We start from the raw sequence: 144,179 nt of genomic DNA on the forward strand, positions 1-144,179 counted from the left end.
GGCACACAAGGAAAACGGAGCGGGGAGGGGTTATTTAAATAGTGGCATACAGAAAACAAATTCTCATTAATGAATTCTGTCTTTGGTGACAGTTTCCCTGGGGATAGTGTAACCTGAATGGGATATCACAATTACAATGTTCTTTCCTTTTCTAAGCTTATCAGCATTTGACATGAAGAATTTCTCAGAAAGACATCTCTGTACAGCAAATCCTTTAGCAGTTCTTCCACAATTGCTTTATTCTTTAATGCTGTCATCTACATTTACAGTAGGCAAGACTGTCTCTTTCCCTGCATGCCTATGCAGGGGAGTAGGAGGCCATAAGGTCTATCTATTTTACATAATTACAAGATCCCCATTACCATAGTATATGAGTGCCTCACAATCTTGAATGTATTTATCCTCAAAACCTCTGTGAGGTAGGGCAGGGTTATTATCCCCATTATAGAGATGGGGAACTGAAGCACAGAGAGGCTAAGGGACAGATGTTTAAAGGTACTTAGGCACCTAAAGATGCAGCTAGGTCTCTAAATACCTTTAAAAATTTGGCCTAGTGACTCGCTCAATGTCACACAGGAAGTCAATAACAAAACAGGGACTTCAACTCAGGTCTTACTAGTCTTAGACATGTTCTAACCATTGGAAAATCCTTCCTCCACACTTTAGACCCCTGCAGGGGCTACCTGTACTACTGATTAGAGCGGAGGCTGCATGGGGGCCATTTACTCTCCATCCCGCATAGGTACTGTAACCGTGCCATAGTGGGTCACAACTGAGGATGCTAAATTCAGGACAAACTGCTGAGAAACAGGGCAAACACAACCCCAAACTTGTGGTTATTCTTTTATAAGATATACCAAACCAGACAAAAAAGTAAACTCCTGTTTCACTGCACTGGCTCACAAGAAAACATAAAGGCAGTTTCCTCAGGCATTCCAGTTCTTATATCACCACCAAAAACACTGGATTCAGAGCTGAGTGGTTCTTTACAACCAGTCTCATAAAATAGTAGGTTCTTCTGATCCCAAGGGACCAGCCACATACCTAGGTCAATATATAACGTAGATCTTACCCAAAAATCATGCTGGTGCCAATCCTTTTGTATCTAAAATCTAAAGGCTTATTCATAAAGAGAAAGAAAGAAAGGTGAGAGTTAAAACTGGTTAAAGGAATCAATTACATACAATAGTTCTTGGTTCAGGCTTGTAGCAGTGATGGAATAAACTGCTGGTTTAGGTCAAGTCTCTGGAATACATCCACAGCTTGAATGGGTCATTCAGACCTTTGTTCAGAGCTTCAGTATGTAGCAAAGTTCCTCCAGAGGCAAAAAGCAGGATTGAAGATGAAATGGAGGTGTTTCCAGGGCCTTTTATAGCTTTTGTCATGTGGAGGGCGTCCCATTGTTCTTACTATAGAAAATTACAGCAACAAGATGGAGTTTGGAGTCATGTGGGCAAGTCACATGTTCATGCCCAATTTCCCTCAGTCATTGCAGGAAACCATTACCTAAACTCTAGACAGAATGTTTACATGACAGTCCACTCAGTGTAGATGGGCATCTCCCATGGTCTATTGTCAACCGAGTGTTTCTTGATGAGTCACTTAATTTGAGTAGTCCCTACAAGATGTGCTGGACATAACCTTATGGGCATTACCCCAGGAGCAAACATTTGAAATCCAAGTATAGAGCCAAAACTTATAACTTCACATACAAAAATGATACATGCATACAGATAGCATAATCATAACCAGCAAATCATAACCTTTTCATAGACATCTCACTCGACAACCTTTGTACAATATTTGCTGCAAATATATAACAGTGGTTGCAACATTGATCTATATGGTCATATCTTAATCATATAACATCACAGGTGGGCAGACAGAGGTAAAGAATGGGTGTAGTCTTGGCTCTCACCAGCCCCAATATGCTGGCCAGCAGAGATGAGCCATCATGGAAGGGGAAGTAATCCACTAGTAACCTGGAGCAAGGGAGAAGTGAGGAATGAATTGTGACTGAGTCGCACTTCCCTCCCAGGTCTGCTCCTTGAGCAGTGTAGCTATGCTCAGGGGAGATTCTCATAAGCCATGATTTATATGACAAAATGATGGCTTGTGAGCATTAGACCAGTGTATAGTGCACTACTCACCTATCAACGTCCTTGGGTGTTCACCTGCGCATCTACCAATGTGATATATGCCATCATGTGCCAGCAATGCCCCTCTGCCATATATATTGGTCAAACTGGACAGTCTCTACATAAAAGAATAAATGGACACAAATCAGATGTCAACAATTATAACATTCAAAAACCAGTCGGAGAACACTTCAATCTCTCTGGTCACTTGATTACAGACCTAAGAGTGGCTATTCTTCAACAAAAAAACTTCAAAAACAGACTCCAACGAGAGACTGCTGAATTGGAATTAATTTGCAAACTGGATATAATTAACTTAGGCTTGAATAGAGACTGGGAGTGGATGGGTCATTACACAAAGTTAAACTATTTCCCCATGTCATCCCCCCTCCCTTAACTGTTCCTCAGACATTCTTGTCAACTGCTGGAAATGGCCCAACTTGGTTATCACTACAAAAGGTTTTCTTCCTCCCCCAACCCCCACTAGTAATAGCTCATCTTAAGTGATCACTCTCCTTAGAGTGTGTATGATAACACCCATTGTTTCATGTTCTTGGTGTATATAAATCTCCGCACTGTATTTTCCACTGAATGCATCCGATGAAGTGAGCTGTAGCTCACGAAAGCTTATGCTCAAATAAATTTGGTAGTCTCTAAGGTGCCACAAGTACTCCTTTTCTTTTTGCGATTACAGACTAACACGGCTGCTACTCTGAAACCTGTCAGATGTCCACATGTTTCAGAGCTCATGATTCATATCCTCTTCTGTCCTCAGTTACAACCTTGCACTGTCACTTACAGTGAAATATAGAGAAGTTACCTTGGTTCACTTGATACAGAATGGAGCAAACACCAATTAATACAGGAGGCTGACACAATCAGTGCCAATGGCCTTGTCACAGGGTGATTGGGCCCCTTAAGAGGAAGCAGGGTCCAATGCACCTGGACTGGTTTCCTGATGGGCTTAAGAGGTTGGGCTTAGGGGCTTAAATTGGGCTTAAGGGAACGCACTTGGACTTTATAAAAGAGGAGACAGCTACTGCTGGTGGGCAAATGACTGCAGAGAGTAAGAATGCTCCTGTAGAGCCCTGAATCAGCAGTGGGGAAGGCCAAACTCCAGGCAAGAGGTGCAGGAAGAGCAGAAGACAGATCCTCAGTGAGGCAGGACCTGAGACAAAAGAAAGGAATTTTAAATATAGGATGGACTCTCAGGGAATAGGGGTTGGGCCCAGCTGACATTGGGGTGAAGACTGTAGTTTTGAGCTCTATTTTGAAAGATGTTGTGCAGGACTTAATAAATTGAACCTCAAAACGGGAAAGTTTTGAATATCTGGACTGTGTAGACTTCAAAGGGCCCCAGGCAGAAGGGGAAATTGAGACGGGGTGCTATAGAGCAGGCCTCCATTATTTATTAACCCCTTATGAACAATTGCTATTTTCTAATAAGTTTTGTAGTATTTACAGTACTTCAAAGAGGAACCAGTGGATGGAGCACTTGACTGGCAGTCAGAAGATGTGAGTTCTAATCTCACCTCTGACAATGAGCTGCTCTGTGATTTTGAGCAAGTCACTTCTAGGTCTCTGTTTCACCTCCTACTCTTTGTCTCTCATCTATTAGATTGTAAGCGCTTTGGATCAGGAACTGTCTTGCTATGTGTTTTCACAGTGCCTACCACAATGGTGCCCCATCTTTCTACTGTAATATATATTAATAATATAAGAATGATGGGTATAATATGATTTGGTAGTAACCCAAGTTCCAGTTTAAATACAAGTATTATCCTTTATATGCTGTCCTCTTTCTCCCAACCTTCCTCTCCTCATTCTGTCTCCTTTGAGGTATCCCTCCTCCCTTTCTTTCTTTCTTTACTCCTCTCCCTTTGAGTTGACTCCTCAGTGATTTCTCTATCTCTCCCACTGCACTCTGTCCTTCTGCCCATCCAGGAATTCATCTGCTTGACCCCGAGAGACAAAATTCCAGTCCTCTGCATCTGCACTTCTGTCTGACACTGGACTCAAGGCATATATCCGTTGTCTGACGTTCCATGCTACTTTGGATATTCATGCAACAGGCTCACCAGCAACATACTGTAGTAATTAAGAGAACAATATTACCTTGGATTTCCCATTAGTGAAGTATGACTGGGTCATAAGCACTAAATAAAAATAAATGAATTTATGCATTTAAATAATCTCAAACCAGCAAGTGTAGGAGGGGAAGGAAAGATGACTGCAATATCCTTTCACCCTACTGTGTTCAGGGGCTGATCACAATGGCCCAGATAGTGCAGGAAGGGAGGCCAGACCACCGCCCTTGTCATGGCTAAGAAGTAGTGTTTGACTCTAAATGCACAGAGGGTAGATTGTGGCAGTTTGCTACAAGGCTGAATAAATACAGTGCAGAGCTGCAGCAACACAACACAATCTCTCCTGGAGGATATGGTTTATACCCTCCCAACAGATTGTGCAGCATACTCCCCTCCCTTGTGCCAGCCCAGTCCATTGGCTGCTGCAGAGAAGTGGCTATTCCTCCTACTCTTTTGAGGTGAATTATTCTCCTGAGCTCAGGAGTTGATCTTGTTCCTTGCACTTTTGTGGGAAACACAAGTGAAGGAGGTTCTTTGGGACTTGTGACCCCAAACACGTCCTCAGAGGATTCAAGAATGATCTCTTCTGTAATGTTCTTAATAGAACTCCATAGGCCAAGTCCCCAGCAAGTGCAAACTGGCATAGTTCCTTTGACTTGAGTTCAATACTCCATCTATCAGACAAAGAGCATGACATTCAAACTTTGCTGAAGTTGTGTGCAGCACCATGTATGGCTCAAGTAGTCAGCTATATTTAGATATATCTAAATGATTTAATACTGAGATCTACCCAATCATAACTGTTTAAATGTCCAATCACTCAATTAATATGTAATGGAAACCACAGTTATACACCCTGAATATTTTATTTACATTCACTGTTAAAAGTGTCCAATTAAATGCTAAGCGTTCAGAAGTGGAGATGGATGTGACCATTTCATCACCAAGTGAATCAGCTTCCAGTGCTAATGTATTAGTGTCCATTAACTTGTGTTAACCTGCCATATTGCATCAGTATTCTGCATGCCATAAAAATGCCTTGGCATATCGATTCAAAATTATTTAAAGTCTGTGGCAAGGGAAAATTTCTAGACCATTCATTGGTCATGTTGCCCGATCTTTAGATTATGTATTAATTATATTGATTACTTAAGAATCCCCAGATATTATTTTAAGGGTTGACAGGTTCTTGTCCAAGATCAGGCCCAGTATTATTTAAATTATTATATAGTGGGAACCCTGATGTGTACATTGCAACACTCACACTATAGGAACTCTTTTGTATTTACAAATATAGGTTTTAATGTTTATTTTAGCACAGTCACAAACACCCCAACTTAGTAAGGTAGATAGAGATACTACAGAATGTACATCTGCATATCCATATACTCACACCATCCCTTGCAGAACTAAAATGTTAGCCATCATCTTCCTTATCACCATCATCTTCCTCATCATCACCAATGGCCATCATCCTGGCACCTCCCAAGGACAACATCTCCTTCACCTATCACCCCTAAGCTGGGATGCAATTTTTATAATATGTTATGCTGATGTTAGCATATTTGATATATATTCAGTAGGGGAATTTTCCCCTTTTCCTTATTTGTATTTCCTCACCTTACTAATGTTGGAGTGTCTTTTCCTATAGGTTAGTATATCAATGATCTCAACTTATTATAATATACGTCAATTCATTACCCTGGCCCTTTTGTGATTAGGATGTATCTCATGTATCTGTTATGTATGGCAGGTCGTTGCCAGGATACTTCTGTGGTTGAAACATATACCTGTGGTCAGAACTCCCTCTTAAAATCTACTTTCAGCTTCTGTTGGGCCCTTTATCTGTGCCAAGTTTATCTGTTTAAAGTTCATAGGCCTCAAGCCTTAGGCTAACTTGCAGAAGCTAATGTCTTACAGAAAACAGGCCTCTAGGTTTCTTGCATTACTGCTGAATATAATGCCAAACAGTGAATATAACAAAGGCAAGTTAGCCCACTGGGCTACAGTCATAAAAGGTGTTATACAGCAGGGATTCCCAGGTTGTCTTTTTCCATTTAATAGTTTTATGGGGATATTAAGATGAAGACCATAGAACACAAGATAAGGACCTCAAGTCTGGGGACAAACAACAAGATGGGAGCACATCAAACTTTGGAGGAAATATCAAAGCAACTTGAGGGGTTCCTGTGTTTGCCATCTAGGATAAGACACTCCAACATTCCCAGGTTCACTGTCACAGGGACTAGTAACTGGATATCCTTTCAATGCTGAACCAGGGAGCAAGCAAATACCAGTGCGTTCCTTAATCTGCACTAGGTGAAGAACATTCTCCTGTGCACACTTGATCTATTGCACCATGAAAAACTCACTGCAGAAAGATGTGAAACTCTCTGGGGCACCTCAACACGCTCTGAACTAAAGATGAAGCTTGAAACAGGCCATCTATGCCCACACAAGTTTTTAAAATTCTGGTCACATTATCCAGTCCTCCTCCCATTGACATCATGACAAAAACATGAATAATTTCATGTAATGACTACGTAATTTCTTCAAATATAGTCAGTCCATGAGTTTTTCAAGGAGATTTATCCACACAGGAGGTTTGAAGGGGTTGTTTCAAGCTGCTTTCATGGTAGAGGGAGACAAAAATACATCAGAATGTTAAATTTCAAATCAAGGTAATTTTTCAAGGATCTGTAAGTCAAAGTAGATAGACAAATTTTCTTCAAACTTTGAAGAAAAAAAATGCTTTTCCTTCAGAGTAAGTATGACAATTTTCAGGCCAAATTAATTTACCAAACCAAATTTTTAGGGGTATTAATTAAGATTTTTTTGATGGAAGAGGTATGAAACCTTAAATATGATAAGGCTACTGCCTCACTATAAAAGATTATCTGCAAAACCAACCTAAGAAGTTGATTCTGCCACAAAAGAACAAAAGAATTCAGAAATGTTGTTATGAGGGTGCTACGCAATTGACATTTGGGAACTGAAGGAACACTTTAATCAAAATTTATGTTTATTGTCCCAAAATGTCTAGGGTTATCAACAAGAAAGGCAGGTACAGTACATATGCATATTGTAGATAGAAATAAACTTTTTTTAAAGTCAGCCCCTTTTGAAAGCAGTGCAGTTTAAAGCCTATAATGTTGGTGTGTATCATTTGCTGTCTTAGCAGTGACTATTAAAAACATAAGAAACATTCTGGGTGTGACTACTCATTTTAATTGCTATAGACAAGTGTACAGGACATGCAGGTGCAGGACAGAAAGCTACCTTATTTTGAGTATCTCTGAGTATGAACTGTCTGTTCATATTCACTCAGAGTAACATCAAAACTTTGAAAGTCAATTGCTGAAAGGAGTGCTCAGTATGGCTGGAATTAATAAATCCTGGATGATACCTTCAAGGTAGCCTGCAACCAGATAGGTTTAAATCAAATTATTAAATATGCAGACCTACATCCTAAGCAGAAGTCCAAATGGAATAAGCATGATGCTTGTCTTGTATACCCCTACAATGCCACAAATAACACAGTTGAAATCACTCCATATTTTTCTTATCTATAGTGGAGACTGCAGACTACATACAGATTTATGCTTTTGGGTGCTGATGGATGGGGACAGCTCAGAAACTTCATGATGGTAAGAAAGGCTAGGATACAACTTCATTCAGTTCTAGTCTCAGGAATCCCCTATGGAGCCATTGTCCATGTTAGGTTCTAACCCTCCTTTGGGGGCTCTCTATGACTCTTGCATTTCATGAGCAATGGAACATTATTGGTTCCATGATGTTTAGAACCTGCCAGGATCAGGAAGGCGGGATTTGCTTCCAAAGCTAAAATTGAGAATATTGCAAACTGCAAAATCCTGTGTCTCAGTATTTTAGGAAAACTATTACTTGGAAACAAAGACTATCCTGTTCAAAGGCCTGAACTCCTTATTTGAGCCCCATTAATACCAATGGGAGTATTACCTCAGGAAGAATGTCAGAATTGGAGCCATAATCATTACAGATTTATGGACCCAGAAATCATCTGGTCAGTGTCACTCAAACTCTGCATTCATACTGTAGCAGTGCCTCAAAGATAATGGATATTGCAGCATATACATACGAAGCATAATCCACTATGTGAGATAGCTTATTAAGTTCCTTCACACTATAGAAAATATGCTGGGGATGACAGATCAAAACTTGGCAATTTCAACCACTCTGTCAAAAGTGAAAACTCCTGAGTGAGCAGTAGCAAGAAAAAATAACTTGTCATAAAATGTTGCCTCAAGCAGGAAATTCCATTTCTTTGGAGCATCTTCTCGAACAGCAAAAAGTGGCGTGTGAGAATGGGTACACATGGACAAAATACAGATACTGTAGTGATAACCACTCACTGCAAACCAATAGACAGTCTGATTGCCACTCACCGAGCAAATTTAATTTTGCTTTCCATGACTTGTTTATCATGTGAACGTAACATTTATGTTAATAAAACATAGCTGCACAAACCTTCATGGCAACTGTAAGTGGTGAACATAAGAATGGCCATGCAGAGTCAGACCAATGATCCATTTAGCCCAGTAGCTGTCTTCTGACAGTGCTGGTGCCAGATGCTTCAGAAGGAATTAACAGAAAAGGGCAATTATTGAGTCATCCATCTCCTGTCATCCAGTCCTAGCTGTCAGAGGTGTAGGGACACCCAGAGCATGAGGTTGTGTTCCCGACCATCTTGGCTAATAGACATTGATGGACCTAGCCTCCATGAATTTATCTAATTCTTTTTTTAACCCAATTATACTTTTGGCCGTCTACAATATCTGCTGGCAATGAGTTCCACAGGTTGACTTTGAATTGTGTGAAGAAATATTTTCTTTTGTTACTTTTAAACCTGGGGCTTATTAATTTCTTTGGGTGACCACTGGTTCTTGGGAAGAGGTAAATAACACTTCCTTATTCACTTTCTCCACATCATTCATGAATTTATAGACCTCTGTCATATCCCCCTTAGCCATCTCTTTTCTAACAGTCCCAATCTTTTTAATCTCCCTTCATATGGAAACTGTTCCATACCGCTAATCATTTTTGTAGTCCTTCTCTTTTTATTTAGTTATTTTGTTGTACTTTTTTTCCAATTCTAATATACCTTTTTTGAGATGGAGCAACCAGAACTGCATGCAGTATTCAAAGTGTGGCTGTACCATGGATTTATTTAGTGGCATTATCATATTTTCTATCTCTTTCCTAATGGTTGCTAACATTCTCTGGCTGCCACTTAACACTGAGCAGATGTTTTCAATTACTCTTTCTTGAGTGGTAGCAGCTATTTAGACCCCATCATTTTGCATGTATATTTGGGATGTTTCTGTGCATTAATGTGCATTATTTTGCATTTATCAACATAAAATTTCATTTGTCATTTTCTTGCCTACTCAGTTTTGTGAGATCCCTTTGTAACTCTTCACAGTCAGCTATGAACTTAACCATCGTAAGTAATTTTGTATCATCTGCAAACTTTGCCATCTCACTGTTTACCCCTTTTTCCAGATCATTAATGAATGTATTGAACAGAAATTGTCCCAATACAGATGCATGGAGTGAAAATTACAGATACCAGCATAATTTTTTATTCATAGTTTTATGCTTGTATCTGTAATTTTCACTCCATGCATCTGAAGAAGTGTTTTTTTTACCCACGAAAGCTTATGCCCAAATAAATCTGTTAGTCTTTAAGGTGCCACCAGACTCCTCGTTGTTTTTGTGGATACAGACTAACACGGCTACCCCTTTGAAACTATATCCACTGGATCCCCCTTGTCCACATGATTGTTGACCCCCCTCAAAGAATTCTAGTAGTTTGGTGAGGCATGATTTCCATTTACAAACACCATATTTACTCTTCCCCAACAAATTGTGTTCATCTATGTGTCTGATAATTCTATTCTTTATGTGACAAAGTTCCTCCTCTACCTTGGTGGGTCCTGCATTTATTGGCAGATTTGCTTGCCTCACAGATTCATGGCAGCCTTCAGTTTGGCCACTTTCGTGGCTCAAATCTGCCGTTCACTCAGATAACCTCATCACTGGCCAGCATGGGGAAAAAGAGAAAACAACCCCTGCAGTCTCTGCTGATCCACTGTGTAGGTCAGGGAACAGCCCAGAGACCTCCCCTCCGGTGGAACCCACAGGTCTGGGTGATCTGATCAGGAGTTGGGAGGTTTGGGGGGAACCTGGGCTCACGCTCTACTCTGGGTTCCAGCCCCAGACCCTGTGGATTGCAGCTGACTAGAGTGCCTCCTGGAACAGCTGCGTGACAGCTACAACTCCCTGGGCTACTTCCCCATGGCCTCCTCCCAACACCTTCTTTATCCTCACCACAGGACCTTCCTCCTGGTGTCTGATAACACTTGTACTCCTCAGTCCTTCAGCAGCACATCCTCTCACTCACAGCTCCTTACACACACACCCTACTAACTGATGGGAGGTCCTTTTTAAACCAGCCTGCCTGCCATAATTGATTCTAGAAAGTTCTTAATTGGCTCCAGGTGTCTTGATTAGCTTGCCTGTCTTAATTGGTTCTAGCAGGTTCCTGATTGTTCTAGGGCAGCCCCTATAGTTTCAACTAATTTGCCCAATACTGAAGATAGGCTTACTGGCTTGTAATTGCTGTGTTTGCCTGTGAAGCTTTTTTAAAAAATTGATGTCACATTAGCTATCATCAAGTCATCTGGTACAGAAGCCGATTTAAGTGATAGATTACATACCGCAGTTATTAGTTCTGCAATTTCATATATGAGTTCCTTCAGAACTCTTGAGTTAATATTAGTGACTTATTACTATTTAATTTATCAGTTTGTTCCAACACCTCCTCTACTGACACCTCAGTCTGGAACATTTCCTCAGATATGTCTCCTAAAAAGAATGGCTCTGGTTTGGGAATCTCCCGCACATCTTCAGCCATGAAGATCAACGCAAAGAATTTGTTTAGTTTCTCCGCCATGGCCTTATCCCCCTTGAATGCTCCCTTAGCACCTCAACCATCCAGGGGCCCCACAGTTCTATGGCAGGCTTCCTGCTTCTACCACGCTTAAAAAAAATTGCTGTTAGTTTTTGTGTCTTTTGCTAGTTGCTCTTCAGATTCTCTTTTGACCTGCCTAATTATATGTTTACACTTGAGTTGCCAGAGTTTATGCTCCTTTCTATTTTCCTCACTAGGATTTGACTTCCAATTTTTAAAGGATGTCTTTTTGCCTCAAACTGCCTTTCTTACTCTGTTTAGCCCTGGTGGCACTTTTGGTCCTCTTATTTTATTTGGTCCTTTTATTATTTGGGTTATATCTTTAGTTTGAGCCTCTATTATGGGGTCTTAAAAGTTTCCATGCAGCTTGCAGGCATTTCACTCTTGTTACTGTTCCTTTTAATTCCTGTTTAATTGGTTTCCTCATTTTTGTGTAGTTCCCCCTTCTGAAGTTAAATGCTACTGTGGTGGGTTGCTGTGGTATTTTCCCCCTTACAATGATGCTAAATTTAATTCCATTATGATTGCTATAACCAAGAAGTTCAGCTACATTCACCTCTTGGACCAGATTTTCTGTGCCACTTGGGACTAAATCAAGAACTGCCTCTTCCCTTGTGGGTTCAGGACTAGCTACTCCAAGAATCAGTCATTAATAGTGTTTAGAAATGTTATCTCTGCATCCCGTCCTGAGGTGACATGGACCCAGTGACTATGACGATAGCTGAAATCTCTCATTATTATTGAGTTTTCTGTTTGTGTAGCATAGCTTCTCTAATCTCCCTGAGCATTTCACAGTGACTAGACATCCTGGTCTGGTGATTGGTTCCTGCTGCTATACTATTATTATTCAAGCATGGAATTTCTATGAATAGAGATAGAAACAAAGTTTAATTATTTGATTTTCGGAGGTTTCACCCAACCTGCTAAAAAGCAACATACATTACTATTTGTGCTTAGTATGAGACTCAATTCTGCCACTATAATAACGTACCTTTCTCCTCGGAATCAAAAGAAAAAATGAAAGGAAACGACAACAGAATACTTACCATTTAGAAGAGACAGAAATAAAAGCAAACAACAAGCAAACAAAGAGCCCCTCTTGTGTCCGCCAAATTTGAAGATCTTATTCTCTCCATCCTCCTCCCCTCCCACCCAGAGGCATACTGAGAAAAATGTTTTATTAAAGGGCTGAATATAAATCAGTCACAAAGAAACTGAAGCTGGTAGGAGCAAGTTTTAGAAGATATTGAAGCATGGGGGGAGGAAGATATGTGAGGCTCAAGCAAGGACCATTCATCTTCCCTCCCCACAGGGTGCTCACTAAATTGTGAAGGGGAGGTATCTCTTCTGGGGCACTAGGACCTCTGCAGTGCCCCCTTGAACCATCTGGGTTTGGGGAAGAAAGAAAATTCCAGGGAGGAACTATCAGCCAAGGACACAGAAGCTGGCAAAAGCAGATACAGTAACACATGCTTTGACACTTTGCTGAGCTGCAGTTAAAATAAGGTGTTTCTGGGGAAGATGCTTCTTCTCTTGCACACTTCTCTTGTGCACTACCACTGCATCACAAGCACCCTTATTCAGGCTGAGTGTATCTTACTTGGTTTTCACTGGAGCTACTTGCAGAATAAAGTGCCACTCAGCCTGACTAAGGGTGCTAGGTCCAGGTGTAGGCACAATGATCTAGAACTATTACTGGAAAGAGATTCTGTTCAACAAAAATATTAAACATGTCAACCCAAACCATCACATGGTAATAAGTTCATTTCAGCAGGAAGAGTCTAAGTTTCCACAGTATTTAGTCTATAAATTTCAGAATCAGCATGTTTATTAAAGCCCACATCAGTCCATGATCTTTAGCCTGCATAGCCTAAGTAGGGTTTATCATGGTGGCTGAATGGCCAGGAGCCTTACAAGACAAATGGGAATTTCTAAGCACTGGTAACTGTCACAACTCCTTTTGAGTCAGCATTGAACCAGAGCCATGGCCAGCATGTTGTCAGGGAGAAATGTGTGGTGCTATCTTTTAAAGGAGTCATTGACTGTGGGTCTCCAAGTCCAGATTCTTCCTAAAAGTGGGAGGGCACAAAGCCCCACCCCTCCAGGGCACCATCCCTGCCCCTCCTCTTCCCCCTGAGGCTTTTCCCCTCAGCCAAGCCAGAGCTGTCCAGGGTGGGAGTCCCAAGAGCAGCCCCCGGCCTGTGTTCCCACTCCCTAAGCCCCCAGTCCAGGGCAGGTGGAGGGTGCGTGGCTCCCCACAGCTGCCAGTGCAGCTCTTAACCCAACCGGGCTCCAGCTTGCAGCCTGGCCTGGGGGTGGGATCTCAAGAGCTAAAGAGCCACCGTCAGACCATGATAAGTGCCATTCGGGTAGTTGTGGGGAGCCACGGACCTTCCATCTGCCCTGGGTGGGAGACACAGGGGGCGGGGACATAAATAATAGAATCATAGAAATGGAAGGGACCTCAAGAGATCATCTAGTCCAGTCCCCTGCACTCAAGGCAGGACTAAGTATTATCTATTCCATCCCGGACAAGTGTTTGTCCAACCTGCTCTTAAAAATCCCCAATGATGGAGATTCCACAACCTCACTAGGCAATTTTTTCCAGTGCTTAATCACCCTAATAGTTAGAAATTTTTTCCTAATGTCCAGTCTAAACTGCCCTTGCTGCAATTTAAGCCCATTGCTTCTGTCCTATCCTCACAGGTTAAGAAGAACAATTTTTCTCCCTCCTCCTTGTAACAACTTTTTATGTATTTGAAAACTGTTATCATGTCCCCCCTTTGTCTTCTCTTCTCTTCACTTCTAAACAAACCCAATTTTTTCAATATTCCCTCATAGGTCATGTTTTCTAGACCTTTAATCATTTTTGTTGCTCTTCTCTGGACTTTCTGCAATTTGTCCACATCTTTCCTGAAATGTGGCGCCCAGAACCGGACACAATACTCCAGCTGAGGACTAATCAGTGTGGAGTAGAGCAGAAGAATTACTTCTTGTGTCTTGCTTACAATACTCCTGCTAATACATCCCAAAATGATGTTTGCTTTTTTTGTAGCAGAGTTACACTGTTGACTCATATTTAGCTTGTGATCCACTATGACCCCAGATCCTTTCCGCAGTACTCCTTCCTAGGCAGTCATTTCCCATTTTCCATATGTGCAACTGACTGTTCCTGTCTAAGTGGAGTATTTTGCATTTGTCCGTATTTAATTTCATCCTATTTACTTAAGACCATTTCTCCAGTTTGTCCAGATCATTTTGAATTTTAATCCTATCCTCCAAAGCACTTGCAACCCCTCCCAACTTGGTATGATCCGCAAACTTTATAAATGTACTCTCTATGCCATTATCTAAATCATCAATGAAGATATTAAGCAGAACCGGACACAGAACCGATCCTGTGGGACCCCACTCGTTATGCTCTTCCAGCATGACTGTGAACCACTGATAACTATTTTCTGGGAATGATTTTCCAACCAATTATGCACCCACCTTATAGTAGTTCCATCTAGGTTGTATTTCCCTAGTTTGTTTATAAGAAGGTCATGTGAGGCAGTAACAAAAACCTTACTAAAGTCAAGATATACCACATCTACCCCTCCCCCCCCATCCACAAGGCTTGTTACCCAGTCAAAGAAAGCTATCAGGTTGGTTTGACAAGATCTGTTCTTGACAAATCCATGCTGACTATTATTTATCACCTTATTATCTTCTAGGTGTTTGCAAATTGATTGCTTAATTATTTGCTCCATTATCTTTCTGGGTACAGAAATTAAGCTGACTGGTCTGTATTTCCCCGGTTGTCCTTATTTCCCATTTATAGATGGGCTCTATATTTTTCCTTTTTCAGTCTTCTGGAATGTCTCTCTTCTTCCATGACTTTTCAGAGATAATTGCTAATGGCTCAGATATTTCCTCAGTCAGCTCCTTGAGTATTCTAGGATACATTTCATCAGGCCCTGGTTATTTGAAGACATCTAACTTGACTATGTAATTTTGATTTGTTCTTTCCCTATTTTAGACTCTGATCCTACCTCATTTTCACTGGCATTCACTATGTTAGACATCCAATCGCCACCAACCTTCTTGGTGAAAACCAAAACAAAGACGTCATTAAGAACCTCTGCCATTTCCACATTTTCTGTTATTGTCTACCCTCCCTCATTGAGTAACAGGCCTACTCTGTCCTTGGTCTTCCTCTTGCTTCTAATATATTTCTAGAATGTTTTCTTGTTTTCTTTTATGTCTCTAGCTAGTTTGATCTCATTTTGTGCCTTGGCTTTTCTAATTTTGTCCCTACATACTTGTGTTATTTTTTTATATTCATCCTTTGTAATTTGACTGAGTTTCCACTTTTTGTAGGACTCTTTTTTAAGTTTTAGATCATTGAAGATCTCCTGGTTAAGCCAGGATGGTCTCTTCCCTTCCTATCTTTCCTACACAGTGGGATAGTTTGCTCTTGTGCCCTTAATAATGTCTCTTTGAAAAACTGCCAAGGCCAGGGCTGCTCTTGGGCCCCTCACCTTGGGGAGGTGGAGGGTCTGCGGCTCCCCACAGCTGCCTGGACTCCCCAGGCTTCTCTTACCTGGGCCAGGCTCCAACTTCCAGCCTTCCAGGGGCAGGGGGCCAGGCTCATGGCAAAAAGTGAATGGGCTAGGCCCATCACTTTCAAAAGCGGGAGAGCCATGGCTCCTTGCCCCCCCCTCCCCCATTCCGATGCCCTATCTCAAACCTCAGACCATTAGGTGCATAGCAGCCAGCAAGTTCTAGCCTGCAACCAAAATGTCCCAGTAACACCTGACCTAGAAGCTCATATCCAACAGAGGACTCTAGTTCTGGGGTCTAATTGGCAGAATTCTGGGGGTGCTGACTGGTCCTCTGCTTCTATTTAAGCCAAACACAGGAACAGGAAGTTCTCTGTGTAACTGCAAAAAGAAAAGGAGTACTTGTGGCACCTTAGAGACTAACAAATTTATTTGAGCATAAGCTTTCTTGAGCTACAGCTCACTTCATCAGATGCATTTGGTGGAAAATACAGAGGGGAGATTAATATACACACACAGAGAACATGAAAAAATGGATTTTATCATACACACTATAAGGGGAGTGATCACTTAAGATGAGCCATCACCAGCAGCGGGGGGGCGGGGGGGGGGGAAGGAGGAAAACCTTTCATGGTGACAAGCAAGGTAGGCTATTTCCAGCAGTTAACAAGAACAATTGAGGAACAGTGGGGGGTGGGGTGGGGGGAAAAATAACATGGGGAAAGTTTTACTTTGTGTAATGACTCATCTATTCCCAGTCTCTATTCAAGCCTAAGTTAATTGTATCCAGTTTGCAAATTAATTCCAATTCAGCAGTCTCTCGTTGGAGTCTGTTTTTGAAGTTTTTTTGTTGAAGGATAGCCACCCTCAGGTCTGTAATTGAGTGACCAGAGAGATTGAAGTGTTCTCCAACTGGTTTTTGAATGTTATAATTCTTGACGTCTGATTTGTGTCCATTTATTCTTTTACGTAGAGACTGTCCAGTTTGACCAATGTACATGGCAGAGGGGCATTGTTGGCACATGATGGCATATATCACATTGGTGGATGCGCAGGTGAACGAGCCTCTGATAGTGTGGCTGATGTGATTAGGCCCTATGATGGTGTCCCCTGAATAGATATGTGGACAGAGTTGGCAACGGACTTTGTTGCAAGGATAGGTTCCTGGGTTAGTGGTTCTGTTGTGCGGTGTGTGGTTGCTGGTGAGTATTTGCTTCAGGTTGGGGGGCCGTCTGTAAGCAAGGACTGGCCTGTCTCCCAAGATCTGTGAGAGTGATGGGTCGTCCTTCAGGATAGGTTGTAGATCCTTGATGATGCGTTGGAGAGGTTTTAGTTGGGGGCTGAAGGTGATGGCTAGTGGTGTTCTGTTATTTTCTTTGTTGGGACTGTCCTGTAGTAGGTGACTTCTGGGTAGTCTTCTGGCTCTGTCAATCTGTTTCTTCACTTCAGCAGGTGGGTATTGTAGTTGTAGGAATGCATGATAGAGATCTTGTAGGTGTTTGTCTCTGTCTGAGGGGTTGGAGCAAATGCGGTTGTATCGTAGAGCTTGGCTTTAGACAATGGATCGTGTGGTATGATCTGGATGAAAGCTAGAGGCATGTAGGTAGGAATAGCGGTCAGTAAGTTTCCGATATAGGGTGGTGTTTATGTGACCATCACTAATTAGCACCGTAGTGTCCAGGAAGTGGATCTCTTGTGTGGACTGGTCCAGGCTGAGATTGATGGTGGGATGGAAATTGTTGAAATCATGGTGGAATTCCTCAAGGGCTTCTTTTCTATGAGTCCAGATGGTGAAGATGTCATCAATGTAGCACAAGTAGAGTAGGGGCATTAGGGGACGAGAGCTGAGGAAGCGTTGTTCTAAGTTAGCCATAAAAATGTTGGCATACTGTGGGGCCATGCGGGTACCCATCACAGTGCTGCTGATTTGAAGGTATACATTGTCCCCAAATGTGAAATAGTTATGGGTGAGGACAAAGTCACAAAGTTCAGCCACCAGGTTAGCCGTGACATTATCGGGGATACTGTTCCTGATGGCTTGTAGTCCATCTTTGTCTGGAATGTTGGTGTAGAGGGCTTCTACATGCATAGTGGCTCTGTATTTTCCACCAAATGCATCCGGTGAAGTGAGCTGTAGCTAACGAAAGCTTATGCTCAAATAAATTTGTTAGTCTCTAAGGTGCCACAAGTACTCCTTTTCTTTTTGTGAATACAGACTAACACAGCTGCTACTCTGAAATCTGTGTAACTGGGTTTCCCTATCTTAGAATTCCTTCCCTTGTGCTACCTGCTCCTGCTGTCTGACTCTGATCTCCTGGCCAGGGCCATTGAGAGAGGGGGCCAGGAGGGCCATTTGGCCTGGGTCTCAAGCTCAAAGAGGGCCTCAAATGTAGACATTTGTTAATTTTTTGGTATTTGATAAGTTTTGCAATTTGTTTTTATGCGCATCTCTATTGGACCAAAATGTAACATACTCTCTCAGCTTAGAGCTGGAAATTTAAGCAAATAAGCAACGTGATTTGGTAAAAGACACCATTTTTTTGTAAACTGATATAGATTTTGTCATATTAAAGAGTTAAAAATGTTCATAAATATTAATAAAAATATATCGGTTCTGATGGTACAAGATTAGACCATGTGTCATCATTTTTTATCTTTACTACGGTTAGGGGCCTCAAAAGTTGGAAGTGGCCCGCGCCTCTCTGAACCTCTGAGAGGGCCTGTTCCTGGCAACCTGACTGTCCCTGCCTTCTGGCACCTGACTCTTGGTCTGCCCTCTCACATATCTCAGACTCTGCTCTCCTTGTATCTGACTCAGCTTGGGTCATGATTCCCGCTCTGACCACTAGGGTCAAACAACCCATGTACCAATTGCGATGGACGTAAAGCTGTTCTTTTGTGGTCACTAAAGTGACATTCTAAGGTATGATGTTCATTATCTATAAAGATTTCCAGTTCTCTCTTTCTCTCTCTCTTTTTAGATTACAAGTGAAATGATGAGTTTCTAACTGGTAGTCCTGCAATCACCCTGGGTCCTGATAGTGAATCTGGATTATTTTCTTCTTCTTCTTCTCTCCATTACCAATTATGAGGATTGTGCAGCTCACCTATATCCTCAACCATGTTAATGCAACCCCACTTTCTCCAAATCATGCCACCAGGTACAGCTGTGCAACCTCAAATGCATAAATATAAACATGAAGCACTATATGTTCTTTGGTATGTCTTTCTTAATGCACCTCATTGTTCCTTGACATTGCAGTGCTTACCATGCACATTCCACAGAACTACATTGGTTGGCTGTTATGACACATCCTTAGTGTGTTTAATGTAATTTTCCTGTGTTTATTTGACATTATGTAATAGGATTGTGGGGTGTGGAGGGGGGAATCAAAACTTCAGTTTAATTATGTGAGCACAGCATATATCGTGTATGCAATGTGACAATTCTTTTGCTCTCTACTTTCACACAGAACAGCAAAAATGTGATTCTTTGCTGGTTTCTCCAGCAGTGAGATTCCTCCGCCTACCCATAACTGTAAGCTTTCCTTTCAGCACGACAGCCCCCACGTCCTGAGAACATTAAAACCTAGGTTCTTACCTGACTATTTAATTCCCCCTCAGAACTGTTCTTATTGTGTGATTAATGAGTGTATAGTAGGATAGCAAAGGAGCATGAGCTCCTCTAGATGTATGATTCTGGTCTGTGGCTCCCCACAGCTGCCTGGACTCCCCAGGCTCCTCTTACCTGGGCCAGGCTCCAACTTCCAGCCTGACTGGGGCCTCGGGAGGAAGAGGAGGGGCAGGGGGTCAGGCTTGAGTTCCCCTTGAAATTTCATCTGGATATGGTATTCTTCACTTCCTGTCCTAAACCATTACACAGTTTACCACATTTCACATGCCATATTTCAACCCAGAGGTGGCTGCATTTCAGCCTAGGTTAAGATGAGGAGCCATTTTGTACAAAATTCAAACCTTTCTCTTTAGAAATGTATACCTGAAGGTGAAACATGCTCCATAGTATAATATGCTTTTCAGTATGTGGGATATATAGTTCTGGATAGAAAGGGTTTGAAAAATAGGGGGGAGGGATAGCTCAGTGATTTGAGCATTGGCTTACTAAACTCAGGGTTGTGAGCTCAATCCTTGAGGGGGCCATTTAGGGATATGGGGCAAAAATCTGTTGGATGATTTAATTGGGGATTAGTCCCACTTTAAGCAGGGGGTTGGACGAGATGATCTCCTGAGGTCCCTTCCAACTCTGATATCCTATGATTCTATGTCCTCATTTAATCCTCAAAGTGATTTAGATCTTCAAAAATCTCAATATATTTTGCATGCCACTTTTTATCCACTATACACCCTATTCTGCCAACTTAACTCAGCTTGAGTAGTACAATAGCTTATTCCAAATGCATTTGGAAACAAAAATATAACACTGTGTTTTAGGAAATACATTTCTGTGGAGCTTTAGTAATGGCATTATACAGATCACTCTACCAAAACAAATTAGCTAAAAGCTCTGCTTTTTTTATGAGAGAGAGAGAGAGAAATAAATGTGTTTGGATTATTTTTTCCCATAGCCACTGAATTTATAGAGACCACATTTTAAAAATGCTCCTCTGGAAATGTAAAAATTTTACAAGCAATTTTGCATGCAAAAACCCGTTAGTGAAACACTGGACTTCTTAGCATGTGCAAAAGGTGCAAATGTCATTTTTTAATCCAGAATTTGTATGAGATTCATAATACAATGAGTCAAATCTTCAACTGGTGTAAACGGGCATAACTCCTATAAAGTCAATGGAGCTATGCTGATTTACACCAGCAGAGAATTTGGCCCATATATATGTGCATACAGATATATAGGGTTATGACAGACTTCCTAATGCATACATCCTATTTTGATAAATATAAAAAAGTATTCAGAATTCCATTTGTAATTGCAATTTAAATAGAGATGAGTCCAAACCAAAACCCTAGTTCCAACCTCCTTCCCCGACTTTGGTAGGATCCTAATTCAGATTGTTATCAAAATGTTGTAGCTTGGACTCATTTATGTTTACTTGAATATTTTGTATTAGACCATCTCACAGAATTCAATTTTTGTCACTGGTACTGTATTATTTAATGCAGTCACATCTGAATATTCTGCCCATATAATGAAAATATTTATTATCAATAAAGTCACTTAATAGAAATACTTGTAGCTGCAGAGAACTAAATCTCATTCATGGTAGACAGGGCTTTGAAACTAATTGTGTCTAACTAATGTAGCTAAATGTGTTACTCTAAGCTATATATGTGAATTGTATGAAGCCTATTGTTATGTTTCATGGCATGACTTTTAAGGATGTGTGGCTGCATAAAAACACCTGCCACTGACAGAGTGTCTTCCCTGGTGCCTAATACTAAGCCATGGAGGGAAAATGTAAATAGGATGTGAAGTCTGGACTAAATACCTTTTGGAGCAGAGCTGATCATACTGTTAGTTAGAAGCAATGAGTATGACACTTTTTTTGCTCACAAATTGTTAAATTGTTTTGGTTCAGTACTGTACAGGAATATTTCTGATTTTATAACATTTCATTAGCTCACACAAGAAGGTGGAATTGAATCCGACGTTACTGGGTGAAATTCTAAGGCCTATGTTATGCAGGTGAGGCTATCTGATCATAATGGCCCTTTCTGGCTTTAAAGTCGATGACTTATTCATCAAGCAAATTTATTGTATTGGTCTGGGTGCCCAATGTACTCCCCCCAGGCTAGTGGGCAAGGAGGGGCTGGGATCTGAGACAGATTGCTGGCTGGAGATAAACTCACGGGGAGGGGGTTTATACTGAACCCTTGAGTAGATTTTAGCAGATTACTCCTCTGATGTTCACAGCATATACATAGAGAAATTAGATTAAAAATATAAAAACTCTTGCTGGAAGGTTGCAAGATAACACTACTTTATTTTTACAATAGAAAATAATAAAAAAAAATCTGGGCACGATAATAAAAAATCAAGTACAATGAAAACATGAATTATATTTTAATCTGAAAAGTAAAGCATTGAAACAAAACCACTCTCCACTCGACTACCTCCAGATGCAGTCTCACCCTAAAAAGGAAGACTAGAGGAGAACTGCAGAGTGCCTACAGGTAGTGGAATGAAGTTCCTAGTTCTGCCGCAGGTGCATTGCTCTCTATGCCCCTCTCTGTCATTCCCGCCATCATCTCTCTCATCCACCTTACAACCCATCCTTTCTTTGTCCTTTTAGCTAATCACTTCCTTTCTTTCCTTCCCCCCCCCAACTTAATATGTGTCATGAAAGTAATAAAATAAACTGCAAAGTAAACAAAACTCCACCCAAAAGTCATATAAACACTTCCAACCAACAAAAAAAGCATAGAACTTGTAAGTTTGCTCACTGCCCCTTTGTTCGCTCTGTTTTTATATTCTGTCCCATTCCCTAACCCTGTATTTGTGTCGCCTACTTAGACTGTAAGCTCTTTGGTACCATACACACAAAATAAGAGACAGCACCTGTTCCAATCTCAGTTTGGACTTCTAGGCATGAACACAAATAAATAAAGCTAATAACAACAATCTCCTTCAGAGTCCACTCCCCTCCTGCAGGACTCTCCTCTGCTTGGCCCTGGAGGCTCTCAAGGAAGCTGACCCCTCTCCCTGCCAACTGCTGTCTCTCCTGTAGCTCCCCTCTGGCTGTATGCTGCAGCTATGGTCTATATGGATGAGGAGCAGTTTTCCCTTTCCCAGTCATCACTTAGAGGTGGATCTGTAGTCACCACAAGTGAGCCTAAATTACTCAGGTGCAGCCATGATTCAGTGCACCTCAACTAATCTGCCTTTCTTAAGTACTCTAGATGACAGCGGTCTTGTCCCCTGCAACCTCCTGAGGGCCTAAACTGGAGACTAGTTGCAATCCTGTGTCCCTTTCTCCTCCTCTATATTCCTCATTCTGCCCCTTCCTCATCTCTCTTTTGCCTCCCTAATCTCTCCTGAACTCCTTCCTCCTCGTTATCTTCCACCTCCCCTCTCATCTTCTCTCCTCTCCCTTTCTCCTGCCCTGCTTTTTCTTCCCTCACACGAATCCCATGAACAACATTCTCAGATGGATATTGTGCTATGTGCTTGGAACAAATTCTATTTCATCATATAATAAATGTGACTGTGGCCTCTACATTCATTTTTTCATTGACTTTTTTTTCCCCCAAATGAAACATTGTGCACAGGATGGCCAGTGATCAGAATTAAGGACTCGGGAGACCCACATTCAGTTCCCTGCTTCTCCAGAATTCCTGTCTGACCTTGCCAAATCTCAGTCTCTCTGTGCTTCAGTTCCCCATCTGTAAAATGGGCATAAGATAATAATACTTCCCTTCCTCACTGGAGTGTTGTGAGGATCAATACACTGAAGATTGTGAGGTGCGAAGATACTCTGATAACGGTGACTATATAAGCGCCTTAGGTTTACACGTACACATACAACAAATTCAAAGACATAAGAATGTTGCATTTCAAAATCAGTGACATGCACATAATTTATTTTCCCATCTCTTACCGTAACTCTGATACAATTAGGGTGTAAGCTTTTTGTTCTGTGATTGTACAGTACCTGGCACAATCAGGCTCTAATCCTTGACTGAGCCCTCTCAGTGCTACCACAATGCAAATAGGAAACAAAAACTGTAATCAATAAAGTGTCAAGATTAAGAAATGAAAAATAAATGTCTACAATTATTGTAGTTTTAATTTAATCTTACTGATCTTTTTTATCCATTAATATTTTTGCTGTGCTATCCCTCTGCTTGGAGTTACTGTAAAAAGCTCTTATCTGTGAAGATTGCAACTTTTCATATCACAAAATATATTTTATTTGTATTTCATACTAAAATGGAGTCCAAAACTATTGGAAGGCATTAGCAAAACAATGAAAGTCAATCATACTATCGCTTGCCATTACCTCTTTCTTTATCTTCATTTTTACACGCCTCACTTTACTTTATGTATTTTCTTGATAAAGTTTACCTACATGACACACATAAATTCAGAAATGGAAGTGGTTCATATAACTAATACACTCCTTCCCCCCCTTTTCTGTTTCAGATTATAAACCTAGATATTTTGGAGATGTGCATACATTTTGTATTATAGCATGAGAAACAATTAATCCCATTAATAAGCAATAATTCATATAATTCAGACCATGGGCTGTCACGATGAATGACTTCATTAGCTAGCTTTTTACCCTAGGCTAAAAAGCCAGCTTCATTAATTCTGTAGAAAGGCTATTTTTTTTTTCTGCTAAAAAAAAAAAGTCAAAGCCTTTTAAAGGAATATTCCCTCATAGAATAATGTCAACCAGAAAAAAATGCCCAAATATCTAGTTCCCACAAATGTTAAAATTGTTTCCAAGATCAAATATTTTGATCACATTTGTGTATGTCATTAATATTACCAGAATGCTGTTTGTTATGAAGAATGAGTTTTCAACCTGAAGGATCCCAGCTAGGTCTGGGCTTCATAAAGAGCATATCATACTCACCCTGGTTTGAATATACTTATTACAAATCATTTTAATGATGTATTAACATTTAATTAGATCTGTACTGAACTCTTCAAATTAAATACAAAGCAAGGTGAATTTTATAATTGGAACTGCAGGGGCCACTTGAGAGGTTCCCTGCAATATTTTTATGTCTTCTGAGTTGTGACATCATCATATACTTTACTGAACATCTTTAATATGTGACATCATGGGAATTAAAATAGAATAGGGGAGAATATGGCTCTCTCTTGTTTTAAGAACTAAGGTCCCTGTCCTGCAACTTGTAACAGTTTGTGAACTAATTGTTTTTCTTCAGTGGGGTTCCATGTGGGCTCATCAGTTTGTCCACATGTTGTAAAATGCAAGACTGGGGCCTCACTGTTGTAACATCCAAGAGGCAGATTCTGCTCCCCTTATTCATGTTATTCGATCTAGATATTTATTCTTATTGGGTAGCAGGTTACTCAGCAAATAGTCAATGAATTCTTGGAGTAAGCTGCTACTCTACATGTGTAACAGTGACTAGGATCTAGCCTTAAATGGTGTATAATTGAATATTGCCCAACAAATAACATACATTATTTTGCAACATAGCCAGAAAACAAGCTTTCCATTAAAACTGTTGCCTTGCGAGACATAACTGAAGTCTTGTGCCTTCCCTCGTAGGTACACTTTCTAGTGTACTTTTATTTATTTATTTATTTAGTGTCTAGTTATTTTTCATTTGCTCAGTAGAACAATATGGTTAAATAGCTATAGAAAGCCAAAAGTATTTGAAAAAAAGATGTATTTTTCTTTCCTGTCTGTAAAGGGTTGAGGTTAGACATGGCCCTGAAACTCCTGTGCTCCGTGATTTTTTAATATTCTGATCTTTCATTATTCAGTTTGTCTAAATGTTCCAACCAGCTTTGGAAAAAGTATACAAAAATATCACAAATTCTGCCACATTTTAATTGAATCAACTACAGATTGTAAGTTTACCTTAATGACCACAAACATTTCAGCTCCCAAACAAAAACAAGATTACTTTTTTCATGATTTTTCCCCCAGATGAAAGGTTTGTGGTATTTTATTTTCAGAGGAAATTATTATTTTCATGCTGCTGTGTACTAATGAAGTGGTGAGAAACGTTTCTTCTTATTGAGATGACTCTGGTGTAGCAGCTGTGATACAAACACCACGCTGGATGAGCAGCAAATCCGGCAGTGTAGAATTGTTCCAGTAAATGTTAAGTGATTTGAAAAGACCTGACAGGCGAGAACAGCAAGCCCTGGAGTCATGTAAAATGCAAGAGAAATACCACTTTATGGATGCTTTATGATGGCTTCAGAAACAGAAACAACAAACTGGCTATTAAAGTACAGTTTAAAAATAATATTCTCCCTCTTTTTGAAAAATATCTGTAAGAACTAAACTCTTACATTCAAGAACAATCCAAAGGCCTTACAAGATGCTCTTATTTGTTAGAGATTGCTACAAGTAGCCTGAAATATATGGAAATAACATTCAATTATATGGTACATTGGTACCAGTCAGTACTGTTTATAGCTAGAGAAGCTCTCTCCCTTGCCCCTCCTCCCTCCAGTAGAATATACTGGAGTGATATTTTAGTAAATCCCTTAGAAATGACAAGAAAAATCATTTGAGAGTGTTCAGGGAGTGGAAAGAATGAAGAAAAATTAGCTTACAATTAATTAACTAATGCCTTATGTTTATCTAGTACCTTTTATTCAGAAGGATCCCAACATACTTTACAAACAGGGATCTCTTCATTAATCACCACTAAAACGGAGCCACTCCCGGTACAGAATATGGTAGCCATTCTGAACTAGCAACACCAAATACAGTTCTTAGAATAGAAAGTAAAGAAAAACGTAGCCAACTGAAACACCATGGGAGATTTAAGGTAGACTAGGTGCAATTTATTTTCTTTCTTGGAATTTAGCCAGGATACTGGAGTTGACACTCCTATGCCACAAAGAGTGCCAGGGGAATTTTAAGGACCAGAAATGGTCAGGACCTTTGATTTGCAAGTAATCCAAACACATCCAGCATAACAGTGATCCCTAGCACCTAAACTATAGTAAAATACCAGTACAGAAAGGCAAAAAGAGGTATGGAGATTAGTTTAAAGTTTTATAATTCCTGTTATCTATTCTCTTTCTCAACTGATGTCAGTTTTCTGTAGCAGGGAACTCTGAATCCTCTATTAATGTACAAGTATATTAAATCTACATTAAGTTTGGAATTTAAACATGAAGAACAAGGACATAGTTAAAACATGGCAGTGGATCAAGATCAGGGACCAGATTATTCTCACTTATGTTAAGATATCTTTGCGCAGAGTAAAGGAGCCTTTGAGCAAATGAGAGCCCAGCGTATATACTTATTTTTTAGATCAAACATCTTCCTTCGACATTGTTGACCTGAGGTATTTGTAACACCCCTGTGGATTGATCTTGAATGGCTCTGGTGTTTTTTTCAAAGAGACCCCACTAGACTGTATTTAACAATTACTTATTATGGGCTTGATCATGACTCCATGGGACTCCCATGGCTTCCATGTTACTAGTCATGTTTAAAATTAAGCACATGCTTACGTGCTTTGCTGGATCAGAGCCAGAGTGCCCAGCAACTGGCTGGATTGAATTCTACTTTTCCTGTGTTCTCCCTCATGAGGGATTCCACAGGGTACCAGTTTGCCACCCTTTGGGTTCTCAGAGGATTAGTAAAGATCCTGGCTGTGGCTTCTGTGTATGCTAATGGAACCCAGCTTTATATATACTCCAGCCAGGTCAGTTCAGTAGAACGACTTACACAGTGCCTACGAGATTGAAGTCTGGATGGCTACCTAGCAAAGACCCAAGTCAGACAAGATTGAAGTCATTCTAGTAGGCTTGGGGAAGGAATCAAAAGAAATGGTGAGGGCAATTATTTCTCCTTTGACTGAGAGGCATATGACTTTCATTGGCTATGCACATTTGTGACTCGGAGGTCTTAGTGGAAACCCAGCTGCTTCAAATATCCAAGGAGCTGCAAGGCCAAGATTGCTTTTTCCCCATCAGCATGTGGCTAGAAGGCTACTGTCTTTTCCTTTGGATAACTGCCTCACTACCGCTGTTCAGATCTCTGTCACCTCGAGATTTGATGACAACATTGTACTCTATATGGGTCTATACTCAAAGACCATTTAGAAACTTCAACTAGTGGAGAATCCATTTCCTTAGTGGTGACTTTCACAGGATCTGTTCTGGCTTCAATGATTTGAGAACTGACTACTTGAAACATTCTCTCTTTGGAAGATGACAGTGTTGTGGGCATCAGCTGAGGAGTTTGAGCTAACAGTTCCCTGGTTTTAAAATGATGAGGCTAGAGCATTTTCAGTGAGGATTTTTGACTGTGGACTTGCTTCACTTCTCAGTCCAACATAGCCACATTTTGTTGCCCTTCAGGACAAGGGTGGTCACTGAAACTCTTACTGGGTTAATTGAGAAAGAGGGAATTTACAAACATTTTGTAATACTTTTTCCTTACCTGCACATACCACATGGAACTGGTTAGGCACGTTTAAAAAAATATAGATAAACACATACCATCATTATGGGAGAAATCCACCCCACCTGGGAAAAGCCCAAGTTTTCAAGCACCATGTGGATAGAGTGCAGATGGACTTGAAAGACTAAATACAGTCCTCTCCACCCTTAACTTTTTTATACTTGCTATTCCAGTCATTTGGACTCAACTCTTATCTTCATCTAACTTTCTTAATTGCAAATAACATGCATCAGTTATATAGTCAATTTCTTCAAACCATTAACATTCCCTCCACCCCACTACCTCATTCATTATCTTTTCTTCCTCCTTTGAATATAACATGACTGTGGTCTTTTGTACATTAATTCAGACATCTCTTTCTTTGGTCTTCAGAAGTTTTTCTCTGGTCTTTGTTTTAGCAGGAGATAATAGCATGACCTGCTGTTTTAAATAGTTAAATACGCTTATTTTAATTCTTCCCATCACATTTTAAAAAAAAATATAATCAACAAGAACAGCAGAAGATCAACAGTTCAGGTGAGCTGGAGTTTACTTATTTAACAATTCTACATCTTTGATTAATGTGTGGTTTATTATCTTTCAGTGACTGTCATCTCATCAGGTCAATTGTGGTTGAACAATCATACAATGGCCAAAGCAAAAGAAAACCTCACTGTCCCTTTATGTTTATCGACTATATACCTGTCTTTCCTTGTTGTTGTTGTTGTTTATTCCAGGAGAGTAATGGAATAAAAGACAAGTGTTCTGTACTCACTATATATCTCTTGGTCTGTATTTCTTTTCAATCAACAGAAACTGCAAGTATTTAGTGACCTTCTTCACACATTAAAAATCTATTGATTTCATTTTGGTATGTGAAAATTCAGACGGTATCCTTTGCCCCAAAGAAATACCAGAGATAGAGCAAGGTACAAGAAATCAGCATTCTATTCCCAATTCTACTATTCACTGTGTGATCTTGGGCAAGACAATTATCCTCATCAGTCTTCAGGTAAGCTATCTGTAAAATGGGATAAATAATAACCTTCAGGAGCATTGTGGAGCTCATTGAGACCCAGACTGTATTATAGGCAGGGCTGGTAGTGTCACCTATTAGTAAGGTTGCCATTATAAGATGCTATTTTCATTCGCTATGATTTTGCCAATTTTTTCATGCGAGGTGTCTGCCTGGGGTTGATTTTTTGGGTGTGTGTGGGGGAATTTCAACCAAAATGGTTTATCTATTTCCAAGAATGAGAGTAGGGAAATTAGGTTGTTTTGCCCATGTTAAAACATTCTGGCAACTTTTTTTTTTTTAGGCGCTCTAGCACCCTCATGTTTTGGAGCAGGAATTTGAAATTTGGCCATGTGGTGACTTCTGCATCAGGAATGTGCCTTTTGCCATCTCCATGCAAATCGACTCAAATTTGGCCAAATTATAAGCCTCTGGCAAAAAATCACAGTTCACACATGCTCCATAGAGACTTGCTAAGATTTAGCAGATTAATTACCCAAAGAGTCCATCAGCATTGGGTATGCTACAGCCCAAGGCTGGGGGGAGCTGGGCAGGATTTTCCCTCCAATTGGAGTTCCTGGCTGTGCCAGATCCATGCAGCAGAACAGAGAGCAGGAAGACTGTCTCTCCTGTGCTCTCAGTGCCCCCCACCCCACTCCACTACCAGCCAGGCAGTGTGGAGGAGGAAGCCACCTGAACTGAATGCAGAAGACTGGGACTGGAGGCTGGTAGGGGGGAGGGAAATGGGCCTGAGAGTTAGGAAGGGGAGACTATGACTTGAAGCCAGTGGGCACAAGGGATCTGTGGACTGGCTGGGGAAGGAAACTGGAACTAGGAATTAAGTGAGTGGAGACTGCCTCACTTAAGTAAGTGAGGGGAGACTGCAAGGAGACTGGGACTGCCCAAGAACCAGTGCTCCATTTCATTTTATGGGTAATTTTGAAAAGTTTTTGTTTTCATTTGAAAGATGGAAATGCTCTGTGAAAGGGAATAAGCTCTATTCCTATGCGATGCTGGGCAAATCACTTAAACCAAACTCTTCACAGATGGTCATTAATTGTGTGGCCTTGTTTTCTGCATGCCTGACTTGAGAGCCTGAGGTCTGATCTGAAGAAGCTCTGAGCTCTCACAACTGCAAAGGAAGTCAGTGGGAGCTATGGTCATGTACTCTGGAAAGTCAGGTCCTAGTCATCTCAGACTGGGCACCAAGAATCAGTGGATACTTTTGATCTCAAGCCTTCTGTGCCTCAGCTCCCCATCTGTAAAATGGGGACAATAACCTCACACCTCACACAGCTGTTGTGGAGATAAATTAATTAATGTGAGCAAAGCACTCAGCAACAATAGGGGTGAGCAGCATAGAAAAGCCCATGATGAAATTAATAATTCTGTCCTCAAAGCAAGGCTTGAATAGTGTACAGTAACAAAGGTGTGTGGCCACCCATGGAACAATGAGGAAAAAATCAATATTGAATCGCTTTGCTCATTAATTGAACACCATCTATTCTGATCACAGAATGAGGCGGCGGTCCTTAGGGAAATATAGTATCTGATTATGTAATTAAAGACAATATTCTAATGCATACACACAAAGGGACTGAATTAAGGGGGCCCGGCAAGGTTGCAGGGCCCCCTTAATTCTGGCATTTCCTAACCTTTGAGTGCTTGACTTTGCAACCTTAACATAATGGGTTTGGGGTTTACTTATATATATATATATATATATATATATATATATATATATATATATTATATAAATATGCAGACCTGTGCAGAACTGTAGTGTCCCAAAGGGAGCTCCATGAAGTACAGTGTTCCCAGAACTCCAGCAAGAGCAGTTTGCATTAAGAGGGTACAGTGGGTTCTCCTTTCTACAGCTGTTAGAAGAAAGCAATTCTTCCCCTGCTCTGAATGCCAGGCTGTTTTTGTGCTTGACTTGCATGATGGGCATGGAGGATGTGGCCAGGAAGTCTTCTTCTGCCTACTGAAGAAGGCCCTAATTATTCAGCCCTAATTATTCAGCAAAGCACTTTGTGACCTTCAGATCCAGGGCAGTATATGAGTGTGAGCAGTTACAGCTCAGGGAAATAGGCCTGGGAAAACTCATTTTGCCACATTTAGAACCCATTTCAAAAGTGTAGGTTCTAGACTTTGGAACTCTGACGGTTCAATCTCCATTTGCCTTTGACATTAGTGCTGGGCTGCTGAACTTAGCTCTTTTATTCCCTTGCTAGACCTAGAAGCAGAACAAAAAATGCCTTCCAATAAGAATAATTCTTGTTTGCATAGCACAGGCTATGCTGCAGACAGAAATACATTATACATGTTTACATCATTTCCTTAGGGCATAGAGGAATGATTTAATTTCAAGTCAGAAAAGTTTCAATCAGACTCAAGAAAGAATCATGAAATTCCCATTTTTGAAGCATTCTAGAGCTTTTGACAATCATTAGGATTTCTATTGCAAAAAAGCATTAAGACAGCATGTTTCCAGAGGAAGGAACTTCAGGAACTTCATTTTTGCACTATGAGTCTGATCCAATGCCCACTGAGTCAGAGAAAAGATTCCCCTTGAATTGAGTGAGCTTCAGATCTGGCCCAGTATTGTTTTAGTTTGTACAATGAAAACAACCAGTCTCTATGCACTATGCAATCACAGAGGCCATTTACTACTAAATTTTGTATAAAAGTCAGTATGAATTCTGGGTTGTTCTGTGTGCAGCTCATATTTATGGGTATAAGCCAGGAAAATCCTGCTCGTATCTGAAATCCAAACTGAAGTGCATGATCCGCAAAACTCCATTCAGATGACAATTCACCATCCTGTGTTTCAAGGATCTCTTTTGCTGCATTTTACTCGGCCAACATATTGTCCTACCATGCAGAAAAACCTGATCTCCAGAAAAAAAAATTGAGTGTGTTAAGTTGAAAAATGAGAATAATGGCTTAAGGGTCCCTTCATTATAGTTTCATTTTGTATTCTCTGTAATAGCCCGTATCATAATAAATTCATGATGTAGTCCTGTGAATGTCACTGTAATTTAGCATTAGTTAAGCACTAGTTAATAGACACTTAAAGTGTTGTCGTTCTACATATAATTTATACAGGGTTTAAATGGAGCCTGCTCTGAAAATGTACAAAAGGAATGCTACTGGGCCTGATTCTGACCTCAATTACAATGATTTTGCACTAGTGCAATTCCACTGATATCTGTATGACTGATCCTGCTTTATACCTGCACAAATAAGGGCAGAATCAGATACCATCCTCAAACACACCCCTACAATCCCATTACCTTCAGAAGATATAAGTGAGGACATAACTGGTGTCTTATTTTCCAAGCACTAATAACTGCACTTCAGTGATTTACACAGAATTGCATAAACACCTACCATGCAGTACTTCACCCAAACAATACAGCCACCTAACTCCAACAGCAGAATTGAGGTTCTCCTAAAGGAAGGGAATTGCCAGATTGAATTTTTTGTCCTTCGGTAAAGCAACAATAAAGCTTTCTTGCAGAAAAACTGAATTTGGATGCAAAAGAATCAACCTTTCTTGGCCTTTTATCCCCTCCTATAATTTGGTCTCTCTCTCCCCTCCCTTGCTCCCTATTTTACCACCTATATTATTGTTAATAACTTTTTCCTTTGTTATCTTTCCCAGCCCCAAAAAATCTGCCACTCTCCTCTAGAGATGGGCAAACTCAGTAGCACTTAAGGTTTGTCATGAACGTTCAAACTTTTGAGGTTTTGCCCAAGTAGCCAATTGTTCAGTGAAATTCTTTCCTTCCATAAATTAAACCCATATTCATTTTCAGAAAAAAAATTAAAGTATTTTTTCTATTGAAAAGGAATCCTATGTTAGACAATAATTCAGTAAACAATGAATGGTGGGTAATGTATGTTACTTGCACTTAGCCAGGAAAATAACTAAGACCTAACCAAGGACAACAACCTTTAACAAAAAATTACTGCCGGACAATGCACACTACAATTTTTGTGAAAAATCACTAAGGAACATAGCCTGAGGCCCTTACTCAGTTTTCACTCTCCTTATTCAGGAAATCTCTCATTGAATTCTCTTATGACTTAATTCCAGGTTTCAGAGTAGCAGCCACGTTAGTTTATATTCGCAAAAAGAAAAGGAGTACTTGTGGCACCTTAGAGACTAACAAATTTATTTGAGCATAAGCTTTCATGAGCTACATCTCACGAAAGCTTGTGCTCAAATAAATTTGTTAGTCTCTAAGGTGCCACAAGTACTCCTTTTCTTTTTGCTTATGACTTAAATGTAGTTTCACCTACATGATATAGTGGTCGGGACATAGGGCTGCCAACCCTCCAGGATTGTTCTGGAGTCTCCAGGAATTAAAGATTATGTCATGTGATGAAACCTCCAAGAATATGTCCGACCCAAATTAGCAACCCTATCAGAAGTTACCAGCCCACAGAAAAGAAGTCTAACAACAGAAGTATGACATTCATGGCCCTCCTGCAATAGTAATGTTATCTTAAGTTAATGCACTTTCTGATCCAGACTATGCCTGCACTGATCCAGACTACTTCCACACTGGATGTCTTTCTAAGTAATATGCTCTGGTTCAACCCAACCACAAGTTAAAGGGCTTAATGCAAGAATTACTGGATGGAATTCTAGGCCTGCGTTATTCAGAGGAGTCAAACATTGATCACAGTGGTCCTTTCTGGCCTTAAAATCTATGCATCTTTGAAAGAGCCCATAGGCTCCAAGGCCAACGTTTTCAACCCTGAGTAGCTATAATTGATATCTATTTTGATATTTCAAAGCCTAATTTGAAAACTGTAATGACCCCCCTCCCCAAGGTAGTTTTATCATTTACCTGGGAAACATTTTTCCCTTCCTGTTGGTCAGGAGGTATGATGGGCCTCCTGCCCGTTTTGCTGAGGTCCTGTGAACCCACCCACCCCTAGAGAAACCAGGACTTTGTCCCTCCTTTTCTGAATAGCTTTATTTTGTAGAGGAGAGGAGCACAAGTCTTCAGCTCAATATATCCCTTTTGTTCCTCTCTGGCTCACAAAAACAGAACCCTCAGGATACCACTATAAATTTGTACCATGATACCTTCAAAATTCTTCCCTGTTTACCTGAGATGCCGTAAGGTAAGAAAGAAACCACCATCATACTCAGTATATTTCCCAACTTCAACCTTATATGCCCCACTGCTGTATCTGGTGATGGAGCTAAGGGAGCCTCTGACTCCACCCTGAAAGTCTAATCTGGTATGATCTAGCTGCTCTACTGTAGAAAGGATACTTCTCCCTTTGAACAAAAGGTGACCTCTCTGGTCTGTTGGAACCCAGGAAGTACTTAGAGCGTCTCTGTGCCAACAACTGCAGGGAAGAATCCTTCCTGAACCTAGATCCTAAAGGAGCATGTTACTCTTGTCTGCACTAAGAAGGGATTAATAAACAAATGTATAATTAAATTTTAATTAACAAAATCAAGAATAAGCATATTAAATTTTAAATAAAGAAATACCAAACAACAGCATCAAAAGTTATTATAGTCATAATGAGTTATTATTATGAACAATTAATTATTTTAATTTAGGAGATGACGCTGATGACTCAAGGGAACAATTGAGCCAGGCTTAGCACAGTGGAGGTCTGAGCTCCCTTCAGTTTTTTTGGATCTGATGGTCTCAGAGTATGGACCAAATTCTCAGAGTCACACAAGTGTAAATCCACTGAAGTCAATGGATTTATTCCAGATTAACCCCACTTTCATTATTAGGTGGGTGAAAATATCAACAATATTTCATTCGTACACAACTAGCAGATGATGCTGTGCATTTCTATTGCAAATATACTACATGGCTGAGTGCTGAGGACTGCATCATATGCTGAACATGAGGGTGATAGGTGTGGTAGCCTGCCAGTCACATCCCCGGTAATTACTTTAAAGGGAGCCAAAGGCTAAACGCCCAAAGATATTTAAATGCTGGCTCCTCAGGATTTACTTATCAAACTCTCCAGTTCACACTTTAATTTATCACAAATTGTGAGGAATTAAACACTGAATAGTGTTTTCAACTATATATTAAGAACTTGAGGTCTAGGAAATCGTAGGCTTGATTCACTTCTTTCTTATACTGGTGTAAATCAGATTAATTGATTTTAAGGCCAGAAGGGACCATTGTGATCATCCAGTCTGACCTTTTGTATAACACAGGCCATAGAACCTCCTCCAGTAATTAATACATCAAGCTCAATAATTTGTGGTTGAACTAGAAAGTCTCTTTTAAAAAAGCATTCAGTCTTGATTTAAAGATTCCCATTGATGGATCATCACCACATCATAAATTGTTCCAATCGTCACTAATCCTCACTTTAAAATTGTGCTTTATTTCCAGCTTAAAATTGTCCTCGGTTAACACCATTTAAATCCCAGCATAAGAAACAGGAGAATTTCCCCTTTACAGCTGGTGTCCCGTTCCCATTACCTCTCATATTCTCTCCTCTACATCACTCCTGACAAATCCATCATCCTGCCTTTCACACATTCTCACCATTTCTTCTGTTCCATGTTTGACTCCTCAGTCTTTCTTCCCCTCCTCACCTCTTGCAATTCCTGAATCTCCCTCTGCAATAACTTCAAAGCCAACCTTCTCTGTTCATGCCTACCTTTAAACGCTTGACCATGCCTTGGTCATTTCTCACCTCAACTACCACAATATGCATTTATAAAGCACTTAGTCTGCTAGTAACTGGGCATCCCAGTTCCACTTCTGTCCCTAAGAGTTCAAACTCTAGCCTTCTTTCTTAGTTTAGGCTGCTTCAGAAAATGAATAAGACTCATTAGATGTCCTCTAAGACAAATGATACTTCTTCTCATTTCTGTCTTATATGCATGTCAACTTGCCTCACTCTACTTGTCATAATATACAGTTGCTCCTTTCTGACTTCTCTAACCATGTTGCTCTCCTCTCTAAATCTGTTTTATATTGTCTGTTTATGTTAATTATATAGTACCATCTTCCAGGCTGCAGGGGCACTGTTGATTTATACCTGTGTCTAACATTAACCTGCATTTAACAATTGTTAAGTGCTTTTGGAAACAAAGAGCCAAATTCTGTCCACAGATATCCATGTAAGGCTCCCACTGAAATCAGTAGCTAAGGAAAGAAATGAAGGCAAATCATTCACTGGAAAGTACTTGGAAATGAGGTGTATGAATGTGGTGTAAGTATATATAGGTCAGTCATAATTTTGATTCTGTAAATTCCACATAATTAATGTTTTCTTGCAGGTAATCTCTAGAATGTCTATGCTTATCACAAATTGGGGTCACTAGGATATGAAACAATATACACTGTGAGATTTTGTTGCAAATCTTCTCTTGAGCACGTTCCATTTATATTTCTCTTGAAGTTAACCTTTAAAACATTACAGATTCTGATTTTATAATTACTAAAACAACAGCATTGCCTTATTGCTTTCATCTGTCCACTGTGGACATAAGCATGGTATAATCATAGCCACATTTCTAATTCTTCCTCCAACTTAATTTATATTCATGATCTCTTCCCCCCCGCCCCCCTCCCCCCAAAAAAGCAAGAAGTTTGCTTTTGGTGCAAATGCACATGGCTCTGAAAAAGAAAGGAAACAGAACAATGTAGGTTCCATTCAGGGGTAAAAATTAACCTATTATGATCAAGAGTTTGCAAAAAGAAGCCCAACATTTCAACATCTTAAACAACTACACCCCAGTGATACATAAAACTTGTGTTACCTTTCAAACTAATTCCAATTTAAAATCTGTATTCATAGCACTGTAAAAATGCAACAGTTTCCTCAAACCTCAAATCCTGGGTAATTAGGGTTTTCAATCATGGCAGTGTTCTTCTAATGGCAATTTTGGCAAATAGTAGGTAATTAGAGCTCAATGAGGAACTACAGTCTCATTTGAGAGTTGCCATCCCCAGCCTAATTGCTTCCCAGTGAAACAACAGTATTTTTGTTTCCACTGTCATCTTTTGTTATTCTGAAATTGGGACTAAATACTGCAGAATACAACTGCACGTTTCTGCTCTACTCTGCACAAATGCTTTAAAAATATTATCATAAAATGCAGGAGTGAACAGGGATTTTTCCCCTTCTATATTGCTATATGAAATACATCATTTTAATGCTTATGAATGGCAAATATAGTCCAATGACTTTGTTGATGTGAACACGGTATATAGGTTAAAAAATGTAAGCCCAAATAGTTGTTATAAGCCTCACAAAATACGTAAAAGGACTAAATGTAAGAGTCATAGGCTTGATCCTGCAAATACTTGACAGACATGAGTAATTTTACACACAGCTAGTCCCATTGAAGTCAATAGGACTATTCATGTGTAAATTAACTCATATGCATAAGTGTTTGCAGGATCAAGGCCCTTATTATTAATATTTACATTATATTAGTGCTTAGAGGCCCCAGTTCAGATTTGGGGCCCTATTGCACTAGGCATTGTAGAAACACAAAGTGAGAGACAATCCCTGCTTCATAGAGCCTATGCTCTGGGTATATCTACAAAGCAAAAGGCTGTGGGTCTCCGAGCCTGAGTCAATTGACTTTGGCTTGCAGGGCTCGTGCTACAGGACTAAAAATAGCAGGGTAGACATTCCCAGTTGAGCAGGAGCCCGGGCTCTGAAACATGCTGACAAGAAGGGGCTCAGACCCTGAGCTCAGGCACTGGCCCAAGTGTGAACGTCTATATGATACTGTCAGACAAGGTGCCAGCTCACGCCAAGGACCTGGGCCTCACTGAACAGTAACAAATGTGTAGCTGGAAACCAGTCTGGTTTACCTCTTAGTTAGTATAGTTTAAATAAATATTGGTGTTTTAAGAATGTGTTTAGGCTTTATGGAATGCTTATAGGATGCTGCATGTATTAATCCTACTTATATTATCTGTATTCCATCCCATCTTTCTGTACTTAAGAAACTAGTTTTACAGTTTTATCTAACACAATGTGTATTTGGATGGAAGTGTTTGGGAAACTCCATTTGAGATAATGGGATCTGTGCATATCATTTTCTATTAATAAAATGATGGACCTTATAGGAGTGTGTATTGTCAAGGAGCGGGCTGGGCAGTACAAGACATACATTTCTGGGAGCAAGTCTGGGCCTGGGATTTTGCTGGTGCTGTTCTGCAGTGTAATTCAAGAGTGGCTGGCTATATACTGTAGAACTGGGAGTAATTTACATGCTGTAGGCTGTGTGTGAGCAGACCGGGAGTGGTGGCCCTCACAGTGAAGCAATGTAAAAGGCACCCCAGATTGAAGAATTGAGGGGACATGGCTGTCCATCTGTCCAGATTATACCCTGGGTAATGTCACAAACTGTAAAATGTCTGTTCTGAAAACTTCACCTCATGCAAAATGCTGGATCCAGGAAGGGCTATTGAACCCAAATGGACCATTGTGGAACAAATATTATGTGAATTCCTCTCCTGCACCCATCCATGACGAGGTTACATGCAGATACACTCATCCCATCAGTTTGGCTTCAATTGGGTTGGGGATAAAAATCCCTGACCAGAAGGAATTGGGGCCTCTTTACACTGTCTGGACTCGAGGGGAAAAGATTCCTGAACACAAGCAAGAGATTCCCATGCTGCTTGGCATGGATCAGCCCTAAAGGATATATAAAGCTGCTCATTATAGAAGCTTATATTACGGTCTTAGATTTAAAAAGGGAACTTGTGTTTGTGTATGTTTCCGTTTTAACCCTGTAAATAACTCATTTCTTCTCTTAGTTAATAAGCCTTTAGTTACAGGACTGGATACAGGCATTGTCTTTGGTTTGAGATCTGAGTACAGTTGACCTGAGGTAAAGGACTGGTGCTTTGGGACTGCAAGTAACCTGAATATAGTTGTGATTTTTGGTGTAAAGTGACCATCTATTACATAGTCCAGTTTGCCCAGGTGTCTGTGTCTGTGACTCCATAGTAGGACTGTGACAGTGCTTTAGAAGTTCATACTTGTTCCTGGGTTGGTGAAACCTAATTATTGAACATTCAGCCAGTTTGGGGTCTCTGTCCTGCTTTCTGATAGTCTGCCCTGAGATTGGCACTTACAGTCGTGAGCCACTCTAGATAGCGTGACAATCAACAGTGCTAGTTTTAGCCCCATAGTGCTAGCCCCACACACACTCAAATCAGTTGTCCCAGGCCCTGAAACTGGCTGTTGCATGGTTTTTGTTTTTTCAATGTAGACATATCCTCTAAGGCTCCATCTACACTGCATGTTTCTTTAGTGGTGTGTAGAATATGTACTCGGGTAGCTCCCCTAGCATGGGTTTGAGTAGCACTATCAGTGAGACACAGCTTAGGTGAGTAGAGTAGACACTCCTATACATACCTTATATGGCCGTCTACTTGCCCAAGCCATGCCTTCCCATCCACACTGCTATTTTTATCCATTTTTATCCATAGTGTCCTGCTGCCTTCCAGCTGATGGAGCCTTTCCCCACTGTAAGAAAAGACTCCAGCAGCGGGGAAAGGCTCTGGCAGCTCCGCAGAATGATCTTGCTCATTTGGTAACCAGGGCCAAAGCAAACAATACATGTTTCTAGGACCAAAGAATGTAGGCCATAGTTACAAGATGGGGGACTCTATCCTGGGAAGCAGTGACTCTGAAAAAGATTTCAGGGTTGTGAGCTCCCACTGTGATGCTCTAGCCAAAAAAGCTAATGCAATCCTGGGATGTATAAACAGGGGAATCTTGAGTTGCAGAAGGGAGGTTATTTTACCTCTATATTTGGCACTGGTGCGACCACTGCTGAAAAACTTTGTTCAGTTCTGGTGCCCACAGTCCAAGAAAGATGGTGATAAATTGGAGACAGTTCAGAGAAGAGCCATGGGAATGATTAAAGGATTAGAAAATCTGCCTTTTAGTGATAGACTCAAAGAGCTCAGTCTATTTAGCTTAACAAGAAAAAGGTTAAGGGGTGACTTGATTACAGTCTATAAGTATCTACATGAGGAAAAATATTTAATAATCGTTAATAATAATGGGCTCTTCTGTTTAGCAGAAAAAAGGTATAACATAATCCAATGGCTGGAAGCTGAAGCTAAACAAATTCAGACCAGAAATAAGGCAATAATTCTTTAACAGTGAGAGTAATTAACCATTGGAACAATTTACCAAGGGTCATGGTGGATTCTTCATCATTGACAAATTTTGAATAGAGCTTGGATGATTTTTCTAAAAGATCTGCTGTAGGAATTATTTTGGGGAAATTCTATGATCCATATTGTATAAGAGGTCAGATTAGATTATCACAATGGTCCCTTTTGGCCTTGGAATCTATGATCTATGAAAGATAGGTAGAAGAGTCAGTAGATAAGAACGGCCATACTAGGTCAGACCAAAGGGAGCTGCGGGGGGTGGCGGGGGCGTGCCTGCAGATGGTCAATGTCAGCAAAATGTCTCACAATCCATACTCAGATTACCCTGATGAGCCAGATGCGGCCTGTGGGTTGCCCACCACTGGGATAGGGACACCATCCCTGCCCATTTTGGCTAATAGGCATTGATGGACCTATCCTCCATAAATGTATCTAGTTCTATTTTTAACCCTGTCATAGTCTTGGCCTTCACAACATCCTGTGGCAAAGAGTTCCACAGGTTGACTGTGCGTTGTGTGAAGAAATACTTCCTTTTTTTTTGTTTTAAACCTGCTGCCTATTAATTTCATTTGGTGACACCTAGTTCTTGTGTTATGAGAAGGAATAAATAACACTTCCTTCTTTACTTTCTCCACACCAGTCAGGATTTTATAGATCTCTATCAATCATATCATATGTAAGGCTTAGGAGTCCAGTAAGTTAACTGACTTCTATAATAATTATCTAACATTTATATAGCACTTTTTGCCTTAGAGGATCCCTTTCTTTTGCTGTGTATCTGTACACACATATTGAGGATGGTGAAGGACCTCAGTCTTTGGGATTTTATGAATTCCCCAATATTTTTGGGAGTTCTCAGTTGCTAACACAAAACTTTTCCCTAGAACTTATACCTGTTCCCTCACGTTTCCAGGCTGATCCAAGTTAAAACAAACAAAGACAAAGTCAAAAACTCAAAAACATCAATATGATTTTGTATTGCTTGCTTATGGTTTGATTAGAATTAAATAGCACTCCTATGAAGCTAGTAGGTACAAGCAGCACTACGATATCGTACTGGGCATGTTCACATACAGCAGAATTTGGACAGAAAAACCTAGTTGCTCTTCCAATCTCCACTATTACAACCAAGTTTTTCAGAGTAGCAGCCATGTTAGTCTGTATTCGCAAAAAGAAAAGGAGTACTTGTGGCACCTTAGAGACTAACAAATTTATTTATTTGAGCATAAGCTTTCGTGAGCTACAGCTCACTTCATTGGATGCATTTGGTGGAAAATACAGTGGGGAGATTTATATACACACACAGAGAACATGAAACAATGGGTTTTATCATACACACTGTAAGGAGAGTGATCACTTAAGATGAGCCATCACCAGTAGCGGGGGGAGGGGGAGGAGGAAAAACTTTCATGTTGACAAGCAAGGTAGGCTATTTCCAGCAGTTAACAAGAACATCTGAGGAACAGTGGGGGGTGGGGTGGGGTGGGGTGGAGGGGAGAAATAACATGGGAAATAGTTTTACTTTGTGTAATGACTCATCCATTCCCAGTCTCTATTCAAGCCTAAATTAATTGTATCCAGTTTGCAAATTAATTCCAATTCCGCAGTCTCTCGTTGGAGTCTGTTTTTGAAGTTTTTTTGTTGAAGGATAGCCACCCTCAGGTCTGTAATCGAGAGACCGGAGAGATTGAAGTGTTCTCCGACTGGTTTTTGAATGTTATAATTCTTGACATCTGATTTGTGTCCATTTATTCTTTTATGTAGAGATTGTCCAGTTTGACCAATGTACATGGCAGAGGGGCATTGCTGGCACATGATGGCATATATCACATTGGTAGATGCGCAGGCGAATGAGCCTCTGATAGTGTGGCTGATGTGATTAGGCCCTATGATGGTGTTCCCTGAATAGATATGTGGACAGAGTTGGCAACGGGCTTTGTTGCAAGGATAGATTCCTGGGTTAGTGGTTCTGTTGTATGGTGTGTGGTTGCTGGTGAGTATTTCCTTCAGGTTGGGGGGCTGTCTGTAAGCAAGGACTGGCCTGTCTCGCAAGATCTGTGAGAGTGATGGGTCATCCTTCAGGATAGGTTGTAGATCCTTGATAATGCGTTGGAGAGGTTTTAGTTGGGGGCTGAAGATGGTGGCTAGTGGCGTTCTATTATTTTCTTTGTTGGGCCTGTCCTGTAGTAGGTGACCACCATGACCAGGAAGCACGTCCTGACCTCTGTCCCTCCCTTACTCCCCAATGCCACCCTGTTACCTGCCCTCTCTACCCTGGGGAAACCCATCTCTGTCATCAGTCCTCTCCCGTTGGGCTGCAAAGACCCCGCCCTCCGTCACGTTCTCTCATTCCGCTGGCAAGTGCAGCTTCAACTGCCGCCGGTGGCGCGTGCCGGAGAGGCGCTGGAGGCGTCCTTCCTAGTCCCCTACCAGGGGGCCCATTACCGGGTGCATTACTCCACAGGGGAGGCCCGGTGCTACCTCTGCCGGGCGATGGGGCACGTCCGGAGGGACTGCCCCTTGGCCCGGCAAGGAGGGGCATCCGGGACCCCCGAGCCCTGGCAGGGCACCGGCCCCATCATCGCTGGCGCCTCTGGCTGCCCGGCACCCGAAACCACCCCTCCTCCTTCCCAGTCCACCATTGCTCCCGCTAGGGCCCAAGGGGCACCTCTCCAACTATGCCCATATGAGCGGGAGAGCCCCGCCCCCGCTGCTTGCAATCTGGTGGGGCCTGTGGAGGAGGGTGCGGCAGGGCATGGGAGAGGCCCACTCCAAGGGGAATCTCCCTTCCCTTGTGCTGCCCCACCATTATCCCCTCGAGTCCCTGAGCCATCGCCTCTGCCCCCTGACACAACCTCTGCTAGCCAGCCCCTGGATGATGCCATGGAGGGCTGTGCCCTAGTCTAGGGGAAGCGGGGCAAGCGGAAGGCTCGAGCTCCGCTCCTTCCATCTGATGCGGAGGCCCCCCGGAAGACCAGGAAGGGGGGCACCGATGCCGAGCCTTCCGCACTACCCAGGGTGTGTTCCATCCACCAGTGCCGGCTGGGGATGACGTGGCAGCACGGGAAAGCAGTATTTCCCCTCCACGGGACCCCCTCCTCTCTGAGGCCCCCGAGGCGCCATCTGAAACCTCAGTGGGCCCCGAGGCAACCGTCACGTCAGGTGCCAGCAGGGAGCAGGGTGGCGGAAAAGGATTTCCCGTCCATATATGAGGAGATCGAGGCCCAGGGTCTGACCCAGGTCACCCACAGGGAGGACGACCCTATGCAAGTGGGCCTTGATCTGGGCGATTTCACTACAGCCCCCCTTTCCTCATGTTCCCTCCCCCTAACCGTTGCTTCTGCTCTCACCTTCGAGGAGCCCCTGGACGCCTCCATCAACCCGGCTGCAGATGGCACTCCGCTGAGAGCCGCCGAGCCTGTTGAGGCGACGGCCAGTGCCACGTGGCTGGGACCTGAGCCACCAGGGGCACCCCTCTTTGGTGAGGAGCATTTGACCTCCTTCCCGGGAGAGGGCCCTACAGAAGAGAGTCCACCTCCTGCTGCCGTGGCTGCCAAATCGACCACAGAGCTTGCGCCCGGCATCACTGAGAGCCCTCGCCCCGCCCAGACTCTCACCTCTACCCCTGCCCCTGTCCCTGTCCCGTCCACCTCCCGAGATGTTATTGCCGCCCCGGGGCTGTCTCCTTCCCTTTTCCAACATATGACTCCTAGGGAGCGGCCTTTGTGTTTACCCGTCCCGACCCACCAGGGGCTGCTATCCTCCCTCCGCCGCCCCCTAACGCGCCAGTTTTCGAGGCACCAACCCATCAGGAGCCCCTGTCTGCCCATTTCAGTGGGCCACGGGGCTGTACCAAGGGCCCCGTCGAGGAGTAATGAGGAGACTGTAACCCCAGCCCCCCTTGCGCTGCGAGAGGAGTTGCGGGAGTTTCTAGAAGACGTCTGTGGCTCCTGCAACAAAGTACAGCTTGCCCTCCAGCGATGGGGGGACTTTAATCAAATCCTGCGGGCCGCAAGGGCCCTCATGGGGGAGGGTAAAAGGACCGGGAGGCAGGGCGCCGCGGCCTACCAGCGGGTCCGCCTCTTCCGTGACTCCTTACTCACCTACGGGGTGGGTCACAGATTGCTGCGCGGCCCATTGGGAGCCGCGAGTGTCCCTGCCGGAGAGGATCCCCCCCAGCCCTCCTCATGGCACCCCTTACCATCACAACATTGAACACCCGCGGCTGTAGGATGGGTCTCCGCAGGTCTCAGGTGCTCTCCTTCCTTCGGGAGGGCGGGTACTCTGTGGTTTTCCTGCAGGAGACCCATACGGATCCGACCGCCGAAGACAGCTGGCGGCTGGATTGGGGGGACAGGGCCTACTTTAGCCATCTCACAGTTTGTACGGCTGGAGTGGCGACCCTGTTCTCCCCCGACCTACGGCCCGAGGTGCTGGGGGTCGCCGAGGCTGTGCCTGGCTGCCTGTTGCACCTCCGGGTCCGCATGGAGGGGCTCGTAGTCAACCTCGTCAACATCTATGCCCCGGCAGCGAGTCCAGAGCAGCTGCAATTCTATCAGCAGGCGTCCGCCTTCCTCGGCATCTTGGACCCTCATGAGTGCCTGGTCCTGGGAGGGGACTTTAACATCACCCTTGAGGAGTGGGACCGCTCGGGGACCGAGCAGAGCCCGGCCGCCGTTGCCGTCCTCCAGGAGATAGTCGAACACCACTCCCTGGTGGACGTTTGGCGTGACCACCACCCGGATGACACTTCCACGTTCACCTTTGTCCGGGTGGAGGCCCATCGGTCGCGCCACTCCCGGTTGGACTGCATTTATTTATAACGCTTTCATCTTTCACGAGCTTACTCCTCCAGCATCCGGCCGGCCCCATTTTCTGACCATCATTTAGCCACTGTGACAGCCTCCCTCTGCGCAGAGAGGCCGGGGCCGGCCTATTGGCATTTTAACAACAGTTTGCTGGAGGACGCGGGCTTCGTGGTGTCTTTCCAAGAGTTCTGGCTGGCCTGGCGAGGGTAGCGGCGTGCTTTTCCCTCGGCGCAGCGCTGGTGGGACCTAGGGAAGGTGCGCGCCCGGCTCTTCTGCCGTGACTACACCCGGGACGCCAGCCGACGGAGGGATACGGCGATAGAGCAGTTGGAACGGGAGGTCTTAGAGCTGGAGAGGCGTCTGGCTGCCAGCCCCGAGGATCCGCCCCTCTGTAGAGCGTGCCGGGAGAAGCGGGAGGAGCTCCGGGCTCTCGAGAACCATCGGGCCCGGCGTGCCTTTGTTCGATCCCATATCTGTCTCCTTCGGGAGATGGATCGCGGCTCCTGCTTCTTCTACGCCCTGGAGAAAAAGAGGGGGGCTAAAAAACATGTCATCTGTCTACTGGCAGAAGATGGCACCCCCCTCACAGATCTGGTGGAGATGTGCAGGAGGGCGAGAGCCTTCTACGCAAGCCTTTTCTTCCTGGATCCGACCAATCCTAACACTTGCAGAGTGCTCTGGGAAGAGCTCCCGACGGTCAGCGTGGGCGACCGAGACCAGCTAGAGCTGCCTCTCACTCTGGCCTAGTTCTCGGAAGCCCTCCGTCGCATGCCCACCAATAAATCTCCGGGCATGGACGGGCTGACCGTGGAGTTCTACCGCGTGTTCTGGGATGTCCTCGGCCCAGACCGAGTCACTGTCTGGGCCGAGTCTTCGCAGAGCGGGGTCCTCCCTCTTTCGTGCAGGCGAGCCCTGCTCGCCTTATTGCCGAAGAAGGGGGACCTCTGCGATTTACGAAATTGGCGTCCCATCTCGCTTCTCAGCACGGACTACAAAGTTGTGGCAAAAGCAATCTCGCTGCGGCTAGGGTCCATGCTGGCGGACGTGGTCCACCCAGACCAGACCTACACCATCCCGGGCTACAGCATCTTTGACAACGTATATCTGGTCCGGGACCTTTCGGAACTCGGGTGTAGGGATGGTCTGTCGTTCGCCCTCCTGTTCTTAGATCAGGAGAAGGTGTTCGACAGGGTGGATCACAGGTATCTCCTGAGCACTCTGCAAGAGTTTGTCTTTGGACCCCAGTTTGTGGGTTTTCTCCAGGCGCTGTACGCCTCCGCAGTGTTTGGTCAGGCTGAACTGGACCCTGACCGAACCGGTCAGCTTCGGGAGAGGAGTACAGCAGGGGTGCCCCCTCTTGGGCCAGCTGTACGCTCTGGCGATCGAGCCCTTTCTCTGTCTCCTCCGAAGAAGGTTGACAGGGTTGGTGCTGAGGGAGCCGGAGCTGCGGCTGGTTCTGTTGGCGTACGCTGATGACGTGCTCCTCGAGGTCCAGGATCCGGGCAACTTGTTGCAGGTGGAGGCTTGCCAGGCCATCTATTCGGTAGCCTCCTCCGCGCGGGTCAACTGGGTCATGAGTTCTGGCTTGGTGGTAGGGGACTGGCGGCAGGTGAGCTCCCTCCCACCCATGCTTCAGGCCATCTGGTGGAGCACAGGTCCGCTGCTCTATCTCGGTGTTTACCTTTCTGCCACGCATCCCTCTCCGCCAGAGAACTGGCAGAATTTAGAGGGTGGGGTGATAGAGCGGCTCTGGAAATGGACAGGACTACTCCGGTGCCTCTCCCTTTGAGGGAGAGCGCTGGTGCTGAATCAACTAGTCCTGTCCATGCTCTGGTACCGGCTCAACACCCTGGTCCCAGCCCCGGGTTTCCTGGCCAACCTCCAGACATCAATTCTGGAGTTCTTTTGGTCAGGACTGCACTGGATCCCTGTAGGGGTTCTCCATCTACCCCTGGAGGAGGGAGGGCAGGGCCTGAAATGTCCTCTTACTCAGGTCCATGTCTTCCACCTCCAGACCCTGCAGAGGCTCCTTTATGGTGCAGGTAGTCCTGCATGGAGCATACTGGCGTACGCCTTCCTGCGCTGCTTCTGAGGGCTCCGATACAACCGGCAGCTCCTTTATCTCCATCCGAGAGGTCTTCCGCGAGACCTCTCCGAGCTGCCGGTCTTCTACCAGGACCTCCTCCGGACCTGGAAACTCTTTTCAACGACCAGGTCCGTGGCAGCCACCGAGGGGGCAGATCTCCTCGCGGAGCCCCTGCTACACAACCCCCACCTTCGTGTTCAGGTGGCGGAGTCCCACTCGGTGCACCAGAGGTTGGTCCTGGCAGAGGTCACAAGAGTCGGAGACCTCCTGGACTATGACTGGGGAGACTGTCTGGATCCCCTGACGTTCGCTCAGCGCATGGGGCTTTCCAGACCTTGTACTCCCCGGCGCATACTTCAGGAGGTGAAGGCCGCTTTGCCGCCCGCTGCTCGGGTTTATCTCGACCGGGTCCTGCACGAGGGCATGCCCCGCCCACCCCCTACCCCAGGCCCGCCAGATCTTTTAATTGGACCCCTGCCCTGTGGACCCAACCGACCCCTTCATCCCTTCACTGTAAACCGGCTGCACGAGATGCAGCCGGTCTGCTTTCAAAGCGCGCCAAGAAAACATCTATACACGCTCGTGCTCCACATCCTTCATGCCCTCACTCTCGTGTCCCGCCCCGATACAAAATGGCGGGACCTCCTGCCACCTTTGGAGGGTGAGGAGCCCCGGTGGGCCAGTCTATATTTCACCTTTGTCCCGAGGCCCGCCGGGGATGTCAGTTGGCGGCTCCTTCACGGAGCCGTGAGCACGGGCGTGTACGTGTCGTGGTTCACCTCAATCCCAGACACCTGCCCCTTTTGCGGCGTGAGGGAAACTCTGGCACACATATACCTGGAGTGTGCCAGGCTGCAGCCCCTATTCCAGTTCCTCACCAATATTTTATTACGTTTTTGGTTGCACTTCTCCCCTCACCTTCTTATTTATGCACTCCCTATCTGTGGCCCCACAAAGTCACGGGATCTCCTGGTCAACCTCCTCCTGGCCCTAGCTAAAATGGCTATCTATAAAACCAGAGTGAGGAGGATGGCCGATGGAGTCTCCTGTGACTGTAGGGCCTATTTCCGATCCTCGGTCCGTTCACATATCCAGGCAGAGTTCCTCTGGGCATCGTCCTCTGACTCCCTTGATGCCTTTGAGGAGCAGTGGGCACTGACCGGGATTCTCTGCTTGGTGTCCCCATCCAGTTCCCTTCATTTGACCCTTTGACCACACTCCTGTCCCTGTTATTTCATTAGTTGTCCCCTGGAATTATTTGGAATCTAGGTCCTGTGGATCCCCCTTCTAGGCTGGGGGGGATCCTTTAGCAGTGGATGGGCTTCGCCCGCCCAATTCCCGGATCCCAAAAGGACTACTTTTCTATAGCCCTATGGCCTTGCCCCGTCACAGTATGTACCTAAGAGTGTTCAATAACACTCAAGGGATTTGTGTAAGGTTATGGATATATGACTTTGGCAGCAATGTTCCTTGCAATTGTAACAAACTGGCTAATGTGCTGTGTTCCACTATAATGGCTGATCCATATAGAGGATAAAAGTCTACCTCTACTACCAGCCAACAGAGTTAGCACTTTAGTTGAATCACAGAGGCTGGTGATTTTGGTGCAGAACATCCTAAATTCTATGCCAATGAGGGTGGGTTGTTACATGGTATTGGATAGTGTACCGAAATGCATACTCAAAGTGGATAGATAATAGAAATGTACCATGATGAATTAATCCTCTCTTCCCATTGCACATGCTTCCCTGCTGCCTGGTCCTCTTCTTCCCCAAACATGCTTCCCTTGTACATAGTTCCCTTCTCATTTGCTCCCCTAGAAATGCTGCCCAGCCCAGACACATGGTCTTCTTTAGAGCTGGTCAGAAAATGCTATCCATTTTCTGTGAAAACTTTCAAATGAATGGAAAAAATTCTTTGGTTTGAAATATTTTATGGAAATATTTTTGGTTTGTTTTTCAACAAAACCAAACCTGCAAAATGTTCGGTTTTCATTTTCTCCCCCCCCCACCTTCTTTCCCTTTTTCTACTGAACCAAGGCAAAGGGTAAGAAAGAAGAAAACCAACAAACTTTAAACTGATAACGCAGAAGAAACATTCTTTTAAAAATGGAAAATTTTGAGCAGAATAAAAATTTTCTGTTAAAATGTTTTGGTAGAAAAGTCATTTTTTGTCAAACTGTGCATTGATGAAAACATTTTGACCAGCTCTAGTTCTCTTTTTAACTTCTCCCATGGATATACCTGGCTGAACTCATTCCCCATCTCCCCTAAATATTCCTCTTACATTGGTGGTTGCGAGTTCCAATCCCACAATGGCTCTGATTCCTGATGGCAACTCCATTTTCCTTTCTTCTTCCTCTTATGCACAAAAAAGGAAAAGGAGTACTTGTGGCACCTTAGAGACTAACAAATTTATTTGAGCATAAATTTTCATGAGCTATAGCTCACTTCATTGAAAGCTTATGCTCAAATAAATTTGTTAGTCTCTAATGTGCCACAAGTACTCCTTTTCTTTTTGTGAATACAGACTAACATGGCTGCTACTCTGAAACCTGTTCTTATGCACCAGTAATCCTTAGTAGAGGCAACTAAGCTGTTTTTCTTCATTTCCAGCTATTTTCACAAGAACTCATTCTCTCCTTTGAAACAAAGCGCTTACACCTGTCTAGAAATACTTTGAATATATTGATAGCCAGCTTCATGCAACCTACAAGTTATCAATGGACCACCAGCCAGTGCTCTACTGGCCTCAATGGTCCATAGGCCACAGTCTTGGCACTGCTGCTATATATGCTCCAATTTTTAACTTCCATAAAGCAATACAAAATCAAACAAGTCTCACCAGGCCAACAAGATTTAACTCATTCCTTGTCACTGATTAGACATGTGATGAACAGTGAGTCTAAATACACTGAGTAGCCTGATATTTGGTTTGGGTTTTTTTGTTTTGTTTTGTTTTTTTTGCTGTAGAAAGGAAACGTAACAAAGAATCTGCAACAACTATTTCATCAGGTCACTGAAAAATTCATAGTGCCCCTGTGCAGCAATCAACACTACAATGGAAACCACAAGGCAACGTTCGGTTCAAGATCCCCATCATGATATCATACTCAGTGTAATTTGTTTTGTGAGGGTGAGGAGATTTGAAAATTCATTCAGATGAAGTAAGAAGAGGAGAAGTAGACAGAAAAAGCATGAGCTGTGCATCAAAACATCCCTTTTAAGCACCTTTACTTCCTTGAGTATAAAGAGAGGAAGAGAAGAGAAAGGGGGAACATGAATTGAGTCCCAAAAGAGCCCTTTTAAGTGCTTTTTGTCTTGAGCATTAGAGGGCTGAGAGAGGAGTGGAACATGGGTTCAGTGCCAATAGTTTATTTTAAGTGCTTTTTTCCCCTTGAGAGTCAGTCTGAAAAAGGAAGATGAGAGGGAAGGGAAACTGTCCATTGAGCCCCAACAGAGCACTTTCAAGTGCTCCTTTTCCTGACTCTTTCCTCTTTCCTTGTGTGATACTAACTAGAGGGAAAAAGACTTCAGGGCACTGAAAATCACATTAAATAGCACATTGAAGGGCATGAGGACTTTTCTTGGGTTTTGCTTACTTGTCACCAGTCTAGAGAAGTGAAGCATTTGTGAGAGCGTGAAGTTACACAGCCCCAAAAAGACAGCACCAAATGCAGTTCCACCACCATGATGCTATCAGTTTCTTCTACTGACATGTAGAGTTACGGGATGGATTCTGATATCCTTGCTCACTCTGAGTTGTACCTTAGTTCACAAGTAGTCCCCATTGATTTCAGTGATGACTGCTAGTGGAGTAAAGTACTACTCAACATGAGTGAAGTAGCATAATTAGACCCTTAGGCAAGATCCCAACATTCTTAGGGTATGTCTACACTATGAAATTAGATTGAATTTATAGAAGTCGATTTTGTAGAAAGCGTTTTATACAGACGAGTGTGTGTGTCCCCACACAAATGCTCTAAGTGCATGTAGTCGGCGGACTGTGTCCCCAGTACCGAGGCAACCGTCGACTTCCGGAACTTTGCACTGTGGGTAGCTATCCCACAGTTCCCGCAGTCTCCACCACCCATTTGAATTCTGGGTAGAAATCCCAGTGCCTGATGGGGCTAAAACATTGTCGCGGGTAGTTCTGGGTACATATGGTCAGGCCCCCGTTCCCTCCCTCCCTCTGTAAAAGCAAGGGCAGACAATCTTTTTGCGCCTTTTTTCTTGAGTTACCTGTGCAGAGGCCATACCATGGCAAGCATGGATCCCACTCAGCTAACCATCACCGTATGTCTCCTGGGTGCTGGCGGACATGGTACTGCATTGCTACACAGCATCAGCTTATTGCCTTTTGGCAGCAGACAGTGCAGTATGACTGGTAGCTGTCGTTGACATAGTCCTGTGTGTTCTTTTAACCGGGCGCCTGGGCAAACATGGGAGTGACTCAGCCAGGTCATTTCCCTTTTAAGTTTCATTTCATAGCGATTGAGTCCTACCGGCAGTGCACTGTCTTTTAATCTGCAGCCAGCAGAAGATGATGGTCAGCAGTCATACTGCAGGTTTCAGAGTAGCAGCCGTGTTAGTCTGTATTCGCAAAAAGAAAAGGAGTACTTGTGGCACCTTAGAGACTAACAAATTTATTAGAGCATAAGCTTTCGTGAGCGAGCTGTAGCTCACGAAAGCTTATGCTCTAATAAATTTGTTAGTCTTTAAGGTGCCACAAGTACTCCTTTTCTTTTTGAGTCATACTGCACCGTCTTCTGCCGAGCACCCAGGAGGTGATGATGGATAGTGGTCGTACTGCACAGTCTGCTGCCAGCAAGATGTATAAAGATAGATGAAGTGGCTCAAAACAAGAAATAGACATTACAATACATACAATACATACAATAGTTTTGTATTCATTTTCTCCTCCCTCCCTCCCTCTGTGAAATCAACGGCCTGCTAAAACCAGTTTTGAGTTCTATCCTTGAGGCAGCCATTCAGTTTCTTACAAAGCCACCCCCTTTGTTGATTTTAATTCCCTGTAAGCCAACCCTGTAAGCCATGTCGTCAGTCACCCCTCCCTTCATCAGGGCAACAGCAGACAATCGTTCCGCGCCTTTTTTCTGTGCAGACGCCATACCACGGCAAGCATGGAGCCCGCTCAGATCACTTTCGCAATTAGGAGCACATTAAACACCACATGCATTATCCAGCAGTATATGCAGCACCAGAACCAGGCAAAGCGAAACTGGGCGAGTAGGAGACATCAGCGCGGTTACGAGAGTGATGAGGACATGGACACAGACTTCTCTCAAAGCACGTGCCCTGGTAATGTGGGCATCATGGTGTAATGGGGCAGGCTCATGTGGTGGAACGCAATTCTGGGCCCGGGAAACAAGCACAGACTGGTGGAACCGCATAGTGTTGCAGGTCTGGGATGATTCCCAGTGGCTGCTAAACTTTCACATGCATAAGGGCACTTTCATGGAACTTTGTGACTTGCTTTCCCCTGCCCTGAGGCGCAAGAATACCAAGATGAGAGCAGCATGCTGGCTTTTAAACCATGTATAGTATTTTAAAAAGGTACACTCACCAGAGGTCCCTTCTCCGCCTGGTGAGTCCGGGAGGCAGCCTTGGGTGGGTTCAGGAGGTACTGGCTCCAGGTCCAGGGTGAGAAACAGTTCCTGGCTGTCGGGAAAACAGTACCTGGCTGTCGGGATAGCTGTGAGCTATCTACAACCTCCTCATCATCGTCTTTCTCGTCTCCAAAACCTGCTTCTGTGTTGCCTCCATCTCCATTGAAGGAGTCAAACAACACGGCTGGGGTAGTGGTGGCTGAACCCCCTAAAAGGACATGCAGCTCATCATAGAAGTGGTATGTTGGAGCTCTGACCCGGAGCGGCCGTTCGCCTCTCTGATTTTCTGGTTGGCTTGCCTCAGCTCCTTAAGTTTCACGCGGCACTGCTTCGGGTCCCTGTTATGGCCTCTGTCCTTCATGCCCTGGGAGATTTTCCACAAATGTTTTGGCATTTCGAAAACTGGAACGTAGTTCTGATAGCACCAGTTCCTCTCCCCATACAGCGATCAGATCCCGTACCTCCCATTCGGTCCATGCTGGAGCTCTTTTGTGATTCTGGGACTCCATCATGGTCACCTCTGCTGATGAGCTCTGCATGGTCACCTGCAGCTTGCCAAGCTGGCCAAACAGGAAATTGAAATTCAAAAGTTTGCGGGCCTTTTCCTGTTTACCTGGTCCGTGCATCCGAGTTGAGAGTGCTGTCCAGAGCGGTCACAATGGAGCACTCTGGGATAACTCCCAGAGGCCAATACCATCTAATTGCGTCCACAGTACCCCAAATTCGACCCAGGAAAACCGATTTCATCAGGATTTCAGTGCTAATCCCCTTGTCGGGGCTGGAGTAAGGAAATTGATTTTAAGAGCCCTTTAAGTTGAAAAAAAGGGCTTTGTCATGTGGACGGGTGTAGGGTTACATCGATTTAACGCTGCTAAATTTGACCTCAACGCCTAGTGTAGATCAGGGCTTAGGAGCCAAGCGCCAACCTTCAAGAGGATCCAGATTCAACAGTCAGTCAGAGGTAGATGCTGTAGCTGTCTCCCTGGTAACATGCCTTGAATCTGCTTGGTTGAGCGGTGTAATTTGGAAGGCAGTTGTGGGAGTGGAAGGAAACATCTCTCTGTGGAATGATGTGGTGGGAATAAAAGCCTCTGAACGGGTCCCCTTCCATTGTGAAGGCTTCAGGCTCCACTTAGGCTTGATTTACCCCATCTAGAACTGAAAATTGTATAAGTAATGCTGTTTATATAAATCATTATAAACCATTGACAGGATAGAAAGATGCCTTTGATGACTATAATAATAAAAAGAAAAGGAGTACTTGTGGCACCTTAGAGACTAACAAATTTATTAGAGCATAAGCTTTCGTGAGCTACAGCTCACTTCATTGGATGCATTTGGTGGAAAAAACAGAGGAGAGATTTATATACACACACAGAGAACATGAAACAATGGGTTTATCATACACACTGTAAGGAGAGTGATCACTTAAGATAAGCCATCACCAGCAGCAGGGGGGGGAAAGGAGGAAAACCTTTCATGGTGACAAGCAAGGTAGGCTAATTCCAGCAGTTAACAAGAATATCAGAGGAACAGTGGGGGGTGGGGTGGGAGGGAGAAATACCATGGGGAAATAGTTTTACTTTGTGTAATGACTCATCCATTCCCAGTCTCTATTCAAGACTAAGTTAAGTGTATCCAGTTTGCAAATTAATTCCAATTCAGCAGTCTCTCGTTGGAGTCTGTTTTTGAAGCTTTTTTGTTGAAGTATAGCCACTCTTAGGTCTGTGATCGAGTGACCAGAGAGATTGAAGTGTTCTCCAACTGGTTTTTGAATGTTATAATTCTTGACGTCTGATTTGTGTCCATTCATTCTTTTACATAGAGACTGTCCAGTTTGGCCAATGTACATGGCAGAGGGGCATTGCTGGCACATGATGGCATATATCACACTGGTAGATGCGCAGGTGAACGAGCCTCTGATAGTGTGGCTGATGTGATTAGGCCCTATGATGGTATCCCCTGAATAGATATGTGGACAGAGTTGGCAATGGGCTTTGTTGCAAGGATAGGTTCCTGGGTTAGTGGTTCTGTTGTGTGGTGTGTGGTTGCTGGTGAGTATTTGCTTCAGACTGGGGGGCTGTCTGTAAGCAAGGACTGGCCTGTCTCCCAAGATCTGTGAGAGTGATGGGTTGTCCTTCAGGATAGGTTGTAGATCCTTGACGATGCGTTGGAGAGGTTTTAGTTGGGGGCTGAAGGTGATGGCTAGTGGCATTCTGTTGTTTTCTTTGTTGGGCCTGTCCTGTAGTAGGTGACTTCTGGGTAGTCTTCTGGCTCTGTCAATCTGTTTCTTCACTTCAGCAGGTGGGTATTGTAGTTGTAGGAATGCATGATAGAGATCTTGTAGGTGTTTGTCTCTGTCTGAGGGGTTGGAGCAAATGCGGTTATATCGTAGAGCTTGGCTGTAGACAATGGATCGAGTGGTATGATCTGGATGAAAGCTAGAGGCATGTAGGTAGGAATAGCGGTCAGTAGGTTTCCGATATAGGGTGGTGTTTATGTGACCATCGCTTATTAGCACCGAAGTGTCCAGGAAGTGGATCTCTTGTGTGGACTGGTCCAGGCTGAGGTTGATGGTGGGATGGAAATTGTTGAAATCATGGTGGAATTCCTCAAGAGCTTCTTTTCCATGGGTCCAGATGATGAAGATGTCATCAATGTAGCGCAAGTAGAGTAGGGGCATTAGGGGACGAGAGCTGAGGAAGCGTTGTTCTAAGTCAGCCATAAAAATGTTGGCATACTGTGGGACCATGCTGCCTAGGAGCCTCTCCAACACCACTTTCTACAAGCCATTACCCTCTGATCCCACTGAGAGTTACCAAAAGAAACTACAGCATTTGCTCAAGAAACTCCCTGAAAAAGCACAGGAACAAATCCGCACAGACACACCCCTAGAACGCCGACCTGGGGTATTCTATCTGCTACCCAAGATCCATAAACCTGGAAATCCTGGACACCCCATCATCTCAGGCATTGGCACCCTGACAGCAGGATTGTCTGGCTATGTAGACTCCCTCCTCAGGCCCTTCGTTACCAGCACTCCCAGCTATCTTCGAGACACTATATCGGAAACCTACTGACCGCTATTCCTACCTACATGCCTCTAGCTTTCATAGAGACTGGGAATGGATGAGTCATTACACAAAGTAAAACTATTTCCCCATGACAGGTTTCAGAGTAGCAGCCGTGTTAGTCTGTATTCACAAAAAGAAAAGGAGTACTTGTGGCACCTTAGAGACTAACAAATTTATTAGAGCATAAGCTTTCGTGAGCTACAGTTCACTTCATCGGATAGATGAAGTGAGCTGTAGCTCACGAAAGCTTATGCTCTAATAAATTTGTTAGTCTCTAAGGTGCCACAAGTACTCCTTTTCTATTTCCCCATGGTATTTCTCCCCCCCACCCCACCCCCAACTGTTCCTCTGATATTCTTGTTAACTGCTGGAATTAGCCTACCTTGCTTGTCACCATGAAAGGTTTTCCTCCTTTCCCCCCCCTGCTGCTGGTGATGGCTTATCTTAAGTGATCACTCTCCTTACAGTGTGTATGATAAACCCATTGTTTCATGTTCTCTGTGTGTATATAAATCTCTCCTCTGTTTTTTCCACCAAATGCATCCGATGAAGTGAGCTGTAGCTCATGAAAGCTTATGCTCTAATAAATGTGTTAGTCTCTAAGGTGCCACAAGTACTCCTTTTCTTTTTGCGAATACAGACTAACACGGCTGCTACTCTGAAACCTATAATAATAAAAGAACAGGAGTACTTGGGGCACCTTCGAGTAATAAAAGCTCTCCATGGTGTATGTAATGTACAATACAGTTGAAATTTTGCACAGATAAGAATTCAGATGCCAATTCAGGAAAAAAAAAACGAGTAGGAAAGAAATAACCTGTTCCTGGTGAGTGGGTAAATGGGATGAAATCCTGTCCTCACTGCAGTCAATGGCAAAACTCCCATTGTCTTTTATAGAGTTAAAATTTCACCCGTGGTGTTTTATGCAAAAGATCTACCTCTCCTACCATGAAAATATTGGAATGGGAGCCAAGATTTTATCAAAATATTGTACATTTCTTATTCTGAAAAATACAGCACCAGCCACAAGGAAAGTTAATAAAATCACCTCCAAACCAGCATTCAGCGCCAAGATTCATGTATAGCAGAAAGTTTTAAGAATAGGAAGTATGTATGAAATCCCTGTACTCTTTGGGCCAAAATTTGCCCTCAATTATCCCTAGGCAACAGTCAGACATGAGTGTAAATGAGGCCAGAATTTAGTACTTGTTCACTATGTTTGAAGAAACAAACATATTTAGTCACCAACAGCAGATCTGTTACTTGTCTTCCAGTCTGGGTCTTTAATTAACACAGGAAGAGAAGGTGGATTCCATCAGTGGTATCATAGAATATCAGGGTTGGAAGGGACCCCAGAAGGTCATCTAGTCCAAACCCCCTGCTCAAAGCAGGACCAAGTCCCAGTTAAATCATCCTAGCCAGGGCTTTGTCAAGCCTGACCTTAAAAACCTCTAAGGAAGGAGATTCTACCACCTCCCTAGGTAACGCATTCCAGTGTTTCACCACCCTCTTAGTGAAAAAGTTTTTCCTAATATCCAATCTAAACCTCCCCCATTGCAACTTGAGACCATTACTCCTCGTTCTGTCATCTGCTACCATTGAGAACAGTCTAGAGCCATCCTCTTTGAAACCCCCTTTCAGGTAGTTGAAAGCAGCTATCAAATCCCCCCTCATTCTTCTCTTCTGCAGACTAAACAATCCCAGCTCCCTCAGCCTCTCCTCATAAGTCATGTGCTCTAGACCCCTAATCATTTTTGTTGCCCTTCGCTGTACTCTTTCCAATTTATCCACATCCTTCTTGTAGTGTGGGGCCCAAAACTGGACACAGTACTCCAGATGAGGCCTCACCAGTGTCGAATAGAGGGGAACGATCACGTCCCTCGATCTGCTCGCTATGCTCCTACTTATACATCCCAAAATGCCATTGGCCTTCTTGGCAACAAGGGCACACTGCTGACTCATACCCAGCTTCTCGTCCACTGTCACCCCTAGGTCCTTTTCCGCAGAATTGCTGCCGAGCCATTCGGTCCCTAGTCTGTAGCGGTGCATTGGATTCTTCCATCCTAAGTGCAGGACCCTGCACTTATCCTTATTGAACCTCATTAGATTTCTTTTGGCCCAATCTTCCAATTTGTCTAGGTCCTTCTGTATCCTATCCCTCCCCTCCAGCGTATCTACCACTCCTCCCAGTTTAGTATCATCCGCAAATTTGCTGAGAGTGCAATCCACACCATCCTCCAGATCATTTATGAAGATATTGAACAAAACGGGCCCCAGGACTGACCCCTGGGGCACTCCACTTGACACCGGCTGCCAACTAGACATGGAGCCATTGATCACTACCCGTTGAGCCCGACAATCTAGCCAGCTTTCTACCCACCTTATAGTGCATTCATCCTGGAACTGGTACTGGAACTAGGGGTCCTGGCGGTGCTGCCACACCCCCGGTTTGAAGTAGTAAGAACAAACACCAAATCCATGGTTTCCATCATCCGCACCCCCACTATAAAAATTGTTCTAGCACCCCTGGATTCCAGGCCTGGAACCAGAGCAATCACATCATTTTACTGCCACAGGAATTGTTTTTGATCTCCAAACTGATGTATAATTTGAGTGATGTGGGGATTAAGGAATTTGATTTCCAAACTTTCATATAGTTTGTTAATATAACTGACAGCCATAGATCACGTCACTAAATGAGATGAGGCTCTCCTACCCATCAGTACCTTTTTGGCTTTGTGACTAATATTTGGGTAAGGATTCTTTTTTTCCTCACCTAATCATTTCTCAAGGAAACAATCTGGTTTGGATACTCCCTTTTGGCTGACTTTAATGTTTGGTATTTTCAAGTATTCCCCTTAGTGCTACTCATTGGAAGGCTGGGAACTTTCTTTTTTCTTTTCCCAATGAACCCAAACCATTATTTTGGTTGTTAGAATCACAGAATCATAGTATATCAGGAGGACCTCAGTAGGGTCCTCAGGAGATCATCTAGTCCAACCCGCTGCTGAAAGCAGGAACAATCCCCAACTAAATCATCCCAGCCAGGGCTTTCTCAAGCCTGACCTTAAAAACCTCTAAGGAGGGAGATTCCACCACCTCCCTAGATAATGCATTCCAGTGCTTCACCACCCTCCTAGTGAAAAAGTTTTTCCTAATATCCAACCTAAACCTACCGCACTGCAACTTGAGACCATTACTCCTCGTTCTGTCATCTGCTACCACGGAGAACAGTCTAGATCTATCCTCTTTGGAACCCCCTTTCAGGTAGTTGAAAGCAGCTACCAAATCCCCCCTCATTCTTCTCTTCTGCAGACTAAATAATCCTAGTTCCCTCAGCCTCTCCTCATAAATCATGTGCTCCAGCCCCCTAATAATTTTTGTTGCCCTCTGCTGGACTCTTTCCAATTTATCCACATCCTTCTTGTAGTGCGGGGCCCAAAACTGGACACAGTACTCCAGATGAAGCCTCACCAATGCCAAATAGAGCAGAATGATCACATCCCTCGATCTACTGGCAATACCCCTACTTATACATCCCAAAATGCCATTGGCCTTCTTGGCAACAAGGGCACACTGTTGACTCATATCCAGCTTCTCATCCACTGTAACCCCTAGGTCCTTTTCTGCAGAAATGCTGCCTAACCACTCGGTCCTCAGTCTGTAGTGGTGCATGAGATTCTTCTGTCCTAAATGCAGGACTCTGCACTTGTCCTTGTTGAACCTCATCAGATTTCTTTTGGCCCAATCTTCTAATTTGTCTAGGTTCCTCTGTATCCTATCCCTACCCTCCAGCATATCTACCATTCCTCCCAGTTTAGTGTCATCTGCAAACTTGCTGAGGGTACAATCCATGCCATCCTCCAGATCATTAATGAAGATATTGAACAAAACCGGCCCCTGGACCGACCATTGGGGCACTCCGCTTAATACTGGCTGCCAACGAGACATGTTGCAGGGTTGTTAGTTTTTTTACCTTGTGCAATTAAGATTAAACCTAAAATAGGATATATGTCGATTTGCCTAGTAAATCACTTCAGTTCTGCTTCCAAATTTTGTACCCATCTTTGCTTGGATTATTCTTGTAGGAGGCCATTCCATGCTTACACAGAGTAGCCCCTATCAGATGGAGCATCAGGCTGAGATTTTCAAACTTGCCTAAGGGATTGTATGACCACTTCCTATTAAAATTAATGTGAATTTAGTGTGTGTAATTTTTTTGTTCACTAAAGTGTCAGCCTGATAGAACTGGAAACTGAAGCCATCTCTTTATCCACAGATCTTGGGATAGCATAAATAGTGACATTACGTACTTGCCTCGGCAGCTCTGCTAATTCAGTTCAAACCTGACTTGGAGACAGAGCTGGTCAGAAAAACCATTTTCTGTAAGAGAATGCAGCCTGGCCAAAGTCAAACCATTTCACAAATTCAGTTTGAATCATGTCTAAGATTTTCAAAGGATCCTAAGGGACCCAAATCTCATTGAAATTTGGTAGGTATGAGCTACCTAATTCCCTTACATTCTTGTGAAAATCTTAGACTATCTGAACTGGTAGTTCTGGAAAAAGAAAAGGAGTACTTGTGGCACCTTAGAGACTAACAAATTTATTAGAGCATAAGCTTTCGTGAGCTACAGCTCACTTCATCGGATGCATGTTCTGGAGAGGATGAACAGAAGACAACAAACTCAAATAAATCAGACAAAATGTGAAGCCCCATTGTCAACTGGTGCAAATTGGCATTGCTCCAATAAAGTAAAAGGAACTATGCCAATCTACACCAGCTGAGGATGTGACCCATAGTCTCTATTCATAGTCATATATAAGAAAGTCTACACTACTGTTTGATGAAAGTTTTTGCCTTCTCCTGTGCTGAGAAAAATTCCTTCCATTTCTTCTATACATCCAGATATCTTATAGGACTTCTCTCCTTTCTTTCTTCCTGTATGGGGTCCCTTATGGAAAAGTCCAATCAAATTTAATAGAGAATGATCTCCATTTTGTGGATTTTTGAACTACTGTATATAATTACAGAGAATTATATCCCTGCTATAGAATGTTTTAGGAGGGTTCAAAGAAACCTATAGAAAAGAGATAATTCTGTATGAAATTCTATAGATTTTTTTCGTGGTGGTGGTATAATTTCTATGGAAAACTATTGGTTTAATCCCAATACAATTCTGCTGGACTTTTCTAGAAGAGGTAATTTATTTTTTCCACCTCTTTTCATAGTATACTTAGCTGAAAGTTAATAAGAACACATAATCAAGAAATACTTACTGTTACAAACCATGCAGGACAGGCGTGAGACTTGATGTTTGTAAAGTGACTTGCAGGTAATGTTAAGTCTGCTCTTTGAGTCTCTTGCATAATGACAGGTTTCAGAGTAGCAGCCGTGTTAGTCTGTATTCGCAAAAAGAAAAGGAGTACTTGTGGCATCTTAGAGACTAACAAATTTATTAGAGCATAAGCTTTCGTGAGCTACAGCTACAGCTCACGAAAGCTTATGCTCTAATAAATTTGTTAGTCTCTAAGGTGCCACAAGTACTCCTTTTCTTTGAGTTTGACTCAGAAAGGATGTGCTTGTCTAAAATACCTCAGTCAAAGATCAGATCTGCTATTAGTTCTTCTGTTTTGAAATCTAGTGGTACTAGGTGACTGTTCTGATGAAAGAACAACTCCTGTCCTCCCTCCCCCCCCCACAAGGTAGGCATTGATTTCAGTACTGAGTATTATTCTGAAAAGAAAAATGGAGAATTATTTAAAGATAAGATCCTAATTCTGATCTCACATACAGTGGTTTTACACTAATGTATCTCCACTGACTTCAGTGGAGTTGATCCTGATTTACACTGGTGTAAGTATGAGGAGAATCAGACTCTAAGATTCAATTTTATTCTCATTCCACTGAGTGTACTGTAAAGTGGGCCAGATTCTGTTGCACTTCAGTGAAATCAAGGACAGAAGAGCAGCCAGGATAAAGCCTTTGTTAGAGCCATCCCAAACCAACAGCTCCTATCCAATGGTGAAGGAGGTGGGGATTTAATGGCGACTCAGGGTTGAGGTCTGTGACAAGGAGCAATGACTTGAACGCTAGGGCAAGAGCATGCAATTTGTACAGGGCTCCATGTAGAGGCCTATGTGGAACTGCACTCCCTTGGGGGAGCATGAGAAGATCACAGTCCCTTGCACAGCTACACAGTGGGGTGCCCATTCAGCACCATGCTTTCAGAGGGGTCAGGCTGATCCTCGCAGTGTGCTGGCCCAGCACCATAGGCCACAGTGGAAAGAAAGACAGGGCCATGGCTCATCCCTCCTCAGGTGAACTGCTCCCTGAAGAGAGCAAGAAACTGTTCCAGTACTTGGGGATTAGTGAAGTGCAGGGGGATTCTGGCCACACTTTGTTTCCCCCACTCGCACCCTGACAAACACCTTTCCACCAGGGGCTGTGAAGTGGGAGGTGCAGAGCCATTATGCTTGTGGTACACCACCTGGGGATCCCCCTTATGTAGCTGAAGGAAATGGAAAGGCAAGTAGCTAGTCCCGAGGGCTCCATTGTCATCTCACTGAAATCAATGGCAATTTGACTAGGATGGGAACAGAATCAGTCCCTTCAAGCAGGACCTTGTCTTGTACTTCTATCTCTGGCATTAGTGAGCTTAAGCCATCACTCAGCCCATCAGAAAAGAATCCTTTTTTATTTTCTTTTAGACAAACCACACAGAAAATCATGCATAGGCTGTAAAATGGAGTGAAAATACTTATGCCTAAACCAATGCCTTGCTCTTGTTTGATGTGTGCCATTAAAGCATCATGCCCTGTGCTAATTTCTCTACTTGTGAATAGACATATTTGGATTGACATTTGAAAGTGGGCTGCAGATTCCACTTAAAACATGTTTTTCATGCTGAGTAATGAGGGCAAAACACAAACCAATTCTGGCAGTTAAACTACTCACTTAAACCTTTCATAGTGTTGTCAAATACTATAATCCTCCAAAACTCTGAGTTTAAATAGCCTTGATATTTTATTTAATGAAATTTAAATCCTATAATTACCATAATTAAGACACTCCTTTTAGATCACATTAGTGCATTGCTCCAAGTGAAAGCTGCAGGCAACCTTCACTGAAGATGGTTGTCCTGAACATGAATGATACATACATCTCATTTTAAATTCCTTATATATCATTGCTTGAGAGTTGTTGTTTTTTTTAAACACCAAGAAACTTCAGTGTGGAAAGTATGGCAAAGGTTCTGAGATCATATTTTGATAGCAAAAGGACTTCTTAAAAATGCTTTATATTTCCATGCATAACCTTTTATAATGATGATGCAGTTTCAAAACAGAAGCTTCTACACTTTTTTTGAGAAAACGGGGAATATGGAAAGAAACTTAAGTAACTAGCTCAGTGGGTTTTAAAATGTGATTAGAAGATGGAAAATCATTTAACACAGACATTTTTGGCTTCTGAGAAAAAATATTGGACTCGTTAATTATTTACAGAAAAAAATTACAAAATAGTTTTAAAGTAACTATTTTTATATGAAAGAGTTGCTCTTCTGCTGAAGTAAGTTTTCCTCCCATAGAAGGGTGTGGTAAGGCTTAGTAAGTAAATGTTTTTAAAGGACTTTCAAAAAGAAAAGGAGTACTTGTGGCACCTTAGAGACTAACAAATTTGTTAGTCTCTAAGGTGCCACAAGTACTCCTTTTCTTTTTGCGATTACAGACTAACACGGCTGCTACTCTGAAACCTGTTAAAGGACTTTGAGACCCTTACATGAAAGATGTAATGCAAGTACAAAATATTACCATTAAAGGAACATTATTAACTTGAAGTCTAATTGATTTCCTGACGTAGAAGTAACTTTGAATACTTTAATACTTTGAATACCTTATCCTGAGTACTCCTGCTCAAACTACTGCAAACATCCATACCTAATAAAGATGGGAGGGGTAGCATGGGGAAGGTGTGCATAAGGGAAGAAAAGGTGTAGTCTATTGCATGTCCTGTTTGAGTGCAGGGGACTGGACTAGATGACCTCTTGAGGTCTCTTCCAATTCTATGATTTGGAGGGGTCAGTCAGGTAAAAGGGATGCTGGAAGGCTGATGTCTTTAAATGTTGAGGTCTGTGGTGTATGACAGTTTTAAAAATGGTACCAGGGGTGCCTATGGGTGAAGAAATACAAGGTTGAACTTTTTCTTCTTTTGCTATGTCCTTGAGCGTGTTATGTATTTAGCAATTTAAACTGTTTCACAACAAACATTTTTGTGTATTAATATTCAAAAGGTTGAGTTTTGCCTTCACACACACATGCACATCTCCCATTGCAGCCAAAAAACACCCTGTGGGTCTATACCTGAGGGAATGTACTTTGGACCTTCTCCTGATCTCAGTTACATTTTAGGCAGACCTTCTCATGCTGGTATCTCTCTTGTTGTGAGGTAAGATTAGATAGAAGCATACGCACACGCACACGCACAGAGTCTTCTTCCCAGAGTTTTTCCTGATTGGCTGGGAGACAGGGAAACCCTGCCTTGCCCAATCTACAGAGCTCCTGGTATTGAGCTCTTAAAGAAATAGTAGCTTGGGTTTTCCCCAAACCTCAACTGTTCCCTTGGAGCTATCTTCCTCTCTCCCTATGCCTAGCTCTGCCTTCCTCAGGTCTTCATCCACTCCAAAAAATCCCAGAACTTAAAGGGTCATACCACATAACAGGTGTTGACTGATCACTCACACTTACTAACCTTAATGGGACACAGTCACCTGTAGGCTCCTAAGTCACTTAGGCATCTTTCAAAATTCTACCCAATATTTACTATCTGGCAGCTATTAGGAAGAATTCAGTATTGTACATGCAATGATTTGGGGGGAGTGGCCTAGTCTGCTTCCTAGACGAGTGTCTGAATAAATGAAATTAATGGATATCAATTCTGTCAACCTCAACAGACATTTCTAGGAATGAGGGCCCAATTCCAAGCTTCGGTGCTCAGCGCTATGTGCCTAAATATGCATTTATGCCCTTAGGCGAAGATTTTCAAAAGAGCCTCAGGGAGGTAGGTACCTCAATCCAACTGAAATTCAGTGAGACTTGGGCATCTAACTCTTTATGCTCCTTCAAAAATCCCAGTCTTTAAGTACGTATTGCTGGCAACTAACTGTTGAGTTAGGCATTTGGGACCAGATTTTCAGAGGTATTTAGGGCACCTAAACATGCAGATAGGCACTAAGTGGTATTTACAAATCCTAAGCAGGTTAGGTGCCTAATTCCCATAAAAATCAGTTTGCTTAGACACTTTTAAAAATCCCACTAGGCACCTGCCTGCATTTTGAAGCACCTAGATACCTAAGAAAATCTGGCCCTCAGGCTCTGATTAAGTAAACTACTTAAGTACATGCTTAATTTTAAACTTGTGCCTAAGTGCATTGCTGAATGGTGCCTGAAATAGACATTTAGGCACCTAAACAAAGATTTAGATGTTTAACTTTAGGTTACTACATTGCAAAACCAGGCCCCCAATTCTACTCTCATTTAATCTGGACTGTTCTCACAGGTGGAGGTGATCACTTCAGAACATGGCTGAAGCTCATTGGTGGGGTGCCAAAAAGAAACTTGTACTGCTGCTCACTATTCCATTCCTGTTCTGCAGAGAGAGATACAGGAGCTGAGTTTCCAGCATTAACAGTCCTGTACATTTCGCCCATACAAACAAATCATAGAATCATAGTATATCAGGGTTGGAAGCGACCTCAGGAGGTCATCTAGTCCAACCCCCTGCTGAAAGCAGGAACAATCCCCAACTAAATCATCCCAGCCAGGGCTTTCTCAAGCCTGACTTTAAAAACTTCAAAGGAAGAAGATTCCACCACCTCCCTAGATAATGCATTCCAGTGCTTCACCACCCTCCTAGTGAAAAAGTTTTTCCTAATATCCAACCTAAACCTCCCCCACTGCAACTTGAGACAATTATTCCTTGTTCTGAGATCTGCTACCACTGAGAACAGTCTAGATCCATCCTCTTTGGAACCCCCCTTTCAGGTAGTTGAAAGCAGCTATATCAAATCCCCCCTCATTCTTCTCTTCTGCAAACTAAACAATCCCAGTTCCCTCAGCCTCTCCTCACAAGTCATGTGTTCCAGTCCCCTAGTCATTTTTGTTGCCCTCTCCTGGATGTTTTCCAATTTTTCCACATCCTTCTTGTAGTGTGGGGCCCACAACTGGACACAGTACTCCAGATGAGGCCTCACCAATGCCGAATAGAGGGGAATGATCACGTCCCTCGATCTGCTGGCAATGCCCCTACTTATACAGCCCAAAATGCCATGGCCTTCCTGGCAACAAGGGCACACTGTTGACTCATATCCAGCTTCTCATCCACTGTAACCCCTAGGTCCTTTTCTGCAGAATTGCTGCCTAGCCATTCGATCCCTAGTCTGTAGAGGTACATGGGATTCTTCCATCCTAAGTGCAGGACTCTGCACTTATCCTTGTTGAACCTCATTAGATTTCTTTTGTCCCAATCCTCTAATTTGTCTAGGGCCCTCTGTATCCTATCCCTACCCTCCAGTGTATCTACCTCTCCTCCCAGTTTAGTGTCATCTGCAAACTTGCTGAGGGTACAATCCACGCCATCCTCCAGATCATTAATGGAAATATTGAACAAAACCGGCCACAGGACAGACCCTTGGGGCACTCCACTTGATACCAGCTGCCAACTAGACATGGAGCCATTGGTCACTACCTGTTGAGCCCGACAATCTAGCCAGCTTTCTATCCACCTTATAGTCCATTCATCCAGCCCATACTTCTTTAACTTGCTGGCAAGAATACTGTGGAGGACTGTGTCAAAAGCTTTGCTAAAGTCAAAGAATAACATGTCCACTGCTTTCCCCGCATCCACAGAGCCAGTTATCTTATCATAGAAGGCAATTAGATTAGTCAGGCACGACTTGCCCTTGGTGAATCCATGTTGACTATTCCTAATCACTTTTCTCTCCTCTAAGTGCTTCAGAATTGATTCTTTGCGGACCTGCTCCATGATTTTTCCAGGGACTGAGGTGAGGCTGACTGGCCTTTAGTTCCCCGGATCCTCCTTCTTCCCTTTTTTAAAGATGGGCACTACATTAGCCTTTTTCCTGTCGTCTGGGATCTCCCCCATGTAATGGAACAAAGGAAAGCCAGACCCTCAGCTGGTGTAAATCAGCATAGCATTATTGATCACATTGGCGTTATGCTGATTTACACCAGGTGAGGATTCATTCTTGTTTTTGGGGGAAAGAAAAAAAAACCACCCTCATTTTTTAAACAGAATAGTATTCTTCAGGGTATGTTTCTGTGCTATATCCTCACTTCTGAGGTCCTGAAGGCATGCCCTGAAGAGTATTATTGCTTACTTAATGTATGTCAGAGCATATTTGACACAGTCCGTCACATTGAGGCAAGATTTATCCTTCTGATAGGAAAGCAAGATTTTCACTTTTGTAATTAGGGCCTGTATGAGAGTCAGATTTCAATGGAACAAACCATTCCTGATGGACAATATCATCTTGCTGAGTTATGCAGACTTCATTATTATTCACACACAGAGCAATTGTGTTCCCGGTGGCTGCGCTGACATCAGCAGATAAAAATATTATTTAAAAGACCTAAGAGAAACACATGAATTGTGGTCCTGATTTTCAGAGGTGCTGGTCACCCACAAAACCCACCAAAGTGAATGGGAACTGTGTACACTTAGTACCTCTGAAAATCAGTCTCTCAGCTTTGAATATGGTGAATAAAATCCACCACCAAAAGGCAGCTCTGCCTTTGACAAGAGCAGTTAGAAAAGAATTCATGTTAGAAAAAAAGAGTCTGAAAGAACTTGTCTGCAAGTAGCTCAAAGTTCCAAAGCTTTTAATTAGATACCAATGTAAAGTAATATACGAGAATAATAAACAAATACTAATAATAAATAATATTGAAATAGGTTCTTTTGCAAAGATTCCCAAAGTGCTTGAAAGTTTAAGGCAATTAAAATCAATTTAATCTAAATATCTTTTCATTTTTTAATTTAAATTTAGCACAGATTCAAAACCGTATTTAAGAGGAGGAGGAAGGATACTCTTGTGGCTAAAATACTAGACTGCTTGTCAAAAGGACTGTGTTCAATTCCTGTCACTGGCTTAAAACTTTCTATGTGGCAAGTTACTTAATTTCTTAGTGTTTCAGATGTCTGTTTCTATGTTTCATCCCTTTCTCCTACCCTTGCCTAGTTAGAGTACAAGCCCTCCAGGGTCTCCCTTACAATGTGTTTGCACCATGTCTAGCACAATGGGGCCCTAATGTTCATTGGAGGCTATAAGTGCTACTGTAATACAAATAGTTATTTGACCAAATGCATCCGATGAAGTGAGCTGTAGCTCACGAAAGCTTATGCTCTAATAAATTTGTTAGTCTCTAAGGTGCCACAAGTACTCCTTTTCTTTTTGCGAATACAGACTAACACGGCTGCTACTCTGAAACCTGTCACAAATAGTTATTGTTACATAAGCAGGGAATGTGACTATATAAGTGAAATTGTTTATTATTATGCTCCAATAGACTTTAGAGTCAGAGGTTACTCGCTTTACAGAAGGTTAACGTTACAATAGATGCTTATCATGAAGATAACTAATGATCAGGATAAAACTAATATATAATAGTGGGGAGGAAATCTCATGTAAGGTTTTCAGATCAGAAGTGATCCTTTTTGATATTATACTCTGATTAGAATGGTCTAATCATCCTAGTGCTCACCTAGTAAGAGTTATACACATCTCCCAAGGGCTGTGTTTAGCTTATCTCAAGAGTTAAGTCTTTAGGCTAAGGATCCTGTTCTATATAGATTTTAATCAGTGTAGCCAACCCTCAGTACATTCAATTCTACAAGGAACTATCCAAATTGGGCTGCAGTAATAATGAATATTTTATAACATTTTGGATGGGCTGAGCTTAGCTCCTTGGCATTGTTTATACTCTTTTGGGATATACATGATTAAGATAGCACAGCTGAGCTGCAGAAGAAGCACATAAAACATATGTAGACTATGCATACGGACAACATACCTGAACTACACTGTACCTGCTTTCAGTTTTCTAGGAAAATTTATGTTTGATGCTGTTAAATAGCTTCACAGGTATCACAAATTCTTTTAGGCCTTAATTCTCATGTACATGAAGCTCCTTTTACATTTTTCTGCCAACGTAAAGGGCCCTAAATTAGGTGTAAATTATTCAGTTATACCTATTTAAGGTCCCTTCATATTGCCGGAATGAAGGGGCCCCTATGCAAATGAGAACCAGGCCCTTTTCTGCCTAGGTTTAGTGTTTCTCACACACAGTCTCCTGGAGACAAGTATGATTTCAAATACAAGACATTTTACAGAGACCAAGCCGTAGCCCATTCATGCCATGAAATAGACCGCACCCCAGGTGACCTTGAGGAAGCAGGATAAGCCATTCTAAAAAGATACTGAAGCCTGTGCACGAACCTTGCACCCTGGGAAATCTCAAGAAAGGCAACGTACTTCCTTGAGGTACAATCTTACGCCAAGATCATTCTGAGATGTTGCAACTGTACACACCCCATGTTCCCAGCTCCGTCTAAATGTCACAGGGCTCCGTTCTCCCATACAGTGCTCAGGCACAGTGGAGATGGGGCTGACAGGGAGCTGACTGTAGCTCTCAGATTCTCAGCCACCCAATCCCAGTGTGAATGAAAGCTGAGGGGAGACAGCATTAGTGAACGCTGCTGAGAATCAGCCATGGCAGAGCCTTAGTCCATTCCCCATCCCCTCTCCTTCTTGGACACACCCTTTCTCCTTACCTGTCCCACTTCCTGCTTCCCCTCCCTACTCCCAGCAAGGGGCATGGCTTTGCACTGGTCAAAGATTCCTCCTGAACAGCGAGAATTCTCCAGGGGGTTCTTCTGGCCAGCGTAAGTTCACTTTGCACCGCTTATTTTGCCCACTGTGTCTAACTGCCTACATAAGGGTAGAAGTTGGCCTTACCAGTGAAAAATGCAATGAAGGCACTGATCCAGCCACGCACTTAAGCATATCCATAACTGTAAGCAAATCAATGGGACAATTCACGATCTTAAAGTTCAGCACATGCTTAAGTGTTTGGCTGGATCAGTGCCAAAAACACAGTTATCAGCTGTGAAAATATCCTAGTCCAGGATTGTGGTGCTTCCAGAAATAACATCCCATAAGCAATGTAGCAGTGTTTTCCTTGAAGTAACTTTATCACAGACCTGTACTTCTATTAATAACAGAGAGAAAGTATAGTCCCTGGGTTAGACAAAGGCATGCATATTAAACTCCTTTTTAACCACAGTTGATCTATTTCCAGTTTTGCAAGTATGACATCATCTCCTGAGATTCAGGAAAAATCTCTCATACTGAACTGACTGCCTGGCCCAGCATCTTAGCGGCCAAAAATATGCCTGTCATTGAAAATGGTAGATGATCTCTCAAGTTAAGTTGTATAATATAAAGACAATTTAAAGTAAGATGTGGGCATGAGACAAGTTCACAGATATTAAAATCAAATGTCGCAGAACAGATAAGTGCTTAAGAAAACACCAAAGCCAATTGAGCACTGAAAGCTAGAAAGAGCAAATGTTTGAGGTGCCGCTTCCACAGGTATTGCCTCTAAAAACATTGGGCCAAGTATTCAGCTGGTGTAAATCAGCACAGCTCCAGGGAAGTTAATGAGCGTCAGGCTCACCATTTCAAAGAGAGACATAAACATATCAGGCAAGAGCTGCCTCAAAAATAAAAAACTGTTTTTAAAACCGGCAAGAGTAAAACATATTTCATAAAGAATGCTCTCTGCAACTCCACAACAGTTTATCCGCTATGTTGTGAGAGAGTCGAAAGGGTAAGAAGACACTGAATTTTTGAATGAGAGCAATTGCAGGTGGAATACCCTTGTGGCTTTTTTTTTTATTTTTTGCCAATTAAGAAATTAATGCTTTTGGAGAAAAGCTGCATCCAGCAATAAAACAAAGCTTCAAAGATTTAATGTAAACAAAGATTGAATGTGAATCGTACTGTTGTAAGAGAGAACATAAAACTCTGTGGATTACTGAGCTGGAGTTTTATTTAATACTGGGCGGGGGAAGAGCAATGGTGGCAAACCTTTCCTCGGACAAATAGGCACAATAAGTTCGGGCTACATTCTCATTGTCCTACTGGGTGGAAAAGACCCATCTCCCCAGTAAGACACAGTTACTTCCTGAAGAGTTTATAATCTGAATATACAAGACAGAGAAAGGAGGTAAGAACTCTACCAGACCATTAGGACTTGTTTGTTCCAACCAGACCCTAGTTTCCTTTCTCAGAGAGCGACTCCCATCTTCCTTACATTGAGAGTGGAGTTGAACAAGCTGCTCAGTGAGACAGCAGTAATTAACATGCAGCTCTCTGCAAGGTCCCACTGCCTGCTCAGAGGGTGAGTCAAAAGGAGAATCCTTCCTCCTGGATACAGATTCAATTCAAGTAAATCTGAGTTCATCAAAATGAAAACAGTAGAGTTCAATGTGTTCTAATGAAGGTAGAATTTAGCCCAGAATATTATTTCCTTGGAAAGTCATGCCTGGAAAGAGGACGCTGTTTCTCTACTCTTACCATAAAAAATGACACGGCTACCCCCTGATACTCTTACCATGTTTCTCTAAATAAACCTCCGTTTAATTGTTATAAATTACAATTTGTTTATGTTATAAATATAAAAAATATTAAAACGTACCTCAATGAATGCTTAGCTCACTCTGTGCCCACAATATTCCTTCCATTATTTGGGGACAAAGAATGAAACCTTCTCCAATGCCTCATACCGATTAATTACCTATTTCTGTCTCTGCCTCTCAGGACACCAAATATCAGGGGTTATCCGTGTTAGTCTGTATCCACAAAAACAACAAGGAGTCCGGTGGCACCTTAAAGACTAACAGATTTATTTGGACATAAGCTTTCATGGGTAAAAAAACACTTCTTCAGCTGCATCTGAAGAAGTGGTTTTTTACCCACAAAAGCTTATGCCCAAATAAATCTGTTAATCTTTAAGGTGCCACCAGACTCCTTGTTGTTTTTCAGGAGACCAAAATTCACTTCTCTCTCCATACACTGCTCAGTTACTGCCCCTGCTGGCAGCTCTGAGACCCATTACAGGTAGTCTTAAATGCAGAGACAGTTCAAGACAATCTGTCACGCTAGGCAAAACTTCAGTGTGCTGCTGCCCCTCCTGTCTCTGATTACAGAGGTTCTCAACGGGGGCAGTGCACACAGTGGGGGTCATATCAGACTTTCTGGGAGGGCATGGCAAACCTTCAATAATTATGGTAGATGTAAGGGAACCGAGCACCAGGTTGCAACACCACTCACTCAGGTTTGGCCTGGCCACCCCTCTGTCATGAAGAGGGGTGGGGGAGGAGCGGCTGAGCCAAAGTTTAGTGGGCAGTGTTGCAACCAGGTTTATGGTGTCATGGCACCACTCAGTTTTGTCACAGCCACCCCTGCCACCCTAGGCAGAATCTGCTGCCCGAGGCAGCTGTCTAGTATGCCTATACCTAGAGCGGCCCCTGCTCAAATGAAAAATAGCATACTGACAGTTTTACACAGAAGAAGAAATATCCAGGAATAATAGGAAGCAGAAGTCAACGTGTCTAATCCAAGCCTGAACGCATCAATAGAACGACACTTAGCTTATGTTTTAAAGTAGAAACCTGATAATGTCACATGGTAGAAGACTCTTTATCTGACCTACATCACCAAAGCCAACACTGCCTCTCAGCTCAGTGTCCAGGTTGCATGTCCCAGAAAGAAATAGGTCCATAAAGTGGGCATCCTCCACCCTTGTAGCCCTTTTTGGCCTTTCAAGTCTACACCAGCTCCATTAGCACTGTTGCATCTTTGACAAAAGTGGTTAGCTGCTATTCGGGGCTTTGCCGGGTTGTATCCATTAAGAGGAAATATAAACAAAATGAATCAGGTATTTCTTTGGGGCAATCCTATTTGTTTACAAAGAATGTTCACAAAGACCTGCTTCTGTGAACACAGTAGAAGCAAACAGCATAAGGCAGTTTCCTTGCTCACAATTTCCAAGCCCACCTCTCCATTAGTTCTGTGCCAAAGAAGCTCTGTTTCTGCTTCCTCATGGGCCACACCCACCACTCCATCTCTCCCTGTTTGCTGTCTTTCCCCTCTTCTGGCTTTCTGCCTCTCACACACAACGACACATACAGCTGCAACCAATCAATTCCTTAGCCCCTGCATTTACAGTCAGTCCCAGAGAAACCCCCTCAGACCACATGACTTAGCCCTGCTCTGGTTTTGCCATGTGGCCAATTGCCTTTGGCAGTAGTCTCTATTGCAGTGGTGGCAACCTGCGGCCTATAGGCCACATGCATCCCATCAGGGTAATCTGATTGTGGGCCGCAAGACGTTTTGCTGACATTCACAGTCCACAGGGTTCTCTGTTCCCGGCCAATGGGAGTTGCGGGAAGTGGCAGCCAGCACGTCCCTGCGGCCCGCCGCTTCCCGCAGCTCCCATTGTCCAGGAACGGCAAACTGTGGCCACTGGGAGCCATGGGTGGCCATGCCTGCGGACAGTCAATGTCAGCAAAATGTCTTGTGGCCCGCAATCAGATTACCCTGATGGGCCGCATGTGGCCTGCGGGCCACAAGTTTCCCACCACTGGTGTATTGTTTCCACCCAGCTTACTCCATAAAGGGCTTAATTGTCCTAGATCTCCTGAGTTCTAGTCCAGTGCTCTATCTCCTAGGCCACACTGCCTGACTACTCCTATGCTTAAAGCTAAGGATCCACTTACATGCTTTGCTGGACCTTAATGTAGTATAATTGTCAACCTCCATCATATCTCACAGTTAAAGTAGTTTCTGTATATGGTACACAAGTTTCTGTCTCATGCAGCCGTTTCAAGGTAAATACTGAAAAGTGTATCTAAATAGAATTGATTTCCATACTTGCAACCAAATTCTCTATTCAGCTAATTCAGAGAAACATCTTAGTGTTTTTTGTTTGACAGAAAATACTTAAATGTCCTTATCAAGTTAGCCCCTCACCATCTAATACAAACCGCCTTGATTACTAGCCAGGTCTACAAGTAAAAACTTAGTTTAAGTGGTTAATCCGTTAACGTAATCTGTCATTCTATATCCATTAACCTCTGTTTCTGCTTTTGCACAAACAAGATTTGCCACAGATCATTGATTCAAACAAGAAGTTTAAATGAAGTACCTCAAATTAAGTTTGAATTGATTTACATCCTGAACCAATGAACCAGCAAATTTTCTTGTGTGCATTTGCGTGTGCAGAACTAAAATACTTACAGGAGATACTGTCATCCTGGCAATTAAGGACATCAGAGGAGGGAGACCAGTTTTCCAGTTTGTTTTCCATTTCATTTTGCAGGGGAGGTGGGTTGATGACATTTCTTCCACAAATCCTTCCTCAACGAAAAACCCAGCAACCTAAAACTTGAATGTAAATCATGTTATGAATTTAAAATTTAGGCAGAGAAATTTAGAAAATCTACATTCAAGAAAGAAAACACAATTTTAGTACTTCAATGGGAGCCAAATTTCAGTGTTATCCTTTCTTTCCCTTTAATAATCAGAAAGAATGTGATGCACTTTCAGTGCTGATATGAAGATGGAAGCAGTGTATTGCATTCAAGAGGGAATAAGCAGAGGGGAAATATACTGGAATACAATTATATTTGGATAAAACTAGAGAAACTGAAATTGTGTTGAATGCCTTATTCATATCATTTGGGAGAATCTGTGCATTTGGTGCAATGATACAAAACACTGTAGCATTTTCTTCCATAATAAGCAAAATGGGGGTGGGGGGTCGAGTAAGGGTTTTTATGATGTTGGGGGAAGGTGGTTGAGTGAGTGCATGTGTGTTTCTTTCTGCTGTAGAGATTATGAGCTGTGTAGGAATACAGTGCTTAATTGAAACGATAACAAATGATGAAGCAGCTGTGAAGTATGGCACAAAAATTGCTCCAAGCAGTTAAGGCTGATCATCATGATGGAAATAGCTTTTTGACAAGCTTTGCATTCCTGTGACAATAATTAAGAATCAGGTTTCCACCGAAAGGCTTTATAGCCAGAAGGGGTTGTAAATCAATGGGCAACATTTTTATCGCAGAATGAAAATTAATTATTCAGTGTCAACATGCTTTCTCACACTTAACTGCTTGCAATATCCCTTTATTCTTGATTTTAATTCAATTAATGTACCATTGGAGGAGAGGTGGGTTGTCTGGAATGTTTTACTTTTGTTAACATTTACCATAAGGAAAAATGGCAAAACTATATGGTGCTTAAACTAAACTGTATTTCAGGTTGTTTTGGCAGAGAGGTTCCTAGCTGCTATGTACCTACTGACAAGGGAGTGTACGTGAGCATCTAGTGCAAGTATAAATGTACAAAGAATTGAACTCAATAATACATGAAAAGGAAGAGTGGGAGTTTTCAAAAGTATTCAGTGCTACCCTAAATTTGTTCCCACTGAAGTTAATGGAAAATTTCCCATTGAATTCAGTCTGCACAGATCTAAGACAATACTGAGCATTTTAGAAAAATCTCACCCTGACTTGCAAGCAAATGAAAAATGTTCTTGGATATCTGTCTATTTTCTAAGAGGAAGGGTGACCTTTGCACACCAGTCCGTTCCTTACTTTAAAATGGTGTATATCCTGAAAATGGTGCTCATTGGATTACAGGGATCCAGCTCCTGAAAACAGGGCTGGAAATAGCCTGTTTGGTGGAAACCTTAGGGAGCGTTAACTTTTACACTGAGCCTGGGACAATTTTCTATCTTCATTTCCGCTCAGAGCTTCTGCATCACCAATAGTAGAGCTGGTCAAAAAATGTTCAATGAAATGGTCTTTTATTGGAAAATGCTATTTTGTTGAAATCAAGATGTTTTGTAGGACATGTCAATTTTGGTGAAATTTTTGATGGAAAAGGCTATTTTTTTCTGACATTCACATTTCCTTCCAGCTTTCCTGTTTAATTCCAACTTTCTCATATTGCTTTGACTGTTATATTATAATGTTAATGTTATATTTAATATTTTATATTGAAACATTTGAGATTATGAAAACAAAATATTACAACAAGGTCATTTAGGTGTTTCTGAATAAAAAAATTTTGGAATATTTTCTTCCATAAAATATTTTGAGATTGACTTTTTGTCCAGATTGGGGGCAAAATCAAACTTCAAAATCTCAAAATTTCCTATGGGATGGAAACTCCATTTTCCAACAAACTCTAACTGATAGTCTCCTGTACACTACTGCATGTAGATATACTCAATCCATAGCATGGCATCAATTCAGGAACGCACTTGATCATATGCTGAAGTCCACCTCTATTCAGGGAAGTACTTCAGGAAGTGCTTAAAGCATGTGCCTAAGTGCTGTTTTGAATATAGTAGCTTTCCTGATATTCCTATAATATTTTCTTATTTCATCCAGACCCAATGCACTCTCCTTGAGAGCTCAACATTTCCATGCTGAAAGGAAAGGTCCAGCTGCCTTCATTGCACCATCCCACGACCTTTGTCCTGCAAGAGGCTTGTCACAGGTCTAAGAACTTGTGTGTTTAGTGAAGCTGGTAGAAATGGACTCCAATACTATAGCTAGTCCAGAATGCATTCATTTTCCTCAGGGCCCTCTGTCTTTTGGGTGGCAGCTGTTGCTGTGTCAAAGTGGTGTTTCGCAGAATCCAACAGAGAAAATTTTTGCTTAGTTCCATATAATTTTGCCCCCATAAAACTGTTTTATATGATTTTTTTGCCTAAATTATTGTCATTTTGTGCATTTTTAATTATAAGTCCCTGTGATTTGAAAACAGGCCCACTTACACCAGCACATGTGACAATGTCATGTGTCCAGCTGAATTTTTTCATGGATATGAACTCATTTTCAAGCCATACTCCCACTCAGTAGCAATACTTTACTTTTCAAGCAGTCCCACTGATTTCAGAGGGATCAGAGTAAGAGACTACTCAACAGGAGCAAGGATCCAGGAACATGGCCCAACATGTAAACATGTAACCACCCAGCACAGTAAATAGTGTAAATAGAAAGAAAAAAAACTGCCGACAGGGTGATCCGGCTCATTCTCAGTTAAATTATGGGTGGGGAATCATTTCAAAAAGGCTAGATAGACTGATCTAAATGTAGATCTTCTGGCCTAGAGTCAGGGGTTCATAGGCTTCTCCCTCTGAAGACAAGTGACCTTGCAACTTAATAACAAGTCAACTATTAGAGGTGAGAGAAGGCCCACATCTCTCAGCAAGGGAACTGATATTTACATTGGTATATGGCTCTTGGGTGTGCTTGGTGTGTCAAGGTGCTGTGTGGAGGAAGGGGTAGTGATAAAGGGATTCATTCTCCTCAGCCCCCTCACATTGGCTAGTACTGAGGGGAGTCATCTCAGAAGCTACTGGATGCACTGTGTCTTAGGAGTCACATTGCCTCCAAAAACATAACAATGCTGCTGCCCCACCCTTTGAAAGGGTTCAGTGCATTCTCCTCCCATGACAGGCACATTCTATGGCCAAGGCAGAGGAGGGGAAGGCCAAGGCCCTTTTCATTTCCCAAAGAACTTTGTTAAGTCTAGTGCAAACATCAACATTAAAGTCATTTCATGCTTGCAGTCAAAAGACTGCGGGATTGTGATGGAGCCTAACCTTCATATAGGATCCCAAACAATGGAGTTGGGAAACCCCCGGCTTGTGCCCTCTTCTGCTCCCCTTTTGGGGAACTCATGTAAAACTAGGTCTCCCTGTCCTACCTGTTCCTTAGTGTTAATTTGTATGTTTTCACATAAAGCTGTGTCTGATTTCAACATTTGTCCTTACACTAGTCTTAGTCCTCTTTCCTTTGTGCGTGGAGGCTGTTGCAGTGTAAGATCATAACTAGACAGGCATGGAGGAGTTGGAATTACCTGTGAAAATACTGATAAGAGGGAGGACAGAAACTGGAGAAACAGTGACCTACCAATTGACCTCTGCCCAACTCTTCTGAAATTATAATATTCCTAATTAGGCTTTTAACAACTCAATAATTTTTAAATGTTTATTACAAGTTTCAGAACATTTAAGCACATGTTTTTCAGCCATGTTGATTTCCTACTAAGGTTGTAATTTAGAAACGTAGCTGGAGGCCGTAGGTCAGTTTTAATGCCAGCATATTTATTATACAGTGGTAATAGATCTTTGCTACAGATAAAAAAAGTCCAGGGAGCCCAATTGCGCTACTAGTAATGTCAGCATAAATTAAGAGTAGCTTCTTTAGAATTAGTGGAGCTACACCAATGCAAACATAGTATAACTGAGATCAGAATAAGACCCAGTTTCTTCCTGTGAAATGCACTGAGGATGCTATTGCTTAGTACAGTAAATATGAATGTTAAAAACTGTTGTTTTTTCTGAATTCCAGCTAGTGAACTGTTGTGGGATTTTTAAGCTGGTTTACATTATTTACAGGTGAAAAAATATGTCCTCCCATGCAGAACTATCACCTTCAAGGCAAGAGGTCACAGATTCAGGTAATCAGAGCTGAATATGCCCACGCTTCATCCATGAACACCTTATATGGTACAGATCATGGTGCTGCTAGAATATGTCTCAATAGTACATTTCATTTCTTACTTGAAAGATCTAATCATACTTCTAAAGTAATCGTTCAAACCAGTTACCCTGGAATGTATTTCTCAATATTGCCTACATTTTAAGTTAAAAAAACCTCTGTGTCCTTTCCTATCACATTTTCTCTATCATGGTATACTGGCTCTCTTCTAAACCACAGTTAGTCAAGAAACGTTCTTTTAAAAAACCCTGTATTTTCAGCTTCCATGGGGCAGATGCTGATTCTTTTAGGAGGGCAGCAACATACTCTGCAAGCTGCCCAACTGATTTCAGTGGCATTACTGAAAGACTAAAGATACCATTCTACGTGAGAATGAGTGTCAGAATTGGGCCCAAAGTAATTATCCTTTTTTGACATTCAGTCCCAGTCTTGAGCTGGGGAAGCTTGGAAAGAACTAATATGAACACTCATGCAGATTAAAAAATTCTTTTGAAACATTCTCAGAAATATCATATTTTGCCTTTATGCTGAGATTGTACAAAAATCTTTAACGCCCATTGCCAGTCCATGTGGTTCTAAACACTATAGATTAATGGGTGCTGTGCTCAAATTCGCTGTTCTTGTTCTCAGTGAGAGGCCAACCTGCCACCCCGCCAAAAAAAAAAAAAAAAAAAAAAAAAAAAAAAAAAAATCACAAAAAATCCCCTTATCTAATGAATTGCAGAAAATAAGCCTGATAAAAGCCAACCAACCAAGCAAGAACCTGAGTGAAAAGTGTGCCCGTCATTATTACACCAGAATACTAGTGTCACAGCTGGCATTCTGTACAGTTAGGGGAAGCAGAAGACTCTCTCTGTATATACATATATTTTAGGTCAGTGTCCTCAATACAGAGCTGGAGCAGAATATTTCTGGTAAATTTTATTAGGTACAGTATGTTACATCAAAGATCTGTCCTGAAATTTTCCTTCCAAAGCAACTGCCATGGAATTAGTTGCAATAAACAAGTGGGCTGGAAACTATGTAATCTAAAGGTGTTTTCCTCAGTATGTGCCAGCGTTCCTAGCTATCAAAGGGAGTATACTCTGGTCCCCTGAACTAAAGAGTTGTTATACTCCCTGTAGCCCTAGCCTCCCCCCCCCCACACACACACACACACAAACACCTTCAGCTACACTCTTACAGAGGGTAAAACGTGGGAACTGGTAACATTTTGGAAATGCGTAATGCTTGCAAGTTGAGCCGGTCAAAAAATTTTCAACAGAACAGATTTCTATTGAAAAAATGCAATTTTGTTAAAACTGGTGCTTTCTGCAGGAACACAATGATTTTGAGAACATTTTCAGTGGGAAAAGGTGCAAACATTTCATTTTGACAATGTCAAAACATTTCAGTTTAGTTTCTACATGTATATTATATTAACAATTTGTAATGTAGTGTATATATATCCATTTAATATAATATAACCATTAAAAGGAAATTAATCAAAATGCTAAAGTTTCAAATTGAAATTTGTTGGCATTTTTGTTTAATGGGAAATTGTGAAATTTCAGTTTTCGTTCTGATTTAGAATGGAAAAAGATTGGTGTGTTGGACATTCCAGGTCCTGACCAGCTCCACTTGCAAGATATATGCAGGACATCAGAGTCAAGAAGCTAGCTAATAGTGCAGTTCAGAGCCAGTACAGTAAAACTATAGAAGCTAGACATAGCTAGATCGAGGCCATACCAAAAGTCATTTAGATTATCACCATGCTCTGGATTGTAAGTATTTACGGCAGAGGAATTTACTTTTACTATTTGCTTGCACAGCACCTATAACCAAGGGTCCTCAGTTCTGATTAAATATTAAAAAAAATAATACTTTTCCCTCACTTGCAATGTAAAAGACAGAGCAAAAAAATGTAAGTCCATCAGGGCAAGCACAGTGTCTTTGGCCCAGAACCTCAAAGGTATATCGGCGCTTAACTAACATCAGAGGAAGTTTGGCACGAAAACACCTTTGAAGAGCTTGGACTTTGTGTCTTGTGTAATTCTGAACACAATGGTGACAATCCATAAATAACGATAACAGATCAGTGGACGAAAGTAATGAATATGACTAGGCAAGGATACTGGTGAGAGTGAAATTGTTGCAAGAGCATATTTTCTGTTGTAATGTTTCAAGTTGCATTTTATGGTGCCTATCCTCCAGCTTCTTGCTTGTGCTCAGACCTGTGCGGTACATGTGCAGGCTCTGACATCTGGCTACAGGCAATCAGTTGTAAGATCCAGGCATCTTTATAAAAGAATATTGCAACACTATGAAGTTTTGAAAACATGCTGAGATGTTTGTAATAATATTCTGCTACAAAGAGGTGATTGATTGGAAAAAAAAAGAAGGGAGGAGGGCCTCAAAAAAGATTTTTTAGCTCAAACAGAAATCTATAAACCTCAAGTTTCCATACTACAAAGAGATAAGCAATATTCACTATGGTTTCACACAAGTTAATCAATAAACTTCCATTAACTATGGACAAACCGTCAAAGTGACCTGCTGCTCTCATCTTTGCAGAGTGGCTTGGCCTTAGTGGTCCATATTAATATGAATTTTAACCCCTTGGTCTGGCATTTTAATTCTCTCTCCATTAGGCTCATATTTCTATTTTATCAGTTTGTACTATTGATTTTAAAGAACATGCACAGCCAATTTGCACATATGTCTTTTGCAAAGGTCATCTGAGGACACCAACATGCGACTTCCGCAAGATGTCCAAAGGGTTATACTTTCCAATGATCTGTATAACTTTCTGCCCAAGCCATGTTTTAATATAAGGTATAGAAATAAAAAGAAAGATGCATGAACTAGTACTAGCACTTTGCAATTTGGTAGAAGTAATAATTTATTCTTTATTGTGGGACAAAACTAAACACAGAGTACTTGGGGAGGGGGAAGGAAACAACTATACTGCTTTTTTCATTGTCATGGTGTCCAAATTTGTCATTACTCTGCTCCTTATAGAAAAATGTGTTTTGATTATGAATTGGCACGCCGAAACCAGGGGTAGTGAGAGTAGCTTGATTTAGGACTCAGTCCTGCAAAGGGTTTTGTACATGGTTAGCTTTCAGCATGTGACCAGTTCCAATGAACTTTTCAGCATAAGTCTTTACAGGACTATGGCCTTAGTCAATTGATTTTTTTTTAAAATGATCAAGACAAAACTGGGATATAAAGATGGGATTTACATTTAGCTATGAAAGCACTGAAATTTGTGATCACACTGATCTCCTCAGGAGGGAAGTTCTACAACCATGAGCTGGCTGTTGAAAAAAATCTGTCCCCAGCTGCCACCAGTCTGACTCTCGTTATGGAAAATTCCATTGTTCCTAAAGGGCAACGTTGTTATAGAAGATCTTGGTCACGGTGGGAAAGGACATTTCTCAGCTGACAGAGTGCTGAAGATCTGATATGTGATCTTGAATCTGCTCTATTACCAACTGGGGAGCCAGGGTGACAATAGGAGCACTGTGATGATGTCTTATTGAGTTGTTTGAAAACTTGACTGAGATTTCCCCAAAGATTCCTCCAGCTGATATTCTCTTATCCCCAACCTGACTTCTTATTGAAATATAGTTGGATCTTCAATTAAGAGAGAAAATCTTATCTTTTATGGTACGGTCTTGCATAAGAAAGTTTATTATTCAAGCAACAGCAGCTGGCACATATTTGCAGATGCTTTGGACTCCTCTGGGGGGGAGGCGGTCAGTCACCCAAAGACATTAAAATGTTCATAGCACCTTGTCCTCATAGAACAACATTCTTCTCTTTAAGTTATCTATAACTGTAAAGACTTTTCTTAGGTTACACTGCCGCAACAGTCTTTAATTACACAAATCTCCCAAAGTCCATTATAGACCCAATCCCATCCCCATTGAAGTCAATGGAAAAGCTCACATTGACTTCACTGGGTGCAAGATCAGAGTCCGCTTGTTTAGAGTTACAGCACAGAGTTGAATTTGAGTTGTGGTTCTGCTCCGAAAAAGTGTTTTGTAAAAATGGCCTAGGCTTGGATTGGCACTTTGCAACCCAAACCAAATAAGGGACCTTGAATAGCTGTGGTGCCCCAGAAGCAGGGTGCAGAACAAATTGTAACCCTCAAAGTCACAAATTGGCTCTGCTTCCCTCTTCAAATTGGTCCTTATTACCTGGGTGAATAAACTTCACTGACCCTTTCCTGGAACAGCTTACATCCCCCTTTGTGCCACATCAGTTGTGCTAGCTGCTACATAGGGTGGGGGAGAAGCTAAGGTTTCACCTGTCCCTGTTTGCCCATTCTTTGCCCACTGGTGCAGGAAGGGGTGTAGCAGCTCAGTAGGGGCTTCTCATCCCTTCACATAGGGTTTGGCAATGCGTGTAGCCTGTGCAAAAAACTAAGGGGGCTCCTTACTCCTGTTATTTTTCTGTACAGGTGTTCATTCGGGCTCATGGTTGAGCCCAGAATGGGGTTCCATGCTATTTATCTCAATGATTTCCAGGTGCATACAGTTAAATTTACGGATTTTCTAACTGTCAGGCCTGCAAACTCAACTGGGAGTCTGCAAGTCAAGTTGGATTCTTTCTGGCTCACACACAGTTTTTGGCTTATACATAACTGCTTAGATATCAAGGTAAAAGGTGCCTTTAAAATACGATAGGCAGACAGACCAACCAACTGATCGCGCACACAGATTCTACAATCAGAACTGAGGCCCTGATTCTGCAAAGACTTGAACGTGTGCATAAGTTATGCACATATGTGAAATTGCATTATTTTAACATACATAAAGTTATACACGTGCTTAAATCTTTGCAGGCCTTTGGCCTTGGTAAACAATGTTGCTGGTGACCATGAACCAGAATCGAACCCTGCTCTCTCCCATAGTTGTGTTTGCACCCCAAGGTTAACAGGTGTAAAAAAAAAAAAGTAAACATTTGTTTTTGACTAACCTCAACCACAAAGGGAGTAGATGTAATGAGTAAGAAAGTGCCATTTCAGAGTATTACCATAATTTAGTTTCAGATCAGGAGTACATAATATCTCTCGTTTCTATGTTTCTGCCACAAACATTTCAACCTCAATAATACACAGACTTGGAAGAATTAGAATTTTATTGGTAAATGTTGGTAAAGATTGATTTCACCGTTCACGCAGAAACCAATAGAAAAATATTTCTATTGATAATCTACATTTAGAGATAGGCAAAGTAAGAAAAATGCTACTTGAACTTAGAGTCAAAATCCAGTGATTTAGATATTTCAATTAGCTTGTTACAAATGGACTAGTGAATGAATAGTAAAAACAGGTGTGATTTGTTGATTTAAGGATATTTACTTTGTATATTTGGACAAGTGATGTTGATAATTTGGGTTTTAATAGTTTATAAAGCTTTAATTTTTCAATCTCACTGTCAACTGTCATCAAATGTCTAACCACTCATCTCCCCCACCCCTCTATTTTTTCACAACTCAAGAAAATTTAAACAGATAAACAAAATCTTTAAAAAATGCTTTAAAATTAACACTGATATTATCTGTCAAAATTATAAAAACATAAAAATTGAATTCTGTCAAACATAATACTGTATTGCAATTCATACAGCATGCACATCCACATCTGCAGCTCATTATTGGTTAGATAAATGGAAACAAAAATCACATTTGGGGAAAAACTGAAACTTGTGAGTTTTAATGTAGTTTTTAAAAATCAGTGCTGTATTAGTATTTCAGGAAGCAGAAGGCCAGACCTTCAGACTGGGTAAATTGGCATAGCTTCATTGAAGCCAATGGAACTACATTTTATAATAGCTGATGATCTAGCCCTAAAATTAAAACTAGGCAGAGGTCCAATTCTTGCTCAGCTGAGCAGCCCCATTAGTTTACTTGCATGAATGATCCAAACAAGATTTGGCCAGGAAGAAATGGTATAAAACTAAAGCCCACGTTTTTGGGCCCCATCTTGCAAACACATATGCAGGTTCTTAATTTTGCACACAAGAGTAGCCCAGTTGAAGTCAATGGGACTATTCATTTGTATCAAATTAGGCATGTACAGACATGTTCGCAGGATCAGGGCCAAAGTTCCTCAAGAAATGAGTTTGAAAGATATCATCTTTTCTGCAACAGTGGAAAACAGGTTGCTAGCCCTCCACTGTGCTTCAGATTTCATATTCGGCTTGTAACAAGAGCTTCATAACACTACCCATTACAACACAAACAACAACCTATTCGTTTAGGCCTGCAATCTGAGAGGGCAACAGCTATTTCAAAATTCCCGGGGGAGGTTCAAATGACATATTGATCAATTGATTAAAAATGTCAGTGGTCAGAGAGCTGCACTGCTGCAAAAATATCTGTCAGAAGACTCTATAAACATATGTGCTATTAGGAGACAAAAAATTAATCTGACAGAAAAATAGAGCAGCGGTTGTTTTACATTAAGTGTGAGAGAATGCATGATCTGTTTCCAAAATGTGTCAGATATAATAAGGAATAAAAACTTCACTTCTGGAATAAAGACGTTTATACACGTATTTTGATAGGCCACATATGAAGGTTTGGAATTGATTAACTTCTCATAAAATATCTGCTTTGAGTTATTTCTATCAATGGTTAGAGGAACTGATGCTATTTCTAAACATCACTTCACTTCTCAACTCCTTTCCCCATTTACATGGGGGTGGGGGTGCCTACAATTCTTTGCCACTCCTTCCAACCCATGGTTCATAGGTCTTGGAGTTTCAGTCCTTTTCTCTTCAAACTTCTCTTGACAGAGTATCTTATTCTTGGAATTCCATGTCCTCTTTTGCTGTTTCTTCCTCCCAGGCTTTCTTTGCTAGTCGTTCTTCTCCCATTCTGATCCTTTGTCCATCCCACTTCAAAAGTGCGTTCTCCAGCCTATTTCTGTCAGTCCCAAGTTCATCTTCCCCCTAATTTCTTTTATGCAAAGTCTGTCTACCCTTTGCTTGCCTTCCATTCTCCTCAATGTATTATTTTCTACACCTTTATCTTTTTTCCTTCCATCTCCATAATACTCACCATTGCCAAACCATAGAGCAGGCAGGACAAACACATGCAGCATACACTTTTCCTTTCAGTTTTGTTACTTAATTGCTGATACCACAGTACTCCTGCCACTTTTTTCAGTACCCGCCACGTGCCTGGGGTTCTTCTTTTCAATTGTCCAGGTCTGTCTCCGATGGAACTACATCAACTTCCCAAGTACACAAATGGTTTCTTCTGTTCTTCTGATTCAGCTTCGCTCCTAAACTTCAATCACCAGCTCTTCTTCCACCTTCTCTACTTGTATAACTTTTTCTTTGCGTTTTCCCTTCAAAACCATTGTATTCAAAACACAGGTGCCCACACTGATACAATATATACCAATTACTTTTTGCTGTCAGCATACATTAATTTTCTCTGTCTCTCCACAGGCTTGATTCTCCTACCAATTAATGACATAACTAGGATGAAAAGAAGTGGGCTTAGCGCACTGCCTTATCTCAAAGTCATCACCCCCTCAAAAACTCTGAAATTCCATGTATTGTTACCACCTTAGCTCTTGACTCTCAATGCAGCTCCTCTATCATCTCCACTTCTTGAAGTTCCCCTCCCATCCATTTCAATACTCCAAATTCTAACTCCCATGGAACAAAGTCATTTGCTTTCTCAAGATCAGTATATGCTACATAGCCGTTATGCCCTCCATTGATCATTCCTACAAAATTGTCTCATTGCAAATATTGTGTCTATAATACTGCTTCCTTTCCTAAAGTCATATTGCTCCTCTTCTATATTTTCCTCCAACTTGACCTCAACTTTGCCTCCAAAACTCTCTAGAACTTTGGGAGGCTGACTTAGCAGGATGATGCCCCAAATTGGTATTTGGATCACTTGCATTATTCTTACCCCTCCAAAGAAACACAATCAATCCTACTCTCCAGTCATCAGGTATCCTAGCTCAATTCCAGAAAACATACAACAATCTCTGAAGCCATGTTAATCCAGCATCTCCAGGTGCTTTAGCCATATAAACACTTATCTCGTTACCAACTGCTTTACCATTCTTTATCTTATTCACTGCTTCTGCTACTTTGTCTACAGAGATCAATACCTTCCCCATAACTGTGAGTGATGCTTGTACTCACAACTCTTTTCTCATTTAACAATCTTTGAAAATATTTTCCCATACCTCTGTCACCTCTTCAGGGTTAATCACCACACAGTTCCATCCTTCACGCACAAAGATTTATTCCTATCTTGTGTTCCATTGTTCTTTTTTCTTGCCAACCCAAAACCCAATTTCCTGCCATCTTCCACCAGTTTTCTGTCTAATGCCTCTTCAGCCTCCATTCTTGCCTTTGCAACTGCCTTTTTAGCCTCTCTCTCAGGGAGGGGGTGGGGGTGTTTGTATGCATTTTTTATTTGGTAATCATAGGACAAAAGTGGGTAGTGGGTTACAGATTGTTGTAATAAGCCATAAATCCAGTTTCTTTTTTAAATCCAAGATTGTTAGTGTCTATCAAAGTTATGAATTTAAGCTATCAGGCTCATCTTTTGAGTTCCTGCACGTTACCTTCAAAAGATGAGCCTGGGATGTTAAATTCATAACTTTATTAAGTCCATGATTTTTAGTATTTAGCAAAGACAATGGATTTTTGGTTTATTACAACCCACTACATTAAACCCCCACCCTCTTTTTTTTTGTCCTATGACTGCACAGGTCTTAACTGGCCACTTTACTATGAATGCTCTCTTACAATATGTGCTAACTGGTTTTGCTAAACAATCTGTTCCACCTTGTATTTAGCTGTGACACTGAGTACCTTGCCCAGAGCAGAGGAAGAACTTTGTGTAAGCTCAAAAACTTGTCTCTTTCACCAGTAGAAGTTGGTCCAATAAAAAGATATTATCTCACCCACTTTGCCTCTCTAATATCCTCGAACCAACATGGCTACAACAACAATGCAAACAGCAATGTTACAGTGGCACCTAGATCAGGGATGGCCAAACTTACTGACCCTCCACATACAACAAGCTTCAGAAATTGGAGAGCCAAGGCACACCTACCTTGGAGCTTCAGCCCTGTAGGAGGTGCCTGCCGGGGCTTGGGGTTTCAGCTCCGCTCTTGCTGAAGCCCTGAGCCCTGGCAGGCATGTCCTGCAGGACTGAAGCCCCCAACACTCCCACCCCCCACTGTATAGAAACCCCTACTTCACCTGCTGAAAGGCAGAGGTCCCAAATTTCTCCCCCCCCCCCGCCCTGGTCCAGGCTGTGGTAGGTGGAGAATGGGGGGGGGGGGAAGTGTGGAGGGCTCCACAAGCCACACTAATGGTAAAAGACCCACATGCAGCTCGCGAGCCATAATTTGGCCACTCCAGATCTAGAGGGTGAAATCAAAACTCCCAGACAACAATGGGTCAGAAGTTCATGCCACACTCCAAGCCTCACTGGATTGCACACACACACACACACACACACACAGGGACAATGCCTGCATGAGTTTACATTTTAAATAGGCACAAAAGAAGGGAAGTGTTATTTACCCCATTTTACAATGGGGAAGTGCTGCACAGATTAAGTGACTGACCCAAGGTTACACAGGAAAGCTATTGTCAAATCAGGATTAGAATCTCTGTCTCCTAAATCCCATTTTAGTGCTTTAACCATGACTATCGCATTATCTTTACACTATAGTGTATTGCTGAGATATTCTTTTTTGGATGTGGATATTGTTCAGATTCCTCCTCGGAGAAGAGAAGTTGTAGCCTTAATTTTTTAACTCAATTAGGAAGCCTTAAGAGATTTGTTCCATTACAATTCACTTGAATTAGAGAGAAAAAGTATGTTATGTTGTCAAATCCACCACTGACATCTTACAAGTACATACAAGGGATCTTAATTACAGGAGTGATCATTTTATTTTATGTTGTGAATTGATTGTAAGAGGTAGGATAGAATTCCTTATTTAAATCAACAAATAAGACAAATAAGCACAAGATACAGCTCCTTTTTGCTTCAAGATATAAACTAGCTGCATAAAAGAAGGAGCATAAGAAAATTTGGTGCCAATTTCTTTCAAATAGATTCCAGAGAGAAATAAAGCTAAGCAGCTGATGTTTTCCAAGATGATCCCAGCTAAAAGGACATGATGCTTTTTATAATTACATAATGTATTCAGTCATCCTGTGTTCTTTATAGAAGATCATATTTTAAGGACAGTTCATTCTGCTGTCTCAAGGCTTGCTTTGGAAATTGTCCTTAGCTCCAAAATAGATTAAAATAAAGTGTGGAACGAAAGAGAGAATATTCTTGGCTGCAAATTAATTTGCCTTTGTCCATGCCAGAAATATGCTTAAATTGGTGAGCTTTTTAAAGCCATTCAAAAAGACCAGTCCTTTTAATTAGCCTGAAAGCGTGGTGTAAGGTGACCAGATGTCCTGGTTTGATCAAAGTGGCTTTTATAACAGATTGTTTTATAGATACTATCTCAAACAGAGCATCCAATAGACTGAAATAATGGGCCTGATTTTCTGAAATTATGTCTGTGCTCATTTTCCTGTGCAACTGCATGCATTCATTGCATGTGCACTTATGACTATGTACATGCAAAGCAGAAATGTGTGTACACATATAGCTAAGTAGAGTATATAGTTTGTGCAAATTTTAAATATCTGAAATCATGAAATTTGCAATTTTCAAAATCCTATGACTGTGAAATTGACCAAAATGGGCTGTGAATTTGGAAGGACCCTATATATTACACATAAAACAAAGTTGACAGTAAAGATTTTCTTTCCCTGAAGATGTTGAATGGTCAAAATATGTTTGTTCACTTTACTTGCTATAGGATAAACCATTCCATATATTTTATCATTTCAAAAGGGGCTGTACAGAACCCTTTGAGAAGCTGAATTTTCTTTTTCTCTTGTGTAGATGAGTTAATAATCTCAAAATGTGTTTGTGAGAAAACCTGTTCCCAATCCACCATCACAAGTGAAATATGCAAAATATTGTGTCCATTACAAAAATACAATGTTGTATCTCTGATTCAAGAATATGTATATAATTTAAAATGTGGTTACAATAAGTATCTTGAATTTCATTTGCGGTGCCACATTAGAAGCAGACATTTTTTTAACATATTAAAAAGTCCAGGGCCAGATCCTCAGTGGTGGAAAGGGGCATAGTACTAAGGCAGTTGTCAGTTTACACTAGCTGAGGAGCTCATAATTCCAAATTCAGAAGGGTCTAGTCTGTCCATATTTATACCTAAACAAAGTTTATACTGGATATTTACAAACTGAGCTGATCAAACTATTTGTTATGGATAGTGTTTATGACAAACACAGGTGTTGTTCCTGCATCATCTTCTGTGCAGGCAGACTTCCGCACTAGTGTGGTACATTGTGCATGGTTGGGGGCATTTTTTTGGTTAGAAATTTGGTTTTGAGCTAATTTTCTCTTTCTCCCACACCCACCCTCCCTCAGGTATATTATTTTATTCATATTTGGGATTCTTTCAACTATATTGTTTCTGCTTGGATGGATGAAGCTTTGGGTTTTTTTTAAAAAAAGAAAAATGAATAGGAACAACAAATTATTGCATATTCTTGAATCAAAATTGCAACATTTATTTACGTATGTAAAGGACGGGATTTTTATATTGGAGTTCTTCGGAAGGTACTTCAGCTAGTAGATTGGTAACAGACTCTCTCACACAATCTCTCACTGCTTATGAGTTGAAAACTGAAATTAATGAAACCCTAGGCTTTGCCAACACTTTCAGAAATTCATGGCAGTGGTCCAAACATCCACAAATAATGAATAATACGGTGCCAGAAATCAAAGCAAGCCAAGCAACGTTTCTTTACTTGTGATCTCAATTATTTCACTAACTGGCTACCTCTATTTTGTAAATAAAAACCTTATTTTTAATTATCACCCACCTGCTGATGCTAAAATCCTTTTTTAAAGTAACCCCCAAAATCTTAGTATACAAAATGATACTGAACCTTTTCCATTTGAGACAAGTTATTTGTTACTTATGGTTCTGCAGTTGATATCTTTTTACATGACCATTATGAAAATATTCTTTTTGAAAAGTGTGTGTGTGTGTGTGTGTGTGTGTGTGTGTGTGTGTGTATATATACACGTGCATGTACACACTCTATGTGTATGTGTCACAGTTCAGGGCAACTGCACCTGTATTTCCCCTCTAGGATCAAACAAGGACACCCACCCTAGCTTCAGGCTCATCTGCTGTCACCTCTCTTGAATGGAGACATGCATCTCTATCCCTTCTGAATGGGATATTTCCAGGAGCAGCCCCAACTATATTGTAATCTCCCAGCCAAAGATTCTGTCTAAGCAGGCCTGCTTACTTTCTCTTCAGAGACTAACAACAGAAATTGCCCACAGTTTAAGGTACCACATAGCACTTCCTATGCAAACCTATTTTGTTCTTAAGGTACAAGCAGTACAGAGAAGACTTATTTAAAACAATAGAAGAACCTACACAGATGCTAATAAGCTTACTAGAGGTCATCCCAATCCAAACATGGGCTCTGGCAAGAGCAGTCCTTCAAAACCCCTCCAACGGGTTTCCTTGTGGTTTCAAATTCATCACAACTTCAGCTCAGAACATTGACCCAATCTTATGGGGGCCTTAGTAAGCCCAGACCTTCCAACATTTCCCCAAGCATTGAGGCTCTCCGTGGACCAGGAAGAAGACCATGAGCCTATTTAAAACCAGGCTATTTATCCAAAAATCCTTTCTTTGGCTGTTAGTTCCTGGAGAATCTGGTTTGAACTAGAATATGCAAACCTCTCCAGGGTGTAGCTTCAAAGGGCTAATAACCAGAGGATTTACATTATCTAATTCTTCTAGGAGGAAAGGATACTATAGTTCCACAAAGCCACATACACAATTGCATTTTTAATATAATGGACCCCAACAATATTAAACCTAATTCAATAAGGTTTAACTTAATTCAGTAAAGGTTTTCTTAATTCCATAAGGTTTTAGGTACTTATTATAGGGCTGGGAGTGGTGCCCATCATTAAAGTTGCCCAACGTTTGCCATTATCAAACACTGTTTTCATTTGCTTACAACTTTACCAAACTAACAGTTTGGGCTGAAATTTTCCACACTAGCTATTTTAATTTCAGACAAAACAGTTCAGCCATTTCTGAGAACAATGCACTGTTTTGCCAACATTAAAAAATTCTGGCAACATTTTCTTTTAACTACTCTGGCACCCCCATGCTTTGGAACAGGGGCTTGAAATTTGGTTGTGGGGTGAAGAAGAGATTGGCCTTTGTGTTGGGGGGGGGGGATGTGCCTTTTGTCCTCCTCATGAAAATTTTCCCAAATTTGGCCAAGTTATAAGTTTTTGATGAATCACATTTCACACACTCAGTACAGACTTGCTAGAACTTTGCAGTGAAGTTCCCCAAAGATTCCATAGACCCTGGGCATGCTCCAGCTAGAGGATGAGCAGGACTTTCCCTGCAATTGCAGGTCTGGCTGGGATATTTCAAGTTCTGCCAGGTCTGGGTCCTGGCACCTGAACTGAGAGCCTGCCTCTCTGGTGTTCTCAAAGACCTCCCTGGTGGGTCCAGAGAGTATAGAGGAGAACATAAGAAAGGCCATACTGTGCCAGACCAATGGTCCATCTAACCCAGTATTCTGTCTTCCAACAGTGGCCAGCACCAGAGACTTCAGAACAGGGCAATTAACAAGTGATCCATCCCCTGTTCTCCAGTTCCAGCTTCTAGCAGTCAGAAGTTGAGAGACATCCGGAGCATGGGTTGCATTCCTGACCATCTTGGCTAATAGTCATTGATGGACCTAGCCTCCATGAGCTTATCTATTTTTTTTAACCCGGTTATACTTTTGGCCTTCACAGTATGCCCTGGTAATGAGTTCCACTGGTTGACTGTGTGTTGTGTGAAGAAGCTAGTTCCTTAGTTTATTTTAAACCTGGGTGACCCCTGGTTCTTGTGTTGTGTGATGTGGTAGTGAATAAAAAAAGTGTTATTTTTCTCCACACCATTCATGAGTTTATAGGCCTCTATCGCTTCCCTGTCCCTGTTGACTCTTACCAGCTGAACAGTCCGAGTCTTTTAAATTTCTCCTCATGTGGAAGTTGTTCCATACACCTCGTCATTTTTCTTGTTCTTCTCTGTACTTTTTCCAATTCTAATATCTGTTTGAGATGGGGCAACCAGAACTGCAGTATTCAAGGTGTGGGCATATCATGGATTTATATAGTGGCATTATGATATTTGATGTCTTATTATCTATCCCTTTCCTAATAGTTCCTAATGTTCTGTTTGCTCATTTTTTTAGTAACAGTCAAAAAAGCTGATGTTTTCAGAGAACTCAGACGTTAAGGTCAGAAGGGACCATTATGATCGTCCAGTCTGACCTCCTGCACAATGCACCCACCCACTCCTGCAATAAACCTCTCACCTATGTCTGAGCTATTGAAGTCCTCAAATCATGGTTTAAAGACTTCAAGGTGCAGAGAATCCTCCAGCAAGTGACCCGTGCCCCATGCAGCAGAGGAACACACAACACAAAAAAAACCAAAAAACCAAAAACCAAAAAACAGGCCTCTTCCAGTTTGCCCTGGAGGAAAATTCCTTCCTGACCCCAAATATGACTATCGGCTGAACCCTGACTCCAAGGTCTCTTTCTTGAGTCATAAATAGACCTCATCATTTGTATGTATAGTTGGGATTATATTTTCCAGTGTGCATTACTTTGCATTTAACAACACTGAGTTTGATCTGGCATTTTATTGCCCCAGTCACCCAGTTTTGTGAGATCCCTTTGTAACACTTTGCAGTCAGCTTTTGACTTAAGTATCCTCAGTAATTCTGAACCATCTGCAAACTTTGCCACCTCACTGTTTACTTCTTTTGCCAGATCATTTATGAATATGTTGAACAGCACTGATCCCAGTACAGATCCTTGGGGAATCCCGTTATTTATCTGTCTCCACTGTGAAAATTGACCATTTATTCTTACTCTTTGTTTCCTATTTTTTAAACCAGTTACTGATGAGAGGACCTTCCCTTTTGTCCATTGCTTTGCTTATGAACCTTTAGTGAGGAAGCTTTTCAAAGGCTTTCTGAACGTCCAAGTACATTATATCCACTGGATCACCCTGTCCATATGTTTTTCAACACCTTCAAAAAAATTCTAATAGATTGGCGAGGTATGATTTCTCTTTACAAAAGCAATGTTGACTTTTCCCCCAATATATCATGTTCAGCTGTGTCTGATAATTCTGTTCTTTACTGTAGTTTCAACCAATTTGCCTGGTACTGACGTTAGGCTTACTGGCCTGTAATTGCTAGAATCTCCTCTGGAGTCTTTTTATTAAAATTGGTATCACATTACCTATCCACCAGTCATCTGGTACAGAAGCAGATTTAAATTATAACTTACATACCACAGTTAGTAGTTCTGCAATTTCATATTTGAGTTCCTTCAGAACTCTTGGGTGAATACCATCTGGTCCTGGTGACTTATTACTGTTAAATTTATCAATTTGTTCCAAAACCTCCTCTACTGACAAGGTGCCTGCTTTGAATCCAGAGTACACAAGAGCCACATCTGGAGGTGATAAAGGAGAGCAGATTGGGACAAGTAGCCTGGGAAGAATGGAGGCTGGGGAGGGGCAGGGAAACTGGGATGGAGGCTTAAGGTGGCGTGGGGAAAATGGGACTGGATGGGCAAAGAGAATGAGGGAAGAGCAAAGTACAAAACTGGTTGGGCAAAGGGGTTATTTGGGAAACCTTTGTTCTGGCATTTCCTAACTTCTGAGTGCTTCACTTTGCAAACTTAATATTCTTTTAGTGTAGTGAGTATGTGTGTAAAATATGTTGCAAACAAAAAGTAAAAGATGGAGCATCATTTTGAGCTTAACTAGAACATAGAGAAATGTAGATGTACTGCCTTGCTCAGATTTTGATCCAAGTATAAAGTCTCTTGTTTGTGTATGTGATTATTCTATTATGCTAATTGTCTTCTTTTTATCACAATAGTCGCATTAGACTCAGAGACCCTGCAGGCAAAGCCAGCTGCTAGCATGATGCACATTTTTAAAGGTCAAAAGTAGTTTGACCCTTTTTGTCCAATTGATTGTGTATCTCTGGACAATTTGTTTACACCAGTAGTTACATTTGCTGAGCCATCTACAGGGCTGATCCTGTAAAATGCTCAGCACCTCCTGAGAAGTACTAAGCGTTCCAGCTCCTGTTGAGGTTAGTGTGGATTAAGGGAGCTCAGCCCCTCACAGCATTGATCTTTACTGAAACTGTTGCAAATCAGGAGGCTTTTAATGGGGGTAACTTCTGTTTACAGACATTTATTGACTTTAGATCGATGACATTTTATTTAGTGCTGCTCAGAATTCAATTTAGATTTCAATACTTGCCTTAGGTTAACTTGAGTTCATAGAGCTTTTTTGGGAACAGCAAAGGATAGATTTTATTCTTGTCCCTTACAAGTGCAGAAAGAGATTCAGACACCGAAGAGATGGAAATGCTGGCAATTATTCAAAGATAAAACTTCTTGATTAATATAAAAAGTTTGCACATGCCTCCAGCTTCCTCTTTAAGGGCTACATTGCTTCTTTAAGGCACAGGCCTGTATGGTACACCACCCAGGATTTGCTCTAGGAGGCAGTGTGTCTCAAGACCACCACAATGCAAATTATTCACACAGCTCTCCCTATGTTCAGATTAGTAAATAACTGCCAACAACATGATATGGTAAATGTTGCTAAATGGCAATCACTGAAGGATTACAACAAGTAATCAAAAATAAAAGTTCATGGTTGAATAAGATCTTAGTTTTTTCCCTTGGTATAACCTAAATCAGGTTAGGCTGAGTATGAGTCAAGTTCACGTAGCATGTCAATTACTATGATTTCTAGAAAGATAAGTGAGTGTCCTCAAGACACCTATATTTCATTTGTATTTTCTACTGGTGAACTGGAGTCTTACATAATGTCTTGAACTTGTAGAATGCCTATAGCATTCCTAGAGGTTTATCTGCCTCAATAAAAGTCAGAATACTGAGGAAGATGCATTCTAAAATATCCCAGCCAAGGTTTGTCTGAGGCAAGCAAATCGAGTGCTCATGAACAGATCAGTGTGATACATTTTCCTCAAAACATGCAAAGCTCACATGGTTTGGGGTTTTCCTTCTTACACAGCTGAAATTTAGCAGCTTTGGCAAAAATGTCATTAAGGTTCATGAGCAGTTTGAATAAACTTAGGCCTAGTTGTGAGTGAAGCTGGTTTAATTTATTGTTTCATATTGAAGACATGTAAAAGATGTTTGATTTTGCAGAGATTTGGTAGAAATCCAAGTGAAACTCAGGAGTTTCAACTGAGTAACAATTTGAGTGTTGGGGTCTATCTGAGTCCCACCACACAAAAGAGAAATTGGAGAGTGAAAGGGTGAACTAACATGAACGAAACCCAGTGAGAATTAGACTGGTTGGTCTGGATGCTGTCAAGTGTTAGAATTTGTGGTTCAGATTACTACCCAAATCCGAAAAGCATCAACATTTAAGATCCTGTATTCAACCCAAAATGATGTAATAGCTGTTCTCAGTAGATTTATGCCATTTCCATCTTTCCCCCATCAAAATCCTCCAGGGCTCAAAATAAAGAGGTTGGATATCTGCATAGTTGGATATCTGAAATAATCATGGGTTTCAGAGTAACAGTAAATTTGTTAGTCTCTAAGGTGCCACAAGTACTCCTTTTCTTTTTGAAATAATCATGCAGCCATCACAAGAAAAAAAAACAAAACAAACAAACTACAGAGCTCAGCTAGAGCACTCACAATTAGAAACATGCCTTGGCTATCCTGAAGAGCAGATAGATGGTTTCTTCCTTTCTCAGAAGGAACCCTAAAATATTTTAGGGTTCACTTTGTAAATCCATTATATCCTTTTTACATATTTGTTTCTAATTAAAATCTCAAGCAAATTTTGCAGAGAGACATGAAAAGGGGATTCTATTTTTAAGAAGCATAACAACAAAAGAAAAAAAAAATCAAGTCTTACCTGAGGATTTGAAGCTTGTAGAAAAGATGCAGTGATAATTGTAGGTACTATCATCATCATATTATCATTTTCAACTAATCTGGTATTCAATCTGCAAAATAAATTGACAAGAAATGTCATCAGCGTCAAATTAACATTTTAAACCTATTAGAAAACACTGCTCGCCTCATATTACAACAAAATCAATGGGTCAGTTTAGGAAAGTCATTCACTATCATGCCATAGACAATGACTCCTGTTTTAAGATTTACCAAAGTTCACAGGTCAATGAAGTAGGAGGATCTCTGCTTGTCTTAACCCTTAGTAATAACCTAATGGAGCAAAAAACTAAGTTTTAAGTGCTGATAATTTAGTCTATGAAATTCATGCTTTTTTGACCCTGAACCAAGAGACAAGAGAATCTCATCTTGTCTTCAATTAAATGTAAAGCTCTTTTAAACACCTTATCTGAGCCAGGATTCACAAGGTCCTATTATTTTTAATGCACTCTTTTAAATTGCAGTATAAATAACTGTACAGATCCTGGATGTGGCAGATGAATTTTTCACAACTGTAGGGTAAAATCCTGATCCCTTCTGAAGTCAATCAGACAAGTCCCCATTGATTTCAATGGGGCCTGGATTTTATCTATGTTGTTTTGCAATCATGGGACTCTGTCTTGTCCTTACTAAACACATGCAATTCCCAATGTTGCCATTGACAGGAATACACTATTTAGGGGCTGAAGGCAGCGTGAGAAGAGAGAAATGGGATGGTCTGAAGGCGATAGCTGACTTGGGTTATACAATAAATCTTCATTATCTGGTAAAGCCCACATGGAGTATTAAAAACCATTATTAGCATGAGTTAATGGGCTGTATAAGCCCATGGCTGTGTCCAAACTGCAGTATCCCATTTATATTCATAGTGCCTTTCCACTAGGGCTCTCCAAAAAACAAACACTGCTTCAGAGGCAGGTCCAAAATATGGGTGGGGGGAAGAGGGGGGTTGGGGAAGGGAGTGAGGGGAGAATTGTTTGGGGCTGACCTAAAATGAAAATGTTTAGAAATTTTTGGTGAACTGAAATGTTTTAAAAAAGTTTCATTTCAATTATGAAGGGCTTTTTACATTGTTTTAAATTAAAACCGAGGGAAACTCCAACATTTTAAAACATTTTTCTTCCTTGAAAGAAACAATTCACTGAAATTGACTTGATTTCACAAATTGTTTCGATTGACCTCAACCTGTATTTTTGTGGTGAAAAAAGGTTTCAAGTGAAAAATTCCACCTAGCTCTAGTTTAGACTATGTAAAACCCAGTGCTTAATTCGTGCCAGGGCTGAGCCCTGGCACCTCTAAGCTTGACAGTTCATAACCCTGGCACCCTGGGCTTCCCCCATCAGTTATGAAAGTAAAAAAATTGCTTGAGCCCTGGCACCTCTTTCATTACAAACTAAGCACGGGTAAAACCATAAAACTAGTAGTTACTTCGGATTGCATAAATGTAACGGAGATTAGAATCTGACCCCTTAATTCATTTTAAAGATACAGAAGAACAGAAAATGCCAGTCAATACTGTCAAGAATTCAGAGTTGTTTTAGCCATGCTGGTCCCAGAATATTAGAGAAACAGAGTGGGTGAGGTAATAGCTTTTATTCAACCAACTTCTGCTGGTGAGAAAGACAAGCTTTTGAGCTATGCAGCGCTGATGAGCCAATAAAAGATATTACTTCATCCACCTTGTCTCAGGAAATCAATGGTGATTTCTTTTTATTTTGTTTGTGAGCCTACAGTTCTTTGTCAAGAAGGATGGGGCTTGCATCGTGACTCTGTATTACATTGCGCAGACTTTCAAAAGCTTTCAGCATTGCCCTAGCAGTGCTCAGTCAATGCTGAGTACTTCTGAAAATTCCACCCTGCATCAACAAGCAGTGATGTTTCATCTAAAGCCGGTTCATAGCTACATTGAGGCCCTGATCCTGCAAAGCCTTATGCACATGTTTACCTTTAAACATTCCCTTGAAGTCAATGGGAGCATGCATGTGTTTAAAATTAAACACCCATGTAAGTGTTTGCAGGATCAGGGTCCAAACAGAGAGAGAACTAAAGTTAGACACAAAATGCAAACATAAACCTTACCTTTATTTGGCAATAGCATGTCTGTCACAGTATCATCATCATCATCATCACCACCACCACCACCACCACCACCTCCTATTAGATGCATTACCATAACCTTAGGAGCTCCAGTCATGGACCAAGACCCCATTGTGCTAGGAACTGTATAAGTACAGAACAAAAAGATGGTAACTAAAGTCATGGCTTTCTTTCGCTAAAGATAATATTCATGAATGGAGCTTATTGGCAGGGGGGGAAAAAAAAAAAATCACAAAATGAAATTTGCAGGAATGTCAACATTTTCAAAAGCATTTTCACCCTATTCATTTTCAAGATTTTTCATTCTTCTACATTTTCTGCTGAATTTTTATGAAATAGTTGTTTCAAAAATCATTAATTTTCAAAAACAATTTTTATTTAGAAATGTAATTACATTTAAAATACAAACATGTAAATTATTTTCTACATCAACTCTAATTTCAATTTTGAAAAAAATCCCACCATGTGGTTAAGATGACCAGTCAAAATCAGCAATGGAAAGAAACCAAAACTAAAAATGTATAATGGACACTGAATGACAAGCAAGTGAAATATAAACCGCATGGATCCTCTTGGGTCTGACAGGCAACATGACAAGAAAAAAAAAAACACAGCTATGGACAACAAAGACATTTTGCCAGCTGCAATACTCTGATTTTATCGCAAGTCTTGCTGTTTAACTTTAAGCTTTTGCTCCTGGAGTCATGTGATTACATGAGAAACTGAGCTTCCACTTTTTAAAAATAATTAGTTTCTAGCCCTTCATGGCTGCAGGGAAAAGCTTGAAAGCATGAAGCCATGGTTTTTAGTGGCCTGAGTCATGATTTTTGCTTGGGGCAGATAATACTGTAACAGGCTGGATTTCTCATCAAAATTGTCTATTGGAAGCAAGAAAATTGTTGTGGAAAAATTTCACATTCAGACTTTGCTCCAAATATTTCTAACAGTTCTTATGCTATCTAGAGTAGAGGCTCCAGCATGAAATAACAGGTGAAAAGGGTGTGATTGTGGCTAGATTGCGCCTGTTATATGCCAACCTGTAATGGGAGCCCCAGTGCAGCATAGAACTACCCTGAGAGCACCAGCAACTACCTCCTGGTTCACATGGGGTGTTTGCCAACCACTACTTTGCAAGAGTGCAGCATAGTCCCTCCTATTATATGGCCAGCCAGCTCTGCTGGCCAGTTTATAAAGGGCAGACCACAGTCCCTCTTTCTCTCCACCATGCTCGCTAATGTGTGCCTCCCAGGGGGCAAAGGGGTGCTAATCAGAGAGCAGACACTATGCTCCCCTGATTGTGGAAGCTGCACTTTTCCAGGCCATAAAGACAGGGGGAGTACAGAGATTTCTTACTCCCTCTCTCCTACCATACACCCACGTAAGAGCTAGACAAAAATCTCAGCTTTCCTAAACATTTAAACAATGACGACAATATTCTGGAAGCTCTGTAAACCTGGTGCTATTTCCCTGTGATTCCATCCCCTTTGTCCCACTCAGATAGCCCAAAGGGGCAGTAACCTAGCTGCAAATGCCTAGCAAAAAAAAAATCCTGTTTGAAGCAGCCTGGGCCATAGGTCTCCAAACTCACCTTTTCATGGGGCATCCTTCTGCTTATCAAGGCAGAGAGAGCTTGCATAGAACTACTATGTTATTTGCATGTAAACAATACATGACTAACACACCAGTAACCAGAGCCTGGTGTTGCTGACTGCAATTCCCTGCTGTCCAGAACCATGCTTTCTATAATAACTTTGCTTTGAGCATGGCTGCAGATACCAATCACAGTGATTCCACACCGGTGTAGGGAGTGTGGTGGCTTGGGAGTAGTCCTCCAATGGTGTAGAATCCTACACCTGTAATGGAAATTAAAGCTGTCTGGCCTCAGGTTTTAATGTATTGGGGCCAGCTCTAGTCCTAAGAACCAGGAAGGTGAAAACAGCAATTTGGCTCCTCCTGTGCTCAGACCCTAGCCCATAATCTTGTTTACAGAACAAGCTACATTACGGTAGATGAACTGCAATTCACCTAACACAAACGTAAAAGCCATTTAAAAGCTATGCACCTGGAACAGTAACTCATCAAATGTAACTTGAGATATAAAACTATTATACCTCAGAGTGCTAGGATTCAACTCAAGTAGAAAACACAAGAAGAAGGTACCAACGGGCTCGACTTCTGCCCTCACATAATGTTCATGCAGTTCCTTCAACTGGGACCTGCAAACATATATCTGACAGCAAAATACCGCCACATGTTAGCAATTAGCATATACTGCTCAACAATAATATGGTAATAGTGGTAAAATTATTCAAGTCTTAGGCATCTTCTTTCAGGTCTGATGAGTATGTTTTTTCCCCTCTAGAACATGTTGGAACCTAGCAACTGATCCCAACTTAGATCAAACACAGAATGCAAGACAGTGATTAAAAGGCCCACTCCCACATTCCCTGTTCACACAACACTGCCCTTCAAGTCTCTGAAGTTTAGGTTTCCAACTGAGAACACTTTTTTAATTCCCAGCATCAGAATGTGCTTCTTTTTACCACTCTTCTTCTTGTATCCTGTGTTCTCCCTTCCTCTCCAACTGAGAAATCTTTACTTGATTTGGCTGATTCTTTACAGGTGGCATTAAGTGGAAATGTTTTTAACACAGCAAGAGCAAAGCTGAGTATGGTTTGCTTTTCCCCTCTTCCCCTCCCTCACCCAAATATGTGCAGTGGTGCTGCAACTAGGGGTGCTGGGGGTCCTGTTGCACTCCCTGGCTTGAAGTAGTAATAACAGACACCAAAGGCATGGTTTCCATCATCAGCACTCTTACCTATGTGTACAATGAAGTGAATTCTGCAGGTTAAAAATAATAAAGGCTTAAAGGGCCACATTTATAAGGGTATTTAGGTGCCAAAATACCTTTGAAAATCTACTCAAAGTCAAGGCACAGCCCCATGCAAGGGACACCCAAACACATTCAACCCTGCCTCAGGGAAATTTTAGTAAGATTCAGCCTAGAAAGGTACAATCTCTCCTCAGATACTTAATGCATACCAGGTGCTGGAGGGATCCTGTTTTTTCCCCTGCATGACTGGCCTATGGGCATATGTAGAAGAAGACTATGACTCTATCTTCTCCCCTCTGGGGCAGATGGAGAGAGCAGTCCCTGTACTCCCTTTAGAGAAAGGACTGCCATTGTGGCTAGCCCTACACAGGCCATAAAAGAGAGAGGATTCCTGTGGCCTCCTTTTCCACACACCTGACCTTAAATTAAATTAACTGGGCCAGACCCTCAGCTGGTCTAAATCAGCATAACTTCACTGAAGCCCAAAGAATTACTTCAGTTTTGACCAGAGAAGGTAGTGGTGAACCAGGTCTGCTATTGTTAAAAATTATGAGCTAGTTTCTGCTTTCACAAAAAGAAAAGGAGTACTTGTGGCACCTTTCAGTTATACCAGTTTAAATTGGGAATAAATCTGTTCACTACAATGGAGGCACTCCCAAGTAACTGAGCTTTTCTTGTGCAAGGACTGTAAGATAGGACTTTGTTTGTTTGGGGGTTTTTTTGTTTGTTTGTTTTGTTTTTTAAATTACATAGTATTTAAAAAGAAATTGGCTATACTGTGGAAACTTAATAGACGCCTGCTATATAAATCGTAGATGAGAACAGGATCTGGCCCTGCATGCTTCACATGCTACTTTTCATGAAAAATATTTGCTTTGAATCTTCTGCACTGTACTGAATAAAATAGATTTCTGGCTAACAGTTATGTGACAAAAGTTAAGAAATGTGTCATAGCCTTTGGGCTTTACCTGAGGCCTCTGTCATTAGCCACTGACAAGCAACTAATTAAGAAGTGCCCTGTACTCTTTCCTTAGATTCTTGTCTTGGCACTTCTAAGATTACAGCATGTGACAGGATGGAAGGGCGTTAGCCTTTTCAGTCTGACAGTTAAATGTACAGATTGCTGTTTGAGCCACAGGGCATTTTCTAAAAGAAATCATCCTTACTGAGCTTGCTAGAATGGACAGAAACTTGAAACATCTGTGATGGCTACAAAATCCCACATTAGGAACCTGTTTTTTTACAATGAAGCATACTGTGCGTATGATATTAGTGTGACATATAGATTTTCCTACAGAGAGATATTAAAACTACTGCTATGTGATGGAAAGACTGCTTTCAACTGCTTACTTGACTACTTGCTCCTTATGTAGTATTTCAGGCAAATAAGTATGAATGAGTCATACTGGGCCATTATAGTAAGATTGTTGTACAAATGGATTTTAGACCCAGTCCTGTAGTCCTTGCAAATTGAAAACTCCTATTGGTTTCAATGGGAGCCTTTCTTGGGTGAGAGCTGAAAGATAGGATTGTTTGGGGAGTTTTTTTAATTTAATATTATATAGTGGTTTTAATAATAATAATTATTATTATTAATTAATTAATAGCTGGACACAGCTGTGGGAACTTCATAGATGACTGCTATGAAATCTCTTTAATGTTCTCATTTATTTCTATCACTTTAGAGTGTGTTTGTTATCTGTTCCTGCCACAGCTTTGAAAATAGTCATAATAAGTCTTTATTCAGTGGCCTTACGATGGGAACTAGAATAGAACCCACTGGATTACAACTGATGGAATGCCAAGTAAAATGACATTTAAGCAATGACTTGCCAGGTTTTTAAAGGCATAGTTTGGCACATCCCTGAATGACACATCAATACTGAAGAGACAAGGCAGGTGACATAATCACTTTTATTGGATCAACTTTGGTGAGACCTGAGGAGCTCTGTGTAGCTCCAAAGCTTGTCTCTTTCACCAACAAGAAGTTGGTCCAAAAAAAACACGTTACATCACCTACCTTGTCTCTTTTGTATTCTAAGACCAACACAGCTGCAACAACATTGCAAACATCAATACCATGGCTCATATATGTGCCACTGTAAAACTGTGCCTTCAAAAATTGGGCTCAGAATGCTTATATACTGAGATAATTAAAGTAACTAGTGAAAAGGTTCAAGTTCATATAATTTTATTTTATCCTTAGCTCTCACTGTTCTAACCACTCAATATGTGAAAATATAGAAAACAAGTCAGAAGAGGGGAACACATTTTTGTCAATGTGCATAAAATTGTGTCATGAAAGGTACATGCCACCAACAGAGGATGTATCAGCTGATAGTTCATTGGATCTTAGCCTAAAGGCCAAAAAGAAGCTCTCTTTGTGACTCAGATTATACTGATGAAGTGCTTTTCCGTCTCCTCCAAGTAAAAGATTGATGCTTTGAGCCAAAATATTACTGCAGTTTTAGTGCTCATATGTATCAATTATTGTTTCTTAATGAAAATGTGAGCTTGGGGTTTTTTAACATCTTTGTGATTTGAATGCCTCAGTTTTGGTTATACACCTACACACTCACAATGGGTCAGATCCTTAGCTGAGGTAATGTAAAACCAATTTACGTTAGTAGAGGGTCGGGCCCATGAACTTTTCAACATTGTACTGGGGATTTCTTACTTGTAGGTACTGGTTACACTTTCCTTTTAATTTTTAGCTGAGTGGAATAGTTGCTCACTAGCCTGAAACTGTAGGTTTTAAGTATCTTCATTTCACTTTTTAGTTTGGGATTGGCTTTGAGGTGGATCTTTTTTAATGATTTCTCAAGTACGATCAACAAGCAGCAGACTGGTCATTATGAAAATAGTATTATAAAGCAGATGATGGTGATTTTCTTTGTTTTTATGGGTCTTTACCACCACTAGGTGGAAGTAGTCTTACAGGTGTATCAATAGCACAATGCCCTATTGTTTAAGTCTTTGTGGGTACTGTTAGTCTTTTTCCTTATGAAATTACTACGATCATACACTAATTCTTCCCTGCATGTCCACTGATTGCAGAAACTTTTATAAAATATCCTTTACACCATATAACATTTTCCCTTGTGTGTAGTTTCTCATCATATTCCTCAATTTCAGACACAAGGACTTGATTCATCCCTTAGTTACACTAGGGTAACTCTAGAGTAACTGTGTTGAGGCAATAAAATTACATTGGTGAAAATCAGAAACTGAGATTAGACTCAGGCTTGGGATCTAGTCTAGTGGTGCAGGATCAAAATTATCATTCTAATTATTTCTGCTACACATAATAATATTTAATTAATTAATAAACAAAGTTCCTCCTAAGCTGGACATTGGGTTAAACTAAAAGGTTAGGCCCTGCTTCCTCAGCAATTCCTTACACGGAACTCCCATCAAGTTAAACAGAAGTCACATACAGACCCAAAGTAACCGCAGGGAAAAAAACAAAAAAAGCCTTGCCATTTATTTTAGCACCTTAAGATCTTCTCACTGACAGCTCACACTGCAAAAACATAGAAATATCAGATCTTACCTTGTGGAGATAACATCACAATAAGACAAATTGTGAGGGCCAAATTCCATTCTCATTAATACTGTTGTAAATTTGGAGTGGCTTCATTAAAGCCAATTGAGTTACTTCAGATTTACACTAGTGAGACTGAGAATAGAATTTGGTTCTAAAGGCAAGATCCTTAACCTGGAGAAAATTGGCACAGTTCTCTTGACTTTAGTGGAGCTATGCCAAGTCACACCAGCTGAGGATTTAGCCCTAACTTTAATTTGCTCCACTGGCATAGAATCATGCAACATGTGCAGTCACACAAGGTGCCCCCTTACATATTATTCTTGCAAATAATTATTTACTGGCTGCTCTGCCAACAAACTTTTATGTCCTTTGAAAATGCGACAAAATCAGCTGTCCTCATCTGAACCAAAGTCTCTTGAAATCAATGCAAAGTCCACCATTGACTTCAACGTGTTTTGGATGAAACTATCTCCACAACTCTTCCAGGTCTTTTCACAGCTGTTGCAGTGTAATGGGAAGGGAGTGGCTATTGTAATTTTGGAAGGTATCTGGAAAGACTTCTAGCCAAGTAGTTGTTCCCCAACCGTCAAGAAAAGTTTTTGATTCCTGTCACTTACTTAATACAAGGTATGAGGGATTTTAAAATATGGGACAAAATTGTGGCTTTAAGGCGTCTTCCTCACAAGGCTTCCAGGATCTCCCATTGGAGTGGTGGGATGCTGCATCATTCCCTACCAGAGGCTGTAGTTTAAGCCCTGGTTGAGTCCCAATCACCCAGTGTTAAATGTAATTCAATCCACAAACCACTTTCTCCTTGTGAAGTCTGTCTCTAGATAGAAAAACTACGCATGAGCCAGCTCTGAGTATGTATTGTTGTTATATGTTCTATGTCAAAAAATCATATAGTTGGAGTAAACTAACTAACATCAAGGTTAGGTTTTGCCAGAAGGCCCAAGGCTTTGTAAGTTGGTGGGAGAAAATGCACACACAACCTTCCCGCTGCAACCTCAGAGTGGCTCCCAACCCTCCCAATTCAACAGTACCATTGTACTCCTCACTTTGTCCTGATATTACTGTTCAGACCCTGCTCATCTCTGGTCCAAACAATGCAACCTTCACACCGTAAAATCGGAGTGCAGCCATTGCTAAATATCAAAGTCCTGAATTCAGTCAAGTACTTAAGTGTATGCTTAACTGTAAGCCTGTTCTTAAGTCCATCCCTATTCAGTAATATTCTTAAGCATGTGCTTAACTTTAAGCACATGCTTAAGTTCCATTGACTTCAAGTGACTCTGCTGAATGTGCTGGCCCAAGGAGGGAGTAAGTGAAGGGCCTTTCCAAGTGGGTATGCACAGTTTTCTGTGGGACAACATGGAGGGAGTCCAGGGCACCAAAAATGCAATCTCTGCGCTCCACAAGCACAGGGATTACAGTTGTGCTATGCCTTTGTAGAGCGGGGGCGAAGTTCCTTGCATTCTCCTCCTCCACCTTTACACAGGCAAAAGGGCCTGTTACAGGGTTTGTTTTGCACTGAATTACAAGCTAATTGTACATGCATATGGCTGACTGACTGACTGTTTTCTGTGTGTACAAAGTCATTCTTGGACATGTGCTCTTCTTATTTAAAAAAATTGCTGCATTTGGAACCTTCCATTTAGGATTATTCATCATCTTCTCACAATGTGTTACAATTTTTAGTTCTTGTACAAAAAGTTGTTTGGGTGGAAGTGCTGGCTGTTTTCTTTATGACCAAACAGACAAGTGTTTCAAAGGTGCAGATTTGCATGCGTTTGACTTGTGTGAGCCCAAATCCCAATATTTGCCTGTAAAACTGCACCACTGAACATCTAGACCCAAAAAAGTAGTTATATACAGTCAAATTTAGTATTTAACAATTGGGTCCTGTTTAACAGAACCTTGATCCTGGAATCTAATCTATACAGGGATCTATTGCAGAATCTCAGTGAAGTCCGTGGGACTTTGCACAGTCAGGTACAGCAGTCTGACCACAGTGATCAGACTGCAGGACCAATCAGATTGTTGAATCAGGGCCTCAGGCTGTAAGCTCTTCAAGGTATGAAGGAAAACATCCATATTCAAGAGACCACTTAAGTACATGCTTAAGTCTTATTGAAATCAATGGCAAACAAACAGCTAAACAGATAAATACCACTCAAAATATTCCTAAAAATTTATTATATGAAAAAAAATTGTAAAATTAAACAAATAACATATTTGGCAAATACTATGACTCTGATTCAGGAAAGCACAGATGCACATGCTTAAAGTTAAGAGTCTGTTAAACTCCATAGATTCTAGAGTAGCTGCCGTGTTAGTCTGTATCTGCAAAAAGAACAGGAGTACTTGTGGCACCTTAGAGACTAACAAATTTATTTCGTTTCTAAGGTATCACAAGTACTCCTGTTCTTTTTCCATAGATTCTGAAATTTTTCATATCTCTTCCCGCATTAGTTGCCTTTGGTCTGTAGTCTCTCCAACTCAGGCTATACGGATGATATTCTCAAGATCCTCTAAAGATCAATCTTTACACCTCCTACTTTAGCCTCAATCAGCTTTGTCATCAGATAGTCTATCTGAACATTAGTAATGTAGGTGAGAGACCACATCCCTGGCGTACTCCTGATTCTACTGAAAACCAATCTCTAATAACAACCATTGTCCCTTACACAGCTAACTGTACATTGCTACATTTCCTCCACTAGTCCTTAAGTCCTTAGACACCCCATACTGATGTACCAGTATACACAAGGCTGATCAATGCATAGAGTCAAAAGCAGCTGCAAATTCTATAAATGTGATGTTAACTTCCTTTTGTCGCTTAGTCATTTTTCTGAAACATTCCGCAGAGCATAAATCGCAAACCAAAGCTATGCATGCCTTCTATAAAACAGAAACAAATGACCTGCTGATGCTGCATGTAGATGGCATTGACACTGAAGGAGTGAATAGTTTATCTGGTAGTGGATTGACAGCAGGAAGTTCCTAAGTCTGAAGAAGTCACACATTGGATCAAGCTTGCATCAATGGCATTTCAGCATTTTCAAAGGCTTCTGTTTGGGTGGCTGAATGCTTGTGTGAAAATTACGATATGAGTGTTCAACACAGCAGTGATGATAACTCTGTTATATGGAACAGAAACATGGGAGATAAAAACAGCTGGGGAGAGGAAACTAATGTCAAAAGTTACTGCGTATTCTTAACATCCATTGGTTTGAGTTTGTCACAAATGAGGAGATACTTAGACCATGGAAGATGCAGTCTTGCACCAATTGAGAACAAGACAATTCTAATGGTGGGGTCATGTCTAATGTTCAGAAGCTTTACAGAGCTTTTACAGAAGCTTTATAGAGCTGAGGTCAAAGGAAGTAGAGCTTGACTCCAGTCATGAATGAGGCTGAGATTTTGAAGTATTTAAGAAACCTAACCCTTCCCATATTGACTCTAGTTGAAGGAAGAAGATTTGCAAAGGACTATTCAAGATGGAAGTCCATTCTACGTGCCTCCAAGGCTACATTATTGCTATTAGCTGTCAGAACAAATATATAATGATAATTAATTAATATATGAGAGTGAGGTTATACAGCTCCTTATACATGCCCATTCTCTGCCTTCATGCTGCCCTTTTGTTACCCTGATACCTAGAGAATAAGAACAGGTACATATGAAGCTTGAGACTTATTTGCATTCAGTGTGGACTGCTCAGCCTCGTGCTTAGTCTGCCTTGCTTTCCCAGTGTATAGGCCTTACTACATTTGCACTGGAGCACAACGATTTTTGCTGCCTTCTGAATGGTTTGTTAAGCATTGAACTCAGTGGGACTTAAGCACATGCTTAAAATCAAGTACATGCTTAAGTGCCTGGCTGAATAGAGATGGATTTTTATCATGTGCTTAAAAATGAGCACATGCTTTAGTACTTTGCTGAATCAGGGCCTAAATGTTATGATTAACCCTTACAGATATGTCCATAAAATGTAATACAGAATAACTATTCTATAGATTTTTTAAAAAAACCTATCTATAGATTTTATATTGGGGACATAATTCTCTGCTCAATTCTATAGCTTTTTAAAGTAATTTCTACAGAATTCTTTTCATCCCTACCACATTTGGACAAGGAAATTGTTTAACTTAAATAATGATCCCTTGCTGATGTGCCTAAAATGCAAATCTATGGCAATTTCAACCATTTCTCATCTAAAATCTTACTTACCAGGCATCTTACAATAAACAGAATGCAATATATATCGGTTCCTTTTCATCCCTCTTCCTGCTGGCCAGAACTCCTCTCTTAGGTGCAGTTAGGATGCTTCTTGGTGACACTCATATGCAGATACACACACACAAATACATATACACACACAGACTTAGACTGTAAGCTTTTGGGGGCAGAGACTTGTCTTTTTGTTATGTGTTTGTACTGCACCTAGCACAATAGGAATCCTGGTCTGTGACTAGGACTCCTAAGAACTATGAAAGTATAAACAATGAGGAGTCCTTGTGGCACCTTAGAGACTAACAAATTTATTTGGACATAAGCTTTTGTTGGCTAGAACCCACCTCATCAAATGTTTGGAGTCGACCCCCCCACCTGGTAAGGCAACTCCCATCTTTTCATGTACTGTGTATAAATATACCTGCTACTGTATTTTCCACTCCAAGCATCTGATGAAGTGGGTTCTAGCCCATGAAAGCTTATGCCCAAATAAATTTGTTAGTCTCTAAGGTGCCACAAAGACTCCTCATTGTGTTTGCTGACACAGACTAACACGGTTACCACTCTGAAACCTGTCACTATGATAGTATAGAAGATAATAATAGACAAATGAAGGAAGTCTAGTCTCTGAGGACTGAAGGACATTTGCATTTATCTATCACCTTTCAGCTATACAGAGTCTCAGAGCACTTTACTAGAATGGCAGTTATTCAGGAGATTGCCAGAAGAAAATGCAATATGCTGCATGCTAAACCATTTTCTAAAGACGCTTGATTGAATGATGTCTTTTAAAGCTACTGTATAGCTCATGGAGCTGAAGAAGGGGGGGTGGCGCAGAGAAGAAAAAGAAAATAAAGTGCCTAGAGATTGCAAATGGGAAATCTGATGCTTAGGTTTAAAAGTGAACAGTGTCCGGTGTCTATAATAGCTACAAATGAAGCCAATCAATAGTATGTACAAAATACCACTATAATGCTCTATAGTCTTAGATATCTCTAAATGAATACAGATGGCATGTCTTTTTCGTCTGAAGTACTTTGATCAGATGGAATATTACATAGATTTTTGTCCCTAACAAAGCTTGACTCCAAACAAGACACAAAATGGAATGGGCCAGAAGGTCGTGTTAACCTTGTGGTTTTATAGCAAAGTGCAGTGGGAGACAAAAAAGGTCCAATGTTTAGAAGTTTTGTACGTGGGTAGAGCCAGAAAGTCTGGCTGCTATCTGTTATCCTAGCATTAGCAGGCAAAAGAAAAAGCATTAATGGGGGTTTAAGGAAAAGATTGGTAACCTAATATTAGTGAACCAATATGTCTGTCACTTCTGTGTTCATTAGTTTGATCAATCTGTCAAAACTTTAGGAGACTGAATAATGGTAATAAACCTAGCAGTTCCCATTCAATAGCAATCACAATTCTATTTGTTAATGGTCCATTTCATAATTTACCATCTATGTTTCACTGTACAGTGTTTTGTCAGAAGCTGCACTACTGCATATATCAGGGTAAACTGACAAGTGGGTACACAAGGTGACAGAAAGAAAATTCTCTAATAAACTGAATATTATTAAGGAAAATACTGAGAAATCAGATGTATCTTCTTCTGAAGTTCTTTTGGTATATACAATGCAACAATAATACCAAAAGAAATAACTGTCTCTGTTAAATACAAACAATAACAATGATGCTATGCACTTCTGTAGCATCTTCAATCCAAGGATATCAAATAGTTTTACAAACATTAACACATTTATTCTCCCAACATCCCTTGGCAGATACTATTTTTACTCCTATTTCACTGATAAGGACACTAAGGCAAAGGGACTTGCTTTCAAAAGGGAAGCCTACCTTTTGGGTTATGCAATTTGCACTCACATTTTCATTCCAACTAAACTGGTGGCATAAATCTTGGTACTTGCACCTTAACTACCTATCTGTGGGTACTAAATAAGAAGTTAAAGGCTCCACTACTCTGATATTTACCTGCAATTCATTCTGTAGCTGTACATTTTGCAAATGCAAATTGCACTTGCAAGATAAGTGGTCAGGCTTCAGCCCTAGAAATCTGTGGAATAATATAGGTCTCCTGAATTCCAATCTTCTCCCTTAATCGCAAAACCACCAGCAGGAACAATAAATTGAAGCTGTTTCTGTAAAACTTTCATCGCTACCCATCTTCAGAACAAAATCATCTCTTTCACACTCTTCCAATCCCTTCAATCTGTTTCCCTGCATAATAAGCTTTATAACTCATTTTAATGGCAAAAACAGCCTTGAGCTACCTTTAAAAACAAATGCAGGTGACTGTGTTCCTCCACTGGTGTACACATGGATGTCGCTGTCCAGCTGTCCTGGTCAGCGTCTGTCCAACACTTGGGATCATAGAGGATATTTACAAAAACACTTTTTTTTTTTACCCCTGAGCTTTTCAAAAATCACAGAGGCTGTGATTCTATTTTTCAAACATCTGATTCTAGAGAGAGGACTTCAGTACAATCTGGGATTTCCAGACTTAAAGTAAATGGGTGAGCACTAAAGAGTTAGTTTTGGGGGTCTGCTGCTGCAAGAGTAAGGGAAGTAAATAGTTCCCCCGACAACACACACACAACAGGCAAGCATTAGGTGATCGGACTGGCAAAGCAGCTTCCCAGTCTGAAGAAGCAGGATGAAGTGACCATACCTTCTAGCCACTCACTAAAGTAATAAGGGGTGGACGGTCCCCACACTTCCCATAAACCAACTAAAGTTAAACACTAAGAGAAGAAAAAAGCATGTTGGAGGGATGATGAAAATGTAGCCCATTACTAAGATTAGATGATTGAATTTGAGGATTTCCTCTCTGCTCCCACCATCCTGTAATCTCTTTGACTTCCCTAATTCTGCTCCCATATTACTTAGCTCTCCCACGTTGCTTTTGTCTTCACTCAGCACCCCCATGGTCCTGAGACTTTACAGAGCTACCTTCCTGATCTTCTCCTAACATCTTCTTCTAGCACTGCAATTCTTTCCTGTTTCCTCTGACCCTCAGGCTGATTCAGCAACCTAGGTCACTTTCTAAGGCCTAGAGATGTTTCCCCTCACTGAAATCCATGGAGTGATACCAGTATAAAACTGATTCCAGTGAGGTAAGAATCGGGCCCAATGGCTTTCTTAGATGATGCTGATCTCCACATTTGGCTTCAAATGCTCTCTTATTCCCGTCTCACAATGGGCCTGATCCTGCAGAGTGCTGAATGATTCCTTCAAGGTGCTTAACCCTCAAAACCCAGAGAGGTCCATGGATACTCAGAGCACTCAGCACCTCATGAGGCTGGGCCCAAGGAAAGTGTGCTCATGAATGTAGTATCTAATCTTTAGTGCCTGAGGGATAAATATGATAGTTCAAAATGGCTAAGGGGCTCCAATCCATACTTTAATTATTTGTACTGTAAATTGTCCTTTATCTTAGAGTGTAAACTCTTTGGGGTACAGACTGTCTTGGTATAGCACTTGACACAATGGGGATCCGCTCCACAACTAGGTCTCTTAAGCACGACCACAGTACAAATAATAAATAATTGCCAAGACTCAGGAAGACCCAGTCAAACTCCTATACTGCTTTCCTTGGGGCTTCCTGGGTACATCTACACTGCAATTAAATGCCCACAGCTGGCCTGAGTCAACTGATTTAGGCTCGTGGTGCTAGGGCTGCGGGGCTGTTAAATTGCACAGTGGACATTTGGGCTCGGCTGGAACCGAGCTCTGGGACTAGCCCAAGCCCAAACAGCTATACCGCAATTTTTAGCCCTGCAGCCTGAGCCCTGTGAGCCCAAGTCAGCTGACCCAGGCCAGCCGTGGTGATGCATTTTATGTTCTTTTATTCCCATATAAACATACTCACGCAGGCCAGGAAGCAAGTAATGGAGCAGCCAAAGCTACTTTCCCCCCCTTCCCCTCTCACCTAGAGCTTCAAGGTGGTAGTGGAGGTAGCTGAGTAAGCAGCAACCCTGATTCAAACACTTCCATTTAAAAATTGCAGCGTATGGCCAAGAAGCACATTTTTAATTCATATTCAAATACACATGTATTTAACAGAGTTGCCCTTGAGGCTGGACTCCACTGAGGTATATTACAAAGCTAAGGATGTTTAATTCTGCCACCAGGAGAGGCCCCACAGATTCCAACAAAAGAGCAGAATGTTACTCAGCGTGAGGAAAGGTGACAGAATCCAGCCCTCAAGAACTATTCACACACATGAATTTAAACCAGGAGTGAGGAATTAAAGGACCTGACTTGGTTCTTTCCATGAAGCTCTCAATTAACTCAAAGTATTTTTTTAAATACCATAAGTGCTTGGCCTAGATTATGAACTAAATGCCTGGGGAGGAGGGAGGAGAGGAAATCCTCACTACAGTTTCATCCCACAAACTTTAATGCTTTATAAAGAAAAGAATGACAAACTCCAAACATAATGGTGCTAGCTGGTGCTTCTGTACTAAGAAGATATGTTTAGCTTCCTTAAGTTTTGCTTGCACAGCACCTACAGTACATTAGTCTCTAAGGCAAACCCCATCATAACTCCAGGCCATTCAGGAAAAAGGAGACAAGTAATATCACATGACCCATACAATTGCTTATTTTGCATGGCCTTCATCTGTGCTTGACCTCAGCTTGGCCTGAACATCTACCAACTAACTAGAAAATGTTATAATAGCTGAAACTGGCAGGCAGCACCTACATAATTTGGGAATTAACAGAAAAACTGACTTAAGGAAGGTTTTGACTGCTGATCAAAACACAGTGAAGGCACATGAGGACAAGTCTGTGCTGTACGAGATCATTCACCTATGAAACTCCCATTTGCTGTATGAAAAAGTTTCCTAATTCTATTTCTCCTTAAAAAAAAATACAGATTACAATGTGTGTATATCCTTTTAACCAGTCACTATAAAAGAATTGTTTTGAAGAAAAATGATTGAGCAGGACTATATAAGCTTCTTATATATAGATTGCCTATCAGTTATAATTAAAATCATATACATGCCATGGAGCATGGAAGGCCTCTGTAGCTCCAAACAATATGTATTTAGGGTAGTTGTGGTATCTATAGCACAGCAATAGATGTTTATTTCAGTTTACTGCTAGATAACTGTCCTGAAAGGCATCGAGTAGAGTGCCTAGGAGCTACACTTGTATAAGACAGAAAAGGGTCCCTCTCCAGTGTTGTCACTGCCCCAAGGAATATATGGTAGCTCAAGTTCCAGGAGGTCAAAACTTAAGTCCCAAATATGTAAAAGGCCAGATCGTCAGCTTATGTAAATCTGTATAGATCCATTGATGTCAAGCTACACAGATTTACACCATGTAATCAAGATCCAGCCCAAATAATGCAAATGCTGAACAACTGTTGTAACTCTGACCGTATAACACTGCTGTCTTTCCATGTCCCATTCCTTTGCTACCAGTTATGAATTGTCAGTGTGGACAGAGCAATAAGTAACGTTTCCATTTCTATGCTACTAAAGAACTGTCCAAGCAGAAAAGCCGTTATACCACCAGCTCTCAAAGTCCTTATGCAGATTCCATTCAGACAAAACTTCCACTGACCTCATAGTCCCTATGGAATCTCTTTTTGGTTTGCGTATAAAAATAAAACCATTGGTTGGATTCCTGTTTTGTTATCTGAAACTAGAAATACGCACAGACAAATGGTTTGATTTTATTAATCTGCTGATATTTTATTCTGAGATTGCTTCTTCTACAGCTGTCCGTATTCTTCCAAGTTACTCACTGGATATCTTTGCAGCTTTCCTGTTGTTCTCCTCTTCCTCAGAAAATTCTTGGGTGGTAGCTTAACTCACTGTAGTTGCTTGAATCTTTCTTTATGAACATTTCCAGACACAAACACTAATTATTATTATGTATTTATTTATTTGTATTGTAATAGCACCTAGGAGCTCCAGGGCCCCAGTGTGCCATACAAACATAGCACAGAAAGACCAATCCTACCCCAACATGCTGCAGCAATCTTTTAACTCAAAAATACATAACAGGCAAATGGAGAGCTGTAGTCAGTGAGGACGCCTTTGTTACCAAATGAGGCTAAATCCATCCTCATCATCGTATCCACTCATTACACTCCACACCTGAACATAGCCATTATTTGAACAACATACCCTCATATCTCAATGTCTGTACTTTGATCCGCTAACCTTTTACCCCCAATTGGGGATATTGCAGATTATGTAGTCCTTACGCCATCCGATCCTAAACCGAACTTCACGTCCCTTGGTAATCTGTACGTTATTCCCTGATAACCAGAAACTTCTACGCTTAAACTCTGTACCATTTTCTTTTTATTTTAACAATATCTTAATAAAATGCTTTAAGGACAAAAAGTTCTTCAAATTGCAATCACTGATGGCTGTGAGAATCTAAAGCTTTGTGGTTTATGGGATTTAGTCTAGTGATGAGAAAACTCCTGGGTCTACAAGATTGCGCTGCAATTTTCATCAGAGTAGGTTTCTTTTTCAAGATTTTGGATATTTCCTGCTTCCAGTCACCCCTCCCTAATCCCATTTTCACAGTATTTCAAAATCTGATTCTTACCTTGTGCCCCTCCCCTACCTGTCTGTCATACCCTTAAACTCTTCTGGGTAGGAATTGTCTCTTTATAGAATCATAGAAGATTAGGATTGGAAGAGACCTCAGGAGGTCATCTAGTCCAATCCCCTACTCAAAACAGAACCAACACCAACTAAATCATCCCAGCCAGGGGTTTTCAAGACAGGCCTTAAAAACCTCTAAGGATGGAGATTCCAGCACCTTCCTAGGTAACCCATTCTAGTGCTTCACCATCTCCTAGTGAAATAGTGTTTCCTAATATCCAACCTAGACCTCCCCCACTGCAACTTGAGACCATTGCTCCTTGTACTGTCATCTGCCACCACTGAGAACAGCCAAGCTCTATCCTCTTTGGAACCCCCCCTTCAGGTAGTTGAAGGCTGCTATCAAATCCCTCCTCACTCTTCTCTTCTGCAGACTAAATAACTCCAGTTCCCTCAGCCTTTCCTCTAAGTCATGTGCCCCAGCCCCTTAATCATTTTTGTTGCCCTTTGCTGGACTCTCTCCAATTTGTCCACATCCCTTCTGTAGTGGGGGGACCAAAACTGGACACAATACTCTAGGTGTGTCCTCACCAGTTTCGAATAGAGGGGAATAATCACTTCCCTCAATTTTCCACTTCTCTTTGTTGTGCTTGGCACTGTATGAACATATCACAGAGCCATGGACTTTACTGCAATACAAATAATAAAACTTTCCACTTTGGGTTTCATGTAGCATCGGAAAGGTGGGAAGTGGGAGGCCTCCAAGCTCTTTTTGAGTCTTCTTTCCAACAAATGACTGAAGCTTCAGAACATTACTGTGTGATACAGATCAGTTTTCCAGCTGGCTAAACTGAGGCACAGAGCAATTAACTAACTTCCCCAATCTTAGACAGCAAGTCAGTGGCACAGCCAGTAGTCAGTTCCAGACTCCTGATTCCTAGTGACTGATTCTAGCCCCCGAATACACCTTCTTTCATGACAACAAATAAATAATTTTCAAAACATTAACTTAACATTGACAAGCCACCACATAGTTCAGTTCTAGTTTGGGGAAAGGTTCGAGTCAGTTCTTCAGTTTATCCAAACTTGTTCTTTCATCTGCAGTTTATTCTCCTTTCCATACACGGACATTACTCCTAGTGATGATGATGAGAGCTATATCCACAAACAAAACTTGGTCTCACCAGTGTTGAGCACTGCTCTGAGATTCTGAATGGTCTCTTTGAAGTCAGGTGGGGAGTTGAGGGTACCTCACTTGACGGCGCATCTCCTTGCTAAATTGAGGAGCATGGAGAGGAGACTAGACCCATAAATAAGAGTGCTATAACTTTTCATCATCATTTTTTTTGGCACTATTTGCTCTGTATATTTTGGTATTTATTAACATGTCAGATAATATACCAGGTGCCATGATGATCAGAATGCTGATCTGTGTGCATTATTTATGTCCATTTGGGGGTTCTGTTGTTTTTTCTCTTTTTTTCCCTTCTTGTGATGCGGCCTATGGCCCTCACATGGAACTAGGGCTGAGAGTAGACCACTCCTGGGTCTAAAGGGCAGCCGTTCCCTTTAACACATGCAGGGCATGTTCCCAGTGGAGGAACAGTTTAAAAGGACAATGGTAGGCCAGGAAAGGGAAGAAGCTGTGTGTTGCACTGGGATGTAAGGCTGAGGCCTGTGTCAGAAGGCAACAGCTTTGTGAAGAGACTTGGCTTTCCTCCCTCCCTCCTTGGGAACTGAAAGCCATAAAGGAGTTTGTTTGAACAGGACACTAAGAGATCAAGGAGAGTCTGCTAAGCCAGTTACCATGATCCAAACTGAGGAGCTCCAGAGTGGTAGGAACAAGAAGTGACCTGGTGGAAAACATAATTTGTGGTAGCTCGATAACTGGGCTAGATGCTTTGATTAAACCTATCGGGCCCTGAGTTGGGATCCAGAGGAAGGGGGAGCCAGGCTCACCCACATCTTGCCCCCTGCACTCCCCCCCCACCCCGCCCCTCTCCTCTGTAATGACAGAACCTCTGCGGGAGCAATTGGAGAATGTGTGGGTGATTGAGGTTGCAGCTGGGGCCCACTCTGGGATGACTAGACTGGCAGAAACTAAAAGGCCATGACTTGACTGCTAGGCCAGGTGGTCGTTGGACTTGTCTGCTATTCTCTTTTCACATCCTCTCTAGGTCTTCGGTTTGGGATTGAAATTGCTCAAATTCATGATGGGGGACATCTTCAAGTGATTAAAGGCTAGATACTAATCTCACTAGTGGCAGCAATTTTTGTGTCAGATTTCACCCAGAGTCAGATCTCACTCACACCAGTGTAAAGCTGAAGTGATTCTATTGACTTTTCCCATATTTTAACAAATTCACTTCTGTACCATTTGGTTCAACTTTCTGTGAATATCTTCACCTTTGAGTTTTATTGGCATAAATGTTCATGGGAAAGGAATGTTAAAGCTGCAATATGCGTGGTAGCCAAATTCTCAATCTGCCTACACAAGTATTCACAGATGAAGTCTGCAAGATGGACAGTCTTCCAGTCATGGATAGAAACAATATAATGTGACTCATCTTACCAATCACACCTAATCAGTGCAGTTCCTACAATTACTCATAAAGAACTATTTGTGATCAATCCACAGTGTTACAATACTATTTGCAAAAATGTGCTGAATAATTTAAAATAATGAATGTATTCCAAGAAACTATGATCTGCTTCTAGGTATTCCATGAGAAGAAAAATCCTTTTGGACAAATAATTAGCTTGAATTATTCTCCTTGTTATAATTGTGTCAATGTCAAAACAAAAACAAAAAAAACTTTGTTGTAAAACCACATATAGTATCTTTAGTCCATAATATAAAACTGCAGAAGGAAAGAAAGATGAGGGTGGAGGCTGGGGAAAGATGCTGTCTGTCACAAATTCCCAGACCTTGTAAAATCAGTCATAATTGCAATAAAAAAGGAGCATTACAAAAGGGAAAAACCATGATGGCAGCCACACGGCTGTGTCACACTCTCACTTTGCAGATCCTAGAATTTCATCAGCATAATCTGAATAAAAAGTGTATGTTACATTCTCTTCTACTATTCCGGTTACAGCCAGTGTTCCGGATGGGAGACTATGCATCAAAAGACAACTTGATGAAGATTGGTTAAGTGTCAGTTTTGGCTGGCAAACCTGAGAGAAAATAGTTGTTCTATTGAATATACTTAGAATTAGCCTGACTCTTCCTCCTCCAGTAAACAAACTGTTGCCAAGAAGAGCTGCTGGGGAGGTAATGAGAATTAAAGAAGTTGAGGCATATTTTTTCTGCTGGGCATAAATTAACAGTATTATTGGTGATCCTTCACACCCCCAGTATCTCCGCACACAATCCTGATTCTCTAGATTGTAAATTCTTTAGAGCAGGGAATGTATTTTTCAGAATGTCTCTACAGTGACTGCCGTAAGGACCTCTGCAATGCATATAATAAACCACCAACCTGATCATGTTAAAGGCATGTGAAGAAGGGTAGGAAGTGCAAAAGAAGGAATATACTTCTGAGTCTTCCAAGAAGACAGAAAACATACACAAACTAAAGTTGTGCATGAGAGAAAGTGTGGTCCAGTAAGTAAAGCATTGACCCATTATTCAGAAGAGCGGCATTCAATTCCTGGCTCTGTCGGAGATTTCACATGTGACCCGAGACAAATCATTTTAATGTCCCTGTGTTTCCTCAGCTGTAGATTGGGAGAATAATACATTCTTATCTGTCTCGTCCAGAGGTTCCTAAACTGTGGGCCACGACCTCAAATGGGGTCGTGCCATCAGCAGATGGGGTCGTGGCGATCCCTACCATGCAGAGGATGTCATTTTGCTCCTCCCAGCATGACTTTGCATGTGCAGTGTATGTGAGGCCGCAGTGTATGGAGGATGCCGTTTTCCTCTACAGTGTGACCTCGCATATGCATGAAGTCGCACAGGGCAGAGGATGCCATTCTGCTTTTCAAAATGGTGTCCTCCATGCTGTCTGGGGTCCTGGCAGGAAATAATTAAAAAGAGGCAATGCCTGCAAAAAGTTTGGGAACCCCTGGTCTAGTCTCATTAGGTTGTTAGCTTTTGGGGGCAGGATCTGTCTCTTACCATGTATATGTACAGTGAATAACACAATGAAGCCCCCATCTTGGTTGGAGCCTCTATGTATACCAGGAAATAGTAGTTCAAATAAAAATAGAACAGAGATGTATTTAAATATGCAGATTGTGGCAAAATTCAGCAAACTGCTGTGTGAAACTTTTATCAAAAAGAAAAGGAGTACTTGTGGCACCTTAGAGACTAACAAATTTATTTGAGCATAAGCTTTCGTGAGCTACATCGGATGAAGTGAGCTGTAGCTCACGAAAGCTTATGATCAAATAAATTTGTTAGTCTCTAAGGTCCAACAAGTACTCCTTTTCTTTTTGCGAATACAGACTGACACGACTGCTACTCTGCAACTTTTATCAGTGAGCCATGGCAGGCCTGCACGTCATGTTGGCATATGAGTGGCTTTTATAAGCTAACCTACAACAAAATACCACCAGTTGCCATCCTGGGAAAGATGCAGAGAAGAGGAGAAATTATAACTGAGCCATTGGGACATCTACTTAATCAGACAAGTACTAAAAATGGATTAAACAAATGTATGGTGACTGCATGCAACTTTGGTAGATTTTTTCCAAATGATGAATTTAGGTGGAGGCAACTGCTCAGCTTCCCATGCCCCAGACAGCATAGGATAATATGCACACACTAGTAGCGGGATTTCAAGGTAACAGTAACAGGCTGTATTGTAACAAATGGATAGCTACATTGAACTGTGCCCTTTGTTATGTGGTGCTAAAGACTGCTTGTCCTAAATTTTTGTCTGACAAGTTGCACAGAAGAGATCTAATGGGGTTGAGATAAAGGAGAAGCTGGGTGTCACAGAAATGAAGAGCAGGGCGTGGGAATATGAAAGGATCTGGTTGGATTATTATAAGAATAGATGAGAAAGAATGGGCGAATGTAGGTAATGGGCTTTTTCACGTGTTCAGATACTCTCTGGGGTATCATACAAATATTCCAGGGCTCATATGAATTGAGACTCTTGAGATTCACCAGTCACTACCAGTGACTGAGCTAGAGAAATGAGAGCTGGCATCCTGGCTCAAGGACTGAGCGCATTATGGAGAGGAATTATTATGAAACTTCCATTCACTTCATTGGATACACCTGCAGACAAGGTGAGTGAGCAAAAGAGCCCTAACACCATCTTCCAGCCAAGGGTCCTGTATTAAGATGCAAAATGAGCGCCAGATCGTCTGTGGGGGCAAATCAGTGGAGCTCCCATTTATATTAATAGAACTAGGCTGATTTACAGCCTGGAGAACATATCTGATTTTTTTCTGATTTTTACCATCAATTTTTATCAGTCCCTTGAAAGGAGGCTCAAGACAAGTTTAACTGTATATGCCATTTGTTGAGCTTGACTTCCACTGCAGAGAGCTTGTGACTATTTTGTCTTTTTTTTTTTTCCAGGAAGAGGAGTTCTTTTTATGTGCAGTTTTAATTCTTTGCAAGCTGCTGTGTGTAACTCGGATCTTTATGCAGTTCCGAAATGTCTTAGATTAGTAAAAGTAAGGATTTAATTAAGCCTATGATTAAGGAAATATTAAACAGAGATTGCTATTAAGGAAATGTGATAGTTAGACTAGTGTATGCATGTTCCTTGACCTGGGTAACATAACAAAAGACATTCTTACTTGTGTTGCAGATTAGTCTCCTTTGTCTGACATGAAGATAAATTGTTCTTCAGGTTGTTTTAATCTATATGGATATTTATTGTAAAGCCTTTTTAAACCCGTAAAATATGCCAGTATGTCTCATCTTAGGCCCCAAATCTGCAAACACTTATTCACGTGCTTAACATGACTCACATGAGCGGGTCCCATTAATTTCACTTTCATATTGATTTCAGTGAGACTACTCAGATGATCAAGCTAAGCACGTGAATAAGTGTTTGTGGGATTGGAGCCTTAATCATGTTTTTTTGGAGTTTTACAGGCAGAGAATTCAGAACTCAGGGAATTCAATTTTTTAATAAAAGTGATTATCATTGGAACAAACTACCAATGCGAGTGGTGGATTCTCCATCTCTTGAAGTCTTCAGACCAAGCCTGGATGCCTTTCTGAAAGTTATGGTTTAGCCAAGCACAATTTATTGGGCTCAGGAGTAAGTGGGTGAAATGTAATGGCCTGTGACATACAGAAGGGCAGACCTGATCTAATGGTCCCTTCTGGCCTTAAATTCTGTGAGTCTATGAAAAATGTGTATTTTCATTCCTAAACAACATCCAATCTCCCACAACTCTCTCTCTCTCTGTATATATAATTTATTTGCGTTTCATGCATACATGTATATTTATACAGAATATATTACAAATTATACAATTTAGAGAAATGTTTTGTAAGAAATTCCTGATGTCATGTGAGATTCTTTTCCATAGCAATTATATTTTTGTGATATTTGACTATGAAAGGCACATTCAGCAGATTGTTCAATTAACAAAGGTATTAACATCTACCTTTTCCCTTATTCATTTGTACATTTAGGGCCGTTGTTTACCCCTCCTCAAAGTTCAAACATTAAAAGGAAGTCCATTTCTCCATGTACATTATTCCACCCCCATATGCTGCCTGTGCTCAAGAAGCTGCATAAGGAAGTGTTTTTTGCTGAGAAGGAGAATATGAAGGAGGAAAGAATGACCAATTATAAACTCTGTTGTCTTTAGATGAAAGAACCTTTTTGTGGTATTCTTCAAGCTCTTGTTTGGGCTGTCAACAGCAATTTGATAAAGAATGTTCCTGTGTCTGACCTGTTTTTTTCAAGATGGTAACCTATATTGTGTATCATCTAAACCCAGGGAATAATCATCTATTATACTCTGTAATGCAGTTCCTGCATGTTGAACTTAGCCTTTAAAATTCAGATAAATTGATTGATAGTTTTGTTGAGAAAGCTGCTAACAACAATATTTTACTTAAGGGAAGAAAAATTAAAGTTTCTTTAATCTGATTCTTCCCTACCCCCAATGCACACTTCAGAGGCCAAAGCTCATGATAACAGTTTTGTGGTGAATGGTTAATTGTTACAAAATTCTAATTGGTTCTGGGTCAGTCCCTTTGAAATAGTTGCTGTGCTCTAGTAATTTTTTCAATTAATTCTTAACAACTGACAAAACTTTGGATCTTGTCAAAAATTGTTCAGATTTTTATACTAGGTATTAACAAGGAACAAGATTATTTTAGATTAGGGAAGCTTCCTACATGTATTATCACTGAAATTTCAATTGTAATTTAATTCTATTTTATTTGCTCCCAGCATAATAACCATATTGTTTTTCCTCTATGTTTTATTGAGGAATTTTTCCACATGGATAAATTATAGAAAAGAATATATATAGGCATGTTTATGAATAAATTAAGCAAATGCAGCTAATGTGATGGAGTTTAGTTTTATAAATTTTAGCAGATCTGAGATTAATTTGAACAACAGCATACAGTTCCACAGGGCTAGAACTTTGGATCCAGCCAAACTCTGCTCAGTGCGGGACTTAAGCAAGATACAAAAAGGTCTGTGTGCCACTTTTACACCTTCACTCCCATAATTCAGAGGCTGGCTGGAGGCCAGTTCAGTCCCTGGTGCAATTCATAGCAGCCCCAGGGCTGACTTTATGTTGTGACTGGGTGCAACAGTTCCAAAGGGGCTGTTCTAACAGCTGGGGATTAGTGGAGTACAGAAGCATTCATGCCACAACCCTTTGCCATACTAAAGGAATCCCCGGCAGCCAGTTACATCATCTTTAAGGCTTCTTTGTGCTACAGGAGCAGCAGAAGTAGCTCACAATCTGACCACACTGTTTCTTTTGTTTGTAATGTAGTCCAATAGGAATGAACATTTCTCTGAATGTTTTGTAGCAGCTTTGGGGAAAAAATACATGCCTTGGCATGTTATCTTTGTTGAGATGTTAAAGTCAAGATAGCTGCAGTCCTTCAGTAACTCTGTTTAGATGGAAATTACTCTCATACATCTCAAACTATTAGTGAATATTTTCACTGACAATTCTAAATTATCAATAAAAGACTGATAAGTTGAGATGAATCCAATCAATGCTCATGTGACAAGCGTTTGCTACTTCTTTATGCAAGTGCAAAAAAAAATTTATATCTGGGGACATTCATACAAACGGTACATGGGTATGGCTTATAGGGCTAGCACAGAGTTGCCTAATGGGTAGAGCACTGGACAGTAACTTAGAAGAGCTGGTGTTAGTGCTGGCTCTGCCTCTGGCCTGCTGCTTAACCTTGGGCAAATCACTTCACCTCACTGTGCCTCAGTTTCCTCATCTGTAAAATGAGGGTAATGTTACTGGCCTTTGTTATGAGATCTACAAATGAAAAGTGTTGTATAAAAGCTAGGTCTGATAACAACTTTTGTTAGCCCGAAACAGTTTTTAAGATTTTTACCTTCTGAGGCCGTTCAGAAGATGGGTTTATCTGCAGGCCCTTCCCCCATTCCAGTACCTGTTGCTGGGGTAATTAAAAATGAAACTAACAGGGTAAGGTGCAAATACAGTAAGATTTATTAGACCAGCATGGTCTTAAAAGCAGAACCCTTGTTACAAGTAGTAACAGAGCACAGGTAAATACAAATGGCATCCGATGAAGCGAGCTGTAGTTCATGAAAGCTTATGCTCAAATAAATTTGTTAGTCTCTAAGCTGCCACAAGTACTCCTTTTCTTTTTATAAATGGCACTGGTAATAACAAATGGTACTAGTGATAACAAATGGCTTGGTTGTTAAGAGTAGATGGAAATGGATTTGAAGTCCAGAGCCCACAAACCTGATACACTGGGATAACCGAAAGACAATAAAATGAAACTACAGTACCATCTTTCTCCTTGTCCTAGGCACGAACCCCAATTGTCCTAGGGATGGACCCCGACTGTCCCACAGAATGAACCCTGACCACAGCGAGGATAATTCTGGAATCCTGGACAGAGCCAATGAAGACTGGAGATGCTGGAACACTGGAACACACTGGAATGCTGGAACAGGACACGATGATCACCAGGTAAGTGGCGTCTCTCTTCTTCCTTCTGTCTTGCGTTCCCTATGCGTTGTCCTGAGTAGTAGTATGCGATCTCGCAGGTGGAAATGGAAACGGGTGTGTGCAATGTATGATGCCTGATGGAACCTGATACCATATGCTACAATCCTGACCCAGCTGGACTCCGTCCACAGGCTGGTAACGTGGGAGACGCTGGCTGCCTCTAGGATGGACAGCCAGGAGCAGCAGTGAGGCTGTCACCTATATTGTCTGCTGTTGCTAGGCAGACTATGCAGTCATCACATGTTCTAACCTCTCCCTGCCTTTCCCACTTTAATATGAAAAAGGCAAAAGGGGGGCGGGAAGCTCTCCATGAAGGAGGTAATCCAAAATGGAGTCCTACTTGTTGTTTTACAGAACAAGATGGAGACTAGAGGAGAAACATACCAAAACAATATTTTACCCCAACACTTTGAGCCAAATTACACCAAGTGTGTAAATGCAGAGTCTCCACTGAAATTATTACACTGACTCCATATTTACACCATTGTAATTGAGATCAGAATTTGGAGTCCAGACTCTCAACCCTTACTATAAATCATAGTCATTATTCCTGTGAGGAATAATGAAAACAATGATACAACTCACAGGAGTAAGGGCACCTGGTTCTTTCCATTTTGTGACTTAATTTACTCTAGTGAAATTTAACTGGTAGAAAGGTTGGTTGATGCAGATGAGCTGGTTTGAATCATATGTAATTCCATGGACCCAGATCCTGATAGGACATAAACTGGTGTATCTCTGGAACAATTCTGTTGGCTTCACTGGACTTATTCCTGTCTTACAGTGATGTAATTGAGTGCAGAGTCTAGTCTATTGCCTTTGGAAGAAGCCCAAGATTAAGATCCATTTCCCAGACTTTCAGCCATGACATGTTCCATACTTTTTGTACCAAAGTCCACTTTTATAGTGGTTTTGTGTACTCATTTTGATCACTGTTAATTTACCTGTGCATTTACTGGGATTGTCTCCATAACAATATGTGATGTCTATGTTATTCTGAAATATGTTTTGATTTAGCAACAAAAAATGTCTCCATATTGGCTACATTTAGAAAAATCAAGCTGCCATTCCTTAGTCTCTAGATCCTGTAATTACAATGTTGTTTTCCACTCCCTTAAATTCTCATTCTATTATTCATGTTCTTGTAGGGCTTTCCAAAAATGGTGGATATTTTACTTTGTTTCTCGGAGTTCCAATTCTTTACCTTCTTCCTGGTATAATCTGTACTTTACTATTGATAAGAACTTTTTTAATGTCTTCATTTGCTTTACAGGAGGAGAAGAGCCTGATCCTGAAAACTCTTTTTTTTTGTATGGATTCCAATGAGAATTGTGGGCCTGGGTAGCTTGCAGGATCAGGCCCTTAATTACTTAAGGGATCTGATTTCAGATGGCAATATGCTGTCTTTTCAGAATATACAAATTACATTAAATTCAGCTAGTAATCAATCTGATATTTACAAATTAAATTACTAATTGTTTCAAAAGAGGTTTTATATAATCTCTCCAATAGTCATAATTTCTGCTTAAGAACTTAACACAGCTTGTATTACCTCAACTATTTATAAAAGTTTGTGTGTGTGACTGTTAATTCTTTAGTAGAATTGCATGAGTAAAAACAACATGAATTCTCACTCCGTCTTCAGACGACTAGAAAAAGTATGGAGAACTTTACATAATGTTAACAGACCTACAGCCACACTTCAGACTTCTTATTTCATGCTCCACAGAGCAATGCACAGCTCTGTCAAAGTGCACAAAACTGGGTTATTAGGTGCTAATTCTGGCTGGTCATATCCAGCTCTATTTGTTACGTTTGCACATAGAATGTTGCACTTCTCATCAAGCTACTTGTTTTGGAGAGAATCCATGAAATGGATCCAAAAAATAATTAAGATCAATATTGATTTGAGCATGTCTTCATCAGAGCTAGTTCTGAACCAACACCTTGGATCCAATCACCCCTTCAATTTTGGGAATGTGCATGTGTGTGAGAGAGAGACATACAAATCTGTATGAAAACTCAGTTTTACACCTGGCCTTTAACTCTATAATAAACCAAACTAAAACCCCAGATTTGAACATCACCAAACTTGAGGTTTGGAGGAAGGTAGGTTTCTTAAAGATCTGAACTTGGCCTATCTCTAGTCCTTATTGATTTTTAAATCTGCTAATTTCATCTCCATCATTGGTCACCAGGATGAAATATTATGGCTGTGAAATCTATATAATTATAATTGTATGTAATTCTTACAAACTTATTGTAATTGAACACATACTGTTGGCAAAAATGAGTTTTCAGATCTGTGAATGTTTAATTTTTGGATTTTCTCCAACCCAACATCTCTTTGTAGTAAATGAGTGTGTGATGTACAGTAACATCGGGATGCACTCTTGGATCCTTCAAGGTCCTAGTGAAGAAATGAATAGGACAATGTAGATAATTAAAGTTAAGCATGTACTTAAGAGAAGTACTGTGTCAAGGCCAGAGTGCACAGCTCCTTCCAGGAGTAAGCCCTTATTCAGTGGTGCTATGTGAAAGGAGGGCTGATAATTGGTTTGGTGAAATGTGAGGGCTTGTCCACGCACAAACTGCTACAGCAGCACCTCTGCAGCTCTGCGGCTGTAGTGCTTCAGAGAAGACGCTACCTACTTACATGGGAGGGCTGCTCCTGTTGGCATAGGTAATCTACCTCCCTGTCTACACTGGGGGTCAGGTTGATTTAAATGCGTTGCTCAGGGGGGTGTGGATTTTCACACTACTGAGCGGCGTAGTTATACCAACCTCGTTTCCTAGTGTAGACCAAGCATTAGTATGGAACTCACAACCGATTTAGGGTTTATGCCCTGTTTCCCAACAGTCTGCCCTGAGGCTGTTATTCACTCTCTTGAGTCACTGCAGGCCAGTGTTACACCCATGCATCAGCAATCACCAGGCTGCCAGCCACATGCATGAGCACAAACTACACCTTTTTTAGAGATGTAGGAAGGACTGGAAGCATGTGAGTCCTCTTCCCTCCCATTCCTCCTCTTTCCCTCCACTCACCCACCCACCCACTCCCCGCCCCATGTTTCCAAAGGCATTAGGAAATAATTCTTCCGTCCACCTAGCACTGTCTATGCTGCAGGTTAGGTCAACTTAATTACACTGCTCGGGGTGTGGGTTTTTCACACCCCTGAGCTACACAGCTAAGCTGACTTAATTTTCTACTGGAGACCAGCCCTGACTGACACAGGCAGTTCTAGCTGTGGAACTCTTAAATGACTTGCTAACATTTGTGAAGTGGATTGAGGTCCTCAAAGAGAAGCTACAATCTCAGTGCAAAACACTTATCTTTTTGCTCATTTTTATTAGGCCACATCCTGCCCCTGCTCTTTCCTGGACATAGAGCTCTGCAGCTGGGACCCATAACCCCAAAGCACTACTCAGATCCAGGGTGGGAAGGCTGTCATGTTGCCCTGTGATTCTCCAGCCAATTTAAACATTTATATTGTGGGAGAGTCCTAAAGACCACAACCAAGTTTGGTCCCCTTGTGCTGGGCACTGTACAAACACATCACAAATGACAGTCCTGCCTTACCTTCCTCACTCACCCATAATATACAGTGCACTGGGCAAGTCTGTTGAGGGAGGTGCTACCTCATAAAGGGGTAAGGCCTTCTCAGGGGGCTGAGCAGTTCCCAGACTAAGGACTAATACTGATTATTTTTAGAAAATCAAGCTGCCATTCTGTATATATGGAGCCATAGTTCTGCAAGGTCTCAAAACCATGCTCATTTGCAAGTAGAAAATGTGACGTTATTGTTATATTAAAGGAGGTTCAGATACTATGGTGCTATAAGTGTGATAACTTTCTATCTAATGTAAATAAGATATGGGGGGGAATAAAAATGAAATACTTTATACTGAGCAAAATAATAGATTACAATAGGTATTGTCTTGCAATGCAAAGCCATTGTAATGAAAAGTAATGGGCATAGAGCAGTCTCTTGTAATATTGCCATTTTACACAGACTGGTTATAACATCATGAATATTGCTCGCAGTTTTGGTCCCTATATTCTGAAAAACAACCAAATGCATACAGAGTTTGAGCAGGAGCTCAGTTGATGAAGCCTGAGGATTAAAGAGCTGAAAAGCGGGTCATGACAACATTGTAAACCTCACCTGAGTAGGAAGAAGCACATTTATGCTGTCTGAAAGTGATCAAACCAGGGGTGATGGCCTAAAACCAAACATTAAACGATCCAAGCCACTCATTAGGAAAATGTTCTTATCAGACAGAGTGATTAGGCAGTGGGAGAGATGTAATGGAGGTAATTGAGGCACCCTCGCTACAACTATTCAATAATAGATTAGATAAGTAGTGCAAAAAACATAGGGAAATATCCTGCATGATGCAGGGGGTTGGGCTTAATCACCCAGGAGAAGAATAATTGAAATTATAGATTTGTTCCCTTGTAACCTAGTAAATTATGGTGCCAGGTGCAAATATCACTTATGTTGAAAACTGGACTGGAATTGCACATACACTACAACTTATCTTAGAGCAACTCCTGTAGTACTGACATTTTATTTAAGGAGGGGAAACCATCCCCATTTCACTGAGCTTTAAATCTTTGTGTTTCTTTGACTTTGTGAAGTTGATGGACCTATAATGATTGACATCAGTTAAGCAGCTGCGCCATCAAATTTGTTGAAGAAACATTCTAGCTGTGTCATCCGTATCATACTGGGAGAATACTAGGGATTCTGTAACTACTACTGTATTGTGAATTTTATATTTAATTCTATACACTACCACTTTTGACATTAGTAAAAAAAACTTTGAAATAATCTGCCAAAATTATCAGTTTATTTCTATTGGCCATGTAGCAAGAAGCAAAAACAGTATCATGGAAAATCAGTTACATACCATGTAAAGAATCTTCAACATATTCCAGAAAGGTGTATGGGCTTCAAGTTTTTTACCAAATGTTATTTCAGATTTCCAGTATCTTTGGTCATAACACACCTCACTTGTACAACATGGAACAATCCTCTTCCCATTGAATTCAACCAGCGTTGTGTCACTGCCTTTACTAGGAGCAGCATCAGACTCTCTCTCAGAAGTAGTCTGATCCAAAACTCATTGAAGTCCAGGGCAGTCTTTCTAATGACTTCAGTTAGCTTTGAATTGGGCCCTATAGGATTTGTTACATTGCTCTTCATTTTCCAGGCTTGTTTGTTAAAAATGTAGTGATATAATCAAATCTGACAATTGTACTTCAGGGAAGAAAGGAAAAAAAGGTTAATATTGCAAAGCCATGATTTTAAAATTTCAGCATTTCCAAAACTGCATCAAATTGGGGAAAGATTTATACATTTCCCTAACAGTGATACAGTTTTGCATTTGTAATGTTTCAGATTTGTCACATATTGTGAAGTTAATGAGTCTAACAGAAAACATGAGAATCCACTGATCCTGACATCTGACCCAGGTCAAAAGATTACACAATAAAGGGACAAGTAGACATATTAGGGACTTTTCTCTATTGATTTAGGTCAGAGTTGAGTGACATGATAAAGGAGACTGATGTCCTAAATATATCAACCATCCGTTAGTTTTGACAGTGATAGTTGTAGTTACTGTGTCTCTTTGTAAGCAATCATTTAAATGTTGATAAGTGCAAGATTTGGCTTTCATTTTTCAAAGAATTAATAAAGGATAATAAAATATTTTAAATAACAGAGTTATTTTTAATTTTTTAAAAAAACTATTTTGTACTCACAATCTATACTTCTCATTTTCAGGAAAATACATTCATTTGAGACTGAATTTTTATGTAACAAAGGGTCAGCATGGAAATATTGTTAAAGTACATTGAACCCATTAGGCTTTCTGCTACCTTTATGAACTCCTGAATATTAAGGGATAGCTTAATTTTAAAAGTGGAATTTTATAGGTTGCACACTGTAGTCTGTAAGCGCTTGACTTTAAACATAATTATTTTTAAAATTATATGGCCATGTTCTCATTCATTATATCTTTGCACTGATCCAGCAATTTACAACTCACTGACATTTGCACAGATCCTCACTGATGTCAATAAAGGAGCAGGGGTCCTCCCACACATTGTAAATTTCAGGATCAGTATCTTAGAAAAGTAGATGTATAGCACGTTTAATGACTATTATATACTGATTTTGACTATTATTACAGACTGAATATAGATATTTAGTTACAAATCACAAATTAAACGTTCTTTAAATACACATGGACATCCTACCACATAACATCTATAGTGCAGTTAGAGTATATTGCAGCTATAATTTGCACATTAATGACTCCCTAAGCAAACATTGAAGTTGCATGATGATGTACCATAACTGCTCCAAATTGTCTCTCACACATTATGTGTGAAAATGATGATGATGAAGATGGATAGATAGATAGATAGATAGATTAGATAGATAGATGATGGTACACAAGACAAAAACCATTATATAAAATATGTGTGGGTAATTTCAGAAACTGTTATATAGACTTTATTCCTATTAATATTATTTTTCAGTGCCCCAAAATGTGCTTGGTACCTCATAAAACATTCTTTTAAAAATATACATAAATAGATCACCTGAAAAAGCCCTGCATAGTAAATTATTTATTCATGCAATTAATCTAAATTAGACACAGTACTCCAGCTGAGGCCTCACCAGGCCCGAGTAGAATGGAACAGTTACCTCATGCCTGACATACAACACTCCTGTTAATACACCCCAGAATGATATTTGCCTTTTGAGCAATTGCATTACATTGTTGACACATATTCAATTTATGATCCACTATAACATACAGATTCTTTTCAGCAGTACAACCCCTACCTAGTTATTCCCTTTTTTGTAGCGATGCCTTTGATTTTTTTTCCTTCCTAAGTGTAGTACTTTGCACTTATCTTTATTGAATTTCATCTTGTAGAATTCAGAGCAGTCCTCCAATTTGTCAAAGTAATTTTGAATTCTAATCCTTCCCTCCAAAGTGTTTACAACCCCTCCCAGCTTGGTGTCATCTGCAAACTTTATAAGCCTACTTTCCACTCCATTATCTAAGTCATTAAATAAAATATTTAATAGTACTGGACCCAGTCCTTTCCCCTGTGGGACCCCACTACATACGCCCTCCCTGTTTGACAGCAAACCATTGATAACTACTCTCTGAGTATGACTTTCAACCAGTTGTGCACCTACCTTATGGTAATTTCATCTAGTGATTATGAGATCAATGACACCTTTGGAACCCATTCTCTTCAATGGGTTTACCTCAGCATAGCTGGCTGAAATTTAGTAAACAATTTCTCCTCATAATGCACAATAAAATCTAGCTCTTAAACAGCACTTTATCTTTAGATCTCAAAGTGTTGTACAAAGGAGATCAGTATCATTAACCCTGTTTCACAGATGGGGAAACTGAGGCATGTGGCTAGAAATGATTTGGCCAAGGTCACCCAGCAGACAGAGCTAGGAACTGAATCTAGGTCTCCCAAGCCCCAATCCAGTATCTGACCCACTAGATTATAAAATCCACCTCACTCTCTCTTAGCTGAGTTGGCTCTGAAAACAGGTATGTAAAGGAGTAAAAACTTTATTTTTCTCACTGATGTCAGCACATACAGCTCTGAGTACCCACACAAGGCAGATCTGTTGGGTAAGAAGGGGTTTCCATAATTATGTCATGTGCTGTTCAGTGATGTGGCTGGACATGGCTGAGTGCAGTAGAAGTGCTGCTCCTGTTTGGATAGATATTGCTTGTCTCAACTGGAGTGAGTGTGGGTTTTATTCCTAATCAAGGACTGATCCTAACCCTAATCTTACTCAAGAGCTACACTGTGGCTTTGCTGCAAGCCCCAAGCAAGAGAAGCCGACAATCCCCTCTCTAGGCTGGCTCAGCTGCACTGGCCAGCATCTTGAGGGAGCAAAGTTAGGGCTCCATCCACTTTCCACCCCTGCCCATCATGAACAGGGGACTGGGCTCCCCTCCCCACAGAGGTTGCTCTCCCCTCTTGTTTGTAATACATGATGCAGATGGCCCACACCGGGGAGCTACAGGGTTCTTTTTGCCTGCTTAATCCCCTGTATGGGCATGTACCACAGGTCACAGCTGTGCCCCCAAATAAATTCCAGTTAGGGGAGTACTAAAAAATATAGCAAAAGAGAAAATATGTGATAACAAAGGTGTCTGGGCCCAGTCCTGTCAGTCATTCTTAACTTTAAAGTCAGTGGGAGCAGGATTGGGCCAAGTTTTAGGCCTTTCTTGTGTGTAGTCTCTCTACTTTGTTCCCTGGCTTTGCGCTTCCCAGGATTCTGCAGTTATTCTGAATCAATATTTACTGGAATTTCTACATTTGCAAGATCTCTCCAATTGTTTATTCTCCATTGCACAAATATAACAATAAATCCAAACTCACTTGATTTTGTGCTGCAGCTCGGGGTTTGTGCTGAAGCCTTCTTATGTTTTTTATTAGTGCATCTGACTTCCCTTCGTGTTCCATTTTTGTCAAAGTTGCTGATAACACTTAGTGAGCTCCATTGAATTTTGTATTAAGAACGATATCAGTGTTATTGATTTGTTGGGAATACAGTGGTGACACACATTATCTTCCATGTTATCAGAAGATTATCTGATCACATTGCTACATGTCAGAGTGCATTGTCATCTCCAGTTGCCACATTTTCCTATGGCCTGTTACCAAGGCCAGTGTGATATCGCATGGAAAATTGCATGGGAAGATAACATATGTCAGCTATATTCCTGTAGACCATAACTTATTGCTATGAGACATTTTTTGAAGAACAGTCCCCTGTGGGCATAACAATGAGTGGACCCCAAGATAAACCCCCTTGTAGCACAGTGGATTATTTTTGTATAGTATAAGATTATCATGTTTCTATTTTAAGCAGTTTCTGATTACAGTGATTATTTTCAAATAGTAGATAAGATAATACTATGTTACACCATATAATTGTTATTTCACATTAAAACTACTATGATTTATTATTATATTATGTATATTAAGTGTAAGAAAAACAGTAAGGACTTGGTCCTGCAAACTGATCCATGCAGTGAGATCCCCTGCACGTATGCAGACCTGCACTGAACTCTTGGGAAAATCCCTTTTCCAGCACCCCTCCAAAAGGCTTGGTTAAAAAACGTGGGGAGGGAAAGAATGAATCACCATGGCTAAAAGTCTGGGAAATGAATCTTAAAGCTATCATCTGTCAAAGGCATTGTGCCAGATTATGTTCTGAGTTACATCAGTATAAATGTAGAGTAATGCCATTGACACCAGTGGATTTACTTTGGATTTACACCAGTATAAATGAAATCAGAAAAAGGCCCCTAATCTTTGTAAGCTCTCTCTCCATTAGAAAATCTTTCTAGGCCATGATGATTTTGGTTGCCCTTTCCTGTACCTTTTCTGTGTCTGTTATATCGTTTTTGAGATGAAATGACCCAAACTGTGCAATTTGTGCTACACAGCTCTGCTGATTTGCACCACCAAAGGCCCTGGCCCAATATTAAAAGTGACTGCCTATCAATGATTTATATAAATAAAGATTTAAGTAAACTATGGCCTTGTCTGAACAACTCTTGCATTAACCCTGCACTGAATTCTTTTATTTACCTTAAGCTTGATTAAACTTGGCTGGATGTGAACTGGTGTTTATCTTGAAAGTAGGGAGTTGATTCTCCTCTCACTTATGCTGATGTGAGCATGATCCAGATTATAGTCTTACTTATACTGATATAAATCAGGGGTAACTGAAGAACATTAAGTTACTATAGATGTGTTGTTGTAGCACGGAAGAGTCTTCATGTTGGTCAGGGCCCCATTGTGCCAGTCATTGTACAAATGCATAGGAACAGTCCTTGCCCGAAAGCTCTTGCAACCTAAAGCCATGACACAACTGATGGATGAAACCAAGAAAGCAAAGGAGGTGAAGGGGAGAGGAGGCCAGAAATAACAGGATTTTTAGCATAGATTAGCTCTCTCCACAGGTCATAGCCAACCAGTAGCAGGAATCACAACAATCACAACTTGTCAGTCTCTTCTTAGTCATACTCAGGGGTCCCCTAGCTAGATTTGCACACATGAATGAGATCCAGATTTGACCTTATGCATTTGATGCCTCTTGTCTCCTCTCTGAGAAGAAGCTCCGTTGCTCTCCCTTTAGGCCAGATTCTGCCTAGCCCTTACAAGGATGCATAGCAGTGTGGAAGGGCGTAAGCATCTTCCCTTTCTAACATCGCTCATTTAAGGGGCAGGTAGAATTACATCATCTGCTCCCATGGGAGTGCAGGGACCGCTCCCTCCCTATTCCCCCCCAGGGGCACATAAGGGGTGAAGAAGAGGTAGGGCTATGGCTCTATGTTGGTCCATGAAGCTGGCCAGCTACACAGGAGCTAGTAAATGGCATCCTATACAGGTAGTGGGGGCATAGCTTCTGCATGCCCAGGAGCTCTGGAAAGCAGCCGGCCTCTCCTGAGTGTAGAGCTGTAGTTTGGGGCAGCCCTTATGCAGACAATGGGAAGGGGTGTAGAAATCTTTATTGATTCCCCCAGTGGCCAGATAAGGCCACTGTCCATCCAGTCCAATCCAAAATAAATAATTTGCTCATTCTATTTGCCCTAAGACTATGGGCCCATCCTGAAATTCCCTGACCAGGAAAAATTGCTACTAAAATCAATAGACCTGGCGCTGATCTCATTTACACCCATTTTAAGCCAATGTAATGCAGTGGATTTACTCTCAGTTTACACCAACGTGAGGTCTGCTCTGTGTAAACTCAAAAGCTTGTCTCTCTCACTAACAGAAGTTGGTCCATTAAAAGATATTACCTCACCCACTGTGTCTCTCTAATATCCTAGGACTGACACAGCTACAGCAACACAACATAAAACTTGTCTATAGATTGTAAGATTTTCTGGGCAGGGACTTTTACTTATTATGTGTATGTAAGGCACCTAGTACAATGGAGTCCAGTCTCATTTAGGGTCTGAAGGTGCTATCCTAATACAAATGATAAGCAATAGTACAAAATGTGCATGTTATTTTTGTTAAGGGGAAGTGTATTATAAAGAATTCCCTTGGGCCTGGTCTGCACCTAAAATGTAGGTTGACCTAGCTACATGGCTCAGGGCTATGAAAGCTTCACACCCCATGCAATAAGGTCGATGTAACCCCCACTGTAGACTTTGCTAAGATGATGAGAGAATTCTTCCATCATCCTCACTAGTGTCTCTGGAGCAGGTGGATTTGCTACGGTGATGGAAAACCCCTTTCTGTGCTGTAGCAAGGATGCACACTCCCCTGGTAGAGCTGCAGTGCTGTGGCTATACTGCTATAGCCTTTAGAGTAGCAGCCGTGTTAGTCTGTATTCGCAAAAAGAAAAGGAGTACTTGTGGCACCTTAGAGACTAACAAATTTATTAGAGCATAAGCTTTCGTGAGCTACAGCTCACTTCATCGGATGCATTTGGTGGAAAAAACAGAGGAGAGATTTATATACACACACACAGAGAACATGAAACAATGGGTTTATCATACACACTGGAAGGAGAGTGATCACTTAAGATAAGCCATCACCAGCAGCGGGGGGGGGGGGGAAAGGAGGAAAACCTTTCATAGTGACAAGCAAGGTAGGCTAATTCCAGCAGTTAACAAGAATATCAGAGGAACAGTGGGGGGTGGGGGGGGGGGGGAGAAATACCATGGGGAAATAGTTTTACTTTGTGTAATGACTCATCCATTCCCAGTCTCTATTCAAGCCTAAGTTAATTGTATCCAGTTTGCAAATTAATTCCAATTCAGCAGTCTCTCGTTGGAGTCTGTTTTTGAAGCTTTTTTGTTGAAGGATAGCCACTCTTAGGTCTGTGATCGAGTGACCAGAGAGATTGAAGTGTTCTCCAACTGGTTTTTGAATGTTATAATTCTTGAGGTCTGATTTGTGTCCATTCATTCTTTTACGTAGAGACTGTCCAGTTTGGCCAATGTACACGGCAGAGGGGCATTGCTGGCACATGATGGCATATATCACATTGGTAGATGCGCAGGTGAACGAGCCTCTGATAGTGTGGCGGATGTGATTAGGCCCTATGATGGTATCCCCTGAATAGATATGTGGACAGAGTTGGCAACGGGCTTTGTTGCAAGGATAGGTTCCTGGGTTAGTGGTTCTGTTGTGTGGTGTGTGGTTGCTGGTGAGTATTTGCTTCAGATTGGGGGGCTGTCTGTAAGCAAGGACTGGCTTGTCTCCCAAGATCTGTGAGAGTGATGGGTCGTCCTTCAGGATAGGTTGTAGATCCTTGATGATGCGTTGGAGAGGTTTTAGTTGAGGGCTGAAAGTGATGGCTAGTGGCGTTCTGTTGTTTTCTTTGTTGGGCCTGTCCTGTAGTAGGTGACTTCTGGGTACTCTTCTGGCTCTGTCAATCTGTTTCTTCATTTCAGCAGGTGGGTATTGTAGTTGTAGGAATGCATGATAGAGATCTTGTAGGTGTTTGTCTCTGTCTGAGGGGTTGGAGCAAATGCGGTTATATCATAGCTCTTGGCTGTAGACAATGGATCGAGTGGTATGATCTGGATGAAAGTTAGAGGCATGTAGGTAGGAATAGCGATCAGTAGGTTTCCGATATAGGGTGGTGTTTAGGGTGGAGAGTTACCAAAAGAAACTACAGCATTTGCTCAAGAAACTCCCTGAAAAAGCACAAGAACAAATCCGCACAGACACACCCCTAGAACCCCGACCTGGAGAATTCTATCTGCTACCCAAGATCCATAAACCTGGAAATCCTGGACGCCCCATCATCTCAGGCATTGGCACCCTGACAGCAGGATTGTCTGGCTATGTAGACTCCCTCCTCAGGCCCTACGTTACCAGCACTCCCAGCTATCTTCGAGACACCACTGACTTCCTGAGGAAACTACAGTCCATTGGTGATCTTCCTAAAAACACCATCCTAGCCACTATGGATGTAGAAGCCCTCTACACCAACATTCCACACAAAGATGGACTACAAGCCGTCAGGAACAGTATCCCCGATACTGTCACGGCTAACCTGGTGGCTGAACTTTGTGACTTTGTCCTCACCCATAACTATTTCACATTTGGTGACAATGTATACCTTCAAATCAGCGGCACTGCGATGGGTACCCGCATGGCCCCACAGTATGCCAACCTTTTTATGGCTGACTTAGAACAACGCTTCCTCAGCTCTCGTCCCCTAATGCCCCTACTCTACTTGCGCTACATTGATGACATCTTCATCATCTGGACCCATGGAAAAGAAGCTCTTGAGGAATTCCACCATGATTTCAACAATTTCCATCCCACCATCAACCTCAGCCTGGACCAGTCCACACAAGAGATCCACTTCCTGGACACTAAGGTGCTAATAAGCGATGGTCACATAAACACCACCCTATATCGGAAACCTACTGACCGCTATTCCTACCTACATGCCTCTAGCTTTCATCCAGATCATACCACTCGATCCATTGTCTACAGTCAAGCGCTACGATATAACTGCATTTGCTCCAACCCTTCAGACAGAGACAAACACCTACAAGATCTCTATCATGCATTCCTACAGCTACAATACCCACCTGCTGAAGTGAAGAAACAGATTGACAGAGCCAGAAGAGTACCCAGAAGTCACCTACTACAGGACAGGCCCAACAAAGAAAACAACAGAACGCCACTAGCCATCACCTTCAGCCCCCAACTAAAACCTCTCCAACGCATCATCAAGGATCTACAACCTATCCTGAAGGACGACCCATCACTCTCACAGATCTTGGGAGACAGGCCAGTCCTTGCTTACAGACAGCCCCCCAATCTGAAGCAAATACTCACCAGCAACACACCACACAACAGAACCACTAACCCAGGAACCTATCCTTGCAACAAAGCCCGTTGCCAACTCTGTCCACATATCTATTCAGGGGATACCATCATAGGGCCTAATCACATCAGCCACACTATCAGAGGCTCATTCAGCTGCGCATCTACCAATGTGATATATGCCATCATGTGCCAGCAATGCCCCTCTGCCATGTACATTGGCCAAACTGGACAGTCTCTACGTAAAAGAATGAATGGACACAAATCGGACGTCAAGAATTATAACATTCAAAAACCAGTTGGAGAACACTTCAATCTCTCTGGTCACTCGATCACAGACCTAAGAGTGGCTATCCTTCAACAAAAAAGCTTCAAAAACAGACTCCAACGAGAGACTGCTGAATTGGAATTAATTTGCAAACTGGATACAATTAACTTAGGCTTGAATAGAGACTGGGAATGGATGAGTCATTACAAAAAGTAAAACTATTTCCCCATGGTATTTCTCCCCCCCACCCCACCTCCCACTGTTCCTCTGATATTCTTGTTAACTGCTGGAATTAGCCTACCTTGCTTGTCACCATGAAAGGTTTTCCTCCTTTCCCCCCCTGCTGCTGGTGATGGCTTATTTTAAGTGATCACTCTCCTTCCAGTGTGTATTATAAACCCATTGTTTCATGTTCTCTGTGTGTGTGTATATAAATCTCTCCTCTGTTTTTTCCACCAAATGCATCCAATGAAGTGTAGCTCACGAAAGCTTATGCTCTAATAAATTTGTTAGTCTCTAAGGTGCCACAAGTACTCCTTTTCTTTTTGCTATAGCCTTTGTTGTACCTCTCTGTGGAAGCAGATGATCTCTTCTAACCACAGTTTTGAAACTGACACATCAGCTAAGCCCCTGGGGTCATTCCTTTATTTGTGATAAACTTTGGCAGCAAGCTTTCAAATCCCAGTTGCAGCCACTAGTCAACTGTAATATATTGGGGGGATTAGGGTGGGTTTTTTTTAGGGTTTGTCTACATGGGGACATCCAGGAAAATTAATCTGAATTATCTAAAGGTATAAAGTGGATTAATTGAATCACTTTAAATCCCTGTATGGATGCTGTTATTCAGAGGACCTTTATTTGGTTTAATTTAATTCACTTTGGAAGTGATTTAAGATAAACTGAATTAAAGCCACTTTAATTCTGAATGAAGGTATTCATGCAGGGGTTTAATACAGTTTAACTAAGCCACTTCCAACTCACACCTTTAGTTAATTTGGATTAACTTTTCCGGATGTCCCCCAATAGACAAGCCTCATTTATTTAATATTGTGCAGGAGGTGGATTTCCTCTCTCATCTAGAATAGTAGCTAATTATCCAAAATCATAAAACTCTGAAATTTTTCTGGATTTTCAAATCACCAACAACAACGGAGACTCCTTCTTTAGGACCCAATCCTGCTGCAGCATCAGGCATTGAAATGCTTGAGCGATTAGTTTCTTTAACATCAGTAGTATTCTAGCTTCTCTCTGTTGAATATGGAGCAGGTTATTGATTAGCGTCACTTTTATGTCAGTGATGAGGGCCATTTTTTCTTCCTTTACTTACAGATTTTCCTTATATTTTAAAAGAATAGCCACTTCCTTCCACAGGGTAACTAACCATTTTCACTTACAAATATAATTAGTTTAAAAGCAGAAGGAAACTCAGTTGCATTCAGCATAAATTTTAAAAAGTTAGATGTTTATTTGTGAATCGCGCCATTTGTTCTGTCCTGTACTTGGTTATCTTTTCATTAAAATAATTTAATGTAGAAAAATACCTTGCAGGTGGAGGACTGGGTGTATTATATTCAATAGCATATTATAGGAAAAAAATATTTTTCCATTGATCCAAATAACTGCAGTGATAGCTTGAATAATACTAATGAAAAATACTATTTATTTCAATTGCTTAAGTGTTTTAGTCAACTGTTGATCCGAGTACTAGCTCTTTATAGATATTCAGTAACTTTGGAATAAACTCATAAGAAAGCTGTACAATTCTGGACACAACATAGGACCTACATTACATTGAAGGTCTGTGTTAAATCTCCTTTTTATATATAAAATATATTCCTTTAATAATATTGGGTGAGATTTTTATTTAGTTACTGATGTGAATCCAGAGTAACTCCACTGAAAACAGTAGTTGTTCCAGATTCACACCAGCATAAAAGAGAGTAGAATCCGACCAGTGCATAATAACTGGTGTAATAATAACCTTGGAATAAGTGGGTATTAATTATCTGAAAGGATGGTTTAATTTATTACCTTTATCTTTTTCAGAGACATTTGTTGAATCAATGGTATGAACGGGTGAAATTATTAAACTCAATTTTGTTTCCATTTATATCCTTTATTTCTGATGAAAATACCATTGCTGTGACCTCTGGAAAGGATGGTGGTGTCTTATTAAGCTGCCGCTTCTTACCAGAGTAATTCCATAGTAATAAATGCTGTATTTTGCATAGGTATTAAATTAAAAATTGAAAAGTTGACTTCTCCCCCGAATAGATCATCTGTCACGGTAAATATATAGCTATAATATAGTTGCACAGTATCAATTTATCCTCATAAATAAAGGCATCGTCCCTTCTGTAGGTTTAAACACCCATCGCCAAATCTCTTTAGATATGGGGAGGGATTTGAGGGTTCAAAAAAAATTCCTTAATTTATTCGACCAAATATATAGACAGAGAATGAAACAAGAGGGTTGTCCGTTGAAGCGCCAGCCATATTTTTGAGCCCCGCAACTGAACTGTGAACGCTGAGAGAGACAAAAAAAAACTTTTGGTGCAGTGTAAAGAAACAAGGAAGGTACAATCAACGGAACGGGCACATAGGCGTTATGTTTAATAATATCTAAATGACTATTTACAGTGTAGTCTTTGTATCGTTCTTGGATCGTAGTTTATTCCTATTATAATGATCTGAGATATAGGCCTTCCTAGACTTGGCGTCTGTGAGAGAATTCAAGATTGGCAATACAGTTTGAAGGGTCAAACAATGTTCCCATTTTATTAAGCCAAACCATGGCTTAGCTCCATAGCCACTAAGCAAAGCTATGATCCTACGGTCAAATTCATTTGATCAAATGTTTACTTAGCAACTTCTCGGGCGCTGCATTAAACCAAACGATATTTCTTTTAATAGAATTTCTTGCTTTGAAAAAAAAAAAAAGTTCCACACGGGACTTTCTTCCCATTACAATCTTAACCCTCCCTTCTTTCTTGCCTCAAGTTCTTTCATCACAAACCACTGCTTACATTTCACACTCGGGCTGGTGCACGTAATTGCGCAGACACTTATCTCGTGCATTTACTAACCGACCAGAGAGGAATCAAGAAAAAAAGAAAGAAAAGACGGCGCTTTGCTTAAAAAAAATAAGTTTTCTCCTGCACTTCATTTGTCAACAGCCGCACCATCACGATGCACTTGTCAATTTCACCTAGCTGGGTCCCTCTTATCTTTAAATGTTCATTTCAACAGGGTTTGGAAAATTGTTTGTCCGGTTTTGAAACATTTTCCTTTCAGTGCTATTTGCCATAATTGAGCACATATTTCAGGTCTTTGCCTGGCTGAGGTTCTAACTAAAATATAGATCTAATCATAGTTGCCTTCTAATTTCCCCAATAATTTTATTTAAAAGTTCAAATATCAAATCATACAGTCTTTATAAAGGACAAAGTCCTGAATCACTGATGGCATTTAGTGCAGAGGAAGAAATGAATTTTAATAATACCACAAACGTATTTCCTCAAACCTTTATTTAAAAAAAATCTATCAGACATGTGCTAAGAACTATTATTTTTACACTGCTTAACATTAACTGCATTGAAAAGGCATGCATTTTATGTTTCTGATAGAAAAGATTTATTTTCCACCGTTGTATACTGTAGAAGCTTGAAACCAATATATGACGATTCGGTTTAGAAATCTATAAAAGATATTGTTTCATTATTCTAGTATAGCAGATAAAAATGTCCCACATTTCTGAGGGCTCAATACAAAAAAATGTGACAGGGAGCTTGATTTTTTCTTGGAGACGCTAGAAGAGCCAGTTTAAAACCCCAAGAACCAGATTTTAGTCAAAATGTCAACAACTTAATAGTGTCAGGAAATACCTAGCTTTCGAGAATTTACTATAGTAGTATTCTCAGGTATAGAAGAATGTAACCAGGCCTAATACTTTAGTGCAGGCGGGCTTAGAGATTATTGTACTTACCGCCTCAAACACGAGAGAGAGATTCAGTGTGATGCAGGACATAGCATTTGCTACTGAGATAGATAGATAGATAGATAGATAGATAGATAGATAGATAGATAGATAGATAGATAGATAGATAGATAGATAGATCAAATGAATGGCCTCCACAATTCACGTCCCATTTTCTTTGGTTCTCAACAACTGTACCTCTACTAACAAGAAAAATTGGAATTGTAAAAAAGACCTTTGTAAAAATACCCTTTTAGCGCTGACAATATTTTAGAGACAAATGATCATTTCAACTGAAAGAGAAAGCCAGCGTGGGATCAAACACAGCTAATCGTTGCTTGGATTTATATTTTTATTGGTATAGTATTGTGAGTGTTTGTATACCTTTGGGTAACATTTGAACGACAGCGTTTCTCTTTTATTAAGTGTCGATAGAGCAAGGTGGGTACCCACCCCCTTCGCAGGTGCACAGGGTGTGAGAAAGATGTCTACGGGGAGAGTGCCGAGCTCCAAGTTAAATGCATCCCTGGTTAAAAGCAGTAGCTTTGCCCGGGACTTTGTTTTTGTCCCGTCTTTTTAATAAGTTACGGGCTGGAACAAACGCAGGAAGACACACCAGAGAGCGGGGTGAAGGGATCCTATGGCCATGCTGTGCCTATAGATAACACTGGCAGAAGATGCAGACCGGTAACTGGAACAAGGCCGTTCGGCTGCAGGTGCGGGGGGGCGCAGCAGGACGGGAGGTTATACATCCCCATCCACAAGGCTGAAATATTTGCCCGGGTTTGGGAAACACAGGTAGGGGACGGCGCTGCCCGGATAGAGCAGGGGGAAGGACAGCGGCAGCAAAGGACGACGGAGGAAAGTGCTGTCTTTGGGCAGGGTCGGGAAGGCGAGCGAAGCCGCAGCTGCCGCCCCCGGGGGTAGCAGGTCCCCAGGCGGCTCTGCCTGGCCCGGAGCGGGGCCCTCCAGGTCCGCAGACATTTGTCTCTTGAGCTTATTCCTGCGGTTCTGGAACCAGATCTTCACCTGGGTCTCGGTGAGGTGCAAGGCGCTGGCCAGGCCGGCCCGCTCGGCGCTGCTCAGGTAGCGCTTCCTGTCGAAGGCGGACTCCAGCTGGAAGA

The 144,179-nt window shown here is 41.4% G+C and overlaps 1 protein-coding gene and 2 long non-coding RNA genes across 4 annotated transcripts in view; all 3 read right to left on the reverse strand.

The window, feature by feature from the left end:
- Window positions 1-23,760: 23,760 nt before the first annotated feature.
- Window positions 23,761-101,786, reverse strand: LOC122459713. Of its 2 annotated transcripts, XR_006280568.1 has the most exons (5): window positions 101,601-101,771; window positions 96,424-96,514; window positions 74,033-74,179; window positions 28,844-28,894; window positions 25,059-25,609 (listed from the first exon to the last, which is right to left on the reverse strand). It is a non-coding gene; the product is annotated as an uncharacterized LOC122459713 (long non-coding RNA). The 2 variants fall into 2 exon arrangements; XR_006280569.1 differs by lacking the exon at window positions 28,844-28,894 and having other exon boundaries at window positions 23,761-25,609; window positions 101,601-101,786.
- On the reverse strand, window positions 59,468-66,418 carry LOC122459714. The gene is made up of 3 exons (XR_006280570.1): window positions 66,361-66,418; window positions 64,993-65,000; window positions 59,468-59,578 (listed from the first exon to the last, which is right to left on the reverse strand). It is a non-coding gene; the product is annotated as an uncharacterized LOC122459714 (long non-coding RNA).
- Window positions 101,787-143,086: 41,300 nt separating the features above from the next.
- Window positions 143,087-144,179, reverse strand: part of LOC119855093 (homeobox protein HMX2-like) — a 1,355-nt gene continuing 262 nt past the window's right edge. The window contains exon 1 of the mRNA XM_038400539.2: window positions 143,087-144,179. This exon is cut by the window's right edge and continues 262 nt beyond it. Within this exon, the coding sequence (XP_038256467.1) occupies window positions 143,800-144,179 (380 nt within the window). The 3' untranslated portion in view covers window positions 143,087-143,799.

This window comes from Dermochelys coriacea, chromosome 4, assembly GCF_009764565.3.
Source record: "Dermochelys coriacea isolate rDerCor1 chromosome 4, rDerCor1.pri.v4, whole genome shotgun sequence".
Taxonomy (NCBI): Eukaryota; Metazoa; Chordata; order Testudines; family Dermochelyidae; genus Dermochelys; species Dermochelys coriacea.